A 123628-nucleotide genomic window follows, 5' to 3' on the forward strand; every position below is an offset into this window, starting at 1 on the left:
CACGTCTTTCTCAGGCATCACGTCCTCCTTCGTCCTTGTCTTTTCGCGCGCTATAAGCCTCACGATGTCATACCAACCAGCCAAAATCACTGCATTACACCCATTCTTACACCAGTGCACATCTGCCTAAGTAAGGACTTGTTGTTGTTGTTGTTGTTGTTGTTGTTGTTGTTGTTGTTGTTGTTGTTGTTGTTGTTGTTGTTGTTGTTGTTGTTGTTGTTGTTGTTGTTGTTGTTGTTGTTGTTGTTGTTGTTGTTGTTGTTGTTGTTGTTGTTGTTGTTGTTGTTGTTGTTGTTGTTGTTGTTGTTGTTGTTGTTGTTGTTGTTGTTGTTTTAATGCGGACCGGAATTATGCAGGAAGGGAGTGAAGCTCAGCTAAATGATTCCGTCGCTGAAAACCCCTCCTTACTTCCGTGACACTGGAAAGGAGGTTTGAGCACGCGCCGGGTTGCCGGTGACAGGAAAGGGGAGGATCTGGTAGCGTGACGGGCACCACACGCATTGGGCTTAATGGATCTTTACTTGGTTTCCGCTGGGTTGAGCTGGGTCGAGCTGGGTGTGTTGGATCACGTGATCACCTCGCTGCGCTCATAAAGTGTATGCGCCACGCGTGCGGCTCTCAAGCATTTGCCCCAGATTGCGTGATGGCCTGATTGGTTGGGGTGGAACGTGCAGGATACGCGTTGTAACAACGCGGTGCTACATACAGCCCATACGCACTACATACGCGGTCCATACGCACAGCCTGTTTCAGGATGATGATAACTCCGTATTTCGCGCTGTTAAAACAGCTGAACTTTTTTATGACTGCCATTTTGGTACCAATACATATCATTGTACCAGACATTTGATAGCAAGTTTACGGTGAGTCCAATCAATGTAATCAGAACAAAAAAAGAAATATGGCATCGATGCGAACTCTTCCTAGGCACATCAAGAGTTGACATTCATTTCCTATATGTCTGCAATTTTTTCCAAATGCCATCTTGTGCAGAATTTGGAACCTTCGCAGAAAACACTTAAGTCTGGGAACGTTTATATTGCTACGTGCATATTGCGTGTTTCTTCTGTTTGATGCGCGCGGGCGCCTAGACGAAGACGAACTGCCCTGGGCTCTCGAGCCACTGTTGTGGAGAGCTGCTCTGAAGTGCTGCGTGTTCGGCTCTGGGGGTTACGGCCACGAATTGAGTAGTTCCTGACTCTTTTTTGCTTGTTAACTGTTTTTGTAGCATATTTGTTATTTAATAAGTGCTTTTTGGGTAATCAGACCAGACAGATGCCATTTTCGTCACCAGGGCCCGGGGCTTTCCCCTGGTCCGCCTCTATTCCCTCGCAGGATTTACCTGTGGACTTGTTTCTGCGTAACGGCGTCAAATCAGTTCCCGTGGCTATCGTCCCAACCAATGATGGCATCATACGGATGAAGAACCCGAAAGCGATTCAGGCGGAACTGCGATCGGCGACAGCCCATTTCCTGAATATTACAGAGGTCCGCCAGTTCGGCAGAGGAGGTATCCTTTGCTTTTCTCCAGACCAGCCCTGTGTACAAGACCTTCTAAAGTGTTCCACGTTTGCCTCCAATCCGGTAAGGGCATTCATCCCACCTCACTTGGCGTGTGTGAAAGGGCTTGTGCGTGGCGTTGATGTCAACATGTCACCAACAGAAATATTAGAGTTGTTTTCACCAGCAGGTGCTATTTCAATTTATCGGTGTGGACGTGTCGTAGACAAAAACAAAAGTCCTACTGAATCGGTCATTGTAACATTTGCAGGGACAGATAGGCCAACAGAAATCAAGGCATGGCCCCTAATCTATCGAGTGGAACCTTTATCCCCTCGTCCTCTTCAATGTGTAAAGTGCTGGCGCTACGGACACACAATGAAAGGATGTAGGTCTGCTCCTAGATGCCGAATTTGTGGTGAGGAACATAATTCCAGCGAATGCACCAACAAAGAAGAAAAGTGCTGCCTCTGCAGTGAAGGCCACTCTGCTGATTATTTGAATTGCTCAGCAAGGGCACGCGAACTACAGATTCTAGAAATCGTTGAGCGAAGACGTTGTTCTCGTCAAGAAGCCATAGCTGAAATGCAGGCTAGAACACAGGGGTACGCAGGTGTCACAGCCCGTCATACAATGTCCACGGAAGCGTCTCTTTCAATTTCAATTGCCGATGCTGTCGAAAGGGCAATGGAGAAGGCCATGGAGCGCCTAGCTGGAAACCTTTGTGAGTCCTTGTCACAAATCTTAGCTACCCAGATGGCGCAGATATTCGGCACAACAGCACCTATCACTATAACTTCGCAAACTACTGAGTGTTCACGACCATCAAATGAAGAGGTAGCTCCTAAACTCATGTCCCAAGATGATCAAATTGCTGGTCCATCTGTTGATGCAAACAAAAATCACAGTGAAAGCATCAATGAGGAGGCACAAAGCTCAGAGGAAATGGACATGGACCCCCGATCGCTAAAACGTTCAAGATCCCCTTTGTCGAAAACAGCCACTACACTTATTCACTCAAAGACCAAAAAATACCTGAAAGAAAACCTTACAAAGAACGATTTCTTAAAAGACAACATTTTAAGCAAGGCAGTTACTGAGTCAATCCTTTCGCAACCATAGGATTCCTCAAAATTCTTCATTGGAATTGCCGATCCATTCACTCTTCCGTAACAGATTTATTGTATTTGGCATCGAAATTCTCCCCGGATATTATTGCACTACAAGAAACATGGCTTTCAACACATCAACCTTTTCATATAAATAACTTCCGATCTTTCCGATTGGACCGTCCTTCGAAAGGCGGCGGCTTAGCCTTCTTCATTAGTAATAGAGTTAGTCTTAAGGTGAAGATTTCATACAAACATATGTCCCCTGAAAGTGAAATTTTTGCCTTAGATGTAACCTTACCGGGCTGCCTACCATTCTCTTTAGTAAATGTATACTTTCCTGCGGGTGTGCAAGACACTCGATCTTTGGATTCCGCGTTGACGTCATGGTGCAAGGATAAAATCCTTGTGGGAGATTTCAACTCCCATCACACGTGTTGGGGTTTTCGGACAGACCAATGTGGCAAACGCTTGTGGAATTGGTCAACAGATAATAATATGACTTGTCTCAACACTAGAACTCCTACATTTGTTTGTAATCGATCGCGCTCAGCCTTGGATTTAAGTTTCATAAGTTCATCTCTCACTAGTTCATCTTGGGCAGCCTTGGACTGTGCCACCAACAGTGATCACTGTCCAATAATATTTGAAATTGCTTGCCCGTTAATACCATCGTGCTCTCAGATCCGAGTATTCGTGAACTACAATAAATTTAAAAATGATTTAAAAGCACATTTGGCCCACCATTCTGAAGAGCGCGAAGAATACAAACCTATGAAAATTTGTGCTGTTATCAAACGATCATACCAAGAGGCTGAATTTATTATTGAGTCTGCCAAGAGAGCCTCTCATAGTCCTTGGTGGAATCCAGACTGTACACGAGACTACAGACGAAGAAAAGCAGCTTGGAAGCAACTACTCTATAACCAGTCCCCCAAAAATTGGGCTGATTACAAATTTTACGCCGCTATATTTAAACGCACAGTCGCTCAATCAAAAGAAGATTATGATAGGAAACACTTCGATTTCCTTTCAAATCCCAAAAACAAAAAAGCGCTGTTTAGATATATGCGAAATCGCAAAATTCTGCCACCACCAATTAATATTGATTATGTAACACTAACATCTGATGAAATGACAAAATCCCTAGAACAGATTGCGAAAGGCCTTGAGCGTAGATTCACGTCATCTATGTCACAAAACTTGCAAAAACCAGCCCTAACGTCAGACTTTAATGAAGTTACTGTGCCTGAATTAGCTCCAGTAATTCGAAACTTACCCGTGTCAGCTCCAGGTCCTGATGGAATTACAGTGCATATGATAAAAATTTTATTCGAACTATCTCCTTCTGATCTTTTAAGCATTATAAACTATTCTCTAAACAACGCCTGGATACCATACGATTGGAAACTAGCTAAAGTAATCCCGATACCTAAAAAACAAGGATTAGGTTACTCCATAGAAAATATCAGACCTATCTCTCTTACTTCTAATATGGTTAAACTCATAGAGAGGGTTCTACATTACAGAATTACTGTCTGGATGTCGGATAATTTAATATTAAATCCAAATCAAATAGGCTTCAGAGCTGACTGCTCTATATGGTGTGCCCATGCTGATTTAGAGAGCCGCATACAACTCGCTAGAAAAAGAAGACAATATGCCGCTTTAGTGACATTAGACATAGCTAAAGCATATGACTCCGTAGAACATACAGTTCTACTGAATGTACTACGGAATCATAATGTCCCAAATTATATAATTGCGTGGTTGGCAGAATTTTTGAGATCAAGAGAATTTTATTGCTTTAAGGATGGCTGCTTTTCGTCTAAGTTCAAACAGACTCGTGGTGTCCCCCAAGGAGCAGTCCTATCTCCAATATTATTTAACATATTAATGAGTTCAATTCCAGCCAGTCAGGACGTGCAAGTTTACGTTTATGCAGACGATATTGCATTCTTCGCCGCCGACAACGACATATATTCTTTATACCAAAAATTGCAGAGATACTTGAGTATGCTTGAGGTATGGCTTCAATCAATTGGCATGTCATTAAACGTAAGTAAAAGCGCAATATTGGTGTTCCCACTTATGCATCCGGTTTCTATATCCATAGTTTACAATCAAGAAAACATTCCGCAGGTTGAGTCTCTTAAATATTTAGGTATCATTTATGACGGAAAACTCAACTGGAGTCCACATATAGAAAACGTGGCATCTAAGGCTCAGCGTGCTTTAGGTTTACTACGCAGACTGAGCAACCGAAAATATGGGCTACGTAGGCAAGCCCTCTTAATGATATACAAAATGTACATGCGTCCAATATTGGAATTCGGCTGTGTATTGTTCTCGGGAAGCCCTGCTTATAAAACTAAGCCTCTGGTTCTATTGGAGCGTGAAGCCCTGCGCCTGTGCCTGGGACTCCCTAGGTTTGTAGCAAACAATGTTCTTTATCAGGAAGCGCGCCTACCAACATTGCCCTGCAGATTCCGCATCTTAACGATACAAACATTTCTCAAATTTTACAGTTCTCCAATTAGACGATCTGAATATGTATTTATAAACGATCCAAACTCCTTCTTTCTTGCTCATTGGCCACGTTTTCACACCCCACAGGTTATTTTTGTACAAAAGCAATGAGACAGTTTGAATGTAAAAATTCGAGACGTTATTCCATCATATCATTCAAATCAGAATTTAAAGATTGAATTAGATGAAATTTTCCCACAGAACCCTAAGTTTAATTCAGTCCGGTTATTAAATAATATGTTGCAAGATTACCTTGCACACGTACACACAATTAACATAATAGCCACTGACGCTTCCGTGAATGACGAAAAGGCGGGCGTAGGCATTTTCTCGCTTTCGCTTGGCTGGTCATTCTCCTTCAGACTACCAGATTTCACTCCTGTATTTGAAGCTGAGCTCCTGGCAATGATTCTAGCTTTGCGGAAACTCCCTTTAAATGAATCCAGCGCGTTAATTCTAACAGATTCCCTTTCTGTCTGTACTGCGCTTACAGCTTCAACAAATTCACCGGCTCTAAAGACGTTTCTAACATTAGTTCCCCCCCAGATGAATCTTATAAAATTATTATGGGTACCAGGACACTGCGGATTACATTTAAATGAAATGGCCGATTCATTAGCGAGAGCATCCCTGAATGGACCGATACTATCGGTCCTTCCAGTGGTGGCACAAATAACAGCGATCAGATATCGGAAATATGCAATTCGTAGAGATATCATGGAAACAATAACATCATGGACTGAATTTCAGCACCTAAAATTTCCGTGGAAAATTCATTGGTGTCCATCAAGACAATCGGAAGTCATCCTTACAAAATTACGTTGCCGTGTCCCACCATTAAATTTATATTTACACAGGGCTGGTCTGGCGATATCGCCGCTGTGCCAATTCTGCCTAGAAATAGAAACCGTAGAACACTATTTTTTAATCTGTCGTCAGTATACATTACAAAGAAAAAGACTTCTTGAAATACCGCTTGCTAAATTAGGGTTAAATTTAACATCAGAATCAGTACTCACTTTCGGTGCCTCGGTATTGGGCTTTAGCCACAGGGACGTATTTGATGCCGTTTGTGGTTTCATTCAATCAACAAAACGAATAAAATTTTAAATTCCCACTTTTACAATTCTCTGAGAGATATTTCAGTTTTAATTTATAGCATTAGTATTATAAATTATGCAGTTCAGAAAAATTAATCTGTCTGTTGTTCTGATTACTAAAATGCACATTAACTGTAGTTTCAGAATGCATATGTAAAAGTTCAGATGCTCAATTCTTGGCCAATCCCCCGAAGTGGGTACGAGCCATGTGCTGAGGACATCATCATCATCATCATCTCGAGCTATCGGCTGATCTGACCAACGCTGCAGCTATTTTTTGTAAATATACTTGTAAATAGTCTCCTGTACTTAATCCTTCGTTCGCGTAACATTTTGGTGGAGCGTGCCGTTCCCCGTCCTCGCCACGGAGCTCCGCAGCGGCCGCACCGCCCAGCTTTCCACCATGGCTCCCGGTGACGACACCTCGTCTGCTGCTACTACTGCAACTCCAACCACAACGTACGTCACGGGTGCCACACCCCGCGATCCTGGCATAATCTCCAGCCAAGATAATGTCAACGTTGATGACTGGCTACGCATGTATGAGCTTGTTAGCCACATCTACCACTGGGACCCTACCATAATGCTAGCGAATGTCCTCTTCTACTTGGGCGGAACACCTCGTGTCTGGTTCCGGACACACGAGGAGGAGATCTCTAGCTGGGACGCTTTCAAAGAGAAGCTCCGCGACCTCTTTGGAAATCCGACCGGTCGGCAGCAGGCTGCAAGAAAAGAGCTTGCTACCCGAGTACAGTCTCCCACTGAATCGTATGTCTCGTACATACAAGACGTGCTAGCTCTTTGCCGGAAAGTCGACAAGAACATGGTCGCATAACAATATGAAGGTGATTAGAAACGTTGAGAAGGCTCTCCATCGGATGCATCGAAAATATTCAACAACAAATGTTTGCAAGACATGGTAATTAATTAAGACTCTTAAGACTATAGCAGACACATTTTGAGGTTCTCACGAGTATGTACATAAGGCTACTCGATTTCAGCTGTTTCATCTTAATATACTTATTTATGTCTGCGTGCTGTCGTTCTCATTCAAAAATTGTTCCGAAGCACTTACTCTACTACCTTGGATGAGTTCTAAAACAGCTGACTCTGCCACGTGTACGTGGTTCCAAAGTGCCGAACCAGAAAACGCAAGGGCAAGACAGTGCAGGTTTTCATTGAAAGTGCACTTAAAAAAGTGACTCTGTAAAAATAAAAAATGTTGCACTTTCGCCCATAATGCGAGGCAGTGTCGCCAAAGCGGGCATTGTTCGTACGGTATCTCTTGAAGTCAGCATTCGCAGTTGTGCGTGAATAGTAATGAGGACTTCGTTTGGGGGGGGGGGGGGGGGGGGGGGGGCTGTTTTCAGGTGGTGGGGAAGTGGAGAGACACGGAGTTTCATTCCTTTCTTATCCTACCTTTCGATTCTTGCCACTGGCATTGCTTAAATTATTTCACCTCAGCACTGGTTTATGGATAAGCTTCAGGTCGTAGCGTCAGCCAACTACATTAGCGAGCGCTCAAGAGGCCAAGCACAGAGAGAGAGAGAGAGGATGCTTTTTTTTTCTTGTTTTAACCATACATACATCTTATTGAAAAAAAAAAGCTATAAGCGCCGCGCACATGGCATTTTCCCAGAAGAGTTCCTAGGCGAGGCAAGCATACATTGCCACTAAGTACGTGAGCTTCAGTAGACTACTTAACAAGAACTCATTAATTTACTTTTTTTATTAGTGACTCGGGAGCAGTTGTTGAGATGGCATATTTGGAGGCGACAACATTTTAATGCACCCCCATATTTCTTTTCTTAGAAATCGCACTTAGTTCGAGATATTCATCACGGAATTTCAAAGTTCGATTGAGGCAATATCGAAATCGAGCGCTTCCAGTTGCAGACATGAGAGAAGTGCGCGAAGAAGTTTGAATAATGGCGTGTTGCGCCAAATTCTGAACCGGCACTCAGCGGCATTTGCTTGCCAGGTAAAGAGAGAGAGCGAAGTGAGGAATAAAGGGCAGGGAGAATAACTAGACTTTGTCCAGTTTGCTACCCTATAACAAGCAGAAAATAAGGGATATCCGAAACTATAACGTGGAAAAATATGGACGCAGCATGAAATCAGTGAGAAGAAAACTTGGCATAGGTCAAGGCAAGATGTATACACTGAAAGATAAGAAGGGTAATATCACCAGCAATTTCGATTACATAGTAAAAGCAGCGGAATAATTCTATACTGACCTGTTAACTGCCCAGAGCAGCCAAAATACTTTAATTCGAAGTAGTGATGAACAGGATACAGAGGCTCCTTTTATAACTAGCTATTAGAGCACTGCACGGGCCGATTTTTGCGGCCCGGGCCCGGCCCGGGCCCGTTTTTACAATAGGCGGCCCGCCCGAGCCCGATCAAAACTTCTATGGCGAGACCCGGGCCCGGCCCGGGCCCGGAAACAATCTACGTTACCCGCCCGGCCCGGCCCGCCACCCCTTTACCTTAAGCCCGAGCCCGGCCCGAGCCCGACTCGAAACCGGCCCGAACCCGGCCCGAGGCCGAAAAATACATGTTTTTCAGAGTTGAGAAGCCCGAGAATAACTCGCAGAAAGCCCGAGCCCGGCCCGGGCCCGCGTCTAAAAACCCGAGCCCGGCCCGGGCCCGGGTCAAAAAGCACACGCCGTGCCCGAGCCCGGCCCGAGCCCGTGAAAAAACTCCTCTACCCGGCCCGGCCCGGCCCACGGGCCGAGCCGGGCCCGGGCTTTCGGGTAAGCCCGAGCCCGTGCAGTGCTCTACTAGTTATAAGGTTAGAAGGGCCTTGCAAGATATGACTCGGGGGAAAAGCTGCTGGAGCAGATGGAATAACAGTCGATTTATTCAAGGATAGAGGAGATATGCTTGAAAAGCTTGCGGCCCTTTATACGCAATGCCTCACGACTTCAAGTGTATCAGAGAGCTGGAAGAAGGACAACATTATACTAATGTATAAGAAGGGAGACGTTAGAGAAGTGAAGAATTACAGACCCATTAGCTTGCTTTCAATGTCGTATAAAATATTCACGAAGATAATTTCCAATAAAATCGGGGCAACACTTGACTTCAGTCAACCAAGAAAACAGGCTGGCTTCAGGAAGGGATATTCTACGATGGATCACAACCATGTCACCAATCATGCAATCGAGAAATCTGCGGAGTACAATCAACCTCTCTAAATGGGTTTCATAGACTATGAAAAGGCATTTGATTCTGTAGAGATACCAGCAGTCATATAGGCATTTCGTAATCAAGAAGTACAGCAGGCATGCAGGAATATCTTGGCAAATATCTACAAACATTCCCCAGCGACCTTGGTTCTACACTAGCAAAGAAGAAAGTTACCTATCAAAAAAGGCATCAGGCAAGAATGCTATCCACTGCAAGCGTAGAAGTATTCAAGGTCTTAAACTGGCAAGGCTCAGGAGTGAGGATCAACGGCAAATATCTCAGCAACCTTCGGTCTGCAGATGACATTGTCCTATTCAGCAACAACAGGGACGAATTACAACAAATGATTAAGGACCTTAACCGAGAAAGTGTAAAAGTGGGATTGAAGATTAAATTCAGAAGACAAAGATTCGACAGATAGCCTGGCAAGGGAACAAGAATTCAGGATCGCCAGTCATCCTCTAGAGTCTGTAAAGGAGTACGTTTATCTAGGTAAATTACTCACAGGCGACCCTGATCATGAGACCAAAATTTGCAGAAGAATAAAATTGGGTTGGAGTGCATACGGCAGGCATTTCCAAATCCTGACTGGGAGCTTACCACTGTCGTTGAAAAGAAAAGTGTACAATCATTGTACTCTACAGGTGCTAACATATGGGGCAGAAAATTGAAGGTTAACAAAGAAGCTCGAGAACAAGTTAAAGACCGCGCAAAGAGTGATGGAACAAATAATTTTAGGCCTAACGTTATGATACAGGAAGAGAGCGATGTGGATAAGAGAGCAAACGGGGATAGCCGATATTCTAGCTGACATTAAAGAAAGAAATGGAGTTGGACAGGCCATGTAATGCGTAGGGTAGATAACCGGTCGACCATTAGAGTTAGAGAATGGATGCCAAGGGAAGGGAAGCGCAGTCGAGGATGGCAGAAAACTAGGTGGGGGATGAAGTTAGAAAATTTGCAGGCCCAAGATGGAATCAGCTATAGCGCAAGACAGGGGTAATTGGAGATCGCAGGGAGAGGCCTGCAATCTCCAATGATGATGATGATGAAAGTGCCGTATCAGTACCTGCCGCGACTGGCCGAGACGTTCAGTTTCAAACTTTCTCGTGCTTTTCGTCACAGGGTCTTTCCGTCTGATATGATGGCGGTATAACATTTTATGAGCTCCGGGCCCGCAAAGTCGGTTTCGGTGCCTGGATTTACCATTGGTAATTTAAGATGGATACGCAGAATTAGTTGCGAGTTTCAAGAGTTAAAAAAAATGAGGGTGTAGTCAACAGTTAACATGACTGCCTCTTAATTTGTCATTTACAAAACTTCTCCCAAGGTTCTAATAAAACGGTAATAATAAATCATTTTTTTTGTTAATTAGTCTTCTCAAGCTCGCGTTCTTAGCGGCAAGGTATACGTCTGCCTCACCTAGGAACTCCTATGCAGAAACGCCACGTTCGCTGTGCTTATATCTTTTTTTTTATTAAAAATGTCAGCCCATTGGCCAGGAATGTTTTGTTTATGGTAGTTCTTAATCGATGCGAACTTGCTCAACTGCCCTGCGGTCGCTCGGCCTGCAGCGTGGGAGGGCTAAAGCCTACCGTGCGCTCTGATGTGAGGATCACCTGCTGTACCGATATGTTTAGCTTCAGAATCAGCATTTTACATTAAATGTTCACTAATGTTACAGGCAGTGGCGTAGCCAGAAATTTTGTTCGGGGGGGGGACTCATGTTGCAACGTGGCCTCCTCCTTATAAAGGTTGTCGGGGCATCAAATACATGAATAATAACTGCATTGCCAATGTCAATGCCATTGTATGTTAGATGCTGCAAACGAATTATTTAACGCTACGCACTGTCAAGACAATTATGTATTTTTTCATAAAAGAATATCTTCGTATGTCCCAAACATTGTGGCACAAATAGCTGATATCAATGCTTCCGTGTTTTTTTTTTTTTTGTATCTAATAAGTAAAGAAAATATCGCGCAAACTTTAGAACTATACCAGTTCGAAAGCAGCAAAGCAGTGCATGCAGCTGATATGAAAGACGTAAAGGCCATAAAATGAAAAAGTTGAGGACAAATATTTTGATGAATCTTTGTCATTCAACAACCTTGTTTACAGTTTTGTACATATGCAACGGCCAGGGAAAAACCTCCATGACGCTGTCCTTCGTTGCAGTCGATTGCGCAGGAGCAGATGTTACCGGTCGTATATTGTAATGACACCGAAATTATAGTCGCAACAGTGAGTACATATAAAAAGCCGAAGTTCCGCAAAATACACATTAGAAATGTGAAGATAGAATGGAATATACAAATGCGAAGATAAACGGCAAGAAAGTGTCTCGTGAAACTAAGTTCACTGCTTGTATACAAAAAACATCGCAACAAGATGTTTAAATATACGTATAAATCTGCAATAAATCCACGTATATAAGGAAAAGTCACTGTATACTGTATAATGCGTCAAACAAGACAAATAAACATGTTACGCAGTCACAGATAGTAAAGTTCACGCATACGAGTATAAAGACAGACGATCCAGGCAAGAACAAAACTATGATCTCAGAAATCGTGATATGCATTGGGGCCATGCTGCGGTCGCGACAGCACCATGTGGCTAGAATAATAGAAAAAGAGTGCAGAAATCAATACGAAAATGCGTATTTTAACTGCCTGCACAGCGGCAACAATAATTCTGCACCCCAAATTAAAGAAGGGTATTGCTTCGTTTCAAAAAGGAAATAAGAACATGTAGCTAAAAATGAAAGAAAAAGACAAACGAAAGCCACAGATGATGCGGCAAGTTGATTTACCCAACATCCCAGTGCGTTTCTGGGAAACGCCGCGTGTGCCGGGCTTTCAATGAGCAAGGTCGGTCAAAATTGGTTATTGATGTCCCCGTAATTTTTGCATTCGCAAGATAATTTTGATCATCATACTAACTGTTACAATAAACGGTGAAAATTTCTGTGGTTTTAGAAGCTAATGAACAGTCATACGTTTTCATAATTACGAGCTTATATAGGAACGTGAAGGAACAGATATTTTTACCTGCATTGATTTTTGCTGCTTCGCTATCTAAACGATAAACTTCACTCGGCGGGGAAGTTTAGCGAAGCGTTCAATAACTTCGGACGCGTTGATGGCGACGTCTCTGTGGGCGTATAGAAGCGCCAGCCTAACCATGCGTTCCTCAGACATTGTAGAGCGCAAGTGGTTTTTTTAGTAATCTCATGTTTGAAAATCTCTCTGCGCTGGAAGGGTGACTAGAATCTGCAGCAGTTTGTACACATGTACATATAACCTGCAGTCTCAGTGAGAGAGGGCATCTATTCCTGTGCTAAAACCTAAAAACACCTCTTCGATATCGTTTCTTCAGCACCACGCTCGACAAGATAAACAGCCGTCCTCTTACGGAAGTCAGAATTCTTGGTCCCTGGTCCCAGCCGACGTCGGAACGAACTGCTTTAAAAGCGCTAGTGCGCTTTTTAAAAGAAACAGGACTTAGTGAAAAACTATAAAATGTGCGGACTGATGCCTTTATTATTGCGATAGCAATTATATGGACACTCCAAAGCAGATTTCTGCCGTCGGCGTCGCCGTCGTCGTCGGCGACGCCGTCGCCGTCGCCGTGAGGTTCCGTATGACGTCAATGGAGATGAAATCGTCGCCGCGCGCCGTCGAACGCTGTATGTGCGAGTGAAAGGGCGCGAGGGACGCGCGCTTTCACGGGGAGTGAACCCACGGCGGAGAACAAACGCACGTTCAGCGCCGTGCTCCCTTAAGGGCTGCAGAAGTAGGCGTCTCTTTCCTCCTTTACAATCACCAACGCCGCACGCATTTTGTGCGAACGCGGGGAAAACGCCGAAAGCGTCGACAACAGTTCGGCGTGTTGCCGGTGCTGCTGCATGTCCAAGTTTATACAGCTGTTAAAGCTACTATCATTACTCCGTGTAGCTCTCTACAAATTTGCTATCGCAATTGATGCTTCGCCTTTCAGGTGAAACTGCGACAACTTTTTTTTTCTTTTCTTTTTAATCTTCTCTTGTTTTCTAATCTTTTATTGCGATAGCAATTATATGGACACTTCAGCCGGATTTCTGCCGTCGGCGTCGCCGTCGCCGTCGCCGTGAGGTTCCGTATAGATTCCAAGGGCGATAAAATCGTCGCCGCGCGCCGTATGCGCGAGCGAAAGCGCGCGGGGGACGCGCGCTATCACGGAGGGCGAACGCACGGCGGAAAGCAAACGCGACCGTCCCGCGAAAGGCCGTTGGGGTATGGGAGGGAGGGAGGCAGGGCGGCGCTGTGCTCCGGCGCCAAAGGCGTATCTTACCACTCAATCTCCCACGCGAAAGCAAGAAACGGGAAGAGGGGGGGAGGGGGGGGGCGGCTTTTTCTCTGCCAACAACTTCTCTGCCCGGCGGTCGCCCGCACCGTCTCTTATCTCCACACGGCTCTGACCTGTGTATGGGCTGTGCATTTGCCGCTCAGTTTCCGTTGAAGTGATAGACCGCGCGAACTTGCGCTTGCTGCCAGCATTTTGACAGTCGTTGGCTGCGGTCATTCAGTGTGATCTATTCATGTTTGCTTGTGCGCGCTGACACCACGATTGTTAATTCAGTTAGTAAGCCAATGTGTCCAAGTTTATGCAGTCGATAAAACTACTATCCCTACTCCGAATAGCGCTCTACTAATTTGCTATCGCAATCGATGCTTCGCCTTTCGGGCGAAATTGCGACATTTTTTCTGCCCTTACCCCATCCCCGTGTGCAGAGTAGCCAACCGGACACTTAACCTGGTCAACCTCTCTGCCTTTCACCTCTTATTTTCCTTCCTTCCTTCCTTGCTTCCTTCCTTCGATATCGTTGACATCCTTGTTTAGGTACCTCAATTGCACAAACATTAAGCTGTTCGATTCCAGCAATATGCGTCGTTTCGTCAGCAAGTACGGAGACGCAGCCTGCAGCGTTCACTTTTGCATCTAGGCTTTCTTTGATAATTTCACCACAAATTTCTATAATTTGGTTTTGTACATCTGGTTTAAATACGAGACATTACTGGGGCAACATTCCAAATGATTCTTCAGATATGTATCTCCCCAATTAGCTCGCATGCGAAGAAGTGCTCTGGAAATACCAGTATTTTCAGCGGGGGCTTTGCTTAAATCCATAGGACCAGTGTCCCTATCGCCACGGAGAGCCAGACCTTGCCGCCCGCAAAAGAGAACTGTCTCAAATTTAATAGGCCGTTAACTTTCTTCTGTTTTCTCTTATTTTACTTTGCCTGCCCTGGTCCAGCTGATCGATCACATTGGGCGCGCTTCCTGAAAATGTTTGGAGAAAATTATCAGATGCGCCAGCTGACAGTCACGGTGATATTTAACATTTTCGTGTGTGTGGAAGATCGCGAGCGCGTGCTTCCATTTCTGGAACGGATTGGACACGCGCGTTCGCGTGCGTGCATGTTGGCCCAAGTTTATAAAAACATTAAACCCAGAAAGTTCCAGAATTAAAAATCAGAAGCACGCCTTTGGAAATGTCAGTGCAACTTTCGCGTCAAATGTTTATGAGAACTTTATACCCATCAATTTTCGGAATTGAAATCCATGCGCTCCGTAGATTCCGAGGCCGCTGCGAGATACCGCGACGCGCCCGCTCGCTATCGAAAAGACCTTGAAGCTTTGTGCTCGGCTGGGGCTCCTCACGTTATGTGACTCCAGGTGCATGGGCGTTGCCGCAAAATCCAGCCCGTGTACACAATTTTCGTGCCGAAATGTATTTTCGAGCGTCAAAAGGACATTGTAGACAAAACACAGAATGATTCCCGGCGCCGGTGGTTGTTTTGGTCGGCGGCGCATGACTGCACGAAAAAATTTCGGGGGGAGGGGGGCTGATGGGGCTTCAGCCCCATCAGCCCTCCCCCCCCCCCCCCCCCGGCTACGCCCCTGGTTACAGGTACTTAGTATGCAGAAAGAGGTCCCCATGTTAAAGACTGTATCGGGACCTCCTAGCTTCAATCGAGTTGCGCAATGATCTATGCTAATACTTTCCTTACTCCGTGCCATCACAGCTATCGCTGTAAAACGAGCCCTCGGATCATGGCTACGCTCGAACGCAGCACGAAGCGGGCGCTCGTATTTCCTACCACGTTTGAGCGTGGACACGCCCTGACTGGTTACTTTCTAATATACTTTAAATGTTGGCAGCGGATTACGAGATGAACCAAGGAGGAAGTACTTGAGTTGGAAATCGCTGCCAGCGGCACTGATAAGAAGGATCGCGCCGTTATACTCTAGCATCGCTCTCACGCGCGCGTGAATGGGTGAAAAAGAGCCACAATTTCGAAACCGGAAAGCAAGTAGTTCTCCACGTTTGTGAGACGTGTGTTCGATATGAGCTTCGTCGACGATCCAATGAAAGACAGATTCTATGCGTGCAACGGCTGAGCCTTTGTGACAGAATGCAACTGATGCACGCTGCGAAACCTAGACGTGAAGTCTGTCCTGCGTGATATTGAAATCGGAAGCGTTTAGTGATAGTAAGCAGTAGCAGTTCCCGTGAAAGCTTTCGGCGTTAATACGATATCCTGTCACCGCAAGTGTACCTTCCCTGAAATCGATACGGCCAGGCAGTGTTTACTCATCCATGCCGCGAATAAATTCAACCTTCAGGTTCTCGTGTCGCTCAGGGGCAAGCGAGACAAGCATGTCAAGCAACTGTAGCAGATAGAATCTCACTGAAGTGCAAGCCTTCTCACCTGTTAGCACCAACACGGCCATTTTGCAGCAGACTGCTGGCGTACTCAAGCGCCTGCCTGGTCATGGTGCTGCCTCCGCGATAGCCTATCTTCTCGAGCTCATATAGGAAGCTGCACATGCTGCCGCCACCGTCGGAGATGTAGTTGATGTGAAGCTTGTAGTTGCTGCCGTAGGTGACCACCGCAAGCCGGGAAAAGTCCGGCGACACCGTCAACAACCGCGCGGTCATCTCCGTGAAATGCCTTTCTGCCGGGAAGTTATCCGCACCGATGCTGCCGGACTCGTCGAGCACGAAGACGATGTCGTTTCTCGTTCTAGCGTACTGCTCTAGCGTATTCACGAACCTCCGCAAGTCATCCTTGAGCAGCAGACACCTCACCACCGATCTCGTGGCGAGTGACAGCACCAGCAGGCCGGTCACAAGAAGATGCCGGGATCCGAGCGGAGACGAGCTACGCTGACCGCGCATCGCGACTGTCCAGATGCCACTAACGTCGTAGGCATTCTGCCGTGCGAAGCGACCCTTGCGTGACGCCACGTCTCTCTTATCGGAGTTCTTTAATCGAGCGGAGTCGCGAAACGCGGCCTCATAGTACAGCCGTCTGCAGTGGGTGCTTATTTTGGTTGATTTATTTTCTTTAGAGAGGCAACAAGATCTAGATCTGGCTGACTCGGTCCGCCTGCCTCGAAAAGCTAGAAACGGTCAGTACTCATTTCACCAACTGCGCCTTGTGCATGGTACGTCTTACCGAATCCACGTAGTGCAGTGAAAGCTACGGGTCGTGTCAGCCACCCAAAAAGAAGAACCAGAAGGCGGGCTCCTCCACAGACCACCTATGACCTCCCTCCGCGCGACGCCTATAAAATGGAAGCTTCACGGAAGGAAGTACAGTCGACTTCCGTTAACTCGACCCTGGCGGGACCGACGAAATTGATCGAATTATGCGGCGGGTCGAATTAAACAAGATGCTGAAAAAACGCCACAACGCACCGCTGAATTATTTGACAGTATTTGTCCGAGTCTAACACGCCCCCGATTGAAAAGCGCGCCCACTCTCTAGGTGTCCAAAGTAGAAAGCTAAAGTAGAAATTACATGGAATCTCCAAAGCAATGTAGAAGTCTAACGCGCACACTTTTTTTTTTTTTTTTTTTTTGTAGTGACGGCCGGTTTTCTAAAGTCAGCTTTGCCGCATAATCTTTATAGGCAGCTTTGCCGCACTATAACTCTGTTATACGTTAAAGCGTGCGAACGCTGCGAAGGCGAGTTTGGTTTCTAATTCGATTGCATCGCGCAGGCAATATTTGACCGAATTTCCTTGGAAAACCAAACACGGGTGTTATAATCGGGTAAATAACGTAATCAGACATTGTGAGCTGCCGTTATTGCTTGGAAAGCTTTCTAGGGCGGGCCGAAAATACGCGTTTTCGACAGGAGATGACGTGTATTCGACGCATTCACTGTTCCCTAAGCTACGCCAAGACAGACTCTGCCACTAAAGGGGTCGCTGACTGGTCTAGTTCGAACTATCTGCCTAATTCTAATTTCAGGATCGAAATAACGAACCTTTGGGTACATAGAAATTCATGAGCGCCGTCCGAAACTTTCGGTCGGGATCGAATTAACCGAAAAATCGAAGTAACCGGAATCGAATTAATGGAAGTCGACTGTATTAATAGCGCACAACAAGTAAGCCCTCCTCCCTCTACGAACGCGCAACCGGTTTTCGTTTCAGATTAGTTGCCACTGCACGGAGTTGCTAATTCGCTTTTCCACGGATGGCTGGTAGTAGTACACAGTGAGGTTATCCTCGAACATGTCGTTCAGACTGCCTTTGCTTTAACTTGTCGAGTGATATAGCTGAACAGACCACCCCTGCCGTCTTGAAAATGTGGACATCGACCGCTAGAGATCTTTATTCGAGCCATGCATCGGCGAAACTCCTGTTCGAAATCTGACTACTATCGTCGTATGTTCACTTGCTACGAGGTGCTCTGGCTTCAAGTGCATGCTGTTCTACTAACTTTTTGCCCCCATATTCCAGCGGCCAACACGTCGCAGGGCATTGGGATGCTTTGTGAAAATGTCCATATTCCCTCAGCTCGAACCCTCACAAAATATGTAGCGAAAAAACCGGACGCTCTTTAGCATAGCCCCCCCCCCCCCTCCCCATTTCTTTCACTTCTTCTGTGTTGGTTTGCGTGAAGTTGGCGTTCGTCACACTTCCCTTTACTTAAAGGCAGGTTTTTTACAACGTGGGCAGAAAGATGCAAGTTTACAAAATAAATTTCGAAGCCTGGTTCGTATATCCAAAGATCAAAGTGTGTCTTTGATCTTTGGATATACGAGTCATGACTGCCGTAACTACACCAAGAAAAAACATGCAACAAGAATTAGCTGCCTCGTCGACGACAGCGACGAACACGGCACGACGACTCACGCTCATAATTCATACAAAAATTACTACAGGGAACACTAGCACTGCCACCGTTCAACTGCTATGAGAATGAGGGCTATAGCACGTGGATTTGTCTAATGCGTTTGTGTTGTCCACTTCTCTTGTGTCCTTGTCTGCACGCCTTACCTTTTTTTGCATTTCGTCTAATCTCTCTGCACTTTTGTGGCTTCAAACATTCTTGTGGTATTATTTGTTACGCTTTGTCTGTCTGAATTTGCTAGTGTACATTTTCTTTTTATAAACGCATGAAGGCAGTAACATTCTCTGCACATGCTTGATGATTGCGATTTGTGTGACTTAGAAAACAAATACTTTGTTGAAGAAACTCGATTTGCGAAATCGTAAAGCCGTTTTAAGCGAGTAGAACGAAGTTTAGCCAAATCCATGCGCTGGCCATCGTTCCCATATAGGCTGAACTGTACGCCATACTTGCAGACTCGCAAGTCTCGTGGGCACTAGCGTCAGAGTTCGCCATAGTACAGTAAGTTCACATGCACGGCATGTACCCAAGTAGAACAGTGGGTGTTGACAAGCAGTTTTCTTCGAATAATTTGAATTGTTTGAAAATTTCATTCTATTCAATTTGCTTCCCTCGTCATAAGAAAAATGTAAAGATCATAAACAAGGTGGTACCTGCGTGGATGCCACTAACACTGGCTGAGGTATCCTGAACACCTGTCGCTTTGAAACAGGTCGGACGGAAACAGTCAGAATTAGGCCACTCGAACGCGAGAAGAACCCGAGGCAAACTAGGAAATTTGTCTGTTTTGTCGTTTATCGGTTTTTGTTTCTAGAGGAACATGTTGTTATTTTGGTTCGACATGCACCCCATCTTCTTCTCTAGGGCCACAGAAGAACAAGTGCTCATGTTCTTGCTTCCATGTCCGTTATTTTCCCTCGCCTTCCTTGCTCAACTACAGTGATTATGTTTGTTCGTTTCTCCTTGCCCCTGGAATAAATCGGCCGCTAGGAGTCGTCGCTATAGTGACTATTGTTTACTCCACATCCCATCTTGAAGATGCTTTGTTTCATAGGTGACAAGGCGTACCCTGTGGTATTCGAGGACGTTCCTCGATTCAAAAATTCACTGACTTCACCTCGACTCAAGAAAGTGTATGGCCACTCCATCCCTACGATGAAGTGGCTATTCTGCTTCGATGTAGACAGAGTCTGCTGAAATGTGTTGCAGTTAAAGTGAAGTAAAACCTCGTTATCGATATCAACAGGGTAGTTTCAACAAAGCGCAGTGTTCGGGTGCAGCCCTGCACCACTTCATAAAGTATAAGAATAATTACGGATCTAAACCCGTTTGTGAATATACATTGTACTGTGTGGTGCGTCTGAAACGACTTATTCGAAACTTCAGGAAAAAGTGATCCACCTTTTGTATAATGGTAACAACCCTGTGTGCGCATTGGAATTCCCACCGCCACTGTGAAGGACAGACGTGTGGCCGAGCGCAGGACGCGCACAGTAAGTTTGTGGGCCACACGTGGTCTGCTACAAGTCTCGTTGACTTTTCCATGGGGGTTCTGGCGTAGTGTGTTAGTCGAATAACGTGACTCTGCCAACGCAAGCTTGGTTCTTCGCAATGGCGTAAGGTTAGTGTCTTGGTAAATGCTCCCGCGTTTGCCCCCCCGATCACGCCGTTGGTGACTATACGAAACAATAGCGACGACAAGAAGAGCCCCTGACAACAGTAACTGCGACTTTGGTTGTGTATTACGTCATTCCGAATTCCAGCAGAACAAACTACAGCAAGAAAAGCGATGTAAACCAAGAAGCATGGCACGCTGTGACATCCTGTGTACTGGTGTCGCAATCCTGCGTGGCCCAATTGTGGCCTCACCAATGCTATATATATATATATATATATATATATATATATATATATATATATATATATATATATATATATATATATATATATATTACGGTGGTGCCGTCACTTCTGTGTGTAAAAAATAAATAAATAGGCATGTGCGCGCCCTACCCGTTCTTTTAATAGACGGAGTGACTGGTGAATCAAAACTAACGCACCTAACTGTTAGAATCAGTGTGAAATACGGACGAATGGTCGACAAGGCCACGAAGCGGCCGAGTTCCCTAGTGAAATCGGTACATTTAACGGCTTCTCCGTATTGAATTTTGCGCACTTCCGTATGCCTTAGGCCGGAACTGTACACCGAGTCATACTGCTTGCATCGCAGCGCACAGCTGTACGTCGGCATGTCAAATTTGAATGAAGGAGCGTTGGAGAAACAGCACAAAACATAAATGAACGTGGTATAGGTCAGGCGACCGCCTAGAAAAGCGTGCCCGTGTCTATCCCTCACAGCGGCGGACGAACACCAGCGTCGCCTGACAGAAGCGCAGGGTTGTCGCCATTATGCAAGTCTACATAAACCGGTACGTCTACATAAACCGGTGTTTTCTAAGTCTGGCGAGTGCCTATGGACGCAATGGCGGTCTTTGAGAAATGTCAAGAGAATCCGATGGCATATGTTGACGAGCGCCGGTGTCATAAGACATCGAGCGAAACGAATATTCTGCCCAGACTTTCCCAGCGGCCCTCAATGTGTGAGCTGGAACATGCTCCACACTGATTCCAAACTTCCAGCATCTACCGCCTGTGGCCAGCGCATGCCCCTCGTTTCCTGCACATTACTGTTTAAAAGCACGATTTGCGTTCAAGTTGATGATTATTAGAAGGCAAAATAGAGGTCAAACTTCCATTTCTTTAATTGCGTGACGGTACATCAGCGCTGGTACATCAGTGCGACGTCTACGATTTCAAAGCATTTTCGCGCATTTGGGCCCATGTGGCGCAGTAAATGTCCTCAAAACTCGTTACGTTCTTTGTTTGGCTCCTTTAGAATACAATGCAGTTCATTTTTACAGGTAAAGAGTAGCTAAGCCCGAGCAGAGAGCATCAAAACCTGTGACGACATGGTGAGTTGGGGTGAGAACATTCTAGAGGGCATCGCTACCGGTCTCTCGTTCTTGCGTATTTTCTTGCTTATACAAAGCCTCCTCATAATAAGGGCGTTTTTCTTGGTATTGTCTGCGGGGTTTTTTTTATGGATACAGCTCAGCTTATTTTTCCTAGCGTGATTTTGGTTTGCCATACGGGGGGATCATTTCTACGCTTTCCGGAATTTTTAAACGTCGCCTGTTGTAGATAACATAATTCTAGTCCTTGTGCTGGATTATTCAGAGAGTCAGACATCACTTGGCCGAAATATCGAAACAAATATTCAATAAATAAATAAATCACTAATTAGCTCCTTAAATAATTACTTTACGGCAAATATTGCAATTTACGAATTGTATAGCCGGTGAGTTTACAAGGCGTATCCACTCGGAACTAATTAACAGAATGACACCAGTTTGGAGATACGCGCCATCAAAATCGCCGTAAGAATGCATTGTTGTTCCACGTACCCTTTTATGCATTGAAGCACAAAGTAACTGGAACGCCAATGTATGTCGCCCCACACTTTGGAAAATGATATCTGTAAACTGGTGTCATCCTTGAGATTCATTTCAAGTGGACACGTCTCACCGGTTACAATTCGTAATTTACAATACGTGCCGTAAAGTAATTAATTAAGTAGTTAATTTGTGAATGCCATTTTTTTTAATATGTGTTTTGATTTTTCGTGAAACTAATCTCCACCTCTTCGAAAACTCCACCTCAAGGACAAAAGTTATGCTATTTGCCACAGGCGATTTCTAAAAATTCTAAAAAACCTAAAAAGGATCCCCCGCATATCTCTAAGCTAGACGTCTCCTTTGCCTAACGCGCTACTGTGCAAAGAAATTTTTATTCAATGCGAGTCCCTCGAAGTGTCCGTGCTATAGGTGAAGGCTTCATTTTTCGACGTAGGCAAGCCCAGATACCTATAGTAATGCTCCTAATTATGTGTAATTACTTAGAATTTATTGCACAATTTTCTTTTTTGGTGCACACAGGGCTGCTTAAAGAGCACAGTTTGCCTTGAGGAACAGGCTATTCAGCTGCGGGTCTAATGAATCCTCCATATCCCCTTTTACACGTTATTCGGGCCACTGAGCTTGCGCTCCACTGTTGCAACTTAACAAGCTGCGCTGTGTTGCGCAAACAAGTTTCGTTTTATGTGTCTCGCTAAACCCGAGATGCGACATGTGAAACGTCGTGAAACCATCGTCCCGGCCTTTGCATCTCTCTTTGAGAGATAACAGCAAAAGCGGAACTTTGTGACGCCGCTTGAGGCGCTGCTCTTGTGCTCTGTCCGTCCTGCGCGAGCTCTGCATGCTTGCGGTTTAGTAAAGTATATAATGTTGTGCTAGTTTATGCATAGCTGTCAACGTTTTTGACACTGAAAGCTCTGCTTTAAGCTCAAGGTAAATGTTATTCTTCGTCATTTCGTGCGTGTGCGTGCGTGCGCGCGCGCGCGCGTGTGTGTGTGTGTGTGTGTGTGTGTGTGTGTGTGTGTGTGTGTGTGTGTGTGTGTGTGTGTGTGTGTGTGTGTGCGTGCGTGCGTGCGTGCGTGCGTGCGTGCGTGCGTGCGTGCGTGCGTGCGTGCGTGTGTGTGTCATTATATGCATTACACGTTTAGGTCAATATACGTCAGCGATGTGCTCGATTCACACGGGAGAATGAGTTAATGTATATAAAGTCACAATGACCGCCATTATATTAGCATACAGCCCAGCCCACCTCTTCCCCGAAAACATATTTCTGGGTACGATCCCTATGAGAGTGAGTGAGTGATTGATTGGTCCACGATAGACGCGAGTAAACTCGACGTCACCTGGCTACGTCCCTATGAGAGTGATTTTAAGTTTACCGGTGCAAGCTCTGCGCATTCACGAAAATTCAGTGCCGACTGCTCGAAAAGTTATATGCTTCAAACATCGTGTGCACTAAATCGCCTTTCGCACCTACGTGGCTAAAACAGTTCAGATGAAACAATAATCTTGTCCCCAGAGAACTTGTCACCAAAAACCAAGCGACACTCAAAGCACAATGCTAGCGGCGAGCACAGTCGTCGCCGCTTGTTGGTCGTCGAAATCTTATGTGGGTACCGGTCAAGTGTGTCGGCTATTTACAAATGGCTCGTCGTAAATTCTAGCGTAATCGATGGCGCTCGCGTGCAATCTGATTGGACGAGGTTCCCTCGCTAAATATGAATCGGCCACAACGTTCCAGAGAGTTCCAATACATGAGCGCGCGTCTTGCGCCGTGCGATAACATTGCAACAGTGGTTGGTGTCGGTAAAAAATGATCACCGAAAAGCATAAACAATTTATACGCTTGTCAGTATATTGCTAATCGTGCGTTGTTCTCTGAGAAGTTATATAACAACATCAACATCAAGTGTAAGCCATATAGTATTTCGATTTAAGTGACTTATAGCATCGACACGCACTCAAGTCTATCTTAGCTTTATGGGGTTCATTCTTCTTCCTTACCGTCTTTGTCTACGAAGGGTACGAAGAGGGCACGAAGAGCGAGAGTGAGGCTGGGATTCCACTATGCAAGCTTTAAGGTTCTGTCGGCTACGTGGCCTCTGAGACTGCACCATCCCGAAGGCCAAGCTAATGAGTGCTAAAGCTAATGAGGGATATATCTACGAGTACCTACGGGCAGATGACGGCAGACAGGAGAATTAATTCAGGTCACAGGGCTTTCGAGTGAAACCTCGGACAGTTCCCGGCAGCTGGATCACGTGACTGTGATGTGCCCTTCTGCCAGGGCTAGTCGGACCGGAAGCTGCGGTCTGGCTAGCCTAGAAAGCAAGCCTAGAAAATACTGGCACCCACATGCGACCTACTTTGCACTTCAGGTTTAAGCCCAGTGTTAAAGAACCTTTCACGTGGCGTCGAGGATGTATGCCCACAAACAACACGGAAAGGGGAGGCGGGTAACAGTATATACTTGCTATAGATATAGAGCAATAAATTCACAGATGAGTCTAACTGTTCACTGGCACGGAAGTGCGTCTGGCCGCGGTGTGGAGCGAAACACCGGCAAGCAATCCGGCTCTGACAACGATGTGTCCGCGGAGTATATTTCTTACGCCGTGGTGTGCGGGCAAGCAACCCGGAACTACGGAACAAACGGCTGCGCAGGCGTCGAGATTAGAGTCACACCCTCGCACCGATTGCGGGCGTCGAATGCAACTACTATATTCTTAAAAAAACTTAACACCCTTGTGGACGTATCTTGTTGCCAAATGATAATCACCATATGTTTTGCTTGCGTTTCCTTTCTTGAAAACTCTGGACTCGCCTCTTTCCTGTCAAGAACGCTTGCCACTTAGTTAATTTTTTGTATTTTGCTTGCTTGCTTGCTTGCTTGCTACTCTCTCTCAAAAAAAGGAGCTTGCTTGTTTGTTTGTTTGTTTGTTTGTTTGTTTGTTTGTTTGTTTGTTTGTTTGTTTGTTTGTTTTTGTCATGTCTTTATTGCATTGATTATTATCGAATATAATGTGGGCTCCAAAATTATCTGCATTTAATTTCGCATTCGCAACATCATCGAGATGTCACTGGTATCAAGTATCCTTCGTGCATGCAGGATTTTTTTTTTTTTTTTTTTTTGAGAAGTGTCCAAAATGGAGTTGCCAGTTAGAGTCTTTACTTGCTTTGAATGCAATGCAATGTTCTTCTCTTAGAAATAAATATCCACAAATTCTAGGAAGACCTCTAAACTTATGAGGTCACAGGGGAGTCACAGGGGTCACAGGGTTGCGGGACTGTCGAAATAGCGTAGCTAACCATCTTTCCTTTTGAAAGCTTTTCTGCCATACCAAGGTTCCATTCACTCTCTCACTGATATTTCGGCAACCTTAAAGTGTATTCTATAGATCTAGCCAAACATGATGCAACTTGAAGGTAACAGCACTAAAAAAAAAAAAGGACCAAGACGAGAAAAAGACGAGAAAAGAGATACCAAGGCAAGAAACGGGCACTCTTCTGCCTAACATATTTTTCTTTAGTGTACTCATAACATAATCAACGCCTTGGTTTTCGAAATTCTTTTACAGCAGTGTTCAAATGAAACACGAATCCATGCGATGATCCAAACGCAAGCATTAAGATAGAACAGTTTGTTTCGTGTATGCAAAATAAAGATGTTGGTATTGCACAGCAAAGGTCGTGGCATCGCACGCAAGCGTGTCACATCGCGCGCTTCGCACGCAATAATCAAATTTATTCACTGTGATGAGGGTTTCTGCGTGGGAGGGCAGAGAGCGGATTTCCCGTTCAGTTTTTATTTACTCCTTTTTGTGCTTGCCATGCGCATACGTTGGCATCTAATCGTAACAGAAGTACGCAATTGTGCCAGCGTGTCTTTCGCGAAGTCTGCCTATACTGCTATCCCGTCCTCACCTCCCACTGATGCAACCACTCTGCGTTCTCTGCGTTCTCACGAAGCGACCACACACTTCCGGAGCCATGCGCCGTAACTCCCCATCTCTGCACCAACCCTATCCTTTCCCGCCCTTTCCGTTTCGAAGGCACTGCGGGCCTGCTCGGCACGGGCGTGACGCCTCTATCCATAGCTGCCGAACTCTCTTGAGGCGAATAATTACTACTACTACTACTACTACTACTACTACTACTACTACTACTACTACTACTACTACTACTACTACTACTACTACCCAGCCATCCATCACAGGATGAAAACGTCAAGAAGTCTTCCTTCTCTGGATATCGAGAGACTGAATGTCAACAAATCGCCGCCTTTATGACGGTCCTGTAGGGCTGGCAGTGAACGTCAGGACGGCAGCCAGACGTCACCTAAAAACATTCGCACACGATATACGCCCTGCAGAATTGATTGGTTGATTGTTGGTTGGTTGATTGATTGATTGATTGATTGGTTGGTTGATTTATTGATTGACCCATGTGCTCTCCTGAGGCCTCCGTTCACCAGTATTATATTCATTTTCGCGGGCGAAATGATCTGATCGGACCAAGTCCTACAGTAACCATAAATTCCTTCCCGCAGAAAGAGAAGGGACACTTTTCCGATGTTACTGGCTGCTGCCGCTGCCGGCTGAAACGTCCTGCACGGAAATTTCAGCAAAATGGCTTCAGGAATGTTTCAGGAGCTACGGTGGCTAGAAGTACAGGAGCTATATGCCAACGATGGCTCCCTCAGAGTAATGTCACGCCCGACAAAATAAATAGCAAAGCTACCCTTTATTGCGCCACGGCTTGCATGCTGTAGTAAAATATTAGGTTAAGTGATATATAAGAATTGTGCTCTTTATGAACTCCTTGTAGCTCAATAAAATTTGGATCTGGGCCGCGACCTTGTAGTGATGCCTTTTCCAGTGTCATTCCTTTTCGCACTTCGTCAGTGGTCAGAGCGACGTATGCTCCGCCCGCGTTATCAGCGGGATCGGCCGGCCGTGAATGGTGGATAAGATAGCAGTTGACATAGAATCGAGCAGAAGACATGGCTGCAAAATCGCGGCCTTTCACTCAATTCTATGCCACCCTTATCATCCACCGTTCACGGCCCGCTGGTAATTGATAACGCGGGCGGAGCGTCTGTATGACCACCGGTGAAGTGTGAAAGGCACGAGGGACAGCATCGGTGCCTGCAAAAGAGCGGCCCAGGGTTCCCGTGGCCTCAGAGATTTCGATGTTTCGCTCTCAACAGGCTGTCCGCCCTGAGCCTGTCACTTTAGCATCTCAAAGGCTATGCTTTGATCACACTGCGGGTGTCACACATACAGCAGTGACGTCATAGCCGTCATGTTATTCTGATTTGGCGCAAGCCGCAATGATGCTGGCAACGCTGAACATTCAATATAACGGCTGTGTACAGCAGTGGTTTTGTTTTAGCTGTTGGCAACAACGAGCTGCAATTTTCTCAATGAGTGGGCATCCAACTTGAGACTTGCGTTCCGCGCCAGCTTGTGTTACGTCTTTTGCTTTCACTTCAAGCTGTAAAGATGAGCGCCGATTTCTTGTGGAGCCTCAAGAATGGCGACCTCGAACAGGTCAAGGATTGCGTCGAGCAAAAGGTGCGTACTAGTAGCGGAAATGCCGATGCCGCCCTGACACCCTCGGTGCTCTCGGCTTACTGGCGTAGTGGTCGCCCGGGCACCGTTGACACATTATCAGCCGTTTGCCAAAAATATCGTCGTTACGTAATAGTCCTCCGCGCTCTCGCCACCACGCATTTATTATCTGTCTAAACCGGCGGCACCTTTATTGGCTAATTTGCCTTCGATTGACAGTTGCGAATAGCGTCCTGAATTTTCCAGGCGTCGCCTAGCTGGCAAGTGCTGCGATGGTTCTGCTCTTAATATTTTATAAATGAGCTGCAGTCGTACTCCCGCTTTTCGTGCATGTCTTCTTGCGTTTATATTTTAATGGTCTGTGTGAACAAAGCAGTATGAGGTAAAGTTATTGGTGTAACGGTATATGAGCAGCCGGAAGCGTCCCATTTAGACGCGGAACGCGACAGGGGACTTCATTTCGCTCTTTCCTTTTGTTATGTTACAGTAACCCCGGTAACGTGTTAGTTTTTGTTAAACTTGAATTATGACGCTTTCTTAGCTTTTGTAGCGGCCCTCCGTAAGTATTTCGAACTATCAAAATCAACTTATGAAACATCGCTTTACTTCACTTTCGAGAACGCAGGGATGCGTTCTGGCAGACTCATCAGACCGTGTTCTTGCAGTACACCATATCCCGTTTTTAGAGCGAGTTAGTTTAGAATTTGCACATTCGCACATCAGATGTAAATTTATCCTTAGTCTTTTGTGTCTCAAGCTGTGCGCACGAAATCAGCCAGCCATATATATTTTAGTGAATAGGAGCATTTAAAAAAAACTATTTTGAAAGAGGAACTTCGTGTTACTTGTTTGCATAGATTGTCATGCATATACGTACCATGAGTTGCTGTTTTGCCGCTTTTCATTGAAATACTAAATGACATATTAGAAATCTTTCACAGGGCCGCAGCTATATAAACACAGTGGTTGGGTGGGGAGGGAGGAAATGTTGGAAAGCTGGTGTCCATAAGGTTTTAATGTATGTATATAGTCGCTGTTGTCAACAACTTCCTACTACACAACTGAAATGTTGGTACTAACAGCTCTTAACCTACTCATATGTATCCAGCAGGTTAGCCAGCCCCAGATCTCAAATTGAATTGGTGTTGTAACACTGATAGTTATCTCCAAACAGTGCCTAAATACACGTTCATATATTTTTATTGATGGTGGCTCAATTAGCTAAGGCGTTGCGCTGCTGAGCACGAAGTAGCGGGATGGAATCCTGGCCGCGGCGGCCGCATTTCGATGAAGGCGAAATGCAAAAATGCCCATGTGCTTGGGTTGTCATGCACGTTAAAAGAACCCCAGGTGGTCAAAATTAATCCGGAGCCCTCCACTACGGCGTACCTCATAATCAGAACTAGTTTTGTCACGTAAAGCCCCAGGAGAAAGACTAGCTCCATAAAGCTGCTAGAAAGGGTTGCCGCTAGTGAACTGAGATATTGACACATGTACTTGTTTATCTTTCACCAGTGACGAATTTTCACTGCCTAACAAATGTTAAATGTTATCGCTCGATGTAGGACGCGCCTGCATGTAGCGGAAGTTTCTCAAACGTTATCGATGCTTTTGTCCGTCGTCTGTGGTCACCGATGCTTATGTAATCTGATTGTATGAGCGACGCAAATTGTGTAGTACTTTTTGGAAGACACGCGGGCACCAGGGATTACTCTGGAACCTTCGATGACTCATGTACAAAAGCAGACGTGTCTTATATTGTCTTATATTGAATATTGCCCCAACAATGTAGCATTGTAAAAAGGTATCAAAACAGGGTATTAAACAGGACCCACTGTAAAATGCCATCTTTATGCAAATTCCGAACACAAATGAGTCGGCATTTTAGCCACAATGACTTCCTTATTAGTAAGCACAACACAAAATACAGGCAGCCACACACGTACCAAAATCTGGCAGCCCTCGTAAGGAGGAAAAGCCTGAAAAAAAATAAAAAATCTCTGGGGTTAGTGTCCCACACGTGACAAAGACCTGAATTTGAGAATGGACAAGTCCTCTAAGATCTCTTATGCAGTACCTTAAGTTTCTTTCTTTCTCAGGGCTTGGATGTGAATGCCTCCATTGATGGCAGACCTCCGCTACATCATGCAGCCGACTATGGTCAAGCTGACGTCCTCAGATACTTGATAGACAAGGGTGCCGACGTGAATGTGAGTACCAGAAATGGCAGTACAGCCTTTTGCAGGTCAGGTGAAGCATTTTTACCTCTGTGTTGAGAATGAGACTTGCACTGAAGTGGTCTCATGAAAGCTAAGGTGTGAAGTGAAAAGAAATTTAAAAGAAAGAAAAAAAGAAAAGAAAAAAAAAACTTCTTTAAGCAGTGCGCTGCACGAAGTGAGATGAATAAAGGGACCCAAGAGGCTCAATTTTTTGTTAGTCACAACCATACAAATAACAGACAATGAAGCCAGAGAAAGCATAGGTGATGTAAATTGTTATGTTTAATTGGCACATTAAAATAATCAGGTAAAGGAAAATGAAAGTGGACAAAAAAAATAGCTTGCCGGCAGGTGGTCTTTCATGGGCCAATAGGGTGGAAAATTGGGTGAGTTCGTATGACTGCATCTTGTAACAGCGCAAACAGACAATGCACAAAGCTTACATGGGGCCTTGGAGTATGGTGTGTGCACCAGCAATTTGAGTTAGGGTTGCATGATAAATGTGGATACGAGAAGACCCAAGTCGTTCCTTCACTATTTTCTGCCACGCAGGCCTAATTCATGAATTGATATCTACTCACCCAGAGCATGTTGCTTTCTTTCTTTCTTTTATGATGCATGTAATGTCAGCTCAAGCAGGCCATTTGTAGTTGCACTTAATGTCTGGAAGGCTGCAACAATAGATTGCCATTGCTGTGGCATCTTTTTCAGGCTAAGGACAAGTATGGAATTTCAGCTTTGCTAGCAGCTATATGGGAAGGCCACACTGCCTGTGTCAAGCTCATGGTGGAGAAGGTGAGACCCTTTTACAGTGTGGCACTCTTGACTTCATGTAGCAGCCAAATACAATCTTTTGATGTGGCAGGACTGTAGTGATACTAGCGGCATGTCACAACCTTGCAGAACATGTTTCCTGTGTTCATCACTCTAATGTTTACCTATCTTTTGACAAGTTCAAGGTATTGTCGCTTGTGTACACAGCTCTTTATCACTAAAAATGCAGCATCACTATGAAACTTGTCTTGCTGAAAAGTATTGAAGTTGCTTGTCACACTTGTAATCTGTTCTTAATTGCACTTAGAGAACATACAGTACTTTAGATATTTGTTCTAAGGAACAACCTACTAGCACTGGGAATGCCATGAGAGTGTGGAAGGAAACCTCTCCAGTCCCACCCAGCTGTCCTGTGACTGAAAATGCACACCTCATGATTTGGCACTTGCTGCTCTGTAACTCAAGAAAGAACATGTAAAATTGGAGTATATGTTGATCCAGAATTTAAGTCAGCCCCTTGCATTCAGGTAAATTTTTTTAAAATTTTTGGGTGCAATACAATTCACTGCAAAATGCATTTTAATTTGTCAGTTCACTCTTATTGTCAAGAGACGAAAACCACATGTGTGACTTGTCTGAACTGACAGGATTCTTGTCTGGGATGGCCACTAGTTGCTTTGGACATCTTACAGCTTATCATTTTCGGTGACGTCCAAGACGTTTGTTGTCAAAACTTACAGGCAAAAGCAGCACTGTCATCGGGCAGTGAGCGGCACGCACCCGAGGTGCAGTACTAATAATCACTGCATCCATTTTCTTGTCGTCCTGCTTATGAGCTTCAGGTTTTTCGCACCATGTTTGCAGTCTGTAGTGGCCAATGATACCTCGATTCCACGTTGCCGATTTGTCCCAGCTGGTAGTCACTCTGATAGTAAAGCGCTAAAAGCTCATCTGCTCCGACGAAAAGACAAGCCTTTCCACTTCATGAAACCACACATTTAAAAAAGTGTATTCAATAGCTTTTGCAATTATCAAATCTGCCATTACCAGGAGAACTTATGCATGATGCTCTGAAAGAAGTACCACCACGGTACGGTGTCTTCAGTATGAACAGTGCACTCTCGCGAAAGAAAGCTTTCAGTGGAAGTCGACAGTTGCACCAGTGCACTGTCTGTTCGCGAAAACCCTGAAATTGTGTGGTGCTGTTATGCTCCCATTCATTGCCGCATATTCTATCTCATCGTTTCCAAATGCAGCACTAATGTTTGGTTGAGACCTGCTGATATTGCACCCTGAGGCGGTATTAAAGTATGCTTGCCCAGGGGGGAGTTTGTCAAATTTACGATGCCAACAACAAGCAGCCACCTAATTTCCACTTTTTTTTTTGCCTGTAGTGGCCAGAGGACCATTCAAATTATGTCAAAGACTGCTGTATAAACAAGAGGGCACTTAACCACTAAATTTTGGGGGAAAGCTCTACATCTATTCCAGTCTCTGTGGTACTTACAGCATGGGCAGCTTAATATCTGAATGACATGAACATCTGTATACAGTGGAACCTCGTTAATACGATCTTCGCGGGGACCAAAAAATTAAACGTATATCATGCAAAAATCGTATCATCCAAAGCAAGCCCCAAAACATAAGAAAACGGGCTTACTTAGTGACAAACTCACTAGCAAAGCTTTCTGCGGCGTCGAGTGATACTACTCCGCATAACACGCGTGTTATGCGAAGCAGCATCACTCGACATTACACGAACTGCAGCCAACACACTTTTATTGAGCAACTTTAAAGTAGCTCGTCAGTTTTTGTTAAACTTCCTTTTTCTTTTTCGAACTCCATAAAAAGTTCTTTTGAAAGTTAAAAAACGAGGCCAAGAATTTTGAAACAAAGGAGCACCGTAGAGCAGCGTGACACAACGAGCGATATGACTGGTGGACAAGAGCAGGCGCTTTGTTCACCCCCGTCACCGCATTAATACCTCGACTGAAAAGCCAACCAAAACAAGCGCGAGCGAAAGCTGACACGAGCAGACGATACTGCAAGTGCGAAAATAGTGGTCGGGCGGGTCCGCATGACACCAGTTTCCCGTGCGTATGTCAATGAGGGGCAGCTCTCGTTGGTCTGCTTCGCTCGCGGATTGTTTGCCGCTGGGGTGCGTGGCAATCTAAATCTGTCCAGGACCGATTCCTCCCACAGTACGAAAAACCTACTTTGCGACAGCTTTGGTGGCGCACATTTTGCCGCTACCGGCACGCAGCGCACGTTTTTCCGCTAGTGTTGCCGTCCCTTGACACGTTGTTCGTAGGTCGTTGGAATGTAATTTAATCTAGTACACTTAAATATAAAGCTACAAGTTTCAGAAATACCAGTTTGCAATCGTATCAACAACATGAAAATAAATTGCTCCTATGGCTGGGAGCAATTGGCTGGGAGAAGAAAAAAAAATGTATCACCCTGAAAAATGTATTGCGCAGAATCGTATCAACGAGGTTCCACTGTAGTCATTCCCTTTGCTGCATGTAGCCTAGTTTTACTTCCTACTTGTATTGCTGAGCTGTTAACTGTGAGGGCAAGGGGCAAGCTGCATTGCTGTGAACTTTGTACCAGCACTGAAAGTAATTTTTCGTGGCTGCACTTTGAACACCTGAGATTTCTTGAGATGCCCCCCCCCCCCCCCTTCTCCATTTGCATTTGACTTTATTACAACACTGTAGTGTAGAACAGTATTTTGTCTGCTAGGTGCCTGTTAGAAACTCTGGATAGCTGGAAACTCTAAATGCGTATGGTCGACCGATTCTTTAACAGTACCGTGCGAGCGTCGACTAGCCGGCCATTGGGCGCCTTCTAACAGCGTGAGGCGACGGGATCAGCAAGGACTTGTTGATCTCTTGCTGATCTCGTTGCTTTGTGCCACTAGAAGGCGTTCATTGGCTGGCCAATCGACGCTCACGCGGTACTGTTAAAAAATTGGTCGAATGTACTTTGCCTCGCAAGTGCCAACCGTCATTGCTCTTTTCTTTGACTTCAATTCTCCAATGTGCTATGGCAAGTTCTCATGTCTGAACAGTTCAATAGGAGAGCCCTGGCTATATGGTGCCACTGTTTAGCTCAAGTGGCTAAATTTTTCTCCCAAGTTCATCATGCCCGATGCTGAAGCTCCATGTTTGTTGCTACTGTGTGCAGGCTGGAATGAAAAATTTGTTAGCATTTTATAAATTATGACAGAGTATGTCGCAACGAAAGTGTCCAAATACTGCTTTCTGTGATTTTTGAGAAGATGCTCTCACATCTGTCTCTTACATTGACGTCAGCTCTACCATTGCTTCTCACATGCATAGTTAAAATAGAACCACTCACCCCTCTCCATCCCCTCTACACCTCCATCCATTAATGGGGCTGCAATCTCAGTGCCATTTTTATGAGTAAATGATGCATCAAAAAATACAACTTGTCAATTTCTGGGTGCAATTACAAGTGTCAGCACTCCATGCACGTCGGTGTAATACTGATTACTGCCAGCGGAGCATATATTTCATGATAAGCACCAAAAATGAGGATGACGACAAGAAGCAAACAAACAGGCCACAAACTCAGCCCCTTAAACTCTAATAGCCACATCAACAACACACAAATTGCCAAATGGTTTCAAAATCTTGTAAATTAATACAAACGGCAGCCGTTATACAACCATTTGCTTCTGCAGCATTAAAAAAGTTATACTTCTAAAGCCAAGTGTCACAATTTCTGATAGTGTCCATTGTTCATTTGAGAATGACAACTGCAAATGTCCATAATGTGCATTAGGGCTTTTCTGTTTGCACTGAGTCATGGCATCTATAGCTGGATGGTAGCAAGCTTACAAGTACAGTTGACGACCGGTAATTCAGACTTGGTAGGGACTGCCTAAAAGTCAGAGTAATCAAAAGTCCAAAATGACTGACTTGCCAGAAAATAAGTTTCATTATTCCACCAGTTGCCAAAAAGCTTGTCAATATGTTGCTGCACACACATGGATTCACCAGAAAATGTGTCTTTATTCCATAAGTGGTCCATAAAGCTTGTCACTATTGCTGCTTGCATGGGTGCAAACATTCAGTATGTCGCATACCAGTTGCCACTCAAGGGGGTGCAGTGCGTCTGGTGAGGAAGGCGCTAAGCGTTGCCGTGTCGCTTGCTAGTTCGCTCTGAAGCGGAGGGGCTTATTGGTATGCTTCGAGTAATCTGGTTTAAGGGGAGACACTCCTCGAAACAACTTTTTTTTTATTACTTGTGCTAGAGGTTTCATAATTCAGCCAATTATAAAGTTTTCTATGTAGATTTCAAATATGTCATTAGTTTTTGTGTAGCTGTTAAGGTTTTGAGATATGTGATGCACAATGGCAAAATCTAGCCATCTTTTCGGGGACTTTTTATGTACTAAATTTACACAAAAGTCATCGTGCTGTACCTTGTTTAGCTCTTTGTACATCGCAAAGTGCCGATATCTAGCCACACAGCGTGTACAATTACTGGAACATGCAAAAAATATATATATAACATTTCAACACATTTTTCTCAATTCCATGAAATACAGCTGTACTTTCGCAACTACTGCTGGGAAATATTGCAATTTCAAGTAGATAACAGCACTTTACATATCTTCAAGAGTATGTATGCCAAATGTTGTTAGTATAAGACAATTATTAGTGTACAAGGTTATTTTCATGGGAGAGAGAAACTTTAATGAATAAAATAAAATTTGAGGTTCCGTGGTTTTTATCTTTGGTTTTAATTTTGTCGGCTAAGGCCCTCAATCATTTGTTGCGAGTCGTATCCATCATTGCTGTACAGGACGTGTCATCTCCAAACTGCAAGTTAATGAGATGCTCCCCATTGGATCCTCACTCTTAATTTTTCCCAGTCTAACAACTTGAATACTTCTGAACAGGCAGTGCACTTTATACATATTTGCATTGGAGACATTGTGTCTCACTGCCCGACTACTTTCTTAATCACTATTTTTCCGTTTTTCCTGTGAAGAATTAAGGTAGCTGTGGAATCTTTATACATATTTACTAAGATATTCGCATATGTTTCCTGGATTTCTGGACTATGTAATGTCTCGAAGACTGCTGGTATCTCTATGGAATCAAATGTCTTCTCATAATCTATAAAAGCCATATAGAGAAGTTGGTTGTATTTTGCAGATTTCTCAGTTACCTCATTGATGACATGAATATGACTCTAATATACCATTTCCTGAAGCCAACCTGTTCTCTAGGTTGGCTGAAGTCCGGTGCTGTGCTAATTTTATTGGAAATTACCTTGATGAATATTTTGTTCACTACTGATATCAAGCTAATGGGCCTATAATACTTCAATTCTTTAGCATCTCCCTTATGGATTAGTATGATGTTTGCATTCTTCCAACTCTCTGGTGCACTTGAAGTCTTCAGACACTGCAAATGAAGGGTCTCAAGCTTTTTGAGTATATCTCCTTCATCTTTAATCAAATCGACTGTTATTCCATCTTCTCCTGCCTCTTTTCCCCTGGACATAACTTCCAAAGCCCATCTAACTTCATTGCTAGTTACATAGGTAACTTCTGTTTCCTGATCGTCACTATGACGTAGGTGTTACAGCTGTGCCAGAACCATAAGAACACCTCATTATGCGCCCAAGCTATTTCAAAACACTGAGCATGACCACCAAAGATTCGTGTTCAAGCCAGCTTTGTAGGGAAGTGGCAGCAAGGTAAATAGCCCGAATCATGTTAACTTCTTCCCCAGGGATTTCGAGAGTCGTCGCAGTCCACTCTAGCATTGCGTTCTGCTGCATTCACGTGCAATAATGCACAACCGTATTAGCACACCCGCAATCCTGCGTTCATGTTTCTTCAGGGACTTTTGAGTTGTATATCTAAATACTTATCCCACAAGATTCCAACGTGTGTGTAACCTAGTAGACCGCTCTGGTCACCCACTCTAACCCGACGTTGGGAGACGCCTGTTAATACTTGTTCAATGTGTTTATTTTATTTGTGTGCGGTTTTCGTTTATGGTGGCACAAGTGCACATTGTCGAATAGAAATGTGAAAGCTTCAAATGAGCTCCACGCCACTTTCGAGGAACACCGTAGCTTGAATCTAAGGACACTCTGTTTAAAGTTACTTGAAGCACCAATGTTCTTAGAATGTTACTGCTTTTGTTGAGGACTAGTACTTTCTTGCCTGGTGCTCTAAGTACTACCACCAGGGGATGATTAAGGGGTTTGAGTAATGGGAGTGCCTTTGATACAAACTGCAGTCCGTGAGTTACTGCATCGCAACTGTTAAAATGCGGCTGAAGCACACAAGTAGAGGCCTCTCTGAATTGTTTTTTTTTTTTTGGTCACCTGGTGGCGGCGATGTCTATATTGTTAAGCCATATAAACGAGATGCTTAAGTGGCAAATGGGAAGGAGCGAAGTACATGAACATGCTTACGCGATCGAGACTGGCACTGGAAAGCTGACTAGTTTGATAATGTATTGCAAATGTCGGCCATGGTTACTAATGCATGCATCAACAATAGTGCCAAGTGCCAAGGGTAAGCATGCCAAGTCATTCTTGACTCGAATCCCGAAGTGCTCTGCAAACTGCCATGTCCATGAGGAAACATGCTTGTAAATTCACATCATTACTATTGGTCCTAAAAACTCATTTACTGAGCACTTGTACATAAATCATGGTTATAATTTTTGGAAGAATGCCTGCAAAATGCAAAATAGTAACCATCTAGCCAAGCATGAATGCCGCTTCAGGTACACTGTTGTGTATCGGTGTGGCCGGTGTCACGTGGTTCCTGCTGATGCGCAGTACACAGAAATTTCTCTAGCCTACGCCAGAGCTACACCAAAAATCCTGAACATAGCTGAAAAAGAAATAATGCAAATTGAATGCATGCATTATAGCATTAGACTGGAATTCCATTTTGTGTTCAGGCATCATATACTTCTGCGATAAGTAGCAGGCAGAAAAAGTTTGCTCGAAATAACCATCTCGCACCTTCACGTGTTTACAATACTCAAAATTTTTCTAAATTTAAATGTGTGGCACAATGAGGGGATCAAAAGTGCTGTTAGAATTATTCATTAGGCCAAAACTATGGGAGTAGCCTTCTACGCTCTCTGAAGTTGAATCTACAACTGCAGGAGTTAATGCAAAATAGGAGGATCTAGAATAAAATTGTGATCACTTTCTGCATTGAGCTCCAGATTTGGAGAGTTCTGCTCCAAATCAGCTGCTCCATATTTAAGATTTGCACCTCCAAAAATGCCATTTTTCCCCTGTTAACTTGCTCTAAAATCAAAATCTTCTGCTCCAAAATCAAGAATTTTTTACTCCAGAAGTTGCTGCAAAAGATATCGCAGCTGTACCATCCCTGCTGTAACCGATTGCAGTTACTTTGCTGCTCTGGGTACTGTACAGTTCTGGAGAAAATTCCTCTACTGCCTTTGCTATATCGTCAAAATTCCTGGTGACATGCCCTGCTTATCTTTCACTGTGTACATCTCCTTCTTTTCAATGGCAACTTTCCTTCTAATTCCATGCACCCCACATTTCTTACTGCTTCCTCGAACATTCTAATTTTGTAATTGGAATATTGCTTATTTTGTTTATCAGTTTTGACACTTCAGGTAATTCTATCTGGTCTATGGAGTTGAAACTTTCATGTTTTGTCGTTTCTTTATAAGGTCTTTTGCTGCTTGGGAGAGCTTGCCTACAGGCAAGCTTAGACCAGGCTGTTTAAAAATAAAATAGAATTGTAGCTCAAGAAATCGGGAAAAACAAACCCCTCTTATTGGTAATCAAGTAAAATTTATTTGTTTCTGTCATAGGCTTTCAGACAGTGATGCTTTAGCCCTGAGGCCACAGCTGAGCACATACTTCTCTCATGGCAGCCCCAAGTAGCTCTTTGAGAGTATTGGCATGTGCGTCACATCTCATAGCACGTGTGCATGAGAGCGCAAGCGAGCAAAAGCACATGTGCACGTCAGTTTCCATAAGGTGCACATGCTGTCGCAGAAGACCCTTGTGGCATCTGTAGGTTCGGATGCTGTGGTTAATGGCGGTGCAGTGTCACGTTTCTCCACTGTCTTAGCTGACAGTTCTGGGGCACATTCGTCACCGGTCTGATGTGCGTCTCTTATCGAGATGCACGGTTTCGTTTTGCCGGTTTACAAAGCTTTGCCTATGCTGAATCCCACAGTGCGGGGGATCAGCATAGTATTTTTCTGTAGATCTTGGTGACACCGGCACAAGGTCTTTGTCTCGCTTCTGGGTGGAAAAAAAAAAAAAAACTGCAGAACAAACATATTTTCTGAATTGCATCTTTGTTTCTTGCACAGGGTGCCTCAAAGGATGGCAGGACACCCGAGGGCCAGACTTACCTGGAAGCTGCCGAGAAACAGGAGATCAGGGATCTGCTTCACTGATGCCGCTTCTTGAGAACTTTTGTGAGAAGGGAGGGCAGTGACCCTACACTTTCACTCCAGCCCTTTCACGTTGTGTCAGTGTTCACATGGCCAGTGCGCATTGCCCGAATGTGAGGGGTTAAATATTTATAGTGACAACTCTATAGCTTATGTTTTGTTATTCAGTAGGTATAATGTTTGCATTTGCTTTTCTTTTTTTTTTCGTACTGGTCATGCCTTTTCTTTTTTTTTTTTTTAATTCTGTTTTGAGGTTAAAACCGCACCTTCGCACTTGTTTTTCTCCCTTTTTTTTTCCGCTTCTCAATTGAACATTGTGAAGTCTCCACTTCCCCACATAGCATTTTTTTTATTTATTGTTTTTGTTTGCACTTTCATTGTATTTTATAGAATTCGAGCCGAAGCACCTTAGTTTTTCAGGAGTAAAGTGCCTTACAAGAACGAAACACAACACTGGTCGCAGGGTTCTGGAAGACAGACTAGAAAACAAAAGAAAAACGCTGCACTGTTGTCACGTGACATGCGACACACATTTGAGTGACTCAATTGCGATGTTTTAGTCAATCCTGCCATTTATTCTTCCCCTTGCATTCAAAGTTGTACTCTCTTTCTCTGTTAATTTGAATCCTGCCATCCGAAATGCTTCACATCTTATTTAAGCTTTGTTGCTTAGAGTATATGGAGAAACGTCTTTCCTCACTTCACCTTTGAAGTATGATGAAGGGTATGTGATATCTTGACATTACCTTTAGCCCTAAGGATACAGTCACGTTTAGCTAGTTCAGCCATTAAAGCCTTCCTTGTTGCGGTATCGTAGCTGCCATTGCTTGTGTCTCAGCAATATGTTCTCGAACTTTACATGCTGCCAGTCATTGCACCACACTCTTTCTTGCAATAACAACTAAGTGTATGCAATTTACAATTCTAACAAAAACTGGAAGGCAACAGCTGTGACTCTTTTAACTTACAGAACACATTCTGGCATGCTTTGGTGGCTTTCCACTTTGTTGCATATTGCATGTTTGAATGTAGAATTTTGTCATCACTCAGGTCATGCTACACAAGATTGAAACTATCCCAGTGCAAACTGTCGTAATACCTATTTAAAGATACATATGCCCGAAATACGAATGTATCCCTTTCAACCTGACAAGCATTGCATAGACTGGTGTGTAAAATCGTACAGTGGTCAATATCTGTCTCAGATTGCCCAAATGTGTGTATATAGAAGAGTGTTCGCCATTTATTTTATTTTCGAACCTTTGGAACATCATTCTAGTACTTGGATGTAAGGTTGTGTGCGCAACGTTATGTACACACTTCTTCGGTGCAAGGTGTGTGCACTTTCCCAAAGAATGAAGCTTTATAGGAGATTTTGTGCGCTTCTTGCATTTCTTGAAAGTTGTAACATCTGTCCATTTACAAATAGTTCTCTTCTGCCATTCTATACTTAAGCCACCAATCAGTTAAGGGTAGTCACTTCTTGCTGTGTTGTATTTCTTAGAACCGTGGGAAGGATTATGGTGGCCCCTTACTGATGTTGTTGCATTGCAGTATCTATTGATGTCCTATTTTGCTGTCATTGTGTGGAATAAACGTGCAAGCTTCAAAGAACAATACTGCTGTGACATACTTTCTGATCAGGGAAATGACATTTTTAAATATGTGCATAGTGTTACTGTATTTTTGTTCATATAACCCGCACCAAAATTCATACCATTTAACAGTAAGGTCAGGGTGCGGGTTATATGCGAATTTCGCCTAGAAGTGCGGCCTCGAGCTGCTGGCTGAAGATATGATTTGGACAAGTCGGTGCATCCACAAATGGAGACTGTTTTTGTAAAGGTTTGAGCGTTGTTGTTTGCAATTAATTTCCATGGATTATATGTGCGGAGATTTGTTTTTTCTTTCCAGCTGTTGTAATTGGAGGTGTGGGCTATATGCGGAAAAATACGGTATATAAACAAACGATGCGAGGCATAAGCGGAGAGTGAAGTTTTGACATACGTGAGCACATGCAGTTCTCAGTTGGTATTACCTTTGCAGTCTGCTTATACTGCAATGTTGATTTATATACAGTAGAGTACCACTAAGACAAACTCGAAGGGACTAAGAAAACCTTTTTGTCCAACTAGAATGTATCACAGAATGTGCTAAAATCAAGAAGGCAGATGTAAAAAAGAAAATCCGAGGACATCTAAGCACTTATAAGTTGTGAATGCGAAAGCATTAATGTCAATTTGAATGCCGCTGAGTGGTTTTCCGAGTTACAAAGTCCTCGCGGGCAAGCGAACACATTTCGACGCTTGGTGTGTTTTGATTTGGTCTTACCAAGGCACAGTTAGAACGAAGGCGAGTGCTTGCACAGAGAACGTGCGAATAACGCAGGCTTCCGAGAGCGAGGGGGACGTGTTGTCACAGCGATGCCCTCTCCCCTCGCGCAATACCGTGGCAGCAAGTGTTCCCTTTCGCCGGTTCTGCACCGTTGAGGCCTGAGTCAACAAGCGTGAGCCAGCGTCACGAGAACGTGATGCGTGCTTGTGACGTGGTGTCGCAGCCAATGTGAAGTTTCGCTGCTACAGATGCCGCCGTCTTTTTCGCTCAATGGGTCATTTGACGCGTTTGCATCAAACATTTATTATTGTGATAGCAATTATATGGACACTTCAACCGGATTTCTGCCGTCGCCGTCGCCGTGAGGTTCCCTATAAATAAAATCTTCACCGCGCGCCGTATGCCCGAGCGGAAGCGTGCGGGGACGCGCACTATCACGGAGAGCGAACGCACTCAATCTCCCACGCGCAAGCAAGGAAGCAGGAAGCCGGTGCCGGAAGGAGCGGGGGGGGGTGGCGCACTTCTACTCTGCCAACAACCGCGCTCGTCGCTCGCCTGCACCGTCTCTTATCTCCACACGGCTCTGACCTTTATGCGCCGTGCATTCGCCGCTCAGTTTCCGTTGAAGCGATAGACCGCACGTACCTTCGCCCGCTGCGGCGTATGCTTGCTGCCAGCGTTTTGACAGTCGTTGTCTGCAGTCATTCAGTGTGATCTATTCATGTTTGTTTGTGCGCGCTCACACCACGCTTGTTCATTCAGTTAGTAATAGTCGGGCCACATTTTCCAACGCACGCTACACATGCAATGCTGCCCGGATCGGCAGTGCAGCGCTACAGGTGTGTCCCTTCGCACGCGCTGCCCACGGGAAGCGCTTCTCATCAACACCATCGTTTCACACGCGCCTTCTCGTGGTCATCGAGTCTCTCTTCATGTCGGTCTACTTACACCGCAGCACACCTGCTTACTTAATCAGCTCATGTTTACTACAATTCATGTTGCTACCAAAGCCGCTCACCTTACTTCGTATGACATTGCTGTGTTGCTATCGCATTCATTGCTTCACCCTTAGGGCGAAACTGTGACATTTTTTTTCACTTGCATGACTCAAAGCATTGGTTCATATATTCCTATATTCGGGTCACTCAGTAATCTTTGCTGGCACTTTATAAATCTGTGTATCTCAAGACTGACATTTCATCCTATTTGCTCAAAAATGCTTGAATGCCCACCTGTTGAAACAGTGTGCCAAAGTATTCAGGCATTGCCAGCTGCATTGTGTGAACACCACTTTTCTCTAGCTCCTTGACTGTGTTTTCCTCATCATCTTTATTAGCCTACAGATGCACATCGAGGCCCTCCTCAGTTAATGTTTCCATGGTGTCTGCCCTGCATTTTTTCACATCATCAACACAGGTCAGTTTATGTGTATAGATTCTTGTTTCTTGTCTTGTCTGCTTATTGCAGAGCAAGAGGTTGCTCCGCCTCTCTCGCAAAGCCAAGCAGCAAGTGTCACTGATTACCATAGAAGTTTGACTTAATTTTAAGCAAGTGGACAGTTCATGTTAAGCAGATTTTTGATGCATGGGGTCTGTGGGAAAACAACCAAGCACCTGAACATTGTGCAGCATATTGGAAGATACCGTTTAACTGGGTTCATCTAAAGGACACTAGAGAGAAACACTTGATCAGTTTACACCGGTAAAGTATTCTTTCAAAACTCCCAGGTTTGTTAATTTCGCAGTAAGAGAATGTTTAGTAGAAAAAATGAATGCCACACTTCCATTTTTAGATTTCTCACTGAAACCTCGGTACCAGTACGTCAATGTGATGTCACAGATTTCAAAGTATTTTTTCTTTGGAAAACTTTTACTGCGCCATAGCCAAACTAGCTAAGTGTCTTGGATCCTTTAGAAAGCAATATTGTCCCTCTTGACAGGTGAACTAACTAGGCCTTAGCAGATGCCGTCAAAATCTATGACGTCATGGCTGGCTGGTGCCAGAACATTAAGGTGACGTCCGCACCCGTCCTTCTTTTGTTCATTTTTTTTCGGTCTTGTCAAACCTCCTGTCATGGTAAGAGTGGCTTTTTTGGTACTTTAAAGAGGTAACTCACTAATACAGCCCAACCTATTTTTCACTTCAGTGTCGTTTTAACGGGTGTCCACTGTATTTGTGGAACCAGGGCTCTTGTACTTAATCCATTACTTTCATAATTTCTTCACCTAGTATGCTTTCTGGCTTGGCGAAATGCTCTGTCTGGGATGGTTTGTCATCACAGCTGATGACGATTTCACATACTTGTATGGCGATGATCAGAGATGCTGAAAACCTGCACTGGCATTTCTCATAGCACTCTAGCACTTCTCATCATTGTCATCATTTTCATTGTGCCTCCACGTAAGGTGCTTAACGTTGGCTCAAGATTACTAAAGAACTACACTCGGTCCAACTGCTGTAGGAATTGTGAGTGTGTGGATTTTTTTTGTTAGGTGGGACAAATTTGTTGAGCACGTTTATTGAGGCTTACTTACAGTTGTTTGCTGTTCCAGTATGGCATTTTCTTGCCTCAAAGCCTTCCTTTAGTGCGCTTAAAAGTGTTTCACAATAACAAGTACATAATCAATTTTAGCTTGTTTCTATTCAGCAAAAAAAAAAGCTAAGGTGTGTTTACAGTGCAGTGGGATTTGTAGTGTTTTCAGTTATGATCTGAAACCAGTCGAGTGATAGTCACTTCAAGTTGAATGACGAATTATTGCCACATAATGAATTTACGATAACAAATTAGCTTTAAAGGCCTTGTCACCAGGCCCCATTGGAAATATTTGGTATGCACTGAAAGTCGTAAAGTGCTGTCCTGGAAACCATTCTATTGCAAGAATTGTCAGGATTAAGTAACAAATGAGATAGAAGCAGAGGCTCTATCCCAGTGCCTCAGTTGTTTCAGCAAGCAACATTCCTTCCCAGCCTTATCCCATTTTAGAACTGAGAGCCTGGATCATGTTCACGTAACAAGCAATGCTTCTGTGTTTATCTTTCTTCTCTCTTTTTCGTTCTTGCTGCACAGTACTTTCCAGCGGCAGTCTTACACGCTCTTCATTTCACACAGGAGCACCCATATTCATACCTGTTAACTCTCCGGAATTTATCCTAAAATTTACGAATTCGGGCTCGTTCTACAATTTTACAAATGGTTTAAGTTTTGGGAAAAACAAGTTCCCTTCACAAAATTGTTTTGCTCATTGATCTCCTATCACACCCTTGAAAGTCTTCTTTCTGATTGTAAAAGGGAACCAAAGGGGTGCCTTCTTCAATTAGACAGTTCGTGAAGCAGGAGAAATCGGCAGCTGCGAAATTGCTGAAAAAGTCACAATGATCTAAAAAACACTGCAGTGCGTTACTTGTCAGTTTGTGGTGCTCTGTGTTTGCTGCTGCCTGTGTGCTGCGTCCAAACCTAAACCATTAATGAAATTCGTATGTACCCCACAAAAGGTGTATGCTCAGGGTAAACATTAATAAAAATACAGTAGTACTATTGTTCTCTTCATCCTCCTGGTGTTATGTACGCAGGATACAAATTTTAAACTTCACAGGTTGGCAGGTATGCATGTTGTTTGCAAAGCTGCTGGCTGGCTACTTGTGTGCTGCAGGCAGGATGCCTGATGTGGTTATCGAGAGCTGTGAGATATTTTCAGACTAGGAGGGTGGCTGCTCTGACAATAAGCACATGCTGGCATTTATTTGAATCTTCAGCTGTTCTTGCAGTGTACAGTCATGTGCAATACGTAAGGGAACACCAAATTCATGTTTAAGCAACAATTACTTGTGATTTACTGATGTCAACCTGATATAACATGTAACTGATGGCTTTCCTGTTGATCATTTAGTCTGATAGAAGACGTTCGTGCGGAGCATGTGTGTTTAGCCGCTGTAGCCTTTTGAAGGCAGTTATATGTTGTTCCCGATCAGGTTGCTCAAGAGGATACATGTTGCCATACTTTTCACAAGCCCTCGTCACCACACGGTTGACACACTGGGCCTGTTCGTGATGCTCATACCTGGCGAGGTGCAGTTTATGAGAGTTGATACAAGAAACCACAAAGACAATTCATACCAGAAAGTTGATCTATATATGAAACACTGTGCTGAAACACAATGTAACATGCCATCCTACTTAGATCGCGATATGCTCCATAAGTGTTCCAGTTCTTTCATTGAGAGGGCTCATGTATTAAAGCAAGCCTTTCTTTGTAGCATCCAGTGGGTTTAGATGCTGTGGCCGGTGGTTGTGATTGGGCTTTGAGAAGAGTGTGCGGGAGCTGAGAGAAGGGAGGAGAGGCAGTGGCCCACACATTGACTGATGGGCACAAGCAGGCCAGGGGAAGGCGTGGTGCCAATCGGTTGACGCAAGTGATGACATAATCAAGCCACAGAAGTAATGTGGAGAGAGTATGCACACCAGCGTCAGTATGATGCATCGGTGCTCGGTTGACCGCATCAGCGGAGTGGACACAAAAACTTCGCTTACACTTGTCCTAACAATGCGTGGGATCTGCATGATTCTTTAATCCATCAGTGCTTTGGTGGCCTGTATGATAATTCATCATACTATCTTGTTGAGCATGCTGAAGTCTATCATATTCTACTTCGAGCATGCTAGAATGTTCTGACCAAACGCTGCACAGACAAACTTACTTTAGCAGGGCAGTTGCCATGATCACTATTCAGACTCACTATGTTCTAGTATAAGAAAAGAGCACTAAATGGTTTGATTGAAAGAGACTAGGCAGGCTTACTGTATTAACATGATTTTATTTCAGTCATGAAGTAGTTGAGAACAGTTTCTAACACACTAAAAAATGCACACAAGCTTGTAAAACGTTTTCATGTTTCCTTTCTTATGTAACCCCATTGTCATGCATTAAAATATGGAGCAAGTTTGGTGTAAAACGCGATATGCAAGTTTATGTGCTTTATTTATCATAACGTTGATTTCTTACCTATCCTATTATCAAGGCAGCATTACTATTGTGAAATCTATTGCCTAGCACGAGAGAACTGTACTTTATTTCTTTTTTTTTTTTTTTGCCATGCAGTGGGTGCATGAGTGCATTGTGACCCTGTAATGCCCAGCATATTTTACATGCTGTACCAAATTCTCAACTTATAACCGCACTTAAAATGAAACAGTGGTGGAGACTGAATGTGAAGGAATGTGCTCTTACGCTTCCCACCTATGCTTTCCAGTCGTCGCTTCCCAGTGCAGTCACTTTCAAGTAACGTTCTTTAGATGGATATTAATTTGAGAATCTGGCCTTGACCATGTGCAGTACGAGGGCATTGCAGAGTTAACAAATGGGACACTGTAGCATCATGGTAATATTGTAGGATGAACTGTCTTCGTATACATTGCTGTGGCACAGTTCTCGCATTCAGGAGCGGGTATTTCTCCCACTTGCAAACACTTCATCATTGTCTTGGTGATCCAGCTCCTGTCAGCAGTACTTTTAGCTGAAATTATATTAGCACATTAATGACAGTCATTCGCCTGAAAGAGGACCCAAGTGTGTGTCACCTCCTAGTAAATACATAGTAGCCAGTACATGTAACAGCACAGCAGATGAGATGAATCTTGCATTGCACAAGGCCTATTTCGTAGCTTCATTTTCTAACTTGCTCTCATGAACTCTGAGAGGAAACAGAATATACAATAAGCCACAATGAAAAACGGTCACTATTGTGGTCACTACGCTTGCAACTCAAATGCTTGCCACTTAAGCTCCAACACATGTAGTTCGCATGAAGTGAGTGAGCCATTGGAAGTGCTGTGAGTAAACAACATAACATTTCTGTTTGCTATAAACACACATGACAGCACTTTTTTTTTTTTGCTTCTGTGGCAAGACACATCAAGCTCCTATTGCAAAACAAAACTTGTCCCAACATAGCTATGTTTCATAGAAACGAGTCTGGGACACTGCTATAACACACTGTCTTGCCTTCTACAGATTGGCTGAATGATGGTAACACGCATATATCACGCGAGCCATGCATGCAGCAACGGCTGTTCTTCCATGCATACTACACTGAGCAAGACCATCCACAATTTGAAATCCTATGACAGTGCGTGGGACCATTGACTGATGTGGCTCTCTGTTGAGTGGTGTAGGGACTGAAAGGAACTGAGTCCATCCCAAAGGCAACGTGTCGATGCCCTAATCCCTCTTCTTGGAGTCACTGTCCATGACCCCCTCCGGAAAGCACATTGTGCTCAGCGAGGGCAAGAGGTATTGCTTGTCGATGGAATCGCTGTCCACTTGGGATAGCTCCCCGAACTCCTTAGATTTGCTTGCCTTGGCTTGATACTGTAGGGGAAACGAGCACAAATGGGCATTGGAGAGTGCAGGGTAGTATCGGCAATGGCAAAATTATGGGCACTTCTGGCATTTACAAACAAAAGACACCAGCACACTTCCAATTCGGCCCTCTGGAAAAGCTTGCCAAATTTAGCAGGCAAGCAACATTGGGAGACGTCACCATTCAGCCTAAACAGAATGCTCCATCTGCCACCACTTTTGCCCACAATCACAATTTTGTGAATCATTTTACCACAAATTATGAAAGAAAGAGAACACACAAGTTTGAGGTGTGTTCCTTTTGAGCATGCCAAGGCGACATCACATCACAAATAAAAGCTTTTTTTTTTAATTGTGTGAACAAATTTCGCTGGCGGTGACTTAAGACTGGATGTTGCATGCGTACCACTGCCATGGTGCAGATGAAATGGCCCTGTGCAAGTAATATTTTGCTGCTAGGTGTATCCCTTTTTTATGCTCAACATATAAGATTATTTTCCTTTTGTGTACAGATTCCAGCAATTGTACTTGCTGTCTGCATACAGTCTTGTATGTTTGTTGAATACATCGATGAAAAGTTCATGTGCCACTTCAAAAGTGCTATACAAGTAATCGCACTATGTACAGCTTAGTTTACATCTAAAGGCACTCTTTTTTTTTTACTCCTCTTTAATAGATGTCTGCCTAGTGCATCATACAAGGTGGTATCTAAATGTTTGGAGACTGGCTCTGTTTTGAAGAAAGTAATTTATTTATGTGCATTCAAACACTGCCACCTCTGAAATAGTGCCCTAGCACTCCCAGAGTTCCTGCCGCTTTGCTAATACCTAGATGTCGTCTTTCTTGAATGAGCCAAGCACCTTTGAGCGATTCAAGCTTGATTTAGGCAATTGTGTCATAATAGTGACCTTTGAGCTGTGTTTTTAATTTGGGAAGAGAGCAAAATAAGTGGAAGCAAAACCTGAGGAATGACCCATCTTTCATGTCGATCATCACTAGGGACGGAACTTAGGTGTACGGGTACGACACTGAGATGAAGAAACAGTCTAAAAAATGGCTAGGTGTTTCCACAGCTCGACAAAGTGTTATACGGTGTTCTTCAGCATTCACGATATTGTGTATCAGGAATTCATCCAAAATGACCCGACTCTGAACAGTGAATTTTACTGCCAAGTTTTAGGGCGTCTCAGGGAGGCCATTAGACGAAAACGACCCTATCTGGGAAGCACGAGGAGCTGGATGCTGCACAACGACAATGCACCCTGCCACAAAGCACTCTGTTTACACGAGTTTCTCGCCGGAAACAACTTGGTTTTTCTTCCACATTCACTCTTCTCATCAGAGTTTGGTACCACTTGTTTCACTATATTCTCAAAATTAAAAACCCAGCTCGAAAGTCGCCATTTGAGACGATTGCCTCATTCGAGCTTGAATCACAGAAAGGTGCTTGAATGGTTCCGGAAAGAAGACGCCCAGGACATATTCACAAATTAGCTGGAATGCTGAATGCTGGGAGTGCTGTATTCCTGCACAAGGGGAATATTTCAAAGGTCGCAGTGTTTTAGTACTCACAAATTGATTATGTACTTTCTTCAAAACAGAGCCAGCCTCGAAACTTTTTGATAGGACCATGTATCAGCCACTTTATTATCCAAGGAAACAGCTGAAGTGTGCAATATACTATATTTACGTAAATATGACGTGTCATTGAATATAACAAGAGGGGGACTTCTGAAGACGCTGTAAATTAAAGAAAGAAAAGCATGACAGCATAAACTGGTCACGCAAAATGCAACTGTATCTGTGGTGTCTGCGATGCAAACTATGCAGGTTGTTTTTATTCTATGTTTGCTTACTATAGGACTTGAAAATGCTTCAGCTGCAGTGACCGCACCGAGATCAGAACATTTAATTTTTTAAATTGCTCCAAAAATATATTTCCACAGTGCCCCACACCAACAATTTTTAAATTAAAGCACTATGTACTTAGGACATCCAAATCATGTCACAATGTCCATGCACCGTTTCAGAGACAACTAGGACATCAGCTAGATGGCCAGTTTTGAATACTCTACCACGGACGTGCCAAGGATATTCCATACTTGACTTAAAGGGGCCCTGAACCAACATAGTCCGTGGGTAGCATATGCTGCTGTGAACATGTCGACCAAGTCTTGCTGTCGTACACGGTGCGTGGAGCTCACAAGCGGATCTCAAAGTCACCTTTCTCTAATGCTCTCTTTTTAACAGAAGCCATGTTCCTCACTTCTTTCTGGACGCTTTATTTCGTAATAAATCGGATTGCCATGCGCGGTTGCTATTGGTAGCTGCAATCGGCTACGTAGTGTAGGCGCCACAGGGTGTTGCCACGAGTCCAATGGCTAAGCGCACTGCAGCTTGTGGAGGACAACCGCATTTGGCTTATACTTAGCGCATCGTAGGCATAAAAATCGAAAGTCGTGGCATCTACATTGACACACGAAATGAAATTTGAACTGCATGTCACGGTGACATTCAGAAGGCGGAGCATTGTGGCCATGCCCCACTCCGCCATAGCCTTTGCAGTGCAAGGCATTGAAGAAAGAACGGGAGCACAGCGGAGGCTGTGCCAATAACTCCGCTTCTACTGAATGCATTGAAGTACTTTTTGCGGCAAAGCATTTCTGCAATGGCCTATTTTCACTTAAATACATTTCTCCACTTCGATAAAAAGTGGTTTAGGGCCCCGTTAAAGCACAAAAAACGAGGACACAAGAAGAAAAACCTGACAGGATGACTGCTCGCCCTGTCCTGGTTTTCATTTTTGTGTCCTCGTTTTTTGCTCTTTAACTCAAGTACGAATTCTTACAAACTTTCCCAAATTTCAGTTCTTGTAGGACATTCCACATGGACCTAAAGGGGAAAAATGAAACATCCACCTAATCGTCATCCACATGGACTTGTTTCAGATATCCTACCACGAATGTCCCGAGAATATCGCACGTGGACATTTCTCGGCATACACGTGAATATTTGGGCTCCAAGAGGCTTTGTCCAAGCTTCCTAATAACAGAATTACATTTCTGGCATGTTCGAATTACAATCCAAAGCTATACGTGCAGCCCATGTGTACGACATACTTTGCGAATTTGCTAACACAATTAACTTCAAAAACTTTTGTTAGTTTATTGAGGCACTTGTGCTTGGCAGAAGGCCTAGAAGAATGAGGCATATACAGCACTTCTGCACACCTGCCTGCATGCGTAGAGTGGGCACATGATGTATCTGTTCTTGATGCATGGGTACTTCAACGTTTTTTTTTCACTGGCTTTACTCAACAATAAAATATAACAAAAACATAGACGTTTCGCCACCTATGCGGGTGGCATCGTCAGTACACAAATGGCAACAAATAGGGAATACATCCTATTTATGTATGATACTGCCGTAAACATCCGGCAGGGGGCCACGGTTAGAATTGCACGCAGATTGATTGGGACGGATAACCCATGATTTCACAAATTTTCACATGTTCGACACATGTTCGATTTTGATAATGTAGCCACATTAGCACAGGAACACCGATGGGGCCCAAGAAAATTTGTGGAATCATGGTGCGGAAGGTCCTGGCATATGTCCGTAAAATGTACGCAGCATGTCCTTATGAAGTCCCTCGTGGACAGGCAAGGAATGTCCACAGGACACAAAAGTGTGACCAAACGATCATGTGAGCGTTGTCCGCAGAACATATTCAACACATCCCTAGGATATACATGTCCTGGCAGTGGATGTCTGTAGAGTATCCATAGGACATCATTGTTGTCACTGGGTTATGAACATTTACAACTGACACTAGGTGCACTGTCCAATGGTTTGCAAAAGCACTCTTTTTGCCTCATATCATGTTGGGCCCTGGGGGATTCAGGTTCTTCCAAAAGTGTTTCATTGTATGGGACATCGCATAGCATTTCACTTCTTTTCAGGATATTACAGTCCAACTTCATCGTATTAGAGAAACTCATTAGATAGTTTTAACCTGACTGTAAACGTATTACAGTTTACTGAATACCAGTACACTGCAGAGACATGCACGGCAGCACTGGTGGTGCGATCTTGTGACACTGATGTAAGCTAAGCCACACAGAACTATTGTTGCAACAGACTTATTTTACCTATCTGCTGGTGCAAATTAAGGTATCTGGAACAAGTGTCATAAGCATATATTAGTACTAGATTTTTTTCCCTTCTGCGATGATGATGCAACACAAACGTTTCTCAGGCAATGTGGTTGAAGAAAGTGTCACAAGATGTCGCTACCAGTGCACTGCTATCTTGTGATGCACATGGCAATTGTAACCTTGTTAGACCATGTCCGCCAAAAAAGGCAGCTTCAGACTGTCGTAGGAAGGCCAGAGTGAGATGACAGCATCCACCAAGCGAATCTAAGCCACATTTTGATTGGAAACAGCGTAAGTCCTCATTGGGTGAGTGAAATGCAAAAGGGTATGCCTCTTGTTTTTGTCTGCTTTTATTTGAATACTGAAGTTCAATAACTTCTGTTTACCCGCATCAATTTTCATAATTTTTAGATGCTGCTTGGGACTGTACAAGGAAGCCATTGTGGTGCAACACTTTGTGACAAAAATAATGTCGCTCTTTTCAGAAGAAGACATTTTCGCATAGCTTCATGGCCCACTTGCTTCCACAGTTCATGCCAGCACAAGATCACCTGCATATTCAAATCTCTGGCCAGTGCACATCATGGTAGCAGGTTGTCCATTGCATCATGCTAAAGGCATCCTAACGAGATTGCAATGTGCCGCACCAATGGGCTCGGTGCTTGTATGCAGAAGCAGCTGCATTTGTGAACTGCTGCCACAATATGAAAAGGTGTATATTCACAAATCTACTCCCATTGCAATTTCTTGGAAACATTCTCTGCAAGAATGACTGTCATAAACAAAAGTTGCCCTTTGCCACCATTGATGGTGTCCTTGACCTTGCCTGATTTCTGCTAGCCAGGAAACATGCACCACACTACAGTCACTTATGCTACATACCCTCATCTTTTCTTAATCACACGCTAAAACCAGACACAGCTTGTAATAGGCATGCCATTCACTGTACATGCTTGGCTCGCCTTCTCCACTACAGCGCTTGGCATGGCTGCTTTCAATATTGACTCTTCAGGAATTTTCATTAGTAACCCTTCACACTGCAACACTTAAGTGCTGTGGGAGGTAAGAAGTACAGTAAATGTACTGGCAAATGGCATGCCACTTTATCTGTGAAATTATATGCTTTTCCTGTGTACATAGCTGCTGGAGTTACATTTGCTTAAGACGTTTCTGTTTGTCCTAACAGTAGACACTTTTACGTAACATGTTCAAGAATTGTTTCTTAGCCCCTATGGGGCAATATTTGTAACCACAAATGCGCTGATATTCACAGTGACCCCAAAATATGCAGAGCTACTCACCCTGCTCCTGTAAGCGTGAATGTAGAAATTGCCAAATAGTACGAGGAAAGAGAAGGCATACACTATGAAGGCATATTGCATCCATCTTGTGAACTTGCAGCCACTGAAGATGGCATTGATGCCAAAGCCCAGGCCAATGCTGAATTGCACCTGTGTGTGCAAGAAATGGTATAGAGAGGCTGTGAGTGCACACGCATGGCATAGACCCTGCTGCATGTGTGAAAAACGACAAGAGAAAGTAACAGTGGCAGCCACGGAGGCTGGAATGTTGCAACAAATGGGGAAGTCCTTTTAAAGACTAAAGAGAAGTACTAAATCCAGATGCACTGACAGACTACTCTTAGGCACTGTAATATTTCAACAGAAAAAAAATGTATTGCGAGTCAGTTGATACTTTGTTTGGAATTTTGTACCCATATTATTTTGCATCCGGTTTTCCTGTTTAAAAACAACAGCCGATCCCCCCCCCCCCCCCCCCCCCCCCGAAATAAATTAGAAGTATATAACCCGAAAACGACAGACTCTGAATATATACCTCGGGAAAGTTCGATCGTTAAGTCTTGTTGCTGCGACTAGTACATCCATCAAGACTTTTATCTTGCAGTTATTTTTCTTGGCATTCCATGCGTCAACACAGGCACAATACTCACAAGTTGTATAAGTGTGAGGTGCTTCTTCCACCAGAGGTACTTCTGCACAGAAGGTCCCAGGGCAGTCAAGCCATAGTATGAATACATGAGCACGTGCACGAGGCAGTTGATGCTTGGACCAGGAGCAGCTGCAGATAGAACACAGGAGTTAAGCGTACGCACCAGAGAACAGCACAGTGTGTGCAATGCATCGTGATTCTCGTGTTATATTCCAAACGATACTCTGAGTAGAACACGAGACCATTATTATTTTTTTTTTCTCCTTTCACCCATCAGTATGCGGAGCTCAACCGCTAGATGAACGAGCTATGCAGAAAAGCCTTCTTGACTGCACTCTAAACGGTCGAAAACGTGAGTCGATGAGTAGAACGAACGGCGCTTGTTTGGTCTACTGCTTGTATTGTCAAGCTTTCCCAGCTTTGTTTCTTCAAAGCCGTCCAATCTATATGAGAATACAGACATGCATGTGCCTGAACGGGGTGAAGGGTCATTCCGAAAGACTTGGACAGTCACGATGTGCTCCCGCTTTTCCTTGTACGCGCTGCTGCCCAGCGAGCACGTCCACTTGGATGGTGTAGCGCCAGCCGCTTCGTACTTAGCTGAAACATACTATTTTATTCGACTACAGTTCGTGTTGTACGTGCGTGTAGCTCTGTGTTTGCGTGTGTGTGTTTGGGGTCGTGAAAAGATCCCCATAACGTTACATAGATATTATTGAGTGACTGATTCCAAATTTTAATAACCCAAAGGGACAAATATATATGCGCCAAGAGACGCTGGCTCTGCGGTGTAATTTTTGACCGTGTGGGACTTTCCAGACAGTGCCGATGAAAATCACAGTGAACGAGCGTTTTTACATTCTGCGCACCCCGGTTGGAATGCACTCGCCGCAGCAGGGGCTCAAACCCGTGACCTCCTGCTCATCGACAAAACACCATAGCCATCGAGGCCATCATGACAAGCACTTCATCTCATATTCATGGACAATTTATATTCTTGAAAATTCAGAATCATCTAGAAATTTTGCTTGCTGGCATATTACGGAAAAAAGTGATCGCCCGATGGTGTTTGTGCTTCAGACATCACTGGTCGCTGGCAGTGCATATGCCCTGCAGACTATGACCGGGGTGACTATTAGAAGACCTGTGTAAAATGTGCTACCCCAGTCATATCTAGGACTCTGGGAAACCTTGCTTAAAGGGTCTAACCTTCATACCTCCGCAGTGACCCACACGCTGACCTCCGTACATGGATCCAAGCGGACTCTTACCACAGAGTTGTTCTACCAAAGTTCCTGCACGATGCAATATTTCGCTCACTTGCACAGTCAACTACCGGTAATTCGACCTCAGTTAATTCTACTTTTCGCTTAATTCGAACACACCAGAATGTCCCGATGAGATACCACGCATTGCTATTGAAGAAAAACTCGTTTAGTTCGATTGCGAAAGCATATGTTGCTACGCTTAGTTCGAGCTCCCCCTCCCCCCCCCCCCCCCACCCCCTATTGCCTCCTCACGCAGGTAGTGGTCAAAAAAATTGGAAAAAAAAAACATATTCAACAGACGGTGCTAATGGTTTCCTAGGTGATGACAGTGTCGGCAGCAATCTGTCCTGCAGTGATAATGACAACTTGCGCTGTTCCCTGGGCGATGTCTCTTTTGGTGATTTTGTCAGCACCGACGATAATATTGAGGCCCACGGGCCACTGACCGACAACAGCATGTATAGTTATTGTAATACAGTATTGAAGTGGTCTGTTTATGACAGACTACTTAAAACTATTTTTAAAAAAAGATTCGAATTCGCTCATTATGCTGCTGTTTGTTAATTCAACTTTTCATATAATTCGACCAAAAGCTTGTGGTTCTGCATGGGTATATTGTATATATATTTTTCTACTATAACTTCAGGACGGCCATCCACGAATTAGTTCATTAATAATACTAACCGGATCCTCCAGCGACCCATCGAATGCCGATCCACCAGAAGAAGAACATGGTCGAGTGGTGGTACACGTGCAGGTAGGTGAGCTGGTTGTCCTTCTTGCGGAGTACGAAGAACACCGTGTCCATCAACTCGATCAGCTTGCTCATGTAGTACCACCACAGTGCACGTGCTATCTGCGAGCACGCACCACAGGAAAAAATTACGATTAAAACGCATACAGTAACGAGTACCTTGCTCACTCACAAAAAGGGGTCTATCTATGCCCAGGACATGGGCTGATTTTAGCTGCAAGTGCTTTAGAATAGGGCTGAGCTGATGATGCAAAAAAAATTAAATGCCCAATGTATTATTTTATGGTTAATGCTTCGGTACTAACTCGCCTACACATTCAGTAGCAATTACTGAAATAATTGTAATTAAATTTGTTGCATTTAGAAAAAAATGCGTGAGATTGTAGTGAGTTGCAGTCTCCTAATTCTGATTTGATCGAGTATTCAAAAATATTGTGTCATGACGAAAACAAAAGTAAGTGAAGCGTCCATTGATCATTATGTAGCATTGATGCTCCAAAACTTAGATAAATGACCCAGCAGATGAACAAATTTTGTAATATACCTATTTAGTATAGCTTCCTTATTTTATGATATTCACACAAAGAAATGCGGGCAGCTTGCACTACACTCTAAAAACAGTTGCACCCTTTGGGGTGCATTTTTGCCACACAACAATAATCGTCATCTGTCTTCCTTGCGTTTCCTATCTTGAAAACTCTGCACTTGCTAGTTTCCTGTCGAGAACGCTGTGTCACGCTGATAACGCTCTTGTCGTTCGTGACCGAGAAGTGCCGGGCGCACAGCGTTAAAGAAAGGAAAGCCACGCAAGTCAGATGATGATTATTGTTCTGTGGCAAAAATACGCCCCAAAGGGTGCAACTGTTTTTAGAGTGTAGTGGTGAAAAGCTGGAGTAAACAGCGGAGCTGGTGATCGACCTAGCTTCTTCCAGGTTTTACTAGACTTGGCTAAGTTTTGCTAGGAAATGCTAAGTGCTGCTAGCCACGGTATTCCGAATTGGCTCGCTGCCGACGCGCAGATTCTCGCTTTGCCGCGCGACGCGCTTCAATATGAGCAACTTTTTCGGGTGTCCGGATCTTCTTTGGTCGCCCCATGTCAAGGCTACATGTACTCGCCACAGAGTCAACGAGAGTTCTGCCGCCTTCGCGGCGACTCCGAGCTTTTATCTCCCCGGTGGCGTCACGACTAAGCTCCGCCTCCACACTTGCTGGGCACAGCACAAAGCCAACACCACGGTGTTAGAAGTGGCCCACACAACCCGCGAACCGTGTTGGCGCGCAGTTACGTCGCGGTTTTAGATGCGAGAGCATCTTATGCTCGGGGCAGTGTCCGTTCTACGGCGTCCGCACCCATACTGCGCATGCGCAACTCTCCCTTATTCTCCTCTCCTACACAGGTGTGCGCTTTCCTCCTCTCCTCTCCCCCTCTTCGCTACAGGTGCGGCGCAGCAAATCATTGCATATAACTCTCTCTCTCACTCTTGTTACTCTCTCTCAAAGGGTACGCCGTTAGGCGGCGCAGTATAAAGTGCGCGTTCGCTGTGTTTCCGTCATTCTCTCTCTGTGCAACGATGTGCGAAACGCCATGAACAACGTCAACGTCGGTGCTAGTTGCAGCGGCAGCGCCACCGCCGCGGAGCAGAGGAAGGCTCGGAAAGCCGAACGTAAACGTCAGCGTCGGCAAGCGGACCCCGAACTTCGGGCCAGGGAAGCCGAACGTAAACGTCAACGTAGGCAGGAAACTTCTACGGAAGCAACACGGGCTCGGCACGCCGAAGTGGAACGTCAGCGTTATCAAGCCGACCCCGAACTCCGGGCTCGGAAAGTCGAAGCGCAACGGCAGCGTCGAGCGGCAGCTCCCGATCCCGAAGGGAAGAGGCAACGCGAGTCTGCGGCCAGAGCAGCAACAACCGATTGGCTGGTGCAGCACATGAAGGACGTATACTCTTTGCGATGCATTTCCCAAGATCACAAGCAACCCACCACCACCAGTGGAACGTGCATAGACCTCGTCTTCGCAAATTTCAAACTCGACCCTCTGCAGCAAGACCCATTGACGCTACACTTCACCGACCACAAAGCCATCGTCTTCCAGATACCGCGCGCACCGACGTTACGAATCACGTACGATCTCTAAATAAAGACGCAACAACCCCGTACAAACGTCTCTCTTCTCAATACATTCTCTCACTCTAACTTTCATTGGGTTGAGTTGCCAAGTGAAACGAAACGGAAACTCGATGCCCACCCCCGGCGATGCTTTCGCATCCCACCATGGTTGCCCGTAGGGTGAGATGATGTGATTTTTTGGCCCCGCCTACGCAGCGGAGCGAGGAGGTTTTGGCGGGAGCCGGAGTTCTGGTGAGGTCACGTGATCCCTCGACGGGCGCGCGGCGTCGGTGTGGCTAGACGGAGCATGTGCTCGGTAGCTGGGAAGGGCGGCGTGAAGAGCTTGGCGAAGCGTAGTAGTAGCAGTGATTTATTAATGAAAATGACGCCTATTTCTGCTGCCCAATAGGGAGCACGGCGCAGCGTCAGGGGAAGGGGAAGTAGGAGATAAAGATGTGAGGAAGGGAAGAGAAGGAGAAGCAGCAGTAGTCTCATCCGATCATGGAGGAGGCCGACGATGAGTAAGGCGATGGCCTGCTGGGGGCGAGCGCTTTGCGATGGGCAGTGATCTCGTTCGGCTCCACAAACTCCAAGAAGCTATGGAGAGCTCGGAGGTGGGGAGGCGACGGGAAGAGGAGGTCGTTGGTTGTCGCAGCAGGTAGACCCTGTTGTCTGTAGGCATTGATGACTTTTGAGCGGTCCTGTGCCAGCGCTGGGCAAGCGCCCAGAAGGTGCTCGAGGGTCTCGGGGGTCGCTGCAAGGTTCGCAGGCCGGTGAGCTGGAGCGTCCCTTGGCGTGCAGCGGCGCCGCCGTCCAGACACAGCCCGTGCGCAGTCGAAGCAACGTTGCACGGTCCCTCCTGGCAAATGCATGGTTTTTGGAAGGGCGCAACAAGGAAGACGACAGACGAAAGAACACACGTACACAAGCGCCGACTCACAACTAAGGTTTATTCCACATCACAGAGCAGATTTATACACACACGTGGCCACACACAACGCAACAATAACCAAAAAAACCAGAACACGTTAACCATTGAGGTACAGGATTTCTTTATCCTGTAGTGCAATAGAGGGACAGCTGATACAAGACTGTTTTTTATTTTGAATGTTCCATGCTTCGATGACCAAACAAATTGGGGGATATTTGCGAACGTGTAGGGAGACAGGCAGAGGCCAAAAAGGAAAAGAAAGAAGGTTGTGGTGTCAAGCACAAGAATCCGGCAATCAGTTGTGCCACGAATGTGGTTTATAGTCTGCCGTTGTCTTGCGGCTCTGCTTATATAGGCCAGACGGGCCGATGTGTCAACGTGCGATTAAGGGAACATGCGGCCAACCTACGTTGTGATGGTTTTTCGCACATTTCTCAGCACTGTCAGAAGTGCGGCTGCGCGCCTCAGTTTAACCTCACAAGCATTATTTCAAGGCATCATGATAAGACGACTCGGGAAGTCATCGAAGCATGGAGCATTCAAAATAAAAAACAGTCTTGTATCATCTGTCCCTCTATTGCACTACAGGATAAAGAAATCCTGTACCTCAATGGTTAACGTGTTCTGGTTTTTTTGGTTATTGTTGCGTTGTGTGTGGCCACGTGTGTGTATAAATCTGCTCTGTGATGTGGAATAAACCTTAGTTGTGAGTCGGCGCTTGTGTACATGTGTTCTTTCGTCTGTCGTCTTCCTTGTTGCGCCCTTCTAAAACCATGCATCCGTACCAACTCGCCCAATTGTCAGTGCTACCCTCCTGGCAAAGCCACCCTCTGGAAGTAGCCTGGGACCCTTGCCGTTAGCCACTCTGGCATCCGGGTGAATGGTTGCGAGCAGTTTTTTCAGGCGCTGCTTCGAAAAATCAGAGGAAGCGACTGCTCGGGTGAGCGGCAGTTCAGGATGGTGGGCGGTTTTGGCGAGGATGTCCACTTCTTCATTACCGGCTTTTCCCACATGGGAACGTAGTCAGTGAAACGAGATGGTGACCACCGCGGCAGTCAATGCAGAGAACTTCGAGCTGAGCAAGGCCCCGTAAGCCCCGATCGGCGGTGGTTGACGAGGCTCTGGAGCACTGGCTTCGAGTCGCAGAGCACTGCCACCGGTTTCCCAGGAGGGTCCTCAGCCAAGACATCGGCGGCTAGGTGGAGCACCGCCAGTTCTGCCGCGGTGGAGCTAGCGACGAAGGGGATACGACATTGTCTGTTGACCGCCCTAGCCGGGATGGTGCAGGCTGCAGCGGCTGATCCGTTCGCCAGGACTGATCCATCTGTGTAGACCAGCAGACTTCCTTCCAGCTCCTCGTGGAGTTTGCAGGCTGCAGCCTGTTGCAGTGCTGCAGCTGGTGTCTGTCGTTTAGTCGCTCCATTGAGCGAGAGGTGGACGTCCGCTGGTCGATGGTGTGGTGGAGGCAGCGCGATTGTCACAGGGGGGTCCGTGATCACATGCTCGTACAGCAGGCACAGACTTCCCATCCGTGAGGACGGCTGGCTGTGGAGTCTAGCCAGCAGTACTCCGCCATCCGGAGCACGATGAGGGCGGTCAATGTGCCCCAGGGTGCGTTCGGGCATCCTCAGCGAGAGCGGCCATTCACCAGCCTCTGCCAGTGTTGCAGCAACCGGTGAATGCTTTGGGAGCCCCAGGATGCTCCTAATAGCACCTCTGTGCAGACCCTCCAGTTGCTCTCTCCTAGCCGGTGTGAGGTTGACCAATGGAAGGGCATACAATAGCACGGACGTTGCTGCGGCCTGGTTCAGCCGCTGCGCGCACTTTGTGGAGCAGCCACGGCCATGCTGCTGCAGCTTGCTGACAGCTCCCTGCACCGGGCACACCTTGGTAGTGGCGGCCTTGGCTGCAAGAATCCACGTGAGCCGGTGGTCAATGGCGAGCCTCAGGTAAGTCACCATTTGCTTCCAAAGGTAGGGCACGGCCAGCAATCTTCAGCTGCTTTGTGTAGCGTCGAGCTGACGCCAGTGGATGAACCAGCATGGCCTCGGTCTTGGCTGTAGAGACGGTGAGGCCTATGCTACCAAGGAATGTGGTCACCGCATCTAGCGCCTGTTGTAGCGAGCACCGAATGGATGGCATGAACTTCCTTAGGGGCTTCATTTCCGCCTTCCTGACTGGCAGAACCTTCCGGGTGCGCGTTGGACAGGAACTTAGCGAGCCCAGGGATACCACGACTGGCGTCCCACAGGGATCGGTGCTCAGCCCTTTCTTGTTCAACATGGCTCTTGCGGGCCTTCCCGCATCTCTCCCGGCGGACCCACGGTTCCCTGTTCGCTGCTCCATTTACGCCGATGACGTGGCACTCTGGACCCGAAGTGTTGGCATGCCTAGGCGAAGCGGGGGAGCAGCTATGCCAGCTATGGCATGCCTAGGCGACGCGAACTGACGTCATGGTTAGTCGGAGCAAGTGCGCGGTCGTAGCAGCTGGCGCGGCGGCGGAGGAGCGTTGCCGAAGCTAGGCGAAGCGAGGCGCACTGTGCCAAGTGGTTCCTAGGCAACGCGCGGTGACGTCATCGCCAGACAGTTTCTGGTCTACGCTACGCGGCGCAACGAAGAGCTTAAACATAAAGTCCCTATATAAGAAAAGTACCGCCATCTACTCTTTCCTCCGTCGTCTCCTCTCCTAAAGCGCTTGCTTTTTTCTTTATTTTTTGCTTGCGAAAGCAAGTCGACGGTGGCGGCCCTGAAAGTCCACGTTGAAACGTTCAGGCCGGGCGCGCGCCGCCGCCGCCGCCGGAGACTGCGGCTGCGCAGAGGTACATTCAACATGGTTCTGAGGCGGAAAAAAAAAAAATATAATATATATATATATATATATATATATATATATATATATATATATATATAAAGAAGTCAAAGCGCGCGCTATCATCGTCCAATCGGAGATACAGGAGAGAGCGAAGCGGCGTTGATCAAAGGATGGCGATACTTTTCTTATTCGGTACTTTACTTAAACAGCTCCGGTGTTAAAAGAGGGGCGTGATCGGAGATCTCTGTTCGAAACGCGTTCTGTTCAGTTGCTGCGACGTCACAAAGTGGCATTATGCAAACTTTTTTGAGAACGGAAGGGAGAGAGCAGCCAATCGGCAAACGGTGAACCATTCCGTAGCCATAGCCGCCATTTGGATCCAATCTACCAGACGTGCCATGCGAAGCCGGTCTCGTAGCGAGCGGATGACCGCTCGAACTTCACATCTTTCGTGGCATTCTCTCCTAGCAGACGACATTCTCGTAATCAAAATGATTGACAAGAACGTGTCGTCATTTTGACGTCACCAAAAACGACGAACCCCCTGGACGTTTGTCGTCCGGGGAGTTCACCGCTTGCCGATTGGCTGCTCTCTCCCTCCCGTTGTCACAAATTTTGCATACTGCCTCTTTGTGACGTTGGAGCAACTGAACAGAACGCGAAACGAACAAAGATATCCGATCGCGCCCCAGAGACATTTTCTAGGCTCATGTGGCATATATATATATATATATATATATATATATATTAAACCACACACGTTACAGGCTCTCCGTATCCATTTTTCTTGACGAAACTGACATGCCTACCTTCATACAGAGCTAAAGTAGGAAATATAACGCTTTACAGTTTTCTTTAATTGTGATTTTCCTGACCGTTCATTTAAGAATTCTGGCTCTACCCCCAACTCGTATTTCCTATATATATATATATATATATATTATATATATATATATATTTGTCAGCTCAATTATTATGACTTGCTGACCAACACTTCAATTGGTGCCCAATTACCTAAGCGCCAATTACGAATTAGCATGATGAACATAGAACCGGCCGGATCAATGTCTGCGTGTTTTTGTTTTCTACTTGGGCCCCGAAAAGCACCTGACCTCAAAAATTAAAACGATACCACCCGACAGTTCCGTGCGATGCGTCCAGCTTGCTTTCCTGTCGAGAAAATCGTCTGCGCAAATATTATTCGTGAGGAGCACTTGACCCGAGCTTTCCTCGAGGTGGCTTAGAATTTTACTAGTTATCGATGGAGTAAACATAGCTCTGGCGCTGCTCAGCTTGAGGTCACGGGTTCAACCCCTGTCACATTCCGATGGGTGCGGAATGCAAAAAACGCTTGTGTACCGCGCATTCGGCGCACGTTGAACATTTTAGCCCCAGGTGGGCATAATTAATCCGCTACGGCGTGCCTCATAATCACATCGTTGCTTTCGCACGTAAAACCCCAGAATTTAATTTTAGTTTTTGAATAAGGTTGAGTAGATGCAGTGAAAGAAAAAAAGAAGTATACCAATGGCAATAATAGATAAGTGACAGCCACTTGGAACATGTAATCGTGCTATGTTGTTGGTTATTCAGTTGGGACAGCCGGTAGAAGCGTCTCATCCTATATAATGACATTCAGGAGCGAACGAAGGACGTTTGTAATAAGTTGCGCAATGTTCAGTCTGCTTCGTGAGACTTTAGTTGCATACCATGAATTATATGTTAGTATCAACGAGCGCGCCATCGACATGATGCGCGGAAGCCAATTAGTATCAAAGTGCCCAACACCAGAGCCAAATTTCAGAAATGAGACCTGAAATTGGTTCCGTAATTCGATTCTTGACTTGTAAATTTTCATTAATGACCTGAGCGGTATCCTGTAGCATCTGCGCCGCTGAAATCAATGCTTTTATTTAGTCTTTGAGCCTCGTGCAATGAATTAACTTCACCGCATAAAGACCCTTTCCGCAGTGAAGCCGCCATATTGCAAACAAGATCTAGACGAGCGTCCCTCTTGCTTACGCTCTTTTATCGTTAATAGCAAAGGCAAGGATTGTAATTTTTCCGAAGAGCCAAAATAGAAGTCCGCGACGTCAAAGCTGCCTCGTGGCATACGGATATCCTTCGCGAAGCCTACCGCTCATCGCTTCACGCAAATATATCCCAGTCAGCTCGCCTCTGTCACGTGTCCAGAGGAAACCAGTCTTGGGTTCGTGCTTCATTCTAACGGCGAATGTAATATTTTAGCGGATTTTTCTAGAAAAAAAAAGAAAGGTGCACGTTAGAATCAAGAAAATACGGTACGTGTTTTCTGAACAATCAAGAACTAAAGAATAATTCCACAGTAAAACATTAAACTCTCTTGTCGTCCGAAACTGTTCGTGGTAAGAACGTATTAGCAGTTTATCTCGAAGAGCTGCTGGGCACTCTTTTGGTTTTCCGCAGCCTAATTTAAGACACGTTCACAAACAACTAAAGGAAGTCGTGTACAATACGTACGTGCAATGCATGTGCTGGGCGCGTGTCGTGTATATCTGATCAGTCTATTCGCGTCTCGAATGAAGGCAGTCTGTCATGGTAAGATTTCTCCTGCCGAAGTACGACCATACTCTGGGCGTCACGGAAGCGAAGAAAACACTTGGTTGGTGTTCTAAATGAAAATGACCCAAAACATGCACCCCCTCAAAAAAACGGGTATTCGCTCAACAACCTACCTGAGTTATACTTGATCGTATATTTTGCGTATGTCCCGCGTACGCGCAAGAGCGACAGAAACTGGTCTCTTCCATTGCAAAAGTCAATAAGAGGCCGCTATCAGTCTAGTTTCTTTTAGGTTCTTGGCCCAATGCAAACAGCGCAGCCCTGATAACCAGTGCCGCTTTAGCCTTTCTACAAGTCACTGGGCTGGACGCACGGCTTTAGAGATGTCACAACGTTGTGAGCTCGTATATACACACCTCCTCCTCATATCATCATCATCATCATCATCATCATCATCATCATCATTCATTCATTCATTAGCCCTTTTCCTCCCCGTTCCTATTCCCCAGTGTAGAGTAGCAGGCCAGAGCAAGTTACAGCTCAGGCCGACCTCTCTGCTTTTCTGTAAAAGAAAATTTCTCTCTCTCTACCTGAGCTATGTTTCGTCACGCAAAGACGTCCATATTAATCTAGAAATAATCTTTTAAAATATACACATTCCCATGGAACATGCAAAATTGTAATCATTTCAACATCTGCGGAACTGCTGTACTGTGAAAATGTAAATAGGTTTTATAATTATTTGTCTCCCCCCCCCCCTCCCAAGTTGCAATAATGTCCTAATTAATGACTTTGCAGTTCTATTATCAATAAATAATTGCGAAGAATGTTTTCTTTGCGATTGCACCCCTGTTGTCATAATAAAAAAAATGTTTTCTTTGCGGTTGCACCCCTGTTGTCATAATAAATAAATGCAATTCGTTTTCATCTCTACCAGGTGATGGCAGTATCGTGAATTGTATTTTTTTATACTCACCCTGATCTCCCACGGATTGTCGCTGTAGTCAACCAGTTGGCACAACCAGCTGTATCTCCGCTTGGTTATGCAATACAATATCTAGGAAACAGAGAAGAAATCATTAACATGCGTACCTTGAGAAACGCACTTGCAAGTGCCTTCGCTATTGGGAAACGTTCGCTCGCACAGGTGGGAACATATTAAAAATAAATTCTGCAATCAATTTTTGCATGTCAAGTTTACAAAAATATTGCACACTTTGCACAAAATGAACCCATCGACGTCAAGAAACGCCATGCCGCTGCCATGACGTCACTTCAGGGCACCACTACGAACTGTATGTTGCCGACGGATTCCCGAAGTTTGTTCAGCACTTGTGGCTGGCACTCCTTGAATCAAGCGAGACATTTGTTCTTTTTTTTTTTTTTTTTGCTTTACGTGAAGACTCCGTCATACTTAAACCCAACACGGCTTAAAAGGAAGCTTTAGCTCGTGCCCGACTACGACGGGGCCTATTCAAATACATGTAAAACGCAGAAACGCTTTTCGGAGATAACCGCTGGACCGATTTTAGTGAAATTGGTTGCATTTGAGAGAGAAAGTTAAATTAGAGCTACTGCTGGAAGCAGAATTTTGATTTATAGCCTGAATTTTTTATAATCAATTTTCAAAAATCCGAAAGTTCGAAAAAAAATAGAATCCCTAAGTTTACAAATAAATTGCTCTGGATCAAGAACAGATATCGCGGTTCTGTAAACGGCATCCATTAGATAATTTATAGCGGACAAATTCGATATGTCAATTTATGTCCTACGGTAATTTGTTACGTTGTGTAGAAGGGTTCTGCAAAAGCTGTATTTCTATATTACTAAATTTTTTTGATATTTATGTGTAACATATCAATTTTGTCCGCTTTAGATGTACTATTAGATACAATTCACAGAATTGTGGTATCATTTTTCATTGCTGAGTTGCACCGTTGTAAACTTGATAGTTTCGTTTTCTGAAGATGTGCGATTTTTGCAAATTTTTAATAAGAAATTGACGACCTAAATCAAAAATTCGAAATCAAGATTCCCTAGATTTCAAGTTTTTCTTTTAAATGCAACAAACCTCGTCACATTTGGTGCAGTGGTTGCCGAGGAAAACGAATTCTCCTTTTACATGTATACCCGAGCTAAAGCTTACTTTTAAACCTTTTTGCTTCTCCTGCGGAGAAGCGGGATATTTCTGGTTGGAGTGCGCTGAATGTGCTAGCTTAATTCGTCTTCCTTCGAAAGCATCGTCTGTTTGCTGATATACAATAAAAGGTTCGTTAAAGTTAAGCCGCCAAAGGCGTGTCTTCATTGTTCGTGTTAAGTTTGACGGTGGCTGTACGTGCGTCGTGATGCTAGTTGAATATGCCGTGAACGCCAATAAAGCGTATTTCTGAAGTATCCGGCATGACGTCAAGCGTCTATATTTGACTAAGCGTCATTCGCGCGCCTAAAGAATCACGGTCGGCATTGATTCTATGTAGGCGCTTATTTAAGCGGCACTTGTATATGAAACGTAACCTTGTCATTTAACGCAGCATGGGCGAAGCATTTTGTGAGACAGACGCGCAGACGACTCGCCGAAAGATACACTGGACAATACATTTCACGTGGTTGCCGGACTGTGCGGTGGGGTGCTGCACAAGTGCTTGTTAAGGCTTTATGCATCGCTTTCCAACTTCCAAGACGCGATGCGGTGGCTGAGCGGCTATGGCTGCAGAGCGGATTCGACTAGTTGCCGGTCAGAGGGCAGTGTTTGAATTTAGCATTTGTAGAGGGTCTAAAATTTTTTTTTATTAAAAATGTAGACAACTACGCGTTTCTTACCGCTACACCTGAACGACTTATATTGGCGGAGCCGGCCGACGCTATTAAACTACATACGACGCTATGCAAGTGTGTACAACGTTTTGCAAATATATACAACGCTATGAAAGTATATGCAGGGCGTCCCAGCTAACCTTAGGCAAGGTTTAAAAATATGCCAAGGAAGCGTGCACTGCCACAGAAGACGTCCGAAGAAGGCACCTTCCTCTATAGGACTGACCCGGATGGCCTCCGAGTGTGGGTTCGTGACCTCCATTTTAATTCACTCCTCTCCTATATCATCGATTCTGGCCTGGATTTCCTAATATAGGAGATGGGAGAACAACCTATAGGCCCGGAGGCCAATATTTGGATTCTATTTTAAATAAAGACGTTTTTACCACCACCAAGCACTTCTAGGAGGAGCACGTTGTTGGCTGTATGTTGCATGGAGCAAGCCACGCAATTTCTTTTTATTCTGGTTTGTTGCGTAATTAATAAATATTCGTTAACCAAGTTCGCAAGTATAAACTTCAGAGCAAACCTTCTACTGAGAAAGTTGTAGAGCATCCTACGAAAAATTAAATTCAGCAACTTCTAACTTACCCGCCGTGGTTGCTTAGTGGTTATGGTGTGGGGCTGCTAAGCACGAGGTCTCGGGATCAAATCCCGACCACGGCGGCCGCATTTCGATGGGGGCGAAATGCCTGTGCGTAGATTTAGGTGCACGTTAAAGAACCTCAGGTAGTCCAAATTATTCCGGAGTTCCCCACTACACCTCATAATCAGATCGGGGTTCTGGCGCGTAAAACCCCACAATTTAAAAACTTCTAGCTTCCCACTTGTTTTGCGTAATTATTTCTTCTACGCCCTATAGAACGACCACGAATTATTTTAAAAAAAAGCACGTGACATTCCCGCTTTCGCGCCGCGATTGCAGTACTCTGAAACATGTCGCATATGAACGAACAGTTCATCTATAGCCTTTTGTGCTCCCCCTTAAAGAGTGGCAGGGCGGGACCGCCACAGGCGTCGGTTGTGCGATTGACGCCAACGATGTGCTTCTCGCGTGGTGTTTCATGATAGCGATAAGCAGACCAGGCAGCACACCAGGCTCAATGCGCTGTTCGTACATGCGCGGCACGTTCCAGAACATTGCAGCCGCGGCGCGAAAGCGGGCGTGTCACGCGTTTTTAATGCGAAAGCATAATATGCCCCATGAAGCGGAAAATCCGGCGTCCGTTGTTGTCATCCAATGGTACCAAAACCCACTTGAACAGGTGAATACGTCACGTACCGGGCGCTGGACCTGCAGCGGCTCGCACTGCGAAATCCCATGGTGAACAGCCACGGCGTCGGACTGGCCCACTCCCAAAAATGAATTAAGGTGGATTAAAGTGATTAGGGTGGATTAAGGTGGAGTTTTAATTTAAAGTGATAACTTAGACAAGTCCTCATGCTTTCGCATTCAAATCAGGTATACAAGGATACTTTAGTGACTGAATTTTTTCCCCGAATATTTCCCGGGCTTTCTTCAGGTCGCCGAAAAAAATGAATACGTAACAAGTAGGAAGCTAGAAGCTTCTGAATTAGATGTTTCTTTCTCGTTGGATGTTCTGCCCTGAACTTTTGCATTGAAGTCTTGCCCTGAAATTAACACTTTCGAATTTGATTAATTAATATAGCTAATTCTGCAATTAAGCAGGAAACAACAAAAAGTGTCATTTGCTCCGTACAGTAAGTATCCCACAACGTGAATATGGTCGCGTTCCCCTAAAATGGTTTGGCATATCTTTAAACATTGGCTAAAGTTTGCTGGGATGCCCTGTATAACGCTATACATCCACATGCAATGCCACAACTCACAATGCGAAGTGTTCAACAATTCAAGCCCAGCAGGTGCCCTATACCTTTATTCTCTTCCACCTCGTCTTCCACGCCTTCCACACGCGCGAAATCTGAGTGCGGCGCAGACACCTAACGCCCCTAAACGTAACGACGTGAAATAGTCACCAGCAGTTGCAGCTGACAAGGACCCGACTCCAATATGCATGGGCCAGTCCCGGAGCCAATGAAAATCGGGCATTGTCGCGGCAATTTACGTTGGTTAATTTTACAATGCACGGTAATGTATTGGGGTTTTTATGCATAAATCGTTTCGTGATGCTTTCGAATACATTTCGACTGTTTTTTTTTTTCTTTTTTTCTTTGTTTTTTTTTTTTTTTTTTTTTGTGCGTACTTGATGCTGAGACAGCCTAAAGTGTCTGGGCCAATCCCGGAGTCCGCGAAATTCTTGTTACATATAGACTTACATATAGACTTACATATAGACCCTTTCGCGGAGCAGTTTGCTCTAGAGGAACGAGATGGCGCTTTCGGCGTCGCGCCGCACGCTGCCTCAGCGAATGGCGCACGAATACGAAACCTTTACAACTCCTGCCCTGCTTCCGTGCGATCAGCTGGCGGAAATTCAACAGGCTGTTCGCTAACGCACTATTATCCATTCATGCTGCAAAATGAGGATCGCTAGAGGGAAGACGTGAGCAGTAGTTGGTTGCAAAAATAGTGACTGGCTTATTAAGTAATGGAATGAGCGTGTTTGACCAAGTCCACGGACCGCTGCTATACAAAGGAACTGCCTGAGTGGCCGGCCGCCCTTCGCAATGCACGACTTTCCACGAGGATAAAAATATTCACTCAATCGCCAGCGCTGTATCGCTAACCGCCAGAGAAAGAACTTCAACACCGGAACGTCGGTAAGAGCGAGTAGCGCTCCTTACAAGGAAGCATCGCCGCTTCCTGGCATAGTAATTAGTTTCTCGCACGTTAGCTACACACACCACCCCAACTTACGCGCTAACTTGCGCCCACTCTATCGCCGACGTATCAATGGACGCACAGTTGAATCAATGCGCCGAAGCATGGCTGACGGCGACTATGCACCGACAGCACACGAATGTTCGAAGCTGAACCTTTCGTGGTGGTTCACAAAGGAAGCGATTAACTAGCGATAATACGTCTTTACTATAAGCTATTACAAAGCAGAAAAAAATGTACATCCCAAGCCTTGTGCACTGCAAGAACAAATCTATTGCAACTGGGCACACCCGCGAGCGATTAGGCAGAAAATAAACAATCAGATAGTGACCGCACCGAGGAACGTTACTGAGTCGGGAACATGATAAGCCGCTAATTCAAATTATTTGTCAAATAAAGAACGAAGAGCAAAACACGCTCATCCTGATTTAATTCGTAATCGGAAAGTTTGGACAGGTTGGAATACATTTCTAGCTCCGCTTTTAGTACAAGCACCGTAAACGCTGCTCACGCCATTTGGACAAGGAGTAATGAGCTCTGAAGCTGTGGCCGAAGCTTCGTGTCGTTCACCTGTAGTCGCCGTCTACGTTATCCGTCTACTTTACCCGTCTACGTTAGCCGAAACAGGTTTGATAAGCCGCACCGCCGTCGTGCACATCTATTGTAAACACGGAGGCAACGAAGGCAGCTGAGGCAAGCAATGGACGCGTCACCAAGTGATCAAACATGGCGGCACCCAACGGATTCCCAGGAAAATGGTCTATAAACCCACGCCAAGACCCTTTCATGAACGACGCTTATATTGGCTCCGCCAATAAAGCGTCGGCGTGCTAATTTTTAGGAGCGTGCTAAAAAAGAAACTTAGATGATCAGCATCCCGCAGCTGTCCTTTACGACGTCCCTAATATCTCCGGTATAGCGTCATTGGGGCATTGAAAACCACCAGTCCATCCTTCCGAGCAACCTGGGCGTCTGGACCTGAAGCAAGAATACGCGGCGACATTACTCGTCTGCAAGCAACTCGTGAAGGCTCCTGCCACCCGACTCTCAGTTGTCTTAGGAAATCGCTAGCGAACTTCTGTATGCACTTGTTCTGAAAAAGTTGCACTTGATTTTCACAGTGATTGCGCTTTTTTCCTTTTTGTCTCTTACTACCTACGATGATGCACCAACAACAGTACCGTTTGCGCAATCCGGGAAGCTCAAGGGGCAGCGGCTTTCCAGCGCGCAAGACGGGCAGAAAACTTGGTGTGGTTGCCTCATGCCTGCTCTACAAATAAAACTTCGCGTGCAGGCCACATGAAGCAAGCGAAATTTTTCATTAAAAGACAACGTGGTCTCTCTATGAGGGTAGCTATATGGGCATGTTGGTAGGGCGATTTCTGCTTTCTTGTAGTGCAGGCATAACGACAAAGACACGACTGCGGTGGTCTTTCTGTCAGCGCTACAACAAAGTAGGAAGTCTCTATGTACTTAGATGGGCTCTAGTATCCTTTTGTTTGTTCTATTTTAAGCGTAATATTGGTACAATTTCACACTTTACCTTACTTCCCTTGGTTGGTCAGTGCAGTGCGTTTACTTCATCTCATATATCGTCGTACTGCGATCATTCCACAGCTAAGGTAACAGCTGCTCACACTTCCATTTACATCGCCATCAGTCGCTCAATCAATCAGACCACATGGAAAAAAAATCAGCTGACAAGTTTTCGCATAAACCGCGATTGAAAGGGCTTGCGATCAAGTTCTTGTATGTCTTGCACATGGCGCAGCTGATGTACGTGCTCTTGTTCATCAATCGATGGTTCGTGTGCACGTTGACTAATTTACGCAAGCAAGGCGCAGGTATACTACATGGCTTGATGAAACCTCTATGTTTGATACGGCATTTTATGGTGGCGCCATCTGGAATTACTCGGCGAATGACGGTTCTTGCCTCCGAGATATTGGTGCACACATTTGGGGAGGTGTTCCACCCGCCTTTTCTTTTGTATGTGTTTGCGTGGTTAGACATCTGACACACGAACGGCTTCAGACAAGATGACACGAACCGATGCAACCACAAAGTATAACTTGTCATCGCAAGCGAAATTTTGTGCGACTACTTATCTCGGAGGCACGTATGACACACAAGGAGCTTCAGACAATGGAGCTTCACGAACCAGTGAACGCACTAAGCATAACTTGCAATCGCGAGCAAATGTAGTGGTAAGCACCGCTCATACCTCTATGGCGATATACAGGTTGAGTGCAGCGACTGAGAAGTTGTAGATGATGAGAAAGGGCTTCAGTTGGAAGGGCGGCCTCGAAGCCATGATGCGGGGCCCGTACCGAACCACGCACAGGTAGGCCGCGATGATCAGCAGCATCGGGATCGGCGACTTGACCAGCAGCCAGTTCTCCGTCCGCCGATCTGCGCCGGCGCACAGCGGCATGTGTGTTTCTTAGCGTAGCAACAACTTCAAAGCTAGTTAGGTGTGTTCGAATTGTATTTTTGAACAGAATACAAATATTCCGAGAAATTAGGGTTCTAACATTGCCTCCGAATATTTCCTTCAGAAAACAAACATAAAATAACGCCCCGCATCATTACTAACATGCTGATGGATCTTTCACCTAGCTGGTGTAGGAAATCCAAAGACAGCGTAAGGAAGAGATATCCTCCGTCGGGCAACTGTGCTGAAAAAGAAAGATATCACTTCACCTCCGAAACCGCTGCCTCTGATTTATATAATAAATTTTGAATATTGCACACCCCCAGTAACAATATTTAAAATGAAACTTTAGCTCGGGGCCATATCTGATTTCTCATATTAAAACCATATAAAATGCAGAAATGCCTTTAATAGACGGCCGCTGAACCGATTTCAATGAAATTTGTTGCACTGAAAAGAGAAATCAGTTACACCTCCTAAGAAAGCAAAATTGCTGTATATATCCACAACTGCAAAACAAAAATCGTCAGATATCGGTAAATTTCAGGGGGGAAATGAAGCACGGTGTTTATTACTGCGGAAATTCTGCACGAAATATTGGTATCAGATTTCAGTAATCGGCATTTGTTAGGTCGTCTAAAGCTGTGAAATGTGGTGTATTAGTTTACAGTCTACTTGAAATCATAGCATCGTTTAGCTGAACTTTGCAAAAGTCCTCCTCGCAAACTCTTGGTGGAGCTCAATGTGGTGTGCAATAAAACAGATTTTTTTCTTCCCCTTTGAATGCTCCAGTATAATTATAGTTTACAGATTTGTGCGTCCGCTTATGAAACCTACTTGCGCTTGTAAAATCGCACATGACCATGACACGCATTCACACCAGCCTTTTTGCCCTAAAAATACTACATTGACATTTCACAAATGCTCGTATGAACACGTTCTGTGAAAACGCTACCTATGAAGATCCGCGTTTTCTCCCTAATATCATTGTTTCCTCTCGATGACAGCGCTATCACCGCTTGTTGTTATGAAACACGCACGAATCTTATTATTAGGCAATAAATTCGTGACTTTGGTACAAGATCTTGTTGGCTGGTTGACTGAAAGCGGATCATTTAAAAGTGCAACGTGAGACAGTGCAACAAGGCGATTCAGAAAGGGAGGCGAAACAGGACACAAGCCCGCAATGTGTTAGCCACTCCGCGCACGATGCCGTCTCCTTCTGATACGATTATTGCAAATCGGGAACTAGGAGCCGCAAAGGTATTCTCGTCACGGTCTCCAGAGTTAGATCGCTTACCGGCGAATGATGTGCACCATAGGTAAGTCTGGTAGAAGCTGGTGAAAGGCCAGAGCAGCACGGTCAACGCCTGCTGCGCTAGCTCCATGGTGCGCCCCTGTCAGCTGGCAGCAGACCCTGCAGCAAACCATAGGTCGACGACCGCGTCACCACATGTTCACGCCCGATGCGATTCGAGTCGCCCGTCAACGTACGGAGAAAACTTTGGATACGCATTGTAGAAAGTATTTCGGAAATTGGTGTGCTCTTTCAAGGTTATTAACAGTGATTGAGTAACATCAAAGTACACAACAATAACTAGTTTAGTTCATGTTTACTGCTTAATCACCACTGCTGTGTGTACGAGTCGTGTAGAGGTGGACATCGATAACTGCGTCAGATATGCTTGTCACTTTTGAAAGAGGAGAAAATTTATTTCGGAAAAGGCAGACACACCGATTTGAGATACGCTGCTCCATCTTGCTGCTCTGCACTTGGTGAAGGGAAGGAAGAGAGGGTTAGGGTAAGTTGACGATGAGAGCAAATATTAGGGCGGTAATATATACAGTAATAATACGGTAATAATATGGTAATAATATGTAATATATAAATATATATCCGTTGAAGTACTATCGTTCACACACTTGGGAACCGAATACCGTAAATTTATTTCTGCCTCGACTGCAGATTGAGCTAACGCTTACGAGTGACGGTACGTTGCACGTAATAGCTTAGCGTGTGTCTTCGGTGCAAACGGCAGACCTCCGCTCCTAAGATCCTGCGTAACGTTTTCGGTTGTATATTTCGACGGCGGCCCCTTACGTATTTCTTCAGTGCCTTTTCAAATAGCGCAGCATGCAAAAACGCGACCGGCTTCTGGGACGAATAAATGCATAAACGCACGGTCAGGAGCCCACGTCTGCTCGAGGATTCCACAAGCGCGCTCACCGTAAGCACAAGGAAACCATTCGTGACCCGCAGTAGCTGTCACATTTCTCCCGAGAGACGTGCGTGACGCTCCTGACAGTGTGCCGGCAGTTTAACGAGCCTGCCTGCGATAGGTTTGTCTTTTTCTTTTTTGTTTTCGTTTTCCAAGTCTCACGTTCAGCTCAGCCATTGCCTCGGTCTCGCAAAGAAAAGCGAGAGGAGCGCACCTATCAGCGAGCTTCCGTCCCAATGGAGTGCCGGCGGCGTTTTCCCGGTCCTCGCTGCTGCCTTGCCTGGTCCTTACCTGGTCCGCGCCGCACGAGGAAGGAAGTGTGCCGGCGTGCGTATCCTGTTCCGCTACTCGAGAGCGCCGCTGGCTGACCGCACCAGCTCGCTCGTCTACCGTAGATTTAGGCGGACACGTGCGCTGAGATACGGGCTGCGCCGCCTGCGCAATGGTTTCGAAACGCCTCGCAATCTTTTTCCGGCGCTTTCGGCAGTCCGCGCTGCAGGAGAACCTCTCAGACTGAGAGCACACTTTCTTAGCAGCCATGGTGAACGGCGCCTTTTTCTCGTTGTACAATGTTGTTGTCATACCCTGAAAGGCCTTTCCCGGCAAAATGCTACAATTAAACCCCTTATGAAAGAAGGAACGTTTGGTAGGGCGATGCATCTCTGCCTGTGGATACAGCTCGCTTTTCGAGTTCCGCTGCTTCGAATATAGCTGCACGGAAAATGCGGAATTGGTACGAAATTGTTATTAATTTCGTCTATATATTGAAAAGTGGTAACAAGTTAGTACCCCAGATAGGCTGTCCTAAAGTTCATTATCTGGTTCAGCTATTTTTGTTCACGGAGCGCATCATTCAATTGGCATCTACGTTTTGACTATAAGTTCCACAGGAATGTAATGGAAAAACTTAAAGCGTGCGTAGTTATTATGCACCATACGAAAACATTATAGCGGGAAATCCTTCACGCGGAGCATATCCGAGCATCGCTTGATTAAATCAGTGCGTAGTTAAGGGTAATAAAGTAGGCCCGCGTGCATCTTTGGAGTTTAACGCTCATCTATTACATCGGGAGTTAAAAATTACCGCCATTGAGGCGGGTTTGCTGGTGGGGTGATGAAAGTGTAGATGACGGATAATGTGCAACGCATTTGTGTACGTATCCAGCACTTACAGCCGCACACCTCTGCTGTCAAACTACTTTTCCGAGCGCTCAGCATCATGAAGAAGCTTAATTAGCTGCAATTAGCTCGAGTATCTGCGAAACTTTTCGTGACAGAGCAAAAGTTTAGGTGTCTTGCTCCGAGTTGATGCTATAGAGAGAGAGAGTTGTAGCTTTCTATAGTAGTTCATCTTACGGTCACATTTGAAAAAATGGCACGCGACTTATACATAGGTATTTATGATTGAATAGAAAGAGGGTCTTCTCCTATAGGCCCTGTCACTTCGTTCATGTTTGTGCTTCTGCGGATAAGTGACGCCTTTTGTTCATTCATTTATTCACCAGTAATTGACGCACATTGTGCACTAAATCTACAAACAAAACATACAGAATGTTAGTATGCATAGTATCACCCTTAAGCGACAAGGCCCGATGATATTTCAATCTTCTTCCGCTCACGTAAACGAAGACCCGGCGCAAGTTATGCGCTATTTTCGCGCATTAAGAACCACCAAAAGGGCTCAGTAAATGAATTATTGTCCTGTTTTTTTTCCGCACAGAGTCTCAAAACCGTTCGCAGCTCTTTTGCGACAAGAACAATATACGGTGCCGTTTAAGACATCAAACTCTTTCATCTTTTGCATACGTGTACCTTATTAGACCTTCTCCTTATTTTTGGCGTCTAATTGTGGCGTTAATTTTATTTATTCGCGTTCATATGTGCCTACCACATTTCCTTTCATATCATCTATTTCGGGATATGAACCGGTGATCTTGATGGCATTTATGTAGCGGAGCTGACACCTTCTTGTTTTCGCTCTTTCTCTCAACCGGACTCGAAACAACCGCGAATATCTCGCGCCACAAAGCACACCAAACGGGCGCGTGCTCATTCTGTCTTTCCTCCATGCACTCACTTAGCCTTTCAACCCTCCCACAAACCTTCCCTCCTCCTCCTCCGTCTCTCTCTTCCAAAGTAGCTGTACTCGAGGAGACTTTGCCGTACTAGCATATACTTCAAACAACCCCACCCCGACTCAGGTGGGCTTGGAAATCCCGCACCGTGGAGTACCGGAACTTGGCAAACCTCCTTCCATCATTCTCTTCGAAGAAAGGCACGCGCGTTCTTCCTCGCGGACAAAAGGAGTGACCGGCAGCGGCAATTGAGCAAGCACCCGTGGTACATCCGCACCGGTTCCTGGTCGTCACGGGGCCCGCGGCGGCGGGTCGACCACCTCCGCCGGCGGCTTGACCTCGTTTCCTCGGAGACTCGCGAGCGGAGGCCCAAAAATAGGGCCCGCAGCGGGGAAAGCGACCCACATTCTCTCGACGAGGGGGACCCTCCTTTCCCCTTCTTTCCTCTCGCTGCCTCCGAAAGCGGCCGGCTGTCTTGACAGCATCCGAGCATTGTCAAGGGCACGGCTTCCGCGCCGCGAACGAGGTGCTTCCGCGACCCTGTCGACGCGGGGTCGGGACGGGGGGCGGCGACAACGACACGTCATGCACGCTTGCCCACTGGGTCTGAGTATGTTGCCCCGCGCTTTTTTTTTTCTTCTTTTCTTTTTTGTTCACTCTTTTTGTTGAAGAAGAAACGAAAGTACCTAGCACCTTGTACACCTGAGACCGTTACGTCAAGCGACGATGACAAGGAGGCAAACAAGCAACTGTGCCTTCCAGGCCTGTAGAAAGGCGGCGAGCACTCGAGCATCGTAGATGAACCTAGTAGTTAAACGAGAACCCTATAGAAGGTCCTTTTACGCTGAAATGCCATGGAAAAAAGCAGGACCTTCGGACCCCCAAGCGATCCGGCGAGTTCGATATCAGGGAGGGAAAATGCCCTAACCCACGCCACCGGTAACGCTTAAACGTTCGCGCGTTACACATTATTTGTGTTTTGTTTTGTTCTGTCTGTGCCTCCGTCATTTCTTTGTTTCCTCTTTTCTTTCCTCCTATTTTCATTTCCTCTATTCCCTCCCCCTGAAAGAGTAGGCAGGCGTTGTGCCCCTCTTGCTCCCTCCCTATTTCCTTCGTGTTCTTGTGTGTATAAGTGAACAAACCAAATAATAATAATGCACACCCGTAACCTTCCTGCAAGGCTTTCTCGCCTTTTTTTCATTTTTTTACTGTTTTTCTAATAAAATAAAAATACCCTAAGAAAGGATTTTTACAGTGCTTCCAAAATCTAGGGCAAAAAATTTTTTTTCATGGTATTTTTTTTTCACGCCTTCAAAATGTCCGGAAATTTTAATCTCTAAGTTGCGCTCAAGGCCTTGACCTTGCGATTAACGCTTTCCCGTCGCGTCTTATTATGTGCGGTTGAAATAAATAAAGAAAATGACAAAAAAAAAGAGAGAGAGAAAGAAGGCTTCCTGTGGAAGTGGGTATGACCCAGCAACAAAGGGCAAACGAACAACAAACAAACAAACACACTGCCTGAACTGAGCCTGTAAGTATTCAATATTTTTGCCTCAACAAATTACAATGGAATGAGTGTAAGTTGCCAAATTGAATGAGTGCACAAATAAACCGCACGACTTTTGACATGATTTGACGATTCAGTTCGATTTTAGCGAATAAAGCAAGAACATTACAGCTTGGGTGAGGGGGATTTGTCCTTGGTTATTATTATCACGGACTCTTAGTACAAGCACCATCAATATAAATTGAAATGTGAACAGAAAAAAGGTGAGCAGAACGCCTGTTGCACATAATTAGTACACGAGAGCGCGATGTGCAGTCCATTTGTAGCAGATTTTAAGCGTTGTGAAGTCTCAAATATATACGCTACACAGCGTAAATTAGGTGACGGTTACAGATGAATACGAATGTGGAAACGCGACTACGCATTCCAGTCGTTCGCGAGGCTTTCAATTTAGGCTGATAAACAGAACATGGCGTGAGGTGGCAGCGCTGGAGGAACCACAAAGAGTACCAAAATCCGTACACTGAGGTTTCTTTATTTTATTTTTTACAGCGATAGCTATTATTGGCTCACTCCACTGGCAGTTTTGATATCCGCTGCCGTCCGTCGTTGGAATAGTACCAACCTCTACGAGAAAATTACGAAGATAGTTCATTAGTTCTCACCGTGCCGCGAGGATTCGAACTCATGACCAACAGACATGGCAATTCAGGATTCCACTTCTCAGCCACTGTCTTTTTATTTCTTCTATGGTGTTTCTTACAATGAGTAAAATTGTGTATGCAGAGGAAATATTTACACTATTGTAAGCACCAGATGGTGATAACCAATGACAGGACGGCGAGCAGTAAATACAAAAAAAAAAAAAAAAGATCAGCTTCATACAAAGCATCACCCTTCATCGCACTGAAAACAAGAAAGGAGAAGCTAAACACCTTATCAAAAGGGGATATCAATCTGGCTGACATTCACTTTGATCATAAATGTCGAAAGACAGCAAAGCGCGATAGCCGCAGAGTCAACATGGGTCATGGTACAAAAAGTCCCATAAGCAGTAACGTTGCATACACCTTGCAACACAGAGGTTACGAGCAGTACGCCTCCGACTACTTCATTCCGCTTACATAGGAAGTACAAATAGACTTTAAAAATACAAACAAATTAAAATGAAGAAAATAAAAAAGCACTCTTGCGCGCGAGCATTAACACCCGCAAGGAGAATAAGATCTTGACATTCAGGCAAGATTTCCTCTCTTGCAATGCCTCCTCTGCTGTCATCACAGGGTTCTGAATCCTTTTACACACCGTGGCCATTATGACTGCAAAATTATTTATTTTATTTTTATTTATTTTATTGCGACAGCAGTTAAGGGATCGAAATTGTGTTTGCCTTGTCCGTTCACTTCGTTACTCTGACGACGACCACTGTCATCGTCGACCTTGTTTTATCGTCATCAGGCTGCTTCCTGATACTGAGTTTCACGTAGGGAGAAAAAATAGAAGGGGAAAAAAATGTCCCTAACAAATGTCAATGCAGCAGCATGCACATGAGAGCCGGAAACGCTACCCTATGCGCTATCGCATGTTTTTCTTTTTTTTTTTTTTTTGCAACGAAGCTGTAAGCCTCTAGCTGATCAGAATTTTCCGTGTCTGCATGCGCCGCTCTCGCTCACACAAAAATCTGGGCCGATCCCGGAGACAGCGCAAAGAAGCTGAAAGCGCATAGTGTGATGCTTCTCCAAGATGCATCCCATGACGTCATCAGATGACATCATCACTTGACGAAGACGTCATCGCCTGAAGTCGCCTTTGACGCGAGTACGTCATCAGATTACGTCATCAGGCGATAGCGTCACGTGACGATCCGAAGCGATCATGTGTGCAGCTTGTGTGTTGGCCGCACTTTACGAATTTTCCAACGCAATTTACTTTGATAAATTCAATTAGATCAATAACGCACTTGCGTTTGACGGAGGGCCTATGAGACTGAGGATGTATGCTGCACTTCCGCACACGTGCGTGCGCGCGTGGCGCACGTCGCTTGTGGTGGTGGTGATTGTCTAACGTCATCTAACTTAGGCAACAGTTTCGCTGTACATACATATACACAGGGTTGAATGGAGGCGGATTTTTTTTTCGTTCCTTTTTTTCTTTCATGCTGTAAATGGTATATATTTACAGGGATTGTATACACCTTATACAGTATTGAGAGCACCAAACTGTTGTATCCAATGGCAGGAAAGCAAGCAGTACATATATACAAAATTAAATTCATACAAAGCAACCATTCGTCGTGCTAAAACTGGAAAGGAGAAGCTAAACACCTAATTAAAACAGGAAGAAGAGGAAGTTGATTCCGTCCAATCCCTGTGCTGTCTCATCTTAATGTTCAATTTTTCTGACTGAAAAAATACTATTACCCTGCTAATTATTATAGCTTTATACCTACCAGATTAGCATTCATTTCACTGAAGTTGGTTTCTCCAAATTCTTCATTAACTTGTATTTATTCTCCCCTTGATTATAACCTCTTTTAAAATTTTGCCATCAATTTCGGCCTATCCCCCTTAGTGGATACGAGCCATAAAATAGGTCCCATCATCATCATCATCATCATCATCATCATCATCATCATCATATTAATATAGTAGCTGATTCTTTAGCACGAGCCTCTTTAAATGGTCCGGCGATATCTCTGCTGCCAGCAACTGCGCATATCACTGCGGCTAGGTATAGGCAGTTTTATTGCGATAGCAATTATATGAGCACTCCAAGCGCGTTTCTGTATTCGCCGTGATGTTCCGTACAAAGTCCAAACACGATAACATCGTCGCCGCGCGCCGTACGCTCTATGTGCGAGTGAAAGCTTGCGAGGGTCAGCCGACGATCACGGCTCAATCTCGCGCGCGCGAGGGAGAAAGGCGAGGTGGAAGCGCGCCGCCTTCTGTCACGCGCGAGGCGCGCGGAGGCGAGGGCGTTCCATGAGACAGACCGAACAAAACGGAGAAGAAAAAAAGATGACAGATGACAACACAACATTAAATTGCGATATACTGATTTTCCCAGCCTGAAAGCCACTTAAGGAACCCAGATGGCAGTGACGCCATCACACAGCGGACCGGCTAAAGCAGTCAAACCATCAAACAGAGACCCCGTAAACAAAACGACTGCGGAACTGCCGGAAAAGCAAAATTATGCATCTCCAATGACGAGAACTCGACCGCTTCACCACGAAACACTGCAGGAGGGCTGTCACCAAGTACTGCGTGCCCTCTTTATGACTCTGCGATCGCACATTGCGAAGATTCCGACGAGCTCCACGGAGGATTTGCTAGAAGCAGCGATGGCTTTAGAGTCATTGATCCTAAGCTGCACTTTACCTCACAGCGCTTTGCAACATGAATATCGTCAGGGCACCACGTCCCCGTTTCGTCCAAGAGTGCTGCTTCTGATGCAATGGAACTGTGAGGGTGTTGCTTGTCATTTACCTGAACCCTTGATTTTTTTACGCAACATGCCAGTGCCAATTATGTTAGGCCTCCTTTTCAGAAGCGTAATGTAGCAGTCATCCTTTATATCCATCAAGTATCGCATAATCTGAAGAAACTAGCTCCTCGGGACAATGTACAAGTTTACAAGACAATGTACAAGTGTTTTCTCAGCACCTAGCAAGTTGGGTAGGTTGTGTAGGACTACTGACCCGACTGAGAAAGTAAAGAAAAGCTGCAATAAGCAGCGCAAAAATAGGTTCACTGAGTGCAAATCGGGCATCGTTTATCGCATTCCGTTGAAGTGCGGCCGATGTTACGTTGGGCAAACGGAACGATGCGTGAATGAACGGCTCAAGGAGCCTAACTACAAAGTTAACAAAACGCCTTCAGATGGTTTTCTAGCTATTCGTTGCCATACTTGTGGGTGTCTCCCTCTCTTTGATAAAACGCAGATATTTGGAAGTAGCAAGTGTGAACTAACCCGTCTAATAATCGAGAGTGAGCAGATAGACTATCATGGTGACTCTTGTATCACTAAGACTTCCCTAGCGTTGAGTGACAAAAAACTTACTTTTTTGCGCATGTACAATTAAAATTTCGTTGCTATTTGTACGCCCTGTCTTGTCACTTTGCTATCCGCGAGCAATATGGCTCACGTGGTCGGTGACGGGCTTCCATGGCACTATATTGTTAGGCGTGGTCAAGGCAGTAAACTTCATTGTTGTGAGTAGCGCCTGTGTGTTCGCACGTCTCCTTCTTTGTCCTCGTCCTTCTAAGCGCTGAAATACTGCCTTCATGTTTGTCTCAGTCATCATCAGGCAGTTATAAGTGCTAGGTGTCAATGGTGATCTTTTGCACTTCACTCACACATTTCTGAATGATCGCCGCATAAGAGTTAGTGTTTGTAACATTTTGAGTGATGAAGTACGTATTTTTCACGGCGCACCACATCGTCATGGCTAGTCTCCCACGCACATTAGGTCTTCGAAGTCGAGTGAAGATGTCCATTTATGCGGATGACATCTGTATATGCGTCTCTGGCTACCGGCACCATCGTCTCGCATGAATAGCCTCGGGAGCTGTAAGCGCTATTAAGGTCCACTTGCCAACGCTTGGCCTAACGCTATTAGCGGCAAAATCGTCATTTGCCTTATTTCCTGGGATGAAGCGAAAAGCTACACGCTTGAAGTTGAGTTTAGGTGGCTACCCTATACGACAAGTTACGAGTGTTCTATTTCTGGGCATTACTCCAGACCCCAGGCTACAATTACGTCGCGCTGTTGAAAACGTTACGTGGTCATCATCACAGAGGATCCATGCGTACGTCGCTGGCATACGCTGGGGTAACAACCCGACATCCATGCTACGGTTACACTCAGCGTTGTTTACCAGTAGGATACTATACCAACTTCCTGTAATGTCGTCATCGGTAAGCCAGTACGAGTGTATATAGAGACAATACACTTGAGAAGGCCTTCGAGCATGTCTAGAAGTTCCTCAGCCAGGAACTGACATCCCCGTTCTGGCGTTATTCAAGATGTTATTCATGTGAAGTACTAGTGGTGTACTTCACTCGTGAGCGTTTGACACTGTGACAGTCGAAGAGTTCTTCGATGATGGGAAACTTCTATATAGTGTAATCGCTGAATTAAACAAGCACTTCCTAGTTGGGCGGTCGCTTTTGATCACGTTGGTTTGTAAACTGAAGTAGACGCGATATAAATTAGGTGTTGCGTCTGATGCATTGCTTCGGAGGTGTGCTTCCGTAATGCGATTTTTCGCAACTACGTCCGGCCTGGAGGACATTCACGCATACCTTTTAATGCGCAGAATTCTTTGGCTCATCGTCCCTAGCACATTGCGGCAGGTAGGTAGGTAGGTTCCTGTCTGGCCTCGTTTCATAAAAAAGAAAATAAAGTATCTGATGGTGGGATCGAACTTGTGACACCGAGCACAGTATCCCAATGCTCTAAACCTCACGTCACGATCGCATTTTTAGAGCGCAGCTCGTAGGCGCGCGCTCCTGCGTTGAGCGTCGGCGTCCCTCGGCGTAACCGAACGAACGAGCACAGCGAAGAATGAAAGCGCGAACGCGGAGTGCAGCGGGGGATGAAAGACGGCGATAGCGAAGAGAGTGCGATGAGGAAAGCGGAGGAGGAGGGCACAGCGGAAGGACGAGGAGGAAAGCGGAGGAGGAGAGTATGGCGAAAGCCTGAGAAGAAAAGTGTAGTACCGCGCGAGACATGTTCTGAGGCGATGATCGCTGCGAGATGGCGCCAGAGTAGCGCGCGTCATCTTTTCACCGATGGCGCCATCGATAAGGCATGCGGCGAGCGCGTCCACCGATGCCATATATGGAAACAAAGCGCTGCATGAGCGGACGTCTGTCTACGGCGGCTGCTGGGAATCGCGCCCACGCCTCACCCACGCGCTGCCTCTCACGATCTCCCGATTAGCGAGGCAGTCGCGCCAAACTTCGCTCCGTTTTCAACGTGCCGCACGAGACAGGTTGTCCGCGCCAGCCAATATAACGCGAAATGAGAACACGTATAGAGCTGGGCTCGAATTTCGCATTAGGGATTATCGTAATCTTCGGCGAGTGTTTTCTTTCTCTATTGTCTTATCTAACATTGTAGAGAAACTTCCCAATACCGGCATATAATTCAGTCCCACTCTGATGTAAACATGTTTAGAATTTTTCAGTGTGTAAGCTCGTCAAGGATAGTGACCAAATCTGATGGTTCAGACTGGGTTATTCTAAGCACCTCTCTAAGTTGCAAAACCCTTTCTATAAGGTTTTCTTCTACAGATTTATAAAGTGATGTGCAAATTAGAAGATGAGTAGGAGGAGGAGGAAGGGGAAAACCGTCTATTTAAAATAAATTTAAAAAAAGAACAAGCAGGTTTCTTTCAGCTTGGGCTCCTGCGGCTCTTGCTCTCTCCCGGACCCGCCACACCAGCTGTTAATGGTTGAGTGGGTGAGAAGTGCTTAGAATCCCGTCGCACACATTTTTACGCATATTTCTCTCCGACCAAAGCCAACTAGCTCTTTGAAACGGACTGGATCGATTTCCGACTGTGTAAAACTGTTTTCTTTTTTCCGTGATAAGTATGGCTTCCCAGTCCCCGAAACACCTTGAGATTTTTCCCGTGTTGTCACCACCTCCTTATCCCGCTATGGAAAACATTACATTCGCGGCGAACTGAATCGTTGCAGTTATCAATTCACTAAAAAATTCGTCTTCGTGTGGTACTGACGGCCTTAACTCGAAAGTATTAAAACTAAGCACATCAGCAGTCATTTCTAGAGCGCTGACCTTTCAACAGTCTCTCACAACCGGATCAAACCCTCTGATGGGAAAGTTGGTAAAGTAAATCCCATTTATTAAAAAAAAGGTGACCATATTAATCCTAGAACAACCATCCAATTTCCATCACCAGCCCTTGTTGAAAACTTATGGTAGACATTATATATTCCCACATTGCCACTTTTCTGTCATCCGTCAATTTATTTCGCCTTAATCAGCCCAAATTACGTAAAGACAATTCCTTACACTCAACTTGCTCTCCTCCAACTTGATTTGTACTCTTACCTCGATCTCAACATCCCCACTGACTTTTTGGACTTCGATGGGGCTTTAGATAAAGTGTCACGTGTTTTTCCCCTGCATAAGCTCTCGCACCGGAACCTTCACCGAGCCATCATCAACTGGACCCGTGAATTTATAAGCGATCGCCTTCAGTTTGTTTTCCTTAACTCAATTTCCTCAAATCCCATCTCCTGTTCTACCCGGTGCACCTCAAGGCTCAGTCCTTGGGCCTCTCTTCTTTCTCACATATATTAATGACCTCCCAGACTTATCATCCAACATACGCCTTTTCGCGGACCATTGGGTTTTGTACCAACCCATAACACATTAATTAGACGGCTCTGCTCTTCAGGATGGCGTCCTCTAAACGCAGGCGTGGTGCAGCAAATGGTTCGTGTCCCTCGATGTCAGTAAGTGCTCGCACATGCCCTTTCATCGCCAATATGTAGTACCCTACTACTCCCTTAACAATTGTAGCTTAACACAGTGTTAGACATTTAAGTACCTAAGAGTGCATACATCGTGTGATTAATCTTGGACGCACTATATTTAATCAGTTACAGTAATTCCTGCAATCGCATACTAGGTTATCTACGCCGCAACGTCTCGTCAGAATCTCCCTCAGTCAAGCTACTTGAATATAAAACCTTAATTCGATCTAAACTACAATATGCCTGTGCTATTTATGACAGCCACCAGGTCATATAATCAACCCCCCCTCGGATCAGTCCCAAAACCCAGCTTGCAGGTTCATTCAATTCCGACTACACCTATAACACAAGTATCTGACCTTTAATATCCCGGTTGTGTCCTCCCTCGCTCGCCTGCCGCCGCAAAGCTGCTCGTCTATATTTTTCAATTTATTTTATTCACTGCACCCAGGTAACCACATTACTATTCCAGCGAAGCGTTTCTTCCGCCTAATGCGTTCTTTATGCTGTGTGTCCATCACGTGCCCATTCCACTACATATAAAGGTTCATGTTTTTATGCACACAGCCCGAAAATAGATATCCTTCCATCTAACATCGCCATCACCACCGACATTTCTCGCTTCAAAACTGCTATTGAGGAAGACCATCTGTCAAGTAACGACACCTAACCTGACCCGCCATTTTCCCTTGAGCCCACCCATCATGTAAGGTACCGATACTTGGGCCCTTAGAGGAATCATGAAAAAAAAAAGAAAGAAAGCGCACGCGCTCGGCTCTACAGTTATATTGAACGTGAACAGTACTGGCGAGTTGCTAATGTTGTAGGAAAGGCGAGAAGGACTGCGCTCGCTGTGGGTCGGTTTCAATCGTTATGTTTCTCGCTTTCTTTGCTAAGTTATATCCTCCATGCGAGTGAAAATTCATGCAAGACCTATTTATTATATTTTCGAAGTTTTGATATTTATAAAATATTTTACTTATTTTTTTCGTGGCCTTCTAGCTACGCCAGGGCTGTTGTCTTTTGTGCATGTGCATTTATCTTTTGCTTTCTTTTAAGCCATGCTTTACTAATTTACTATCATACCCAGTTTAACTTTTTTTAGTCTTCATTCCTCTAGCATTTCGTCAATGTCTTTTTCCCCTTTTCCCCCGACGATATGTGTATGCATGCTCTTTGTTTCCAGTTTCCGTTTATACGCTTAACCGAACACAGATTGCTATCACTCAGCTTCTGTGGCTCGGTTCCCGTATTTCGACTACCCCTCATTTCTTTTTTTATTTTTTTTAATCCGGAGAGATATGTAAATAGTGCCCGCTTTATTAGAAAACCAGGTACACTGGATTGACAGCCTATATATTCGGCGTAAATCATTCATCCGTTTCCGGTTTTTATCTCCACTTCTCGAATGAACCTAACACCAATACGCTACTTGTTCCCCTTTCTGTCACAACACCAAACCTTCCCTTGTCCCTCCACTTCCATCTCCGGTCCCGCTCTTCTTCTTCCTTTTTTCCCCCTGTGACATCAGGTATCCCACACTACGCCCCGGCTGGAAAGCAGTTACTACACTGACGAAGACAAATTTCCTTGTCGAAACGTCGGCTCCAACGACGTTGCCTGTTCGACTACTGCTCATCACAGAGAACCAATAGTTTCTTTTGAAGATATCACTTTAAGGAAGATTTATCGATGCGGTGGCCATGTCTTAGGCCAAGCCGCATTATTATTATTATTATTATTATTATTATTATTATTATTATTATTATTATTATTATTATTATTATTATTATTATTATTATTATTATTATTATTATTATTATTATTATTATTATTATTATTATTATTATTATTATTATTATTTGATTTAAATACGTATATACACTTGACATGAAAGGGCAAGCGAGGAGCAGGCTGGCAACTGCTACAGGAAGGGGCACAACGCCTGCCTACTCTTCAGAAATAAGGAGACAGAAACGTAGAAATGGAAGACAGGTCGCGTTAGAAAATGGCCGAACCATTCATGTCCCGGCATTTCTATGGTGGAACAACGCCCGTCGGAAAACTCACACGGACTGTGGCGGCAGGTTTCGCTCTCGTTAATGTTGTAAGAAACTATTTCTGTGGCACTCCTTGCGCCTTGAAGACGTAGAGGGCGAGGGCCAGAGTCGGTAAAAGACCAATGTGGTTCGATGAATGGACAAAATCATCTTTTTTGTACAACGTTGACCCTTCTGACCTTTTATTACAATTTTCACCAAACGTGAAGATGGAACGGGCTTTAGACACGCTCTTGCACCGTTTACGTCTTGATGTGGCCTACACAAACCGTTTTTTCTGTCGCATACGGAAAAGACGTTGTTCAGACTGCGAGCACTGTGGCACCCCAGTAGCCTGTGTAGAACATATCCTGATAGAATGTCCACATTTCGACTAACATCGGGAGACACTTCGTGATTCTCTTGACGCCTTAGATAGACGTCCTCTATACTTAGAAAAATTGCCCGGTCCCACTGGGCCGTTCTATATAAACAAAAATAAGCTGTAAAAGCCTTGCGCGATTTCCTGTGGAAAGGGATCTTATTAGTTCCTGGTGAATAGGGCTATTAAGTGACATAAATTATGCTTTGCAACAACGCTATGATGACGTCGTCATACCATTTCACATTTTGTGGGCTTTGGTGTGCTTTTTCTTTTCTAACATTATTTTATTATCCTGAAATTATGCATTTATCCCGAGCAGAGTAATTTAGCTTGTCACAAGTCATGCGCTGACTTTGTATTATGCACGACCTTTCTATACTTAGAGTGTGTATTTAGTTCGTCTATGTGTGATTGTGAAAGCTTCTTACTATTTATTTTTATTTTTCTATTTATATAGTTCTCTTGTGTCATTTTTTTTAACATGTGTGTGTGTGTGTGTGTGTGTGTGTGTGTGTGTGTGTGTGTGTGTGTGTGTGTGTGTGTGTGTGTGTGTGTGTGTTGTGTGTGTGTGTGTGTGTGTGTGTGTGTGTGTGTGTGTGTGTGTGTGTGTGTGTGTGTGTGTGTGTGTGTGTGTGTGTGTGTGTGTGTGTGTGTGTGTGTGTGTGTGTGTGTGTGTGTGTGTGTGTGTGTGTGTGTGTGTGTGTGTGTGTGTGTGTGTGTGTGTGTGTGTGTGTGTTAGCTACTATTTCGGAATACCGAGCTCATTACTAGCCAAACTTCCCATGTTGTCGCAGTTAAACAACAACAAATGGCCAGAGTTGTCCTCGAAATTCTAGACTTCTGAATACCTGGAGAGATGACGTGCACGAAAAACGTTCGCGGCTTTCCTTATGTGCTATGCGCTGCAATGTGATATTAGGAATAGAAGCGGATGCATGGTAGTGGGCCAGCTGATTCGAGTACGCTGCTTAGAATAGGCTTGACTCGAGATACGCAGTGCACATGGATCGCATGTGCAATTAATTGCAGATTGCGACCTTGAGTTTCAGAAACAATTTAAAAGGGTTACGCGTAAAAGCGCAGATGAAGAAAGGGACACTTGCAAACAGGACTGGCACATTCCCTTCATCGTCTGCGTTAAGCGCAGCGCTGTCTGTAGTTTCGGAATTAGCCTACCAATCGAGACAAATTTTTTGGTAAATTCTAGGCTATTCCCATGTTCGCATGTTTGAAGTGCATCTAGATTTCTGTGAGTCTCTGAACATAAGGAGCACAAATTTTAAAAAGAGGGGGGGGGGGGGGGGGTTCAAGTAATGGCAGGGAAGATAACCAGCCAGGCATCCACATCAAAGAGGTGAATGATGAATATGCCCTCTGATGCGCTTCTTCGACCACTGTCCTATCCCAGCCCCCCCCCCCCTCCCCGCCCCCTTCAACTTCCCCTGTGCTTGCTTATATTCAAGCATGAACATAAACGCAGTAATAAACCTTTAGTTGCCGTTCAGCGCTCGTGTTTGCATGTTTTGTGTTAGTCCATGTGTCCATAAGCGCGTTGCCTTTAGAACAACTAAAGCTAGAAAATTTTCATTGCAGCTCATAACTTCAGCAGATCAATAATCCGAAAAAGCTCTTATACTTAGCAAAATGGTCATTGAATTTACCCGTGTCCTCACTGTCACGAAGTCCTATCCTGAAATTGTTTAACAGTCTCCAAACGTTCCAGCAGAACCCGTCTCACGATGACTGTTCAGTTAATGCGATTAACATTCAAGTAATGTAGCAACACACTCTTTTGCTGCAGACACCTTAATTGAAAATCTGCAGTGGTCATTCTGAGATTTCTATTGCTTCGGCTATATGCGACAGACACTGTTTCAGGGATCAGCCCACTTTGCTACTATACTGGCTCGCCAGCATCGTCCAGTACCATTACGGCATGACGATGACTGTATGACAACGCAGTGACGAAAATGGAATGACGAAGAAGGAACATGACGTCTATAGAACGACAAATACGGTATGACGACTACGACGTAATGACTATGGTATACCGACATCAGCGTGACCATGACGACATGTCGAAAGTCGAATGACGAAGCTATAATGACGACGACGGAGCGACCACGACTGCATCACGATCACGATAGACATCGCTAATAGACAACGAAGTGGAAAGCTGGGCTATAGTTGGTACGGTTCCATTGGTATATGACAGCGCGACAGACGAAATACAGCGCTCGTCCTGTGGTTTTCTTTTCTCTGTTTCGTTTGTCGCGCTGTCATATACCAATGGATCTGATAGACAACTTAGGTCACTGGGTCGGCGTAAGAGGCTAGATAGATAGACTCAAAGTGTCTGAAGTGGGCAAAGAATGATAATCGCATTAACATTTATGAAGAACCAAACCCGGTGGCTATCCAAGAATGCGTTTGGCATGCATTGGGAGGTGGTTATTTCTTGCACTATGTTGGCACTATGTTTTATGGGTGGCGCCCCCTTTACCACCGTGCCTTACCCGTACTCAGGAGCCAACCGGTACATCGAGCGTCACTTCCTCAAGGACCGGTTCGGTATCCCGCACAGTGTCTGGGACCACCTCTGGTAGAAGAAGCTGCAGCTAGAGGTGCAGCGTCTCGAACGACAGGATTTAAAGCAGCTAGCTGTCACGAGGGGAAAATGCGAGAACGCTCCTCTTCCCAACCGGTACCACCGGTACAAGCGGTACCACCGCATGGTGTTATGGTGAGACCACGTATCACAGTGTGAATTTTACCACTGTGTTAGACTTCACTACCTTCGGGATCGGCCCACGAAAACGGTTACACACGCAAGTAATCGCGGTTAGTTCCCAAAGAAAGCTAAACAATGTAAAAACGATCAAATGTATTTGATTCGTTAAAAAAAAAATCACCAGCCCTTCCCCTGCCGAGAAAATGGGGGTAAGGGAAGCTTGTCGTGTGTGTATCTGACCTTCGTGGTTATTTTCTTTCTTTATCTCTCTCTTTCTCTCTCTTCTATCCTTTCTCTCTTTCTATCTCTCTTTCTTCCTTTCTCTCTCTTTCTTTCTCTGACCTTCGTGGTGATTTTCTTTCTTTCTGTCTCTCGTTCTTTCTTTCTCTCTCTCTCTCTCTCTCTTTCTTTCTCTCTCTTCCTCTGTATCTTTCTTTCTTCCTTTCTCGCTCTCTTTCCTTCTTTTTTGTCCTTCGTATGTGCCATTGAGCTTGGGCCCTTCCTGCACTATCACCAGGATCGGCCCACTTTTCAGCGTGACACCACCACCACCACGTGGGAGCGGCTCGCTACGTGCTGACGCGCGTTCCGAGGGACCTTAATGAAGTTTTATCATGCCATCATACCATACCACAACCACCACCACCGCCGCCGCCGCCGAAACTTGTGAGCCTATAAAGCTTCGCTTAAAAATGACTGGTTAGACACAGAAAGACAAGATCTATGAAGGTAAATATTAAGACGCGGAATCTTCTCAACCACATGGTAGACCAACTGGCTCGATCGCCAGCCTCCGTCTGAGACACCCGTATTCCTTCCGTCGAATCCCCGCGCTCACCACCAAGCATTGAAATCAAACCACCGACGGGAAACACGCGCCTTGGTTCCTCCGTGTGTCTCCTTCCTTCCCCGTTACCTTACGCGGACTCAGGAAGTACTCTTCGGAAGCTTCGGGCTGGAGTGGCTCTTACGCCATCCATTACCTGGGCTTGAGGATTCACAAATGTCGACCAAGGAACGTGCCCCAAATTGCTCAGCGCCTGTGGCAACGTCAGAGGCTCGACACTTGCTTTGGCCGTGCCCTAGAACTCGGGCGATCAGACTTAATTAGGTTCTCTATAGAAGCGCTTGACTGACGGCAGATGTACTTGAAAACTATACCGATTGTGTGACAGAGAAGGAGTTTGCATAGACATCACTGCAGTTCCTGCACGTTGCCTAGTTACAAGCTTTTATTTTATTTTATTTTATTTTATTTTATCCCCTATATGACCTTGCGGCAAGTCCTCCCGGGGAAAAGAAGTAAAATGTCTACAGCGTCAGTTTGATAATGTCGCCTCGCATTGTCAAGGAAGGCATTGTCTGAAAGTTCGTGCTCCACGAAAATCATAGGTGTCGGCGATCGGTAGTGAGGGATGATTATTCATTGTACCTTAGAAATAAAAGACGCTTAAATCGTGCGCGTGTAGTGTAAGAACATTTAAGAAGTTCATTTAAAACCGGATCGTTGAGTGACGACAGTGCAAAAGAATCTGCGCGCTCATTTGGTAAAATTACAGTATGTCCTGGCACCCACGTAACTTGGACTTATACTGTTAGGCCTAACAGTATAATATACGGAGTAGAGGCGAACGCTTATTTAAAGGTTAAATGAGTACAGAATGGGAGTGTTTGTAATTATTAACCTGAGATTGCTGATGATATTTGCTAGAAATTCTTTGAGAAAGATTGGTGCACAATTAGGCAAACGTAGAGCAAAGGACCAGTTAAGTTGAGTAGAAAAGCTTCCAACTCCGGCCTTCTTTAAACTGGGTTGCGTCCGCGAAAATACTAGAGTGAAAAGGAAACTGATCGAGGTTATCTTGAAGAAGACCTTCTTGAAGGCTAAGTTTCTTCTTTTTTTCACTAAGGATATATTTGTGCAGGGTCGTCAAACATTTTCTCTCAAACTTTGCCGTCGTCATCCCTATATAGGGTCGCGCTCCACAAGACAATCTTCAAGGCTGTTACGCTCCGTGGTTCACTCGGACAAAGGGTTCAGTAATGAAATGTACGCCCGGCAGCACCTGACATACGTTCAATGGTCTCCCTCCTTCTCGGAGTAGCTGGAGCAATCTGTCAAAACACTCCAATTACCGTTTCCAAACCCGCGCCTTGAAATAGTCGTAAAGGTCTAATAAGCAATTAGTCCCCAAAGAAGAAGCGGCTCGTTCCAATGCGGCTTACCGCACGAGTTCTCAAGGCAATGGCGTTGTCAGTGTTCCTCTTACAACAATGTCTTCCCAGTATTCCGAGCGTGAGAGTTGTTCAATATCCCGTTTTCATTCTTTCTTTGACGTTTGTTTTCGTAAGGAATGGACTAAAGCACCGCAACCGAAGGTTTCAGTTCGCTTTTACTTATCTTCGTGGAACATTACACATAAGTCGCATGACCCCCTTACTATCATCAATTTAGCCTCCTGTACCCGTGAATGTCTTTCACGGTGGTGATAGAGTGCATGCCTATCTGGACACTGTCAAGTTCCACCATGTCTGCGTGTTGGCCCAATCAGGGCGGGCAATGCCTTCCTGCGAGCCACCCACAGCTAAGGATACGGGAAATTCGACAATATTGAAGAATTTTACCACTTGCAATGTCATCTTTCCGTTCAAATCACTGTGTGATGATGAGTATGATGACGAAGTAGAAATCATTGTTTACGGTGAAGAAGCAGGAGTAGGGAATGCCTAGAAAGAGGTCTACGGCGAGATACGCTAGCCGCTTTTTAAAAAACGATTCCTGCTGTACCGATTACAGGATGAGGGCTAAGCATGAACAGCTGTTAGTCTCTCGCTGTTATGCAGTTTTTTTACGTTATTGTCATTTTCAGGAAAGTGATTTGATCAAGGATGAGCAAGAAGACGCTCGCACGACCACCTGAACAAAGTCAGTCGTTTGCTCCAGCGCTCATTTTTGGACAACGTGCCTTTGAAAGCTCGGACCAGCTCGATCCCTGGGAGAGCTCAACGCCGGAAGTCAGCGACACTCTGACAGGCCGGAAACGCGAACACTTTTGATACTTGTATTTGGGATATCACACTGAGGCGTAATTTAAAAAATATAGGTATCAGGCACCATCCTGGACGTCAGAACTGGGGCTGGCATAATGTAGCGATTACCATTCTAATGCTATTTCCTTTTCGTGCTTCGTAAATGGTCTGAGCGGCGCTAGCTCCGCCCTCATTATCCCCGGGATTGGCCAGCCGTGAACGGTTGTTGGTAAGAATGGAATAGAATCGAGCATAAATAGTCCTGACATTATACCGGCCTGGAATCACGTCAGTTGTTTGCATTCATGCGTGTGTGTACATGTGTGCTAAACAATGTGTGGGCGTTCGTTCTAGTCCATACAAGTCGCTCACGTTTCTTTTCGAGGACCGGACCGCGGCTTATGCTGTCGCGAGCCAGTGCAGATGCCTTAGCGAAGAGAGAGAATTTATTTGAAAGAATGCAGAGAGGTCGGCTTGAGCTAGCACGCTCCAGCCTGCTACTGTACACTTCCGTCGCTTGAGGCGAACGTAGGCAAGTTTGAGCCTGGCAGATAAAGAAGACATAGTAGGCGAGATTGATCGTATGTGGGAGGTGGCGGGAGTGGGCACGCGTGACCGGTGGACGTGCAGTTGCTTGCTGTTCTGCGGAGAGAGTGCTTGGCCGCTGTGCTCGTCCCTGTGTCTGGTATTGTACTAGAAGCGGTAGTAAAGGCACTGTTCATTGAGAACAAGTTGCGCGAGACAAGTCGTGAACATTTTCCTTCCCGTCAGTATTCATCCCAAGCAGACGTTCGCCGTGAGCGTTGGCCCATGTACTCACGAAGAGGTGTGTAGATGTTCTGATGTAGGGAAGCTTGCTCTCCTTTGGCTGTCTGCATGGAGTTCGGATCAATTGTCGGCAGCAAACGCAAGTCGAGGTGCGCGCTGCATCTACAATAACCTCAACCTCGTCCTCCGGACGGAGAGTTTTTTGACATGACTGACGAAAGAAGTTTATTTTATAGCTTCCACGTCTCTGTGGCGCCTGGCTATAACGATCTTCGGGGGCTGACGACGGGTAGTGGGGTCGGTGACAGTCTGTAGGGCATCGCTGCAGTACGTGCTGTGGGGAGCATCCTGGAGTATGGTCGAACGCAGCTTGTGTCGTTCTCCAGTCCAATAGGCATCCATCCATCCATGTTGCAAGGAATAAACCAAACTGTAAGTGGAGATATGCTGTCCCGTGGTGGGACTGACGCGAGCATTGGGCAGGGCTCGACACTGCTCCGCCAAGCTGTAGGGAATGTCGCAGCCTTTCAGAGGGGTCTGAGATCGTTAATGTTGCATTAGACGATGTTCTTGATTATTTTCTTCAAGAGAGTTCAAGAGACTGATGCGAAGGACCATACATGGCCCGCGAGTACCTGAGAATACCTTCATGCTCTGCGAGACCTTGCCACCGTCAACTATATATCACATGGCATGGTTGAAGACGACATGATCAATCAACCATATATGGTACGGTTAACTGTTTTTTACACCATGCCTTAAGGCCACACGGAACAAGGAACTATGATAGCTTTAGGAAGAGAAGTCACTGATCTCACAGGATTTTGTCCGACGTTGCACACATTCCCAATCAGCATAGCTATACAGGGAGACTTTTTTTAGCTGTACCAGATTTATAAAAATCGCCTGCGGCATTTAGCACAATTCAAACCCTTCACCGAAGTTATTCGATGAGGCGGCCATTACTTCTGCGAGAAATCAAAATGTGAATGGAATGTCTAACATAATTATGCTAATTAACTGTTTCATTAATTATTTTGTGGCATATATATATATATATATATATATATATATATATATATATATCAATTTACGAATTGTATCCGGTGAGTTCGCAAGGCATATCCACTTGGAACGAATTCTCGGGCCTACCCCAGTTTCGGTATATAATTTTCAATGTGTCCGACGAAATGCATTGGCGCTCCAGTTACTTTTGTGCCTTCAATGTCTAAAACAGCCGTTTTATTTAAAAAGTAAGTGGAACAACAGTGCATTTTTACCGCAACTTTGACGGTGCATATCTAGAAACCAGTGCCATCCTCAGAATTCGTTCCAAGTAGGTATGCCTTGAAATCTCACTAGCTACAATTTATAGATTGAAATATGCGCCGTAAAGAAATTAATTAAAATTTTATTAGCGTACTTTTAATAATTATTCAATTAACAATTTGGATTTCTCGTAGAAGTAATGGCCACGTACCTCATCGAGTAACTTATACGAGGGACTTTGTTGATTATAAAACTTCTTAATAACTCAATTTACGATCGATATGTCAATAAGACGTATTTATAGCACATTTGAGAGAAGCAGTGCTTCTCTCAAATGGTACAATGTGATTCCAAAGTCTTCGCGCGCGCACTCAACTTTCTCTGTTTTTAATCTCGACATTGCCACCACGACAGACAAAATAAATAGCGATTTCAACGTGAGCCTGTGAATTAAGTAGCGACGTGCACAATGTAAAACGGAGATAATCCAGAGACAGGACAGTGCAAGAAGATAAAGGATAGCTCCTCGGGTCAGTCTCTATTGGGGCGTCGTTACTTATCTCAGTGCGTGCCTACTTGTCCTACAACGTACGCTGGCGAGATTTCTCATCTAGATTTCTCTGACCTATAGATCGTATAGATTCCCACTTATGTCATACCTGTACAAGCGATAATACTGTCGATCCGCTCTCTCCCAGCCTGGAGCCACCTCCTCTAAATAACACACGGGTTTCACTGGGCCAGCCAGCCGACAGAGATAAGCGTGGGATGTAAATTAGCTTAGCACCTGTTTCTACCGGAGAGCGGGTTATCGTTGTTTATCTTGGTCAGCACAGCACGTCGTCCTATAAATACAGTGAAACTTCACTTGAACGACTTTGAGTGATATCGAGAAAGCGTTCGCTTAATCGAAAGTCCATCAAACGTAAGTGCCGGAATGTTCGATTGCCATGAGTTTTGTAGATTAATTGGAATGCTTCGTTCGATTGCGGTTCGACTATATGGTATTTTACAGGACCCAGCGCGAATAATAGCGCCGCGGATGTGTTTGCGCCCATGTATTGCCATACCGGAAGCATTCTTCTCGAACATTCACCTTTCGGGGACACTTTTACTTCGTGAGACTTCGTGTAGAGCGGCACACCTCGCGAGGGCATCGTGACGCTGCGCTTGATAATTACTCGGCACGAAAATAAGGCTTACCGGATGTCTGTCATTGTCTGCGCAAATGCGCTTCCGCTGCGTGCACGATAAACGCGAACTCAAAAGTTGTATCCTCGGAAGTGATCTTGAAACACCAAGGGTTTGAGCCAACATTTATGGAGGAACACTCTCAATGAGCAACTCCAGGCTATAGAGGTCCGTATTAGCGTTACTATAGGGAGAAAAGCTGGCGCTCCGCTTGTTCAACCACTATGGCAGTAATAGCACGCGGAAGTTTTCACGATTTGGCATGGCTTTGTTGAGAAGGTAAACTGCAGAGGCCGAATCCAAAAAGCCTTTCGTTCGTAAGTACTCTTTGCCATTGGTTGGTTCCCTTCGCCAATCCAACAACATCAGAAATGGCTGGAATTCGCTCTTACGATCAATTCTAGCGTGAGATCTCGAGCTTTTTGGGAATGTGGACCCAGACGCTTTTGTTTCTTATGGTTCAGTTGTGTCGCGTGCCAGCCGGACCACTTTCTTTGGGGAGCAATGGAAGGTCTTACGTTGACGAATATTTCATTATGTTATGTAATTTCGAATGCATCGAAGCGAAGATGAGGTGCCGGTCATCCAGGCGCAATGGCAGCGCTTCGAACGGAGCCGTTTCGTACAACATGGTCCAAACTGGTTGAAGAGTTCGGCTTAGAAGGTCCAGCATTAAAGGCTTCGTACCCCGCACCTCCACCATATGTAAAGGTACTTATTTACAGCGTAAGGAAAGGCAGTAGAGATCGGACTCATTGCGGTAGTCCAACCTTGCGAACAGCGCGAACCGTCTTGCTTGAAGTGCTGCCGATTCGCCTGACTGACCGAAGCCCTCTTCTTCGTTACAGCACAAATAAGTCTCAACACTTCTGATTATGCTTGCCGCTAGATCCGGATGGCGTTTTGGCAGTGACACTCGTAATATTTGTGAATAGAAAAGCATTCTATAAATATCCATGGTGCCAAGATATCTTAAGGGAATATTTATACGTATATACAGCATAATCCGGTGGACCATTAGGGCTACAGAATGGATACCAAGAGAAGGGAAGCGCAGTCGAGGACGGCAGAAAACCAGGTGGGATGATGAAGTTAGGAAATTCGCAGGCGCAAGTTGGAATACGCTAGCGCAAGACAGGGGTAATTGGAGAGCGCAGGGAGAGGCCTTCGTCCTGCAGTGGACATTAATATAGGCTGATGATGATGATGATGATGATGATGACAGCATAATCAATGTGATGAAAACAAGGGACGTATTCTCGGAGGATCACTTTCGGTGAGTTGAACTTTAGCGAGATTTGCGAGAATTGGCACTATAGGCGCGTGCACACAAGGGTCGGGCAAACGCGAGAAAGAAGCTCATTGGTCCTCGTGAGCTGAGTCTCGCGAAAATTCGCGAACGTTATTGCCCGAGACTACCACCTCAGTACATTAGTAGAAATTACCTGGTAAGTGAGGCAAATGGTTGCCGGTACAGCAACATTGAGAAGTTAACATTAGCCAAAAACAAGTCGTCAAAAGGTTGTTCCAGGCCAAAGAGTCAAAGTTTAGACAAATTCCTAAACTACCCGCCATTCAAATACACTAAGAACCCTTGCGCCAGCGGCGGCCATATAGATGCTAGCGGCAGATTTGCCTCTGGTATCTTGAGTATAAAACTCTGTGCTACAGGTCATTTCTTGTTCCATGCTTCAGGCGTTAGTATAAGTAACACCACTAGAACCCAAGTTCGAGAAGCCGATGGATGGATGGATGCTATGAGCTTCCCCTTTGGAACAGGGTGGTGTGTTGTGCCACCAAGCTCTTGTTATTATTTTGCCTAATGTCCTACCTATATTTTTGAGAAAACACACAGATAGAAAGAATTCCAATGGGATGCAATGAAGACGAAACGAATGCCTAGACGAAACTAAGCGCTAAGCGCACCGCGCGCCGTCACGTGAGCACGCCAGTGCTCCCCAAGAAGAGGAGCGGCGTGTTCCTCACCTGTGCTGCTCGGTGGTCGACGTCGTCGCCGCGGGATGCGATGCCGTCGTGCGGCGGCCGCCGTCGTCGTAGACTCGGGAAGGAAGACGAGCCCCGCCGCCGGTCGACTAGCACCGGCAGGTGCCGCGAAGACTTTCACTCTTGGCGGGCGAGGAGGAGCGCGGAACCACCTCCGGCCGCCGCCGCCCTCTCCCGGCGTGGTGGTATCCTCGCCGTCTTCCTGGTGACCCAGATGGTCCTCCTCCTGCGAGAAAGGAGGGAGCCGATTCCACTGCAGCGGCCGCACATAGTATACGGACGCCCGCAGGAACATCCTGCCGAAAAAAATATGCCCAGCACATGCCGGGCCGCCTCCTTCTTCCATCCGATTGGATTAGTTGCGTGCAACGGCGCGCGACCATGCGTATGCAGCGAGGGAAAGGGACAACCCCTAATTTGCGATCAAGATTGGCATTCCTTGCCTTTTTTTTTTCTGCAGCGAACTCTAGAAGGAACGAAGCTCTTCCGCCGGTAACAAATTGAGAGCTCGAGGGAAAAGACGAAGGACAAAGGAAAACGACAAGACCAGCGTAACGTTAAATTTTGTTTCTTCAGCAGGCGCTGGTCCTGTGGTTTTCTCTGGCCTCGTCTTTTGCTCGAGCTGTTCATTCTCTTACCTTGAGTTACTAGATAGCCCGAACCCACGACTTACACAATTTCATTTCTTCGATGGGATAATATCTACTAAGGAAGTCACATTTCTGCGGTAATCGTACTCCGAGCGCACATTACCTTTTGCCTTTCTTGTTAGAGCGTTCTTCTTAGAGCGATGCTTACAAAGCACGTTTCGCATCGTTGCTTCGCAAGTGAGTTTCATGAACTTCACCATCAACGCCGCTGCCCGAAGGTGTCGCTTTTTTTTTTTTTGTCGATATAATGCCGTTATTAGCCTTGCCGGTGACTTGGTATTTAGTAACAGTAGAGGATACATGAACGCATTTTCGTCAGAGACCAATAACAGACGGCCCCAACACTAACAGCGTAAAGAAAAAAGCCGGCAGATCCCACGCCCTGTGGGAATCGATGTTATGCGAAGCAGTGTGTGGGGAGCCTACCATGTTAACGAAACGACCATGAGAGCACCAAGACGCAGGTGGCTGTTTCATGACCTACATGACACGCATGCCATGAAAATCATGTCACGAGTCCTCAGGTGTCCCTTTGCTTACACCTAAGAGACCTTTAAGGCGAAAGCCTCAGTCATGCTCATGACTATGACTTCTACCATCAACCTTTAGCCTTTTCCTTCACTTGGTACCACATCCGAACCCCTTACATTGGTTTTTGAGTGTTAAACTTCTTTCGCTGAGTCATTGTCATTTTTGCTGATTCATGGTCATGACTATAACTTCTACCATCATCCTTTTGTGTTTCCTTCGCTTAGTACCCACGTCAGAACCCATTTCAGTGACTTTTGAGTGTTAATCTTTTTTTCGCTCAGTCATTGTCATTTTCGCTGAGTCATGCTCATGACTATGACTTCTACCATCATCCTTTAGTGCTTTCTTCACTTTGTAGCCACGTCCGATCCGATTTCAGTGGTTTTTGAGTGTTAATCTATTTTCGCTTGGTCATTGTCATAACCTACCTCACACGCATGTCATGTCATTTATGTCATGACCTATCATTTACGTTCGTCTACACTCTTGTCATACTGGGTCAATTTTGCTAAGTACCAAGTTAACGAAACGACCATGAGTGCACCAAGACGTAAGCGGCTAGATAGATAGATAGATAGATAGATAGATAGATAGATAGATAGATAGATAGATAGATAGATAGATAGATAGATAGATAGATAGATAGATAGATAGATAGATAGATAGATAGATAGATAGATAGATAGATAGATAGATAGATAGATAGATAGATAGATAGATAGATAGATAGATAGATAGATAGATAGATAGATAGATAGATACTGTCAAAGTGGCAAATGTTAGCCAAGAAATGCTTCGCATTTAAAAAAAAGCTTGCAAAAAATGCTCTTTAACAAGATGTATACGCATACCAACCATCTCAACTGAGCACGCTGTAAGCCTAAGAAGAAAGCACTTTGATGGGTACACTACATACTGCCGTCTATTCATTGTGTAGTCTGGTGTATAAGGACGAAGACAAAAGGTTGAAGAAATACCTGAATAACGAGCTTTATGGAACTCGTCACCTCTCCGTTATAGACGGCATGCTCATATTATCTATCGATTCTCTACAGGGCGAATAAGCTGTTTGCATAAGATCTTCTATTTAGATGACTCACAAAGGGTCCTCCTTATTTCTGTTAATTGGAATTGGCCTGATTGGTGAAGGCTTAAGTATGTATTTTCTCTCTCGCCCAAGAGAGAGAAAGTAGAGGGAACGTTAAGGAGGTTAACTAAAGACGTGCCCGGTTGGCTACCCTACACTTGGAGAGGGGGAAAGGGGAAGAATAGATAAGGAGAGAAAATAGAAATAATAAAGTCATCATTCGCATAGTCAGTCGCAGAGGAATCTCCGCTGTCCCAAGCATTCGTACAAACCAGTATCCTTCACGAAGTGCAGAAGGGCAAGGAGCTGTCTTTCTTACGACGTGAACATCTAAAGTGAAGAAAAGGCCGGTTGGTGTTCCCTGTTAACGACTCCGATGTTAACTGGACGCATATGTGACATGGGTCCAGTGCGCTGTATAGGTGGGATGTGGTGCAGAGCGGCAGACTCACGGCCACGCATGTGAGGTGGTGCAGCGATGACTGTCTCGAATTACTCGATGGAAAGATAGTTTTTTTCTGCCTAAATTCATAGTTGAGGTGGACGCAGTAGCGCACCCAGGATTTCTGCCTGGGGGGGGGGGGGGGGGGGGGGGGGAAATTTTTGTGGGTGGAGGCGGGGGAGCAAGCACTTTGCATTATATGCAATTTCCGTGCTGTAGCCAGAGGAATCCAACAGCAAATAAAATGCCTAATAATTATAATATTAATGACACCAAGGATGAGGACGATGTTTATTTCTACAGTGTTTTACTCAAAGTAATTTAAGAGGAATGAATAAATACAAGACAATGATAGAGTGTTTTTGTTAATCAGGAAAATTCGATCTCAAGCCACTTCCTGAATTGTGATGACAATGCAACCAGAGCACTGAAGGTGCACGTTGGACTGGTGGCGCTGGACGCGTGGAGGGTGGTTAACTCGGCCTCAGGGGGAGGAGGGGGGGGGGGTGTAGAACCCCCTTCCCCTCATGGGTGCGCCACTGGGAGGACGCAACAAAAAAGAACGTGGGCAGCTTGCACTAGTGGTGCAAGGCTTGAGTAAACAGCGGAGCTGGTGATCGACCTAGCTTCTTCGAGGCTTTACTAGGCTTGTCTTAATTTTACTAGGAAATGCTAAGTGCTGCTAAGCACGGTATTCCGAATCGGCTCGCCGCCAACGCGCAGATTCTCGCTTGGCCGCGCGACGCGCTTCAAGATGAGCGGCTTCTTCTTCGGGTGTCCGGATCTTCTTTGGTCGTCCCATGTCAAGGGTACATGTACTCGCCACAGAGTCAACCGAGCTTTATCTCCCCAGTGACGTCACGGCGAAGCTGCGCCTCCACACTTGCCGGAACGTGTCTGGTCGATACCTGCCGAGACGCCGCCAGAGGCGCCGGCTGCAGTCACGGACACCGCACGCGTTCGACGCGAACGCGGGGAAAACGCGAACGGCGTGGGCAGCAGCTTTGCGCGTTGACTCGTTGGTGCTGCTACAATTTCTTTCTCTCTCTCTCTCGCTCTCATTTTCTCTTTCTCTCCCCCGAGCATAGCGCGCGCTCTCCTCTTCTTAACGTCCCATGTCAAGGCACGGAGAAGAGGCGAAGCACACGCCGCTCCGCGAGGTGGTTGCTAGGCAACGCGTGATGATGTCATCGTTCAGCGAGGTTTTTTTGTAGACGCTTCACGGACTGACGGTAGGCTTAAACAGCTCCGCTGTTAAAAACGTGCGGTAATCGCAAATAACGATTTTAAGTAACAAAATATATAACATTTATTTTATTTGCCAAATATGTGACGCAAAGCGGCGTGCTCAGAACGGCCTTGAGAAGGGGAGAGGGGAGCGACTGATTAACTCGTTTTCTGATCGGGCCCAGCCTCAGCACAACGGACCAGACATCGACTGACTCGGACCTCGAGCAACATGCCATCCTGGGAGGATCGAGTGCACCAAGCGCAGCATGTCAACACCCTCTTCCTCCGCGACGTCCCTGTGCCGCCCGCCGGCACTTTCAACAAAAGTACTTTAAATCAATCACTTAAGTACCTAAGTGCACAAACTGTGATTGAGGAATGTAAACCGATCAGTGGTCAATGGATGTCCCCCTTGTTAGGAATTCTGACAATAGCACGAGTTGCCTCGAAATGCCGGACCGGGCGTCACCGACATTATTCAGACGCCTCGCGTCTGGCAGCCGCATCGATTGCAGGTACGGAGCAAGCTAATTTATCATGACGTCATGACGCATACACCTACTGGGTACTGACACCGAAACTCGTTCATAGAAACAAGTATAGTAGTAAATTATTCAAGGCACAGTGGGCGCTTGCCAGTATTTTTTTTTTCCTCTAAGAGACTTCAACCTTCATTCAATGCAAGAAAAGAAAAAGACAAGTTGGAACTATCATGTCATTAATATATTAAGAACAGGCTGGCCTCTGCACTCTGGATGAATTGATAGTAAACAGAAAGCTGAGCAAGTTAGTAGGGATCCATGCGGTACGGAGTGGGCGGCGGTGCAACACACGCACGCAAGAAGAGCGAGTATAGGACAACACAAACGCCAACTATCGACTGAAGGGTTTCCTCTGTGGCAGACAAAGAAGGAAGACGCGAAACACATCGGCGCATCCTCCGCTCACTAGCAAAAGATAACGCTTTAGTCATGACAATTCCTCTTTAAGCAATGTAGTCGAGGGCCAACATACGCAGGTGTTACCGCTATTATCGGCACACCACGCTTTCGCCATAAGGCTCGCTTCTTCATTCTTTCTGAACAGAACTTCACTGTCTGCTAAGTTACGAGTACAATTGCAATCGCGACAGTTCATCAAAAGGTTAGTCGATGTTCCACCGGTAAACGTTCTTTTATGCTCGAATAATATCTGATTCACGCAATGTCCTGAAGCAGGAACGAACAATGTAGGGGCCGAATTCACGAAGCTTTTCGTTCGTAAGAGCTCTTTGCCATTAACCGACTGGTTTCGCTAATGATATGTCCGGCATCGGTATTGGCTGTAATTTTCTCTTAAATTAAATTATGGGGTTTTACGCCCCAAAACCACGATCTGATTACGAGGCACGCCGTAGTGGGGGCACTCCGGAAATTTGGACCACCTGGGGTTCTTTAACGTGCACCTAAATCTAAGTACACGGGTGTTTTCGCATTTCGCCCCCATCAAAATGCGGCCGCCGTGGCCGAATTTGATCCCGCGACCTCGTGCTCAGCAGCCCAACACCATAGCCACTGAGCAACCACGGCGGGTTGTAATTTTCTCTTACGAGCTATGCTAGCGTAAAACGCTTTTGTGAATACGGACCCAGAAGAAGAAAGGAATAAAGCACTAGAGGGGGCGCGAAAAAGAAAGAAAGAAAGAAAGAAAGAAAGAAAGAAAGAAAGAAAGAAAGAAAGAAAGAAAGAAAGAAAGAAAGAAAGAAAGAAAGAAAGAAAGAAAGAAAGAAAGAAAGGAAATGAAACGCTGTTTTTCTAACCTTTGGCATCGCTGAAATCTGGCGTTCGCGAATGTGTGACGGCGCCGCGGAGACATTGAGCGACGCCTGAGAAGCACTGAAATTCTTGCCCACTTCAACGTGTACGCTTACGACTGGTCAGACGCGGCCGCGGCGGCCGCATTTCGATGGAGATGAAATGCAAAAACGCCCGTGTGCTTGCGTTGTAGTGCACGTTAAAGAAGCCCAGGTGGTCAAAATTAATCCGGAGCTCTCCACTACGGTGTGCCTCATAATCATAACTAGGTTTTGGCACGTAAAACCCCAGAAAGAAGAAGAAGACTAAGTCTTCCTTCTCAAATGAGTCAGCACAGCTGCATCAACTGAACCAAAACTGATTTCGCCCGAGTGCTGAACGAGCGCATGACTAATGCATTATGACGTCTTGTTCGGAGAGAGAGAATGGAGGAAGGAAAAGCAGGGAGATTAACCAGACTTTGTCCAGTTTGCTACCCTACACGTGGGGAGGTGGAGGGGAGAGCGAAAGAGAGAGAAGACACGAGTATTGATCGCACTTTCACATGCACTAAGCTAGGTGCAGCATGTCTACAGTCTGGCACACAAGTCTGTCGCCTTCAGGTACTGCAGGAGAGCTCGAATGGCTTTCTGGACTGATGAGCTGTGAGGCCAGGCTCCCAAGACCTTTGCTTCTGTAAATGGTCTATCGTCCAGTCTGTTCAAGGCACACTGGAGAGTCTGGCGTTGCATGTCGAAGCGAGAACAGTGGCACAGAAGATGTTCAATGGTCTCTTTACACTTGCACTTGGCGCACATGTCCGCCATTCCAATACGATGGTTGTAGTAATTAGTGAAGGCTATGCTCACAGCCGGCACAGCAGTGTCGCGTCACGTCGTGAAAGGCTTTTTTTGGTAACTTCAGTTCCAGTGATGGGTCGAGGCTGTATAATCGACGGTTAGAGTTCTGCGGAGTATGCCAGTAACTCAGCGTGATGGTGTGAACGAGATTGCGAAGCTCTCTTGCAGCTCTACTCTCGATAAAGGTATGAGGAGTGTCGGTGCTCCAGCCTTGCCAGGTCGGGCAGCGTCATCGGTGAGGTGATTACCAATGATGCCACAGCGTATGACGTCTTGTTAAACAATGTATTAATATAGTATGTGTATGCATAAGCATGCACTGCCGCGACAGCATATTTCTGCGGCAGTACTGCAACTATATTAACTACCTTGAACGAAACGTGAGCGCTCAGGGACTGTCCGTGCTTTTTCAACGACAGCATTTGGGACAACAACGTAGGCACCGCACCAGGCGGATCTGTGTGCCTGTGCACGCAGTTTCTGGTCACGGACACCACGGCGACGAGGCCGAAGCGCCCACTAACTGGCTGTCACAAAAAAAAAAGAAAAAGAAAAGAAAGAAAGAAAAATCAACAACGAAAATACCCCTAATAGTTGGACACTTCTCTCCGTGTCTCTCCTCACTTCTTCGTGACCCGCAGTTCGCATTGTTTTCATTTTTCAAGACGGATAACCAGGATAAGGACATAGCCTTCGCCAGTTCGCCGTCACCAGAGGATTTACTTCTTTCTCAAGCTGTTAACCGGCGAATAGTCAAGCGGTCGTTCCGTTACCACCTCTGGCACACCGAAGGAGCCCGCCCGCTGCCAAAGCGACGACGCTCCCGCCCGTGACCTCTCTCTGAGGCGACGCCGAAAAGCAGGAAGGCCGTGTAACCCTTTCAACGCGCGCGCGCGCGCGAGCTCATCGCGGAAAGGGCGAAGTCGACCGCTTGGAAACGTCTTACCGCGCTGAACACAACTTCCCGGGAGATCCGAGTCTCCGTTTCAACTCTTATTTTTACCCTCCGCGAGGAACTGCGGCAGCCACAGAGCGTGCCCATGTGCGTATATACCTCGTCAAGAATCTCCGCCTGGGAACAGCGGCGGCAGCGCGGGACAACTCGGCCGTGACGAGCCTTTCACTCAGTATGCGGTAGTGCGCGTGTCCGCGAGAGCGTCGTGTGCGTACGTGTGTGTGTGCGTACTCACGCGGCTGGTCTCGAAGAACCGCGCACGGCAGGTATATGACGTATACACCCCTTCGGGAATACATCGCGCGGAGGAACACGCTTCGCTAACGCCGAAAACCAGCGCTCCCCGCGCCTCTCTCTTCAAGTCGACCGGTGCCAGTCCATGATTGACGTGCTCGCCACATTCTGTAGGAGCCGAACGAGGCATCCGAGCAAAATGGTGAGAGGTCAGCCTATTAAGCTGCACCACGGGAATAAAATTGAATCAATACAGATATTAAAAAAAAACAGAGGTAGACGAAGACGGAAAGTCACTCTATATACACGCTATGAACAAAGAAGAGGATCGAGTGCTGGGCAATCTTGTGGCAGTGACTGCTTGTCCTGCATTTAACTACGTTTTCAATGGTCTCTGTACATATTACAGAAAAGGACAGGGAAAGAGATAGAAGGGAATAAATGGAAGTTAAATATGGTCGCGCCCGGTTGACTCCGCATACGAGAAACGCATTAACGCTTCGATGTCCTATTGCATGCTAGAGTTGTTCGGCCAAGCTTTGAAAAAAATCATGCACAACATCCAATTGCATTTCAACTGAAATTTTACTGGACTCAACGGAAAATCTTTAGAAACGCAACAAAGCTTTTCTTACGATTTTATGAAAGTGTACAACGATTATTTGCTTCCGATAACGGTCTGTCTTTTATTAGTACGCAGAAAATATCTTTGACAGAGAGAGAGAGAGAAAATGATGAAAGGCAGGGAGGTTAATTAGGACTGAGCCCGGTTCTCTATCCTGCATTGGGGAAAGGGGGAAAGGGGAGGAAAAGTTTAAGAGAAGAAGAGAAAGTCCGCTGTGGATATCGCCGGCGTAGTAACAGTTTTCTGCTCTATATCACAGATGGTCACTTAGTCGGATCACAGACGGTCACTCAGTCCGGTAAACTTCAGAAATCGCAACAGCGCTTTCGTGGCAGTTTGTAGCTGCGATATGCGAGGCAATGGTCCCAGGATCTCATTCAAGGTGAATGGTTTTCTATTGACAGGGTGGTCATCATTGCAGGGAGCTCGAGAGTAGGAATCAAAAAGTTCGGATGAATTTCTTTTTTTAATTTTTATTATTACTTATTTTTCGCAGACAATTTATATACAAAGTCTCGCTATAGAGTATATTACGGACTTTGGGAGAAAAAAAAAACAGAGCGAGGGCAGGAGCAGCGAAGGGGGCAAACGAAACGCTACTTAAATAGACCAAGTTTTTCACGTGACTCTCCGCTAGTGGAAGCGCACTGCGGTTGCAGAAATTCGTGTGTATATACTTTGACAGAATCAGACCGTCACAGCGCTCTACCGCGGCGTTTCTTTTCGCCGAGCGTGCGCGCTATTTTGGAGCATGTAACCGTCACCGCGCACGACAGTTCCTTCCGCGACTTGCAGTTCCTCAAGTCCATATAAAAAGCTTCAGTTGTCGTTTGTTTAGTCGTGCCGCGCGAACTCGAGATGGGAGCATAGCACACGTCCTGCGAGTATACTTCCCGCCTTACTACTCCTTCAGCCAGGTGAACAAAAAAGATAGTAATTTGTAAGTGATGGTCATGACAAACACCGTAACAATAGGACACCGGCTGCATCCTGTGTCCTTATTCTACGCCTCGTCCTGGCGTTGTTTCTCCGCCGTTATCCGCCTTCCCCTTGTGTAAAGTGCAGAGAGCCCGGTTGACCTTCCAACCTTCCAGGATACTTTTCCATTGCTGTCTTTTCGCTGTACAGATGAAATTGTTTCATAACCACAGTAACGTTTAAATCAAGCACCTTGTAAGTAATACAGTGGTAAAGGAGTTGGAGCTAGGCAAAAAATGCTGCCACTCCGGAATATCAATCGGCGTGCAAATGCTAGTGGACATTGTTAACATAATCGGTAATGGAATGCATTTGAATGCAAAGTTAGGGACGAATTCTGAAACGATCCACTTTGGCGATAGAATCGCCTGGACCACGCCTCCGCCAACGGCGCGCGATGATTGGTTGTTTTAGTGAAATTGGATGGGCTGATTGGCTGGTTGAGCACGACGTCTCCACCAGTCAATCAGCGCGTGCCTGACGACGATATTGTCGCCGAGGCAATGCTATCACCGAAATGGACCGTTTCAGAACACTTCCCTAGGACTTATTCTTTGATAGAAGACACAGTTGTTATTGCGCGCTATCGTCAACACCCGGAATATGGCATCAACAAATGTAGACAGTTTTCTTCGGCACAGATGTCTTCATAACGCGTCAGATCAGCAAGAATAGAATGCAAGAAACGTTCCAGTTATATTGTATTGACTACATGTTAAGTGAATTACCTTTACGAATACACCCAACCGTAGGCGCTGAACCAAAACGTTGAACATGAACTTAAAGCGTATGCGAGAACAGTATCCGAAGCGAAATGAACTAATAGAAATGTGTTACTCACTATGTGGCCTCCCCCCACGCACACACATGTGCGGTCAAAAACGAACAGTAAGTGTACGGGCAAGCTTACAGTATTAACGTTCGAAAAAGAGAGGACAGCTTCATCTATATGGGTTCCACGCAGTAATGCTCGAGAGATTCACAAAAGCGAAACAGTTATAGATGTGAATGTACCCACAAGCCACAGAGGAAACCCATGGGCTTTCCTTAATTGGGAAGAAAACCTTATGGTTGAAAAATTCCCTTCGTTACGCCGTGCTTTTCTTACGACGACACTTTCTTTCAAGCACAGTCAGCCTACGCACCCCCCAGACAATGTTTCAGGCACGCGCGTGTCATTTCCTGCATCAGAACGAAAGGACAGCCTGCAGCAGTTATGTCTAGCAAGCCTGACGCGCTGGAAGCTCTGGAACATGGGGTCGTGTACTAGGCCACTATCTTGTGCGCGTTCAAAATCCAACGTTCGGTTTCGCCTCACGTGATTGGCCAAGGCCGCGATATCGGCGCGGACTAGGCAATCGCGTAAGACGAAACCGGACGTCGGCTTTTCTATAACGCGTACAAGATAGCGGCCCTGTTTGTCGTTTTTTGTTCTTCCTTAGAAATACTTCTACACTAGTGCAAAATTTCGTCGACAGAAATTATACGGACGCGCGAGGCGCACTTGCTCCGTCGCCGTTTACGCCGTCGTCGACGTGCTGTCATGGTATTGAGACGCCTGCGCGGCCCGCGCGTTCCTGAGGAGCAGCTGTGTGCATACCGCACCGTGGTGCATACAGTGGTCCGAGCGTTACGCAAGTACACTTCAACCTCCAAACTTCGGTCTCATCTCATGCACCATAGAGGTACGACGCCTGCAACGCCGCTGGCAACGTTCCTCATCCCGCCAGCGTTCTGAGAAGCTTAATAGCTGCCAGGGCGCTGTTTCTGGTAAGCAGAAGGTCGCCTTGCGTGCTGCGTCACGGCAACATGTCAATCCCGCGTATTCTTAGAACAACCTCTGAAGAGTTTCAGGGCAACGCTAAACTTTGCGATATCATTCAACGCTTCGCCCTTCGACCTAGACAACCCAATGTTTATCTTACTAACTATGCTTCACACACACACACGCACACACACACACACACACACACACACACACACACACACACACACACACACACACGCACACGCACGCACGCAAAGCATACATACATACATACATACATACATACATACATACATACATACATACATACATACATACATACATACATACATACATACATACATACATACATACATACATACATACATACATACATACATACATACATACATACATACATACATACATACATACATACATACATACATACATACATACATACATACATACATACATACATACATACATACATACATACATACATACATACATACATACATACGTGTCTTTATTACGTGCCCACACGCAGAACTAAGGTTACATACGTATATGGTGCTTTGTCACAGTTCACTGAATCTTCCCGAGGCTATACGGCATGAAGTACTAATGGTTCAATTTTATCATCAATAAAACCTTGCCTTACATCTCGTACTTTAATTAAGGAGGATGCGCAACACCTCTGTTCGCCGTTTCCTGCATTTCAATATATCGTGATGGTATCGTGTTTCGGTGTCATCACGATTGGCGCTGTTCCTTTATCGAGCAGAAAACCACTTTTTGGTGAGTTTCTTCAAACGGTTGAGTGAAGCCTATCTGCTTTGCAAAAAAAGACAGAGAGAGAGAGAGAGAGAGATGCTTCAGCAGATCTATGCAGAATTCTTAGTACGAGCACATTAAGAATAGAGTCAGCTGACCCTGTAGGCCCGCAACGATGTTCAAATGCCAATTTAGCTGATGCCCTGAAACCTTCGCAGATATCACAGAATTAGCTCAGCTGAAGTTCACACAAAGGCTTCAAAACTGTGAGAAAGCTCTTCACTGGCTACTGCATCCATCTCTCCCCCTGCTGGGGTTAATTTCCACTTTGGTAATTAATTGAAGGTTTTATAGGATTCTGTAACACACTCCTTACGGCTTTCGCGTGTATATACACAAGGTCTACTATGCGCCTGCAAAACATAAGCCCACCGAGTAGACCCGGGCCGCTATCTCGTGCGCATTCGAAAAGCCGGCGTTCGGTTTCGTCTCAGACGATTGTCCAGGCCGCGCCAATATCGCGGCCTAGGCTAATCTAGGCCAATCGCGTGAGGCGAAACCGAACGTCGGCTTTTCGAAAGCGTATAAGATAGCGGCCCCGGACTGTGGCCTTGGCTTTGCAGGAATGGTTCATTCACCTCGGCACTCGCCGCTCCTGTGGCGATGGCGATCGCTTCGAAATCACCTGGAGGTTCTTTCTTTACGAGTGTGGATGACCAATTACACGTGTCACGTGCCTTTCACTGGAAACGCATTGAACAGCTGACGAAGCAAGATTGACTAGATGAAGCAAGGTTGATGGTCATGACTGGCCGAGCATCGCGAGTGCCGCACGTGTTTGCCGGTAGGTAAAGAGGTAAATGTAAAAGGTAAATGGGTAAATGTGTAAAAGATCAATGTAAAAGAGTTAAATGTGTTGTAGAGCCTCCCCCACAAAACGATCAGTTCTAGTAGAAAAGAAACCATGTGAGAACGAAAGTCTGGTGTTCACGGCCCTGCATCTGCTGCGGAACACGTCATCTCTCCGTCTTGAACAAAACACTGACGGTGCGAGCGGCGGTGGTTCCTCCGTGTCCCTTAGTAGCAACTTCCTCCTCGCCCTCCTCTTCGACGTCATTGCGAGGCAACTCTTTGTGTACGGAGTACAACGGTCGTCACTTTCTCCTTTTTTTTTCGACTTCCTTGTCTTGTCGCCCTGTTGACCCTGGACATCAAGCTCGTTTAACTTCCACTGACTTGGAAGAAACGCAGATGGCGTACCCGCCAGAAGACATCCGCATGCACTCCCATGTTCGATTTTCCGAGGAGAGCACCCGGCTGTTTCCATATTTCACCGGTCCCAAGGCACAGTTCCCGCGGTTGCCATATTTAGTCTCTCGTGGGTAGAGGACGCACTTGAGATGCACGCATCGCGCATTTCGAGGACGGCGTGGCTGCTTTCGCAATGCGCATTTCTGAGTGGCATTCAAAGTGGCTAAGGAAGCGCGTATATACCATGAAAGCAACTTGCTCTTCTATTTCTTTTTCTCGCCCCTTTTTGCCAAGCTCATTGCCCAAAATACTTTAATTTACACTGTTCTGTTTCAATAGTTTGCGCTGACGGTTTAAGTTATTCTCTAAAGCAGTCCACGATGTACAAATCTAGCTGTGAAACGTTTATATACCTATTTCCTACAGGTGGGGCAATTAGGTGACTTTGTGAGAGTTACTTTGTCCAAGCTTTTCTGGCGACAATCATGTGAGAAAAACTTTACAAAGTGAAGTGACATCGGAGAACGGCAGACTACAAGTGTGCTGCAGGTAAGTTGCTACAAAAGCCTTAATTGATATGTTTACTACAATTCCCTAATTACAATTATCTAATGTATCATTGTAATTGACCATGCAGGTTATGACAACCTGTCTACTTAAACCTGTTGCGAAAGCAATGTCACGCATTTAGCGCTGGTTATATTTTTCTGCATTTGTTAAGGTTTAAAAAACCATGTCATTCTTTCCTCGAGTAATTGTAATGCGATAGTACTGCGAGCTCCTATCGCACGATGAATATGTATCAACGTCATCATGACTTCTTGTATCTCGTGGTCCATTTGTAATTTATGCCAATATGATTTACTCCTGCTGCTGCCACGACGACGGGCATGATGGCGCATATGGCGTTCTGGTACGAGGGTTCGCGGTTTTGAGTACGCTGCCAGCGAAATAGGCCCACTCATTCAGGCGTGTTCAGCGTCGACACATGAAATCAGCGGGTCTCCTTCCAATGAGGCTGCCGGACTTTCTCCTGACTTGATTGTTCGAAGCACCGTGTCCTACCGATGTACTAAATTTCGCGAATTCTGTTCTATACAAGCATACGTATAACCATTCATGCTGCTTGGGAAAACATTGAAATAACGAAATTGGTTAAAGAAAGGTGTTGTCAAAGGATAAGCCCATTAGCAATTGCTCTGGGCAGTATATGCTATTAGGGGAGCGCGTAACAACCAAACAAAAAAACTTAACATCCACGCGTGGCTTGTCACAGTAGGCGCGAGAGGAGAAATAGCTGTTCGTAAAGAGGCCAACGCCTGCGCTTCGGCAGCGAACTCGTTTTTTCGTAAGGTTCACCGAGGTAAGAAGACAAATATAGTTGGCCACGAGGGTCAGAAATCGACTGCTTCACCGTCGCTTCTGTTTACCTGGCGGAGGCCCCCTTTCACGCCTCGCCTTTTTTGTGAGCCGTCAAGAACGACACGCTTTGACTGAACAGTTTGCCGAGCCGGTGTTCCGATTCGATTCATCATTCTTCTTGTTGCCGTGAAGGAAAAAAAAAACAATAAGAGAATAGAAGGGACTCCAAAAGGAACCGTTTCTATACACGGAGCGAATATCGTCACTTTGTATTTTGGTAATGTACTATCTTCGGCATGTACACTCGCTTTCAGACGCCGCCCAATTCCTTCCGTGTTCCGCCCTCAATGCGCTACCTGCTTTCTGCGGTGATTTGATTATTTTACCCTTTTTTTTCATTTGAAACCAATTGTTATTGGCCGTCTCACGGCTTCTTCACTCAATATCATGTCTGGCCCAATGATTGACTTTGTTTCTCTCCACCTAGTTTCTCGACACGGGGATCGCCATTTTCTCGAACAGCGTTTTTTGGCATTAAGGTCGTGCAGCAAACGTTCTATCAAAATTAGCAGCAAAACTTACATGTCCCAGCTGGCAAGCTTGTGAGTAGCATTGCTATTTTAGCTTAATGCAATGTGTTTTGCCTTGCGATTTCCTCGTCAAGCACGTGCGTATCTTGCAGGTTTCCAGAATTTTGTACCCTGAAATCAAGACAGAAGGTCGGCGGCAGGCACTCTAAAACCAGCGTAAACTGACATATCAGTTCTTTTCGCTGAGGTGTGCGCTTTGTGTTTTAAGGCTGCTGCGTGCCTGTTGAAGTCTGTCCAGAATGCATAGTCGTCAATACATGGGCGATAGCTCTGTGCATTATGCGTCCGGTACTTCTACTACAGCAGGCCGCCGTGTGACCAGTTTTTTTATATGCTCCGTTTCATTTTAGCGTCCAGCGCTGTGGAAGCTACGCATGAAGTTCGGTATCACTCCGCGCGTTTCGTGGTCAAGTCTCGTGGTCACACATGGTCGCGTGAGCTTGCGCGTGAGGCGGCCGCAACGGGCTGCTAATGAAAAACTCGAAAATAAAAACAGCGCATTAACCACCGTATAAGAGAGTTTGTTCACTTTTAGGGATAGAAACGTTTTTGAAGACAATGTCCTCCTTGGCAGTTACCGCCACATTTCCGCAACGGGTATGTCTATTTTCTAGACTCTAACCTCTTTCGTGGGCTGATCCCGAACATCATCATCATCATCATCATCATCATCATCATCATCATCATCATCATCATCATCATCATCATCATCATCGGCCTATATTTTATGTCCACTGCAGGACGAAGGCCTCTCCCTGCGATCTCCAATTATCCCTTGCGCTAGCGTATTCCAACTTGCGCCTGCAGAATTTCCTAACTTCATCCTCCCATCTGGTTTTCTGCCGACCTCGACTGCACTTGCCTTCTCTTGGTATCCATTCTGTAACCCTAATGGTCCATCGGTTATCCATCCTACGCATTACATTGCCTGCCCAGCTCCATTTCTTCCGCTTAATGTCAACTAGAATATCGGCTATCCCCGTTTGCTCTCTGATCCACACCGCTCTCTTCCTGTCCCTTAACGTTAGTCCTAAGATGTTTCGTTCCATCGCTCTTTGTGCAGTCCTTAACTTGTTCTCGAGCTTCTTTGTTAACCTCCAAGTTTCTGTCCCATATGTTAGCACCGGTAGAATGCAATGATTGTACACTTTTCTTTTCAACGACAGGGGTAAGCTCCCAGTCAGGATTTGGCAATGCCTGCCGTATGCACTCCAACCCAATTTTATTCTTCTGTGAATTTCTTTCTCATGATCAGGGCCCCCTGTGAGTAATTGACCTAGATAAACGTACTCCTTTAGACACTATAGAGGCTGACTGGCGATCCTGAATTCTTGTTCCCTTGCCAAGCTATTGAACATTATCTTTGTCTTCTGCATACTCATCTTCAACCCAATTCTTACACTTTCTCGATTGAGGTCCTCAATCATTTGCTGTAATTCGTATCCATTGTTGCTGAATAGGACAATATCATCTGCAAACCGAAGGTTGCTGAGATATTCGCCGTTGATCCTCACTCCTAAGCCTTCCGAGTCTAAGAGCTTGAATACTTCTTCTAAGCATGCAGTGAATAGCATGGGAGAGATTGTGTCTCCTTGCCTGACCCCTTTCTTGATAGGTAACTTTCTACTTTTCTTGTGGAGAACCAAGGTAGCTGTGGAATCCTTGTAGATATTTGCTATGATATTCACGTATGCCTCCTGTACTCCTTGATTACGCAATGCCTCTATGACTGCTGGTATCTCTACTGAATCAAATGCCTTTTCATAATCTATGAAAGCCATATAGAGAGGTTGATTGTACTCCGCAGATTTCTCGATTACCTGGTTGATGGCATCGATATGATCCATCGTAAAATATCCCTTCCTGAAGCCAGCCTGTTCTCTTGGTTGGCTGAAGTCAAGTGTTGCCCTGATTCTATTGGAAATTATCTTGGTGAATATTTTATACAATACTGAAAGTAAGCTAATGGGTCTATAATTTTTCAATTCTTTAACGTCTCCCTTATGGATTAGTATAATGTTGGCATTCTTCCAGCTCTCTTACACTTGAAGTTGTGAGGCATTGCGTATAAAGGGCCGCAAGCTTTTCAAGCATGATATCTCCTCCATCTTTGATTAAATCTACTGTTATTCCATCTTCTCCAGCAGCTTTTCCCCTGGTCATGTCTTTCAAGGCCCTTCTAACTTCATCGCTAGTTATAGAAGGAGCGCCTGTATCCGGTTCATCACTATTTCGAATGAAAGTAGCTTGGCTGTTTTGGGCACTGTACAGGTCAGTATACTTCCGCTGCTTTTAGTATGTCATCGAAATTTCTGATGATATTACCATGGTTATCTTTCCCTGCGTACATCTTGCCTTGTCCAATGCCAAGCTTTGTTCTTACTGAAATTTCTGATGATATTACCATGATTATCTTTCCCTGCGTACATCTTGCCTTGTCCAATGCCAAGCTTTGTTCTTACTGATTTAATGCTGCGTCCATATTTTACGTCTTCCTCAATCTTTCCCACGTTATAATTTCGAATATCCCTTACTTTCTTCTTGTTGATCAGTTTGGTCAGTTCAGCGAATTCTATCTGATCTCTTGAGTTGGACACTTTCATGTTTTGTCGTTTCTTTATTAGGTCCTTTGTTTCTTGGGAGAGCTTACCTACTTGTGGCCTTGGTGCCTTACCTCCCACTTCAATTGCTGCTTCTGAGATCAACCTAGTTACGATTTCATTCATTACCTATATGTTGTCTTTATCTTCATTTTCTAAAGCTGCAGATTTGTTTGCGAGCATCAGCCTGAATTGGTCTGCTTTTACCCTGACTGCCTCTAGGTTGGCCTGTTTTCTCTTGACTAATTTCCCGAATATATCCCGAACATATTGCAGTCTAAAGATTTGACAGAACTGATGATGATGACTGAGGATGATGACGGCTGGGAGCACGATGACGACGACTATGATGAAGGTTATGATGAGTGTGATGATGATAATGATGACGATGATGACAAAAATTTGGAAGGCGATTCAACCTCTACTTGACGTCAAACAAACGTTGTCGCTCCAACGCGGCTTTCCCAATAAATTATACGGTTCATACACCCCACCCTCAACCCCAACTCGCCCAAGGAGACATTCTCTTTTGTCGACTGCAACAGCTTAAGGTTGAATCACCTTCCAACTTTTTATTTATTACTGAGCCTAACTAAAGAACAGTTTCACATAACTAATGGTAAAAAAAAAACACTATTTCTTGTAGCGAACGCAGCTACTGCAAGTAGTCTTGCTATCCTCCACAGCATTGCACGCTATATATGAAATGGGCTTTAGTGTTGTGTTATCTAGTATAATGTTATGTAGAAGAGTGCACGTTATACACATATGCAGTATAATACATGTATGTTGTACATGTACAGTATGTTATGCGTATATGTCACATATACAAAATACTGGAGCATTATCACGATGTCAACGCTTACTCCCCTCGAAGGTAAAACTTCAAGTGTATTACGCACTATTCGCATCCTACATTAACTACTGTAGCCTATCTGGGCTACCACAACTAAACAGAACTTGAAAAAAATCTTGCTTTTGCAAAAAAAGATTCTTCGCCATGTTGCAAACATTTCCTACCTGGCTTCAACTGAAACAGTGTTTCAAGAATACGGTATCATTCGTGTACAGCACTTATACAAATTTCGGATTTTGCGATCCTTCCTCTTTTCCAACACTTATAAAGCATTCCTTGTAACTATATCAAACCTAACACTTAATAACCCTAATAGGCGTACGTGACATACTTTATTATGGTCTGTTCCTCGTTACCGGACAACCTACAACTTACAAGCACTCCACATCAATTTACCATTCATTTTAAATGAATTTCCTGAACTAACTACTGCTACACACCGGCAGCTATGTCAGTTCTTCGCATCAATGTTGTAAACAGCTGTCACATATTAATCTTTGGAATGGCGTGCATGTGTCTTGTTTGCGTGTTTTTTTGCCTATCCTGTACTTATTGCATTTTTGTTTTGGTCTCGTCATCGTTGCGCGATGTCGGTTATCAGTGATATTTTTTGTGAAACCTGTTAAATTAACAAGATTTTATTTTTTGCAGTCAAAAGTTCTTATGCGATTATGTTTATCCTGTATTAAACATTTGATGCAAATCCTGCTTTAACTGTGTATGTTAACTTCAAGTGATCCTTACGTAAACTTTGTATACTGTACATTTGTAGGTATGTTACAATTGTGATCCTATATGCATATATGTGCTGTGAACGTTGTATGCGGCCGATGTAAGGGTCTTCAGGGACTCAGTCAAGCTGCCTAGAGCAGCTTTTAGCCCTAAAGACCATCCAGAATTTTCTGGTGAAATAAACTTTGATTGATATATGGTACTGTCATAAAAATCCTATTGTCTGCTGGCTTCTTAGGAACGTGACTAATAATAATCGGGCCCCTCGGTTTCCTTTCTTCTCGTTGATATATGTATACTGTACGTTTTATGCCTATGTTGCTTGCACTGTCGATGTTTACAAGGATAACACATGTATATAGCGTCATATGTGAAAAACGTTAAATGCTAAATTTTCATTAGGGAAAGGCCGGCGCCGCACTCATGCACCAATATATCCTATTTATAATGTCAATAAAAGAAATCCCGCGGCGTCATTTTTGCTTCCACATAACTTCTGCACAAATTTTCTCGTACCTTCTTCCTTCTCATCGCGGGAAGATATTGGGTGAAAACAAAAGTGAAGAAAGAAAACCCCAGAAAGAAGAAGAATAGTCAGTATTCTTGCTCCCCGAAGTGCAAGTTGCGTTTCGAAAGAATAACCCATCAAACCATATATTGCTTCTCTCTTGGGGTCTGTATCACCAGCGGAGCAGCCCCTTGAAAACTTTTTGGTCTCTGTATATGGTGCTAAGTATATTTGTCTGTACGCGTAACCAGTAGCTTGCAAAAGTACATTTATTGCGGATAGAAAGGGCAGATTTGAACCACGTTACGTACCGCTCTGTGGAAGACAGTCGGTTTCGTTTTGTTTCGAACTGTCTGCTGCGAGTACTCTATTCCTGTAAGCTTTGCAGCGAATATATAGCAAATATGAAGTGAAGAAGCAGTCTAAGATCCGCTATGATATAAGAATCTCGAAACGCTAAGCATGAGTGTACTTATCAATGTCAGCGCCAACCATGCAATAGTATCAAGTTCACCCAATATAGGGTGTCCACATGAAACCTCCCTGATTTCAAGATGCAATTTTAAAAACACTATGCTGCATAGAAACCTGCGGTTTGTGGCATCATGTAAAGCGATTTTCTAAACGATTCCTCTTGTTTTGTTTCAGGTTCTCAATAAATACAAACAACGACAACACCTCAAGACAGAGCCCTATTTGTGGTGTGGTATGCGGAAGACCTTTTAAGGGTTATACGAAAGAAGGCCATGTACAAGTACTATATTTTTTTTTACTTTTTAAGTTGATTAAAATGATACCATGAACTGCGGGTATCAATCTATCATATTTTTTTTTTAGTTTTGAAATCAGGGAGCTTTTGCGAGGGCACCCTGTATTGAAACCTTGAAGGCCGTAATGTCGTTCGAAAATGGTCGTGTGCTGTGGAAACTAGCCTATCCTGGCAACGGTGGATAACGACATTTAGCATATGTGTTAGAGCCGCAGCAATGGTTATTAGCCCGCTAAGTACAACCACTTCCTTCAATTCAGAGAAGAGCTAGCAATAGGAGGCATTTGTACACACTTTCGCCACTGTCCGTCATAAATTTCTTTAATCTCACAAAAGTTATCATTCTTGCTACGCGCATTTCGGATACCTCTAAGTTCTGATTTAAGCGTGAGAAGCTTAACGGAAAGCCCATAGCTAACGTTTTCGATATGCTGGAACGAGTCTTCAGTTCCGGATAGTCGAGAAAAGTCCAATTAATAATAACCATAGCAATTGATTTTATACTGAACTAACATTTAATTGTGTCTGTTTGTACGAATGTACGCTCTGTGGCCAGATACAAAAGGTGAACTCTTACCGCGGGATCGTTTCTGGCCTTAAACGAGCGGCGCCTAACCGCGCTCACCGTAACGGTCAGGGAAAGCACTGTTTTGTCACTCCCGATCGCACGTCGCGCGCGTCTCATCCTGGACAGCAACGGCGTACGCGTCGTGTCGATAAACCTGCAGTGCACGCCCACCCGCTACACACGTTCGCGCTTTGTCCGCAGCAGCGGTGCACTGCCGATGTGAAATTTGCGGATTTAGCTTTGTCCCTTTTCCTTCCCTTTTATTTTTTTTTCTCGACGCGCCGGCTTCTTGCATAATGACGTCGGAAGCAGCGTTCCATCACCGAGTGTTGCTAGAAGCCGTTACGCAACGTCCTTGTTCCCCGGATTCGGGAGGACGACGGCAAACTCGGGAAGACGTGCTTCGCCGCAGCTCCGTCTCGAACCGGCAGCACTTGACAATTCTCCGGATCAACACGAGGCAACCGATCATCTTTCGGGAATGCCAGTATCGGCGATGCTCCCTCGCGCGACACTTGTCGCAATCTCGCGCTCAGTCGCTTCCCGTCGAAGCGAATACGTCGGTTACAAAGAGGTTATACTCACGCGTCGGTCCCATCCTTGGGTTCACGCCACTCCGGGCCGGGCGGCTGACATCTTGCAAATCGATACTCGCGGTTGCTACGGGAGACGGACACTAGGCGGCGCCCTAGTCGGCACCGTGGCACGTGTCCCGCGAAGTTCAACGCTGTTTCGAGGAACCGCAGACCTTCGCGAAGGTTCCAATGCAGTTGCGCATCACGAATATTTACAGAGACAGACGCATTGTGCGGCTGCACTCACGACGTCGCCAAGTTGTTGTTGTTGTTGTTGTTGTTGTTGTTGTTGTTGTTGTTGTTGTTGTTGTTGTTGTTGTTGTTGTTGTTGTTGTTGTTGTTGTTGTTGTTGTTGTTGTTGTTGTTGTTGTTGTTGTTGTTGTTGTTGTTGTTGTTGTTGTTGTTGTTGTTGTTGTTGTTGTTGTAGCTCTCCTATAGCAATAACCATAGCTATATATAATCATGCTATTTATTATTTATTTATTTGATTTGTAAACATATACACAGGAAAGAGAAAGCGAGAAGCAAGGCTGGCAGCTGCCACCACAAGGGGCACAACGCCTGCCTACTCTTCGGAAAGGACGAGAGAAACATAGAAGGAAATGTAGGCAGGAGAGGAGGAAGGAGGAAAGAAAGAGCGAGATGACGATTCAATCATGCTAACGATTCAATAAATAACGCATACACCACGCACTGTGGGAATCAATGTTATGCGAAGCATGCATTTTGTGGGAACCTGGCTATCTACCCTCGTTCGGGGCATGCACTGCAAAGTGTTGCCAGAAGCGCAACAATGTTTGCGCGACAATGCACATTTCAAACACAACTGTGACGTGAACCTGTGTGTGACGACAACGGCCAGGCGACGGCATGGCGATCGATTTGTTGGATATTGACCACGAAGCGTTACAACCCATTCCGTTGCAGCTGGGTCCGGTTCCAAAAGTGGTAAAATGCCACCTAGCGTCTCAAAGCGGTAGTACCCACATGGTTAGGGTAGCGGGAAACTGCAGGCGCGCTTTCGCTTTTATTGTTGCTATGCGACATGATTCTACGTGACGCACGCACCAGCCGTCTCAAAATGCTAGCTGCCATGATAGGAGAGTGGTAACACTATTAATTATTCACTTGTTTCACACATGCCCATGTGGCGTAATTGGTATGTGGCAGATGAAGCGTAATGGGTAATGAGGCGTAATGGCACAGTGCGCATGCGTACCAAATATTACGTATATTGGTGAGTACTCTTCTGTTAACGAACAGTTGATAGTAGCGCTAATCATCGTCTCTTTTCTGTCTGTGTCTGTCCGCGACATTGCGCTAACTCACCATAGGGGGAATGCCGGACCAACTAGCCTAACAGTTCCTTCTTCTAAATTAATGGGTAGATTCATTCGGACATTGTGCTGGGGGACACTGACTCAACCCTCGATCACCGTCGGACCCACTTATCTTTATTGAAAAGGCCCACTCACGAGACGAGACAGGAACAATGTGCCTGCGGAAAAAAAAAGAATGGTTCACATTAAAATTGATGCAAAATATTGAGTGTCGAAGCTAGGACCCTCATTTGCGAATTATATGGCATTCCGGCGAACTGCGCCTCAAGAACTTCGACGAACTGGGAGCGCTAATGACAGCGCTGCCTCGGGACGCAGAGGTTGCAGTGCACGCTACGCTGCATGTGATAATTTTGAACGAGCTCATAGCGCCTTAACTCATATGTAAGCGAAATTGAGTAGCAGGATCACGTTCTTCGAGAGAGAGATAGAGAACAAGAGGAGGAAAGGCAGGGAGGTCCACCAGATGAGCGTCCGGTTTACTACCCTGCACAGAAGGTAAGGGGAATATAAACAGGAAACGTATGAGCACTGAGTGCACGTGGGAGGATGCAGCGAATCCTTCATCTCCTCTGAGCTGCCTTCGACAGTCTCAAGTGAACCTAGCTATACCCGGAATTACAAAGAGGCCAATCATCCGTCCCCGGCTGTGAAGCTATCACGCTGCTATTGCTGCACCAGACATATCAAGACCGTATATATATATATATATATATATATATATATATATATATATACCGGCGTTCGACCTCGCCTACCAGCACAGCTGTCACTTTCATTGTTCAAGCTAAGTAGATCACAGTTAAATTTAAATTGTCACACATGACGACATCTACGGAGGCAGAACTTGCAGCCCATCACGCCGCTATAAAGTACGTCACAGAAATGGGTCATATTTTGTGACTCTAAAGCAGCTCTTCAGGGCCTCAAGTCTGTCTTACGTCACAGAACGCACGAGCAGATGGTATCTGACATTATAGAAATATACCATCATGCTCTGGAAAAGGGCACAATATAATTTTTCAGTGGATTCCGGCTCACTATGGCATCACCGGCGACGACTTCGGGGACAGGCTGCCGGTCTGTCCCGTCTACCCAGGAAGACACCCAGACGCGCCCAATAGCTTTGGCGAGGACGCAAGCTTCCAGGGAACTTTGCCTGCTTGCCCGCAAAAAGACACAAGTTTTCTGGAGCTCTCCAAGTGTCTTCAATTGCCGACTGCGTGAGCTGGACCCCTTGCTAAGGCTGCAACTTCCATCTAGCCTTTCCTGCAGCGAAGCAACGTTGCTCTGCCACTTGTGGCTGGGAGAGGCGTTTACGAACGCTTAATCCTACAATATGGTAATGGACGATAGCCTGACCTGCGACTCCTGTAGGTGCGAGGAAACCATCGAGCGCCTATTTTGTATCTGTCCTTGCTAAGACGTCCAACGCTTCTCTCTCCGGACGATCTTAAACCGACTAGACTCGAGAC

At 45.4% G+C, this 123628-nt stretch overlaps 3 protein-coding genes across 3 annotated transcripts in view; 1 reads left to right on the forward strand and 2 right to left on the reverse strand.

Annotated features, from left to right (window-relative positions):
• LOC119448705 (sushi, von Willebrand factor type A, EGF and pentraxin domain-containing protein 1) overlaps positions 1 to 16679 on the reverse strand; it is a 95198-nt gene extending 78519 nt beyond the window's left edge. The window contains exon 1 of the mRNA XM_049666465.1: positions 16189 to 16679. Coding sequence (XP_049522422.1) covers positions 16189 to 16658 — 470 coding nt within the window. The 5' untranslated portion in view covers positions 16659 to 16679. The remainder of the gene's footprint in view (positions 1 to 16188) is intronic.
• Positions 16680 to 27482: 10803 nt separating this feature from the next.
• On the forward strand, positions 27483 to 40738 carry LOC119450238 (myotrophin). The gene is made up of 4 exons (XM_037713621.2): positions 27483 to 27675; positions 29772 to 29882; positions 30603 to 30686; positions 39038 to 40738. The coding sequence occupies exons 1-4, from the start codon at positions 27604 to 27606 to the stop codon at positions 39122 to 39124; spliced, it is 354 nt and encodes a 117-aa protein (XP_037569549.1). The 5' UTR covers positions 27483 to 27603; the 3' UTR covers positions 39125 to 40738.
• A 4984-nt stretch (positions 40739 to 45722) lies between these two features.
• On the reverse strand, positions 45723 to 120906 carry LOC119450239 (elongation of very long chain fatty acids protein 4). The gene is made up of 9 exons (XM_037713622.2): positions 120824 to 120906; positions 99097 to 99340; positions 73685 to 73801; positions 72175 to 72362; positions 65310 to 65390; positions 55871 to 56042; positions 53920 to 54047; positions 53270 to 53419; positions 45723 to 47820 (listed from the first exon to the last, which is right to left on the reverse strand). The coding sequence occupies exons 3-9, from the start codon at positions 73770 to 73772 to the stop codon at positions 47671 to 47673; spliced, it is 957 nt and encodes a 318-aa protein (XP_037569550.1). The 5' UTR covers positions 73773 to 73801; positions 99097 to 99340; positions 120824 to 120906; the 3' UTR covers positions 45723 to 47670.
• Between the last annotated feature and the right edge of the window lie 2722 nt (positions 120907 to 123628).

This window comes from Dermacentor silvarum, chromosome 4 (assembly GCF_013339745.2).
Source record: "Dermacentor silvarum isolate Dsil-2018 chromosome 4, BIME_Dsil_1.4, whole genome shotgun sequence".
In the NCBI taxonomy this organism is placed as follows: Eukaryota; Metazoa; Arthropoda; class Arachnida; order Ixodida; family Ixodidae; genus Dermacentor; species Dermacentor silvarum.

Bases quoted from the DNA above. Each gene is read 5' to 3' on its own strand.
- LOC119450238 (XM_037713621.2), top strand. From the start codon at position 27,604: ATGAGCGCCGATTTCTTGTGGAGCCTCAAGAATGGCGACCTCGAACAG. The intron at 27,676-29,771 runs GTGCGTACTAGT...TTTCTTTCTCAG, and splicing joins AGGATTGCGTCGAGCAAAAG to GGCTTGGATGTGAATGCCTC. The intron at 30,687-39,037 runs GTGAGACCCTTT...TTTCTTGCACAG, and splicing joins TCAAGCTCATGGTGGAGAAG to GGTGCCTCAAAGGATGGCAG.
- LOC119450239 (XM_037713622.2), bottom strand. From the start codon at position 73,772: ATGGAGCTAGCGCAGCAGGCGTTGACCGTGCTGCTCTGGCCTTTCACC. The intron at 56,043-65,309 runs GTGAGTATAAAA...GCGTGCTCGCAG, and splicing joins ACAATCCGTGGGAGATCAGG to ATAGCACGTGCACTGTGGTG. The intron at 53,420-53,919 runs GTGAGTATTGTG...TTGCACACACAG, and splicing joins ACCTCACACTTATACAACTT to GTGCAATTCAGCATTGGCCT.